Source organism: Elgaria multicarinata, chromosome 13, assembly GCF_023053635.1.
Source record: "Elgaria multicarinata webbii isolate HBS135686 ecotype San Diego chromosome 13, rElgMul1.1.pri, whole genome shotgun sequence".
In the NCBI taxonomy this organism is placed as follows: Eukaryota; Metazoa; Chordata; class Lepidosauria; order Squamata; family Anguidae; genus Elgaria; species Elgaria multicarinata.
Window position 1 is genome coordinate 20,576,601 of NC_086183.1, and position 134,874 is coordinate 20,711,474.

The 134,874-nt window shown below is 43.9% G+C and overlaps 6 protein-coding genes and 1 non-coding gene across 7 annotated transcripts; 6 read left to right on the forward strand and 1 right to left on the reverse strand.

The window, feature by feature from the left end:
- The first annotated feature begins 26,837 nt into the window (after positions 1 to 26,837).
- On the forward strand, positions 26,838 to 42,880 carry STX12 (syntaxin 12). Its single transcript, XM_063140748.1, has 9 exons — positions 26,838 to 27,046; positions 30,928 to 30,997; positions 32,166 to 32,265; positions 33,961 to 34,098; positions 34,451 to 34,494; positions 35,163 to 35,268; positions 36,202 to 36,274; positions 37,002 to 37,084; positions 40,874 to 42,880. The coding sequence occupies exons 1-9, from the start codon at positions 26,938 to 26,940 to the stop codon at positions 40,964 to 40,966; spliced, it is 816 nt and encodes a 271-aa protein (XP_062996818.1). The 5' UTR covers positions 26,838 to 26,937; the 3' UTR covers positions 40,967 to 42,880.
- Positions 42,881 to 46,702: 3,822 nt separating this feature from the next.
- PPP1R8 (protein phosphatase 1 regulatory subunit 8) lies at positions 46,703 to 61,327 on the forward strand. Its single transcript, XM_063140742.1, has 7 exons — positions 46,703 to 46,775; positions 50,685 to 50,745; positions 56,039 to 56,192; positions 57,896 to 58,116; positions 58,597 to 58,741; positions 58,940 to 59,004; positions 60,875 to 61,327. Exons 1-7 carry the CDS (start codon positions 46,711 to 46,713, stop codon positions 61,226 to 61,228), a joined length of 1,065 nt encoding a protein of 354 aa, XP_062996812.1. The 5' UTR covers positions 46,703 to 46,710; the 3' UTR covers positions 61,229 to 61,327.
- LOC134408546 (small Cajal body-specific RNA 1) lies at positions 51,769 to 51,922 on the forward strand. The gene has a single exon (XR_010026118.1). It is a non-coding gene; the product is annotated as a small Cajal body-specific RNA 1 (non-coding RNA).
- Positions 61,328 to 69,957: 8,630 nt separating the features above from the next.
- THEMIS2 (thymocyte selection associated family member 2) lies at positions 69,958 to 82,626 on the forward strand. Its single transcript, XM_063140043.1, has 6 exons — positions 69,958 to 70,055; positions 75,857 to 75,997; positions 77,624 to 77,833; positions 79,504 to 80,534; positions 81,983 to 82,139; positions 82,334 to 82,626. The coding sequence occupies exons 1-6, from the start codon at positions 69,962 to 69,964 to the stop codon at positions 82,432 to 82,434; spliced, it is 1,734 nt and encodes a 577-aa protein (XP_062996113.1). The 5' UTR covers positions 69,958 to 69,961; the 3' UTR covers positions 82,435 to 82,626.
- Positions 82,627 to 83,204: 578 nt separating this feature from the next.
- RPA2 (replication protein A2) lies at positions 83,205 to 97,596 on the reverse strand. The gene is made up of 9 exons (XM_063140787.1): positions 97,357 to 97,596; positions 94,986 to 95,074; positions 94,251 to 94,352; positions 93,833 to 93,946; positions 92,099 to 92,173; positions 88,891 to 89,004; positions 88,495 to 88,611; positions 84,562 to 84,656; positions 83,205 to 83,635 (listed from the first exon to the last, which is right to left on the reverse strand). The coding sequence occupies exons 1-9, from the start codon at positions 97,370 to 97,372 to the stop codon at positions 83,551 to 83,553; spliced, it is 807 nt and encodes a 268-aa protein (XP_062996857.1). The 5' UTR covers positions 97,373 to 97,596; the 3' UTR covers positions 83,205 to 83,550.
- Positions 97,597 to 99,484: 1,888 nt separating this feature from the next.
- Positions 99,485 to 119,297, forward strand: SMPDL3B (sphingomyelin phosphodiesterase acid like 3B). The gene is made up of 10 exons (XM_063140785.1): positions 99,485 to 99,545; positions 102,504 to 102,812; positions 102,844 to 102,969; positions 105,254 to 105,467; positions 109,553 to 109,650; positions 111,012 to 111,155; positions 112,753 to 112,925; positions 115,845 to 116,025; positions 117,087 to 117,220; positions 118,771 to 119,297. The coding sequence occupies exons 2-10, from the start codon at positions 102,785 to 102,787 to the stop codon at positions 119,206 to 119,208; spliced, it is 1,536 nt and encodes a 511-aa protein (XP_062996855.1). The 5' UTR covers positions 99,485 to 99,545; positions 102,504 to 102,784; the 3' UTR covers positions 119,209 to 119,297.
- Positions 119,298 to 121,497: 2,200 nt separating this feature from the next.
- On the forward strand, positions 121,498 to 129,767 carry XKR8 (XK related 8). Its single transcript, XM_063140786.1, has 4 exons — positions 121,498 to 121,561; positions 122,151 to 122,530; positions 124,736 to 124,932; positions 127,803 to 129,767. Exons 2-4 carry the CDS (start codon positions 122,208 to 122,210, stop codon positions 128,531 to 128,533), a joined length of 1,251 nt encoding a protein of 416 aa, XP_062996856.1. The 5' UTR covers positions 121,498 to 121,561; positions 122,151 to 122,207; the 3' UTR covers positions 128,534 to 129,767.
- The last annotated feature ends 5,107 nt before the right edge of the window (positions 129,768 to 134,874 follow it).

Below are 134,874 nucleotides of genomic sequence, written 5' to 3' on the forward strand. Positions count from 1 at the left end.
TGGCTCAAAACCTAAGAAGGTCTGGCGGATCCTACTTGAAATGAATTAGCCCAGCTGGACATACCTATGCAGTAACTAAATCTGAGTCGTCATTGTCACTACACAGAAGGATATTTGGAGTCCCAGGAAAGGGTTTTCCCCCATCTGGGCTGTTCTGTGCAAAATGGTTTTGGAATGTGAGTTTCTTTGCCACCTGAGAAACAGGTTATGGAGCCTAAACCAGCTCATCTTGGTGGGGCATAGGCTCATCTGTCAGCCCGGGAGAAAGATTGCCAGTGCTGCTATGCTGCAGTGTGTCCAGAGAAAATTTGTGGTGACTAGACCATGATATAATCCATAGGCTGCACTGTGATGGGTCCCACAACAGCTTACTCCGCATCTGAGAGGCCAAAAGTCTGCAAGCAAAGGTCCCATCTTCCTGCAGTTTGTTTTTGAAACTTTTTATTATTATTGTGAAATTTCAACAAAAGGGAAAGAAACAAAGGAGAATGCACACACACATGCGTAGATTTCTATATGTCCATATCGAAGAATACGTTTTATTTTACCATGACCTTTTCATAATGAGTATTGTTTTGCTGCTTCTTGTTCTTGATGATTTTATTGTTAGCTTTTATTGTTTTAACTGCTATTTTGCTCTGCATGTTTTTATTGCTTTTAATGTTTTAATGTATTTTGTTGTTGTAGGCCCCCTTGGGAGGGCTTCTGCCCTGAAAGGCGGCCAAGGATTTTTTAAAATAATAAATAATTAAATAAAAAGAATACATATGAAATACATATATATGAAAAGACAACATTCCAGCCACATTCTGTTGAAGTAAGCTTCAACAAAATCAGTATCCATTTGAAGGTGGCATCTATATGCTCCCCGATACAATATTGAAAGTGTTGTAAGGTCCTCAATCCATTGCATTGTAAGACGTGAATGTTTATCCTTCCACTGTTGTAATATCAGTCTTTTGGGCTGCCAAAAAGGCAAGAAGCAGGTTTACAATTTAAAAGAGCAATTCAGATTGATCACTGCAATCATGAGCACCTTGAAACAACTAAAAAAATCTCAACCAGCACCAGATGTGATGGTCTCTGGTTTTTGGGTGGATCAGCTTTCAGATTGTATACTTTCCACACAGCCAAAACCATGCAGCTGATGCTTTTTCTCAGAAACCCAAATATTTGTAGAAAACCGAGGACACACCTCCGGTGCCCCCTTGCTTCCACGGCCACCCTAATGGTAATTGATGCCTTTAACTTATTTTGCACAGGCTCATCTATGCTGGAGGGGGAACGCAATGCTACTTTCAGTGTATATTCCTACAAGATCTCCCAGACCAGCTAGTGTCTGATCATACACCCTGTCAAAAATTGGATTATCAATTCCTGGAACTTTTTCCTATAACCTATATCATCAACTCTGGCTTTCTCTCTCCACCTTCCCAGCTCCATCCATACAAATTCATCCAGTGTTCCATCATTTCTTCTCAGTTCCCTTCACAGCTGAGTCAGACCACATCAGTATCAAGCACAATATCTATAATAAAAACAGATGGAGAAGATGAGTTTGAGGTCCAGAATATTCTGGAGTCCCGGGTACAGAGGAGTGACACCAACATCCAGTTGACTGGAAATGTTACGGACTAGAAGTGTGCTCATGTGAGTCTCCGTGCATGTCAAGTCACATCAACTCATCCAGAAATTTCATGAATGGTACCCGTTAAAGCCTGCACCAAGTCATCCAAGATGGTGTGGGCCTAGAAAGGGGGCTGGTGTCATGTCCCCTAGCTTTGAGTCTCCACAGTACCGTGCAGATGACTCGGATTCAGGCAGATTACATGTAATCTCACATCAGGGGGAGTCCTCAGACCACCTACAATATGTGCATCTTACCCTGTTCCTCAGCCACCAAGAGTATGAGACTACAGAAACTGAAATTGATCCTTTAAGAACAGCAGTTAGTATGCAACACGGGTGGAGCCCCGTAAAGACCAGACTCAGCCAGGTTTCTTAAGACCTATATTTACAGCAGTCCTTCATCTGAAAATTAGCTCCTTACAGGAGAATGTTCCACTCAGGACTTCATGTACTTTGCTCTCAAGGTCTTTCCTTGCCTCCAGCCTTGCCTCCAGCCTTATCCAATGTGGATCCTGCCTTCCTTAGTGTGACCCAGAACAGATTTTAAACAATACATAGGCCAGTTCCGCTGAGCCTGATGCCAAGTCACGGAGGCAACCTCAGGAGTCTTCTTATGGCCTTAACTGACTGCAGTCCTTCACCAGAAAAACACCTCTCTATGGGAGAACCTCCCAGTCAGCACTTCATACACGTGGCTCTCTAAGCTCCAGCCTTGTCCAATATGGATCCTGCCTTGTTTATTGCGACCCAGAAAAGACACTGAACACTGTGTTCAGAATGCCTCCCCTAATCCTCATGCTGAGCCAGGACACTTCGATGCTGAAAGCTTCAGGGCAGGTATTCAAAGCAAAAGACCCTGTTTTCATACAGTTCATGAGAACATTAACTGTTGTAAACCACCCAGAGAGCTTTGGCTATGGGGCGGTATATAATTGTGATAAATAAAATCTCCATCATCTATCTTTGACTCCAGCCTGTGAGGTACAAGAAAGGTGCTTAGTCGTAGATGGCAAACCTGTAGTGGGTGACGGAGTGCCTGTCAGGTGATCTGGGCCAACCCTATAATGATGCAGCCTGATCTGCATGCATCAGGCAGCAGAATGGGGAGAGCAGTGAATTGTGCCAGTCTTCCTCTCCAAAGGGACTGTTGCTTCTTGGTGTTGCCGGCCACTTGCTCCTGCCCACCTGCACTCTGAGCCACCATTCCTGCCCAGCCCACACCCCATTCACCCTCCCATCCGACCTGTGGTTGCTAGGTGGGAACGGCAGCCAGGCACTTGCATGAGAGGGGGAGAGAGAGGGGGAGGGAGAGAGAGAGGGGGGGGAGAGAGAGAGAGAGAGAGAGAGAGAGAAGCCTCAGTTAGACCTATGGGTCTAGCATGATGGAGGGGTGAGGATCTCATGATTTCTTTGTCGCAAGATCTCCCCCTCTGTTTACACGTTGTGCGTGATGGCCTCGGAAGAACAGGACGTTGCGCCCGCCATTTTGTTTTTTCTTAAAGGAGATGAGCGAATGAGCGCAAAAGGTGAGGTTTTTTAATTTTTAACAATTCTTCCTGCTCACCCCACCCCTGATGGGCGCAGAGCAGGTCCCGGTTCCCCACGAGTAACCGCAAGGAGCCAGGACAAACAGCTACGCCCATACACATGTTCCGTGGTCTCGGGATCAGCCCGAGACCACGAAAAAAGCAGGCTGAAAGGGTAGGGCGATATTCCGGGGAAAGGGAGGGAGCCTGTGGATGCACAGGGACGATCCTGGGGATCGCCCCGGGATATCGCCCCGTCTAGCTACAGCCAGAGAGGCTATCTGCATTGGTTTGCTGGCCAGGCAGGGTGGGTGGACCGGTGAGCTTCAAGGTAACATTAGGGCCACCTTTCATGATAATGTTTTTATTTGGATTTAAATAAGGAACACAGTCATACTGAAAATTCTATCTGCATTGTGGTTTTGCTTTTGTTTATCACATCTACACATTCTGCTGCCATCCACAGCGTCCCAGTGTGTTTGCACAGCAAAATAGATACACATGCATGATCTTTATTTTCGCCCGCACACACCTGTGCAACGGAACGGCTGCATGTACAGTGGTCCAAAGTTATTGGGTTTAAACATTACGTGGCACACAGTGAGAAGTATGCGGTGGTTCAACTTCAATTAGGAAGAAACTGGAACAGTCTCTTTTGCTAATGAGCAGTTGGAACTCTTAATAGCTAGAAACTAACAGCACCTGAAAGAGGAATTCAACAACCGCAACGGATATTAACATTTAAAGGAAATCTACAGTTATTGCAGAGGAACGGGTTTGGGGTTTCAAGGCAAGCCAGAAGGGGAACTAACTATACCTGATGCAGCTTTCAGCATATCTGAATATGGGAACAAAGAAAGCTGTTTTATATCAGGCCAGACTATTTGTCCATCTAGCCTAGGATCCCAAGCAGAAAGAATGGTCTTTCCCATGACTTGCCATGTGACGCCTCTCTCTCTCTCTCTCTCTCTTGAAACTGGAGAGATGCCAGGAATTGAAACGTTAACCTTCAGCATGCAAAGTATGTGCTCTACCACCCAGATTGCTTGGAAGTTCTCCGTTGTCAGGGTGGCCTAGGTGTCCAACTTTACCAGGGACAGGCCCCTCTTTTGGAGATCTGCCAGAGGACAGCTCTGTATTTTAAGGTGTCCTTTATTTATTTATTTATTTATTTATTTATTTATTACATTTCTATATACCGCCCAATAGCCAAAGCTCTCTGGGCGGTTCACAAAAATTAAAACCATAATAAAACAGGAAGGAAAGGAACCTCTCATGCAAGCACTGAGTCATTACTGACTCTTGGAGGGATGCCAGCTTTTGCTGACGTTTTCTTGGCAGGCCTTATAGCGGGGTGATTTGCCGTTGCCTTCCCCGGCTGTTATTACCTTTCCCCCAGCTAACTGGGTACTCATTTTACCGACCTCAGGAGGATGGAAGGCTCAGTCGACCCGAACCGGCTGCCTGAAACCAGCTTCCGCTGGGATCGAACTCAGGCCGTGGGGAGAGTTTCAGCTGCAGAAACTGCCAAGCACAAATACAAAATACAGTATAAAAAGCGCAACCAGGATAAAACCACACAGCAAAATTGATATAAGATTAAAATACAGAGTTAAAACAGTAAAATTTAAATTTAAGTTAAAATTAAGTGTTAAAATACTGAGAGAATAAAAAGGTCTTCAGCTGGTGACGAAAGGAGTACAGTGTAGGTGCCAGGCGGACCTCTCTGGGGAGCTCATTCCACAACCGGGGTGCCACAGCGGAGAAGGCCCTCCTCCTGGTAGCCACCTGCCTCACTTCCTTTGGCAGGGGCTCACGGAGAAGGGCCCCTGTAGATGATCTTAAGGTCCGGGCAGGTACCTATGAGAGGAGGCGTTCCTTCAAATATTTGATGAGCTGTGCAGTTCAAGGCTGATTTAAAGGCGAAGAACCACAAGAAGAACAAGCAACCAGGGGCCTTGAAATTGCACGTCCGCAGTAACCAGCTGGACAATAGACTGAGCCCACACACAGGTCACCTACCTGGTCTTCCCCACTATGGCGAAAGGTACTGCATTTCTATTTGTAGTTACTATTTCTAAATGTGCATCTAGACATAGACATGCAAAAGGTTATGCAAACTGGCGTCCTCTTTTGTCCTCTTCTTTATTATTATATTATTCTTATGCTCATTTATTATATTTATTATACCGCCTCATAGCCGAAGCTCTCTGGGCGGTTTACAAACATTAGATTAAAAAGACTGAACATTAAAAATCAATATTTGTTGTTTATTCGTTCAGTCGTTTCCGACTCTTCGTGACTTCATGGACCAGCCCACGCCAGAGCTTTCTGTCGGCTGTCGCCACCCCCAGCTTCCCCAAGGTCAAGTCTGTCACCTCCAGAATATCATCCATCCATCTTGCCCTTGGTCGGCCCCTCTTCCTTTTGCCTTCCACTTTCCCTAGCATCAGCCTCTTCTCCAGGGTGTCCTGTCTTCTCATTATGTGGCCAAAGTACTTCAGTTTTGCCTTTAATACCATTCCCTCAAGTGAGCAGTCTGGCTTTATTTCCTGGAGTATGGACCGGTTTGATCTTCTTGCAGTCCACGGCACTCTCAGAATTTTCCTCCAACACCACAGTTCAAAAGCATCTATCTTCCTTCGCTCAGCCTTCCTTATGGTCCAGCTCTCGCAGCCATAGGTTACTACGGGGAATACCATTGCTTTAACTATGCGGACCTTTGTTGTCAGTGTGGTGTCTCTGCTCTTAACTATTTTTTAAAAAAAACAGCTAACATTTAAAACCATTTTTAAACAGCCAGGACAACGCTCGCTTTGGAATCAGTTAAAACTCAAGATATGCTGTTAAATGCCTGGCAATGCAGAAGCGACCACCTGATTCCTAAGCCTGTTCTAGGACTGAGCCACAGAATCGACGGACAGGTGACGTGGATGGATCCCGTCCTCTGAACAACATGCAGACAGTTTCTTGTTAAGGGATGACAACTGCCCAGTCAACTGGTGCTTTAAATCCCACGTATCGCTCTGCGCTCGGCACCTTCCCTTCACTGCTGGCTACCAGTCAACATACACAAACTCCAGCCTGCTGCATAACAACAGGAAATGCTTGTGACAAAAGGCCACTTCATGCGCCTCTTGGCCTGGAACAATTGTTCATTGATGGGATTATTCTCTGCTCCTCTCACATGAACAGACTTCTCTAAACAGTGTTTGACTTGCTCTAGTTATTGCCAGGTATGTGAACTGCAGCTTCCCTCCAGGCCTAACAGCTTGCTTCCAGATTGTTTCCAAGTTCCCTGCATCCTGCTTCCACAGTCATCCTTCCAAAGCTCTGGAGAGATGCACAAAGTTTCCCCCTCCTTTAATGCTCTGCAGCAAGAACTTCTCATATCATTGACCGGCTTAGCAGGCTGTTGACCAGAGCCAGTTACAGGGAGCAGGTGACTCCCATGTTACAACAGCTTCACTGGCTATTGGTTTTTTTTTCCAGGCACAATTCCAAGGGCTAGCTTGGACATATAAAGCCCTATATAGCTTGAGCCCAGGCTATCTAAAAGACCGCCTTCCCCCATATATGCCCGCAGCGTGGTTCTTAAAATCTTCAGGAGAGGACTTTCTCTCCATACCACCATCATCAGAGGCACTTTCGGTCCGGATGTGAGACAGGGCCTTTTTGGTGGCTGCTCCCAATCTCTGGAACTCCCAGCCAAGGGAAGCTAGGCTGGTCCCCTTTCTGTTGTCTTTCCACTGGCAGGCAAACTTGTTTTTATTCAGCAGGCCTTTGGCATAGCTGTTCTGTTGCAGAAGGGGGTTTAAATAAGCTGGTGATGTTTATTTCATTTTCTTCCTATGTTTATAATATATTTGTTATAATTAAGATCTCATTTTTAATCTGAATTTTATATTGTTACCCATCCTGAGCAACATTTTCTGGTGGAAAGGCGGGATATAAATAAATTCCAGAGAAATATGTATGTTAACTCCTCCTCTTGATTGTATCCATATTATGCTGCAAGAGATTGTGATCATATACATCCATATACGTCCGGGATGGGAAACCATTTTTCTGTTGTGGGCCATGTTCCCTCAGGGCATGGTAATCTTTCAAGGGCTACATAGTGGTAGTATTTGAGGCTGAATGGTGATCTGTCTCTTTCTGCCACCCCTTTTCTCTCTCTCTCTCTCTCTCTCTCTCTCTCTCTCTCTCTCTCTCTCTCTCTCTCTTTCTGTCTCTTTCTGCCACCCCTTCTCTCTCTCTCCATCTCTTTCTGCCACCCCTTCTCTCTCTCTCTCTCTTCTATTCCTTTTCTTTCTCTCTCTCTTTCTGCTGCCCCCTTTCTCCCTGTCTGTCTCTCTGTCTGTCTTTAGATCACCCCCTTTTCACCTCTCTGTGTGTGTCTCTTTATGCCATCCCCTTTCTCTCTCTCTCTTTATGCCACCCCCCTTTTCTTTCTCTCCCTCTTCCTCCTGCCCAGCCAGCTGCCAGGGGAGGGACACATTGCTCTTGTCAGAGCACTGAACTGATCCCTCCTGCCAGGGGTCCTTTGAAAAAGCCACATGTGGCTCTCAGGCTGCAAATTGCCCACCTCTGCTATAGACCAATAACAGACTGCCATAGAAGGGTTACACACCTATGTTCTTTGCCAACTGCAAGATATTAGAACAGAAACCAGTTAGGCACAAATTCAAAATCTGGCAGAATTTTGGGATGTGTGTCTTTAAATGTCTAATATTTGTCAAGTTGACTTTTGAAGGTCACTTTTCAAAAAAGAAAGAAACTTTCAAGTCTTTTAGATGACTTTGCCTCCACCCCTGGGATGGATGAACAAATAGTCTGACCTGGAATAAGGAGGCAGCTGTGCATTAATTTGGAGAGCAATGACAGGAGAGGTGCTTCCTCTCCAGGTGCCTCCTCCAAGGGAGGCTCAGAAGCTGGCAAAAAGGGAGAAGGCCTTCTCGTTGGTAGCCTCCCCCCCTTCTCAATTATGGAATGATCTCTCCAAAGAGGCCCTCCTAGCACCAACATTGTTATTTTGGGGAGAGCAAGTTAAGGCCTTCCTCTTCTCTCAGACATCTGGCAGCATATGCTGAGGTTTCAATCAGACCCTGGATTCTTCTAATTGTTTTAGATATGTGTCTGCCTCTGTGTGTGCTGTCTGTTTAAATGTCAGTGGTTTTTGCAATGTATTTTTCATATTTCTAAATTGCCTATTTAGAAAGATTAAAGCTATTGGGTGCGGTGGAGGCTGGTGGCTCTGATGTCCATGGGGCTGTGAATCCGCTCTGGGTTTCAATAAGAACCAGTCGGGTTCAGCACCTTGGATAGCTCCTTTAGAGTTCTGACAGGTTCTGACAAAACCAGAGTGGATTCATAGCCCCATGCACATCAGAGCCACCAGCCTCCACTGATTGGGTGGTATAGAAAAGATATGAACGGAAATGAAACGGAGTGAGGGAGGAAGCAGCAGCCAGGCACCTCTCCACCGTGCCTGGGTCCAGCTCCAGCTGAGAGCCTCCTCCCTCCTGCTGTCAACTGTCTCTGCAGAGGCCACCAGTGAGGGAGGAAGCAGCAGCCAGGCACCTCTCCACCGTGCCTGGGTCCAGCTCCAGCTGAGAGCCCCCTCCCTCCTGCTGTCAACTGTAACTGCTGAACTTTGCAACTAAGATTGTAGTGCCTGAATTTGCTTTCCTTTTCCCCCTCCTCCTCCTCCCTCCCAATCCCTTTTCCTTTTGTGTCATGTCTTTTAGATTGTAAGCCTGTGGGCAGGGACTGTCAAGAAATACTTTTGTAAGCCGCCGTGAGAGCCTTTTTGGGCTGAATGGCGGCATAAAAATCCTTAAATAAATAAATAAATAAATTGTCCTGCCTGTGGCCTTCATGGAGGCATCTGGCCTCCCCCTGTGGAAATACATGAGGTTGGAGTAAGTGGACCATTGGTCTGATCCAGCTGGGGTGACCTTACACTCATAAACCCTGTTAACCTGCTTTCTACTCTGGTCTCCAACTGCCACCAAAGTCGAACAACTCCAGAGAACTCTTAATCTCTTAATGCCATGCTTCAAGCAGACACTGCAAAAGGAGCTTCTACCTCGTTCCTACGGGTAAAAGTTCTGGTTGGCTGAGGTTGTGTGTCTGCTCTGCCAGATTTCCTAGTTTGATGTGGTGCAATTTTGTTTCGTGTTGCACACAGCATGTGTGCATTGCCAGCCCTGTCCTACTTGCTGTTTGTTCTCTGGATGTGTGTGTATCTCTCTCTCTCTCTCTCTCTGACATTTGCAACAAGATGAGTGTGTGGCACAATAAAGAGAGAGAGAGATGTGCCCGGATTAAGCCAAGTTATTCTGGGATAACTAGACTGTCAGGAATTAACTCGCCTGCCAGTGTACTAGATTGACTTTCTTTTCTTTTCTTTTTTAAGATCTTGTGAGAGGCATAATTAGCAATAGCTGTAGCTTGCCCAAAACACGGTTGCCAACTTGGGACATGTTTTGTTTTGTTTCTCTTGCTAGGGCTTCAATCACAGGAGACCCATCAAGTCCCAGGGGAAGATGAATATGAGTAGAACTGTCCAGGTGAAGGAATGTTTTGCAAAAATCAACATTGCACCTGTTAGTTCTGAGCAACTGCTTCACTCTGTTAGAGAGTGGCCCAGTGGCCTCTTTTACAGAGGACAGTCCTCTGTTTTAAGGGTTGCCAGAGGACTGTTCTCTATTTTGAAGGCATCCTTTATTTGAAGTGCTGCCCTGTCCAATTCCATTTAGGACTTGGAGCCAGGTTAGCTAAAGGAATACCTCCTCCCGTATGTACCTGCCCAGACCATAAGATCATCTTCAGGGGTCTTTCTCCGTGAACACCTGCCAAAAATACTAGGTGAAGACCACTTCATTTTCCCAGTATTTTAGCATTATTATTATTATTATTATTATTATTATTATTATTATTATTATTATTATATTTATTTGTATCCTGCCTTTTGCCCAATGCTGGGCCTCAAGGCGGCCTTACAAAGTTTAAAATATACATGGGGGGGGGGGAACAAAACCATAAACATTTGAAATACACAACAAAATTATAAGACATTAACATAGATGGAGGGCTGGATTATTCTCCAAAGGCCTGCTTGAACAAAAAAGTTTTAGCCTGCTTCCGAAAGCCCATCAAGGAGGGAGCCAGCCTAGCTTTCCCGGGAAGAGAGTTCCAGAGCACCGGAGCAGCCACCGAGAAGGCCCTCTCCCATGTTCCCACCAAGCGTGCCTGTGAAGAAGGTGGGACTGAAAGAAGGGCTTCTCCAGAAGATCTCAAAACACAGGCAGGCTCATAAGGGAGAATACGTTCCTTCAAATAACCTGGACCCGAACCATATAGAGCTTTATAGGTCATAACCAGCACTTTGAATTGAGCCCGGAAACAGACTGGAAGCCAGTGGAGCTGTTTTAACAGGGGAGTTGTCTGCTCCCTGTAACCAGCCCCGGTCAACAATCTGGCTGCAGCTCTTTGAACCAGCTGGAGTTTCCGAACACTCTTCAAAGGCAGCCCCACGTAGAGCGCCTTACAGTAATCCAATCAGGATGTAACTAAGGCATGTGTCACCGTGGCCAGGTCCAACATCTCTAGGAACGGGCGCAGCTGGCGCACTAGCTTTAACTGAGCAAATGAACTCCTGGCCACCGCCGAAACCTAAATAGCGTTTTAGCTATTTTAAATCTGTATTTTAAATCTCCCCATCGCTGCCCAGTTTTATTCTGGTTATAGTTTTATATTGTGGTTTTAAGCTTCCATGTCTTATATTTGATGCTGTATGTCATGGTTTTAATTTCTGTTAACTGCCCAGAGAGGTTCAGCTATCAGACAGTATAGAAATGAAAATAAATAAATACATCCCAAATTTGTATGCATGTGTGTGTGTGTGTGTGTCCGTACATGCAAATGTTATGCAAATCCATGCCCTATTTTTGGGTGATGCATGTGGCCACCCTAAAGAGCCTATTCGTGGAAAGATGTCTCCCTGCTTCAGACCTCCTACCTACCCTTCATGTGTGGCGGGGATGTAATGGAGTTGACGGGGGTAGCAGCAAGCACAGCCTGCTTTCCCCCCTCGTGCAAAGAGAAACATGCAGTGGAGGCTAGTGGCTCCAATTTTGGAAGGGCTATAAATTATTCTGAATTTTATTTATTTATTTTATTTATTTAGAATATTTATATACCGCTCCCCATTGAAAAATTTCAGAGTGGTGTACAAGATAAAATGAAAATAAAAACAGAATAAAACAGTTAAAACAAAATTTAAAAGAAGCAAATACAGAGATTCAAGGCTACATATTAAGGAAAGGCTTCCTGGAATAAAGGTGTTTTCAGGAGGCGCCGAAAGGAGTACAAGGTTGGAGCCTGCCTGACCTCCAGAGGCAGGGAATTCCACAGGAGGGGAGCTACCACACTGAAGGCTCTTCCCCTGATGGATTCCAATCGGAGGATGGATCTAGGTGGAACCACCAGGAGCAGGCCCTCGGATGACCTCAGTGACAGGGCAGGTTGGTAAGGGAGAAGGCGCTCTCTCAGGTATCCTGGTCCCAAATTGTTTAGGGCTTTGTACACAAGTACAAGAACCTTCAACCTGGCCCGGTAGCGAATAGGTAGCCAGTGCAGTTCCCTCAGCAGAGGAGTTACATGCTGGAAAGGGGCAGCCCCAGACAACAGCCGAGCTGCAGCGTTCTGCACTAGCTCCAGCTTCCGGAGCAGCTTCAAGGGCAGCCCCACATAGAGCGCATTGCGGTAATCCAATCTTGAGGTTACCAATGCCTGTACCACCGTGGCCAAGCTATCCCTGTCCAGGAGAGGCCGTAGTTGGCGAACCAACCAAAGATGGTAAAAGGCACTCTGAGCCGTGGCGGCTACTTGAGCCTCTAACAACAGAAATGGATCTAAGAGTACCCCCAAACTACGAACCTGTTCTTTCAGAGGCAGTTTTAGACCAGACCGCTAAATTCTGGTTTTCAGTCAGAACTGGCCAGACCTCTAAAGGAGCTATCCAAGGTGCTGAACCTATTTGGGGTAGATTTCAGCATCTTGGATAGCTCCTTTAACTGTCTGGCTAGTTCGGACTGAAACCCAGAATGGATTCACAGCCCCACCGAAATCAGACCCACCAGCCTCCACTGGAAACATGGGAGTTTCGACTCTTGGACAAATGGTATGGCCACCTGAACCAAACCCCATTTTAAAACATGCTGTGGTGCTGATGCTACCATTTCATTTTCTAATTATGCCCTGAAGCAATGAGACATGGGTAGGGAGGCATTGTGGGAAATTAACATGGCAGCTCTCAGGCCCTTAGCACTCATTTAAAAGCTGTTAGTGCTGCCCACTGGGGTCATCAGGGCCCATTGAGTTAGAAGGACCCCACCAGAGAGCACTTTCCCAAGGGGCCCATTTAATGTGGAGCTAATTCTGTGGACAAGGTAGAGGTGAGAGAGGGGATATGGACAGTAGTTTAGTCAGTGGGCTGTGAAGTCAGTGGGCTGCAAGAAAGCAAAGGATTGGAGGCAACAGTAAGTCAGGAAGAGTTTCACATGTGAGGTTCTCCATGCTAAAGTCTTTATAGATGAGGAAGGATAGGATATTTGTGTGTGGGTGCATAAGTGGACTCTTTGAGGCACCCAAGAAGACTTCTAAGCACCTCAAAAGACTGGGTGGTGTGTTGTTGTTTTAATGCATTCTTACAACATGGAGGAAGGTGTGGTTCAAAACACAGAAAAGTTGGTAATGTTTCTCCATCGGGTTGCTTCACCAGCAAGACAAAAACGGACGGTTCTTCTCTTCCTGTTTCTGTTGCAAATGCTGAGGGTAGTAGCAAGCTATTAAATCAAGTTCAACAGAATGTCAGTGTCCAAAGTTTGAGGCCCTGGATGGCAGGGGCTCTAAGGCCAGGTGCTGCCCGGCAGCCATGTAGCAAGCTGAAGTGGCCAAACCTGGCCGGGGAGAAGGAAAGTGAAATTCACACTGATCGCAAATCAATAGTGCAACTGCAGAGGGTACTGGGCCACTGTGTACTAAATAGCTGGGAGTGAGGGTGCTAGATATTTATTTATTTATTTATTAACATGTTTATGCTGCCCAATACCTGAGGTTCTCTGGGCAGTTCACAATTAAAACCATAAAATACAACATGATGAGACATAGGATAAAGCTTTAAAATTTTAAAACTATACTCCAAGGAGTCCTTACATGTTCATGGGAAGTATAAGTCAGCCTTCCTCAACTTGACGCCCTCCAGATGTTGGACTGCAGTTCCCATCATTCCCAGCCAGCATGGCGTGACAGTGATGGCAATTGCGGTCCAACACAGCTGAAGGGCACTAGGTCCCACCGTCCCTTTTGGAACCATGCAATGAATTCAATGGGATTTTCTCCAGAGTAAGTTTGCATAATTTGGCAGCCAAAACAATTGCTCATCCTGGGATGAAAGCAAGACAAGACAACCGTTGAGCAACAGCAGGCACACAGGTCACCTGTCACTGTCTTCCCCACTGTGGTGAGATGTATTGGATTTCTGATGAAATTATAGTAATTATTTCCAAATTTGCATCTATACTTATCAATTAACACATTCAACTTTAATGCAAATCTGTGTCCTCTTTTTTTTCTCTCATTTGGCAATGCACGTGGCTACCTTAGGCCAGGGCAAGGCGTAGAAGCACTTGTAAGAAGCATGGAATAACAACAACAACAACAACAACAACAACAACAACAACAACAACAATAATAATAATAATAATAATAATAATAATTTTATTTATTTATTTGTTACCCGCCTCTCCCTCTGGATCAAGGTGGGGTACAACACAAATGCAAATGCCATAAAATACATATAATCGATTAAAACATTTAAAACAAATTTGGCAGCTTTCCATCTGCATAACATAAGACAGGTCATGCCTTTTCCACACTTTTCCCTCAAATTTTTACATCTCATCTTATAGCTGTTTTATAAAGATACTGTTGTTTTTATGCTTTTTATGTTTTTAAACTTTGTATATTTGTTTTTAATGTTTACTGTTTTAAACTTTTGTAAACCGCCCAGAGAGCTTTGGCTATGGGGCGGTATATAAATGAAATAAATAAATAAATATGTAATAATTTAATAATACATTATTAAAAGCAGCACATTATTAAAAGGCATCCTAAAATTCAACTGGGTAGGCCTGCCGGAAGAGATCAGATTATAGCTTTCTTAAAATCTGGAAGACTGTTAAATTGACGAATCTCTCCCGGCAGGTCATTCCATAATCTGGGAGCGGCAGAGGAAGAGGTCCTCTGGGTAATAGTTTTCAGCCTTGTTTTTGTTGCCTGGAGTAAATTCTTCCCAGAGGACGTGAGTGTGCGGGGAGGATTGTACAGGAGAAGGCGATCCCGCAGGTAGCCTGGACCCAAACCAGGTAGGGCTTTAAAGGTGATAACCAACACTTTATACTTTGCCCGGAAACTAATTGGCAGCCAATGAAGAGATTTTAAAACTGGTGTAATGTGGTCACCCCTAGGTGTACTGATGACCAGTAACATCGTTTGCTACTGAAGCCCTGTATCCTGTTATGTAATCATGGGAGTTTGCCACCATAGCTGCTTCTCTCTTTTTGGAGACCGCCAATGCAGAATTAGGGCAACTGAAAAAAGGCCAGGGTGATCAAAAACGCCATCATCATTTAATTAATTGGAATTATTTATTATTGTAATATAATCAGGCATTTTGTGCACCAGATGGGAGAAACAGAAAGAATGGAAGTCATGCGATTCACCAGATTTTGTCCCCCTCGGTAATGCGGTGCGGCAAGGTGACCTCTTCAAGCAAGCTGGTCGTTTTCAGCCCAGCAATTCTTAACTGTGTTGCACACATGCCAGCTTCCATATCTGCACGAAACAGACGACAGAGATAAGATGCAAATCAGATGCGCATCACTGATGAGTCAAATCTGCACCGATGACGACCACAGACGTTCACTCCATCTGAACACGGACAACAGACCGGGGTGGGTGGGTGTGTTATGTGTGTGCATTGCAGGCGGGGGTGGGGATATTCTTTGAAAAGGAGTCCCGGAGTCTATTTTAATTAGAATGTTTTGCAACTGCAAGTGTTTCTGCAATCCATTCTGGAGTTGTGTGGGAATGAACGGAATTAAGGACTCAGGCGGCTGTGTGAACAGGCCCTCAGCCACTCAGACAAAAGAGCAAGTGAGAGACAGGGGCATTTCCAAGCTGCATGTTACGCACCCATCTGGCAGCACGCCGGCGGTACAGTTCCTGACTCCACTAGCAGCACTGCTATTTAATATTCCTAGAGTGCTGATGATCCGCTTCGCAGCGGGAAGAATATAGAAATGCCACAGCGACTTCCCAGAACATGGAGACGCCATCGCGCCTTCCCTGTCTACGTTGGACACAAAAGGCAGGGGACGTGGGAGAGAGATTATAGGTTTTCAAGGCCTCAAGGGGACAGGGAATGAGGCAGAAGTACAGGATCCTTGTCTTGCCATAGCTGATTGTTTCTCTCTCCACACACCACCCGCCACCCACCCCCACCACAGTATTGCACATTTTTGTTGCAACATCAAGTGCAGCTGAGTGGTAACCGTTAAACCGACTTTGGCTTCAAAGATTACAATGCAATAACGTGCGGTAACCAACAAGGAGCAGCACTTAAAATATGAGGCTAGGCCCAACAGGGTCTCATCCATTTTCAATGCCGGGGCATAGCTTGGATATGGATACTTCTGAATAAAGGGAGAGCTCCTCTGGCCATGTGCAGAGTACTTCCCCCGACGCACTGAGAATCTATGTCAACTTGAGCATTTCACAGGTAAAGACAGGGGCATGCTAGTAACAACAGCCCTCTTCTTATACCAAAATTTGCTGCATGAGCCCCTCCGCACCGGTTACACATTGCTCCACTTGCTTTACACTGTGTTAATTTACTCTGCAATAACTGTCCCTGTACTGTTTTACAAGCCAAGGACGTGTTTATTCTTAAAGTTAAAAGCAGGGCTGGACTGAGAGATTTTGCTGCCTGAGGCAGAGCAGCAAATGGCATCTTCCACACCCACCAAAATGAAGGTGCATAGTACCCAAAGCCAACCAAGTTATTTTGGCACCTGAGGCAGAAATTCCTACGCAGACCTCTTCCCCATACCTGGCAGGGGAAAAAATACCACAATAATAAATTACATAACCAGTTTCTCCCCTTTCACAAAACCCAAACGCTGGGCATTTTCTTGGGCACCCAAGAAAGCTGCTCATTCAGCCTAATGGTAGGGCCTGGCCCTTGTTAGAAGTAAGCTAGACCAGGGAGAAAAAAACAGCATGTGTTTAGTATCAGGGCAGCAGAAGCAAATGCCACTTTATTTCTGTAGTCATGATGGATGCTGTGATTTCAGTGACTCTAAAATGTGAAACTGCACATGTTCAAAATTGTTTTTAAACTGGGTTGGCAAACTAATTTGTTTGTTGCTCTGATTCAGGGATAGGCAACCTTTGGGGGCCATGGGCACATTTGGCAATTTGAGAAACTGTCCGGGTACCACCACAAAATGGCTGCCATGAGAGGCATGGACTCTAACCCCAAACATTCACAGCCAGTACGTTGGCTGTGGATAATGGTAGTTGTACTCCAAAACATCTGGAGGCAGTGGAGGCTGATGGCTCTGATTTTGGTGGGGCTGTGAATCCATTCTGGATTTCCGACAGAACCAGCCAGAACCTTAAAGGAGCTATCCAAAATGCTGAACACTGTCCCCAAAACAGGTTAACCCCTTGCATAGCTCCTTTAGAGTAGATCCCATACTAACCAAGCAATAAAAAACTAGGAGGAGGGCTTTCTCCGCTGTGGCACCCCGGTTGTGGAACGAGCTCCCCAGAGAGGTCCGCCTGGCGCCTACACTGTACTCCTTTCGTCGCCAGCTGAAGACCTTTTTATTCACTCAGTATTTTAACACTTAATTTTAACTTAAATTTAAATTTTACTGTTTTAACTCTGTATTTTAATCCTATATCAACTTTGCTGTGTGGTTTTATCCTGGTTGCGCTTTTTATACTGTATTTCGTAATTGTGTTTTAACCTGTTGGGTGTTTTACTGTGGTTTTAATTTTGTGAACCGCCCAGAGAGCTTCGGCTATTGGGCGGTATAAAAATGTAATAAATAAATAAATAAATAAATAAATAAATAATAATAAAATTAAGCAACAACAGTTTCATTTAATTTATTTCATTTTTTTATAGTGCTGTTCTTATAAAGCACTATCTTCGTAGATGGTGCTACAGATAGGTGTTTAGAGTGGATCGACCCAATTATAAATCCCCATTTAGCTGTGAAGCCCACTGGGTGACTTTGGACCAGTCACTATGGACTTGTCTACACACATCATATATACTCCAGCGTGGCTGCAAAGTTGCACAGCTTTGTTTACATGACACAGCTGCCAATTCACATCCACATCATTGTTTTTGCCCTGAAGCTGTGCACTTCCAAGGTCTCGTTTTAGTGAGTATTTTTACTTTGCTCCTCTGTCACCACAGTTGTTTGTGCATGTGCAGTGGTGACTTGAGAGCAGTTCAGCATAGTGGGCCTACTATGGGGGCAGATCCCACCTCCACCATGGCTGTGGGACCTTCCCCTTTTTTTCCCACCCACCCACACTTTTCTCCATGGATGCACCCACACTTTTCTCCATGGATGCACATTTATAAATCTCCAGTGACTCAAAGCACTAGCAGCTGCATAGTTTTAGCTTGACGAGCAGGCTTCTCTCTCTATAGTGGCACGATTGCAGCTGGGCATTTTCAATAGCGATGGCAGAGTCAGTTGCAAAGGGCCAATGCATGTCCTGGAAATAGGTGGAGATGCTTGTGTGCTCCCTCCAGTATTTGAGGCAGTAAGCCTGTGTGCACCAGTTGCTGGGGAACATGGGTGGGAGGGGGCTGTTGCACCATGTCCTGCTTTGTTGGTCTTTGGTAGACAACTGGTTGGCCACTGTGTGAAGACAGTTCTGGACTAGCTGGACCCTTGGTCCAATCCAGCAGGGCACTTCTTCTTATGTTCTTATGCTCTTCTGACTTCCTAGATATATGGGTGGGGGAGCAAAAAATCCAGGACCAATTTAGAACAAGCTAAAAGAACATTGACTCCTATGAGCTCATTGCCCAGAAAAGAGAAGAAAGCACAACTGGATCGCCATTGAATGCTGAACTACATCCAAAGCCCTCCATCTAGAACAGCCTTTCTCAACCTGAGGCACTCCAGATGTGTTGGACTACAACTCCCAGAATGCCCCAGCCAGATGCAGTCCAACACATCTGGAGCGCCCCAGGTTGAGAAAGGCTGATCTAGAATATAGGAGTGAATCATAAACCCCCAGACTAACCTACCTCACTGGGTGGTTGTGATGCTAAAACACGAGAGGGAAGGACCACGCTGAACTCTTTGGAGGAAAGGTAGATGATATGAATGTAGTGAATGAATAAATAAATCCACCACATAGCTGGGCTCAAAGAGCGTGGTGGCTACTGTAGATCCTTGCACCTTTTCTTTTAGAAATTTAGCACCAAGTAGTTCCAATCCCATTTCAAGCTTGTTCAGGATGGCCGGGGTGGGGTGGGGGTGGGGGTGGGTGGGAGGAATAGTTAATAGGCAGTTAGTAATCACACCAGCAGCAAACAAAACAAAAAACCCAAATGGCACACATTTGCGCTTTTCGAAATCACGCCGACAGTAAGGTGGAGATGTTTGAAACTTAATTAGATATTCATTGGACTTTATTAAACTCCCAACAAGGACATGAACGCCTTCGTTGAGTTGAATGCCTGCTGTACCAGATCATAATCAAGCTCCATTTTCTTCCACCCCATTCTGAAAGATCCTTGAGTGAATAGAAAGCAACCAGGGTTGGGGAGAAAGAAAGAGAGAGAAAATAACTTTGCAAGCAAGTACTCTGCCCCTAGCATGAGCGGCAGCCAGTTCTTGTATATAAATAACCAGGTTCAGGAAAAGGCACTTTCCGCTTGGCTGTCAGAACATTGTGAATCAACAGCTTTGCTTTTCTTTTTTTTTCTTTTTTGAGCTGAAAACAAAACAAAACAAGAAAAGGCCGCCTTATCCTTTCAGTTTGAAAGCCCTGCATCTGGTGCAGTTTTGCAGAGGTTGGGCCTGCATTCATGCCCACCTGGTTTCATCTGTTTCAGAGGCCAAACCGTCTGCCCAACCCCTGCTCAAGGGTAATGCTGTTTTTCCTTCTCCTCTAGACTTGCAGGGAAGTGGGGCTTGAATGATGGAGGCAAAGGTGGGGGGGGGGCGGGGGAGCACGTGTCCACTTTTGCACAGGACTGTCCTCTGTTTGAAGGGCTGTCTTGTCTGATTCTGGTTTAAAGATAAAGAGCCGTAAGAATTGTTATTGCCCGTTCCCAGTTAATACCTGGACAGCAGACTTGAACAGGCAGGCAAAAAAGTCACAGGGCCAGACCTACACCTTATGTCAAATCATTACAATCCCGTCATGGTAACGCTGTGTCGCTCTTGCACATTTATACCTCACATGACACACAAAGTCATTTGTTCTAGTATTTTGAATAATGTGGAATTGAAAGAAGGAAATAGCACTATGGTCCTGTTCAGATGACACACTAAGCCATGGTTAGTTTGCCAGCCCTTTTGCAGCACATGGTTAGTGAACGTGTTTAAACCATGGATATGCAGCCGCCATGGTTAGGAATGGTTTACGTGACACGCTAAGCCATAATGTTTAGCTCAAAATGCTTAACCACCGTGGCTTAGCGTGTCGTCTGAAGAGGGTCATTGAAAGCCATATATAAAATGTGTAATTCTATATGTCTACTCAGCGCAATTGGAATTTAGAGTTGCTCAGTCAAACTCATATGATGAATCAACTTAAGACGGTTTCATTTTATTTTTTAAAACAATTTATTTACTTTTAAAGATCAATATTCAGAAACCAAGAGACACTCCCTAAACACATCAACAAAACAAAAAACAATAAAAAAGAACCATTTCCCCACTTACAACCCATCTTTCAATTCCATCAGATTGTTAAAATGTCCATTGCTGCTAAATCACTTGGCTTATACCAATTCCAAAACCGGGAGAATAATAACCAGTTTCTCTGAAAAATCTATTGTTTCTTCCCTCCCAGAGATAACTTGTCTTTAAATCCAGAGATAACTTGTCTTTAAATCCAGTGACAGCATGCATTTATTTACATTTCTAACCCATCTCAGGGGAAGTACTAAACTAAAACATAATCTAATAAAGCCGTCCGATAAAAAGGAAGTGATTAAAATACTAAAGTAATCTAAAGAATTAATACAACTGCATTACTTACTTGACCTCATCCATCCAAAGCCAGAATTCTTAATAGCCCTCTCCTGAATTCTCAAGACTTTAGTGAGCATTTACAACAGCTTTCATCAACCTGGTGCCCTCCAGTAACTCCCATTATCCCCAGCAAGAATGCCCATGTATGTTCTGGGGATGATGGGAATTGAACTCCAACACATCTGGGAGATACCAGGTTAGGAAAGGCTGATCTAGGAGAAGCGAGTTCTAGAACCGCTGCCGCTATCAAGAAACCACCTCTCTTTCGCTCAGGTTGTCATGCTGTTTCATGGACAAAGCCCGCATGCTTTTAAAAGCTACAGGTTTGGCAGAAATCAACAGGTGAAGCTGTTTCCTGTCACTGCATTTTCCAGCTGAGAAAGCTTAGCTGTCGTACAGCTGTTAAAGGATCCAGAAGGGCCTTGGTGTATAAAAGGATGATATGCCATTCTTGTAGGGACTCAGCACATGGATGATGATGATGGTGATACAATCTAAGAGATATTTTAGGCTGAGTTTAAAAACTACAATGGAACGGAAGGGAGGAGGTGGGCTGGTATCTAAGGTATTATAAACTTTGTAGGATTAGAGCAAGCCCTGCTTATTTCAAGATTAATTTTGTTCATTTGTGGCATGTGGGCAGTGGCTTTCTAGAGCAAACACGTTACTGACACATACCCTCAGAACCAGCTCCTGCTGTTCTGCAACTGAGCCAGCAAAAGCAAATAAACAAAGAAAGGAAGCGGGCAATTTCAACATACTCTTAACACCTCTTGTGCATATCAAATCTTGTGTGTGCACCATTCAGAAACTTCCACAGGACACTGCTGCCCCCTGGTGCTTGATCACTTCCAGAATACAGTTCCCTGACAGCAATTCCAGAGGGTTGGAGCCAGATAGGCTGTCTCTCCACGAGGCATTTATCGTGTGCTCATGACTGTTCACTCATGGAAGTTTGCGGGTCCTTTTCGCAATGTCATCAGCCTCCAATGCCTCTCCCGTCGTTTTCAAGCAGGAATCTACCATTTTATATGTCACTGAAATTGCAGTAATAAATCTATATTGCGCGATATATTAGCACCATCTGCTGGCAGTATAAATTAAACAAAAGGGAAGGAACCTGCAAAAACAAGGGGAGAGAAGTGTGTATATTGTGCCAATCGTAAACCTGCGAAGACTCTGGAGGACAAAGCCCCAGTAAGGCTCCAGAATTTTTGCTTCAATGCAACAGTGGCTTATGCACACTTTGGAAAGAGTATTCTTTGCAGTTTTGTCACCCCATTAAAATCATTCCTATATATAGTGGCAGAGAAGATGCAGCAACAATTAAAAGAAGCACTTGAGAAAAATCATATAAAATCAGAAGAACTAGATTGGATGAAGTAATTGTGCATTTTCCTCCAAAATAAAAAAAAATGGAGCTTACTCCCTGGAAGCTGCAGTCTAAGACTGAAATCTTATGCCCACTTACCAGGGAATAAGGGTCATTGAACTCAGTGGGGTGTATTTTTGAGTAGATATGCATAGGGTAGCAGTGTAATTCTTAACACACTTAGTCAGAAGTAGCATGTGTTCAATTGAACATCAGAAGGATTTGATTCCTAGTAAATATGTTTAATGATTGGTAGGAAAGAAATAACTGCTTACACTTGCGTCACAATAAAACTAAAAGCAAACTGAGCTGAAGACTCTACTAAAGGATTCTGGGTTCAAATTTAATTGTATCAAGTCCAATGTTTAACACCTGTGTGGTCCATTGCTGCTGTTGTTCAGTTGGTTATCAAGGTTAAACATTATCTTTATTCTGGGATCTGACAACAGTATGTGTCAGAATTTAACAGAATGAATCCAACGTAACTGCTCTCTAACAGTGAACAAAGGTCTAAGGGCCGAGACAAACAGCACATGATGAAGTTTTTCAATTTTAGATTTTTTTAAAAAATCCTTTTTTATTATTAATATTAACAAGAAGCCCAATGCATTTCACCATGTCCCTCGTTCAGAGGACTTCTTCAGGGGGTAGAGAAAATGTCTGCAGAGCTTCTCCCTGCAAAAGGATTGTCTCCTGTAATATTCTACTGGCAGCAGGCCTCAAAATAAAGAACAGGCTGAAACGTTTTGGGCTTCTTGTTAATAAATTTATTTTCGCATCCTGAGGACCTATTTCTCTTCTTTATGACTTAGTTGTCACACATGACTAAATAGTTCAATGCCTGGACCAGGAATACAGCTGCCAAATTAAAATATAAAGGAAACAGGAAAACTGTGAGAACATTTTACTTTATCTACATTTTTAAACCAATCAACCACTAGGGGAAATCTTACATTTTTCTAGGAGTTTGATTGTTGTTGTTTTTAAACAGGATACCTTACAATTTACAATTTGGGATGCTGAATTTCAAACTCAGTGGGGAAATCCAGCAAGTCTACACATTTAAGCACAATTTTAAAATACTCCTATGCAGAAGTGCCTTTTACTATTCATTTTTTATCTGGCATACTTTTTAAAACTGTTTAACTGAGCCATTTTATGTTGTTGTTGTGATTTTGTTTTTATTATTATGTGATGTTTTAACTTTTTTGTCAGCCAGTTAATAAGGAGTTTCTCTAAAAGATGGGGGTATAAATATATTAAACAAATAAATGCATACATCTTAAATCTGATCTTATTCAGACCCTTCTTCTGAATCGAATCCGTTTCCTCAACAAAATGTTCAAGAAGGCTGTCAAGACTGATCTCTTCCGGCAGGCCTATCCAGTAGAATTTTAGGATATTTTCATATGGTTTTAGGATGCTTTTAGGATGTTTTTAATCAGTATTTTGTGCTTGTTGTTGTTCTCCATCTCGATCCAATTGGAGAGGCGGGTAAGAAATATTATTATTATTATTATTATTATTATTATTATTATTATTATTATTAAATGTTCTTCACATAGATGTTCACCACCCTCACAAGCTGAAATCTACACTTCAATCTGAAAACGAATGCTGCATTCGGAATTCCTATTTTATTAATATTATCCATGCAATCTCATCAATGTACATAGTGCATTACGAGGTTTTCTAAGCAAAACATAGTTTGATTTGTACATAAATATGTGAGTTTGTTGAATAGGCTTTTTTTTAATTAAACTTTTTAGTCAATTGCATGGGATATTTGCCACATAGGAGTCTATTGATGAAAAGTAACTACAATGGGAGGAAGCCAAACCTTTTCCCCTACACAATGACCCTGATTCAAACCACACCCATACATTAGAGCTATTAGCCATAGAGGTTTAATATACAGGTACCTGCATTTTGCCTGCGTTTCCCCCTGTGTGACTAATAGCAGGTGGAGGTGGGGTGTTTAATCAGGGTTATTGCACAGAGGGAAAGGGTTAAACCCCTTTTGCCCCGTGCCATGGCCCTGATCCAAATTGAGCTCAACTGCTGCTTTTAGAAGAAGAAAAATGTATCAGTTCCAATCACAAAGCTCCCACATAATATCCCTAACTGTGGACTCAGAGGGTTATAGAGAAACCAAAGACAACACTTCTTTGAAGCCAGACAATAAAAGCGAAAATTATCAGGGCTGAAAATTTGCACAAGAAAGCAGGCTTGGCTCACTGCCACTTTCTGATTGTCACCTCATCAAATCTCTCAGTATGCAAAATAGAAGACAACAAAAAGATCCCACCCCCTTGCTATGCTGGAGGTTTTGAGAAAAGGGAGAGGAAGATGAATTTCATTAATAATATACAATGCTGAAATGAAGCCCTTTCAGAAGGGTGGATGAGTCCTTCAATCAAGCAACTTCAATGTCATGTCCATATCTTTGGAATTTCTTGCTGTGATTTCTGTATGCGGCCCCCCTTTAGCTTGCTCCTGACAACCATTTGGGCTTTTAAACTGGGACCAGTTCAAAATAGGGATCACTCCCTGACCCCACTAGTCCTCCATACAATGTTCGTACCATCTCCCCCAAACAAAAAATTAAAAAGCTTCTTCATGAAGGTAGAGTGAACCACATCATTTAGAGCAGTCAGTTTTGGCCATGTTTACCCATGCCCTGATTACCCATGCCTAAACTCTATTGCAATACGGTTTATATGGGGCTGCTTCAGAACACACTCCAGAAGCTTCAGCTGATGCATAATGTGTCCATCCAGATGATGGTGGGAGCCAGAACATCCGAACACATAATTCCAATCTTGCACCAGCTGCATTAGCTACCAACTTGTTTATGGGGACAATTCAAAGAGCTGGCCTTAATCTTTAAAGCAGGGATGGGCAGCTTCTGGAGGTTCTGCCCCCTCAATTCCCTTGTGGGCTGCAGCCCTCACCAACAAATTCAGGGCAGAGAAAGAGTGTGTGTGTGCTAAAATGACATCCATAGTGGCTATGGCACCCAATGGGTCAAAATTAGTTCGTTTGCAAGCTAATTTTCAGCCTTTGGGTGCTCTGTAGCCACTATGACACCACTTATTTAAAAAATATTTTTAATGAATTTGGGTAGTGAAGGCCAAATTTTGCCTCTGGTTTAAAGCCTTAGTCTAAGAATAATTGACTTACCAAGGCCCCCTCTCTAGATGGCGATGTGTATTACTTCCCTTGCTTCAAAATGTGGTAAGCCAGCCCTGCTGTATTTGAAGGCCTTCATTTTCATTTTGCTGACTGATGCCCAAGATCTCTACCCCAAAGTCCTGCCTTATTATGCCACAATAAAAATGGGTTGATAGTCATGCTTAGTGTAGACCCACTGAAATTATTATTATTATTATTGTTATTATTATTATTATTATTATTATTTATTTATTTATTTATTTATATAGCACCATCAATGTACATGGTGCTGTACAGAGTAAAACAGTAAATAGCAAGACCCTGCCGCATAGGCTTACAATCTAATAAAATCATAGTAAAACAATAAGGAGGGGAAGAGAATGCAAACAGGCACAGGGTAGGGTAAGCAGGCACAGGGTAGGGTAAAACTAACAGTATAAAGTCCGCACAACATCAAGTTTTAAAAGCTTTAGGAAAAAGAAAAGTTAGGGCTTATGTTGGTCAAGACTAACTTGGCCCATTTATATCAATCAGTCATCCTTAAACATGCCTAAATCTAGATCCAACCCTTTGTCTTGAAGCACCAGGAACTTTGCTGCAAAGAACAATAGTGCAATCCTACACACACTTTCCTGAACACAGTGAGACTTACTTCCAGTTAAACATGTATGGAATTGCACTGCAGGGCTACTATCCTATCCACATATACCAGGGAGTAAGCACCACTGAATACATGGAATACGTCGCTTAGTAAACAGGCACAGAATTGCACCATCAGGACATGATCCTATATACACATACTCGGGAGTAAGCCCCACTGATCTTGGTGGAGATTGCTTCTGAGTAAACATGAGCAAGACTTTGTTGCATAGCTACAATCTTAGATTCACTTGCGATAATTACTTCTGAGTAGGGTGGGCACTTGCACATCATCAAAAAGAGGAAATGCATCACCCAAAAAGAGGACATCGATTTGCGTATGATTATTTTTACAGAACAGATAGATTAAAATTTGGAAATCATTACTATAATTTAAATAGAAATACAGCACATCTCACCACAGTGCAGAAGACTGCGTCCAGGTGACCTCTGAACCTGCGTGCTCAGTCTGCTATCCTGGTGCTACTTCAAGCCCCAGTTCTCCTTTTTTAGGGTTTTAATATTTACATTGATCTTGAACTGGAGAGCCCTTCAAATAGAGGTCACCTTCAAAATAGAGGACGGTCCTCTGTAAAGTAGGACACCTGGCCAACCTACTTCCGAGTAAATACACATAGGATTCTGGGGCACGGCCCCAATCCTCTGCACACTTTCCTGGGAGTGAGCCCCAATGAACACAACGGGAATTACTTCCGAGTAGGCATACATAGGAGCATCGTCTGAGACGGCTCGGAAGTGTAAGAACCGTCTCCATTGTGAGTCTATCCCTTCAAGTTGTTCTCTCGGAAGAATCACCATCACTGCGACAGCAGCGGCTGCGGCCTACACCAGCGACAACTACGAGCTGCATCCCGTTGTCATGACACCCAACCCCTTCAGGCAGTGCCTGTTGGACGGACCTGAGCATGCGCGTCTTAATGGAAGGTACAACGCATGCGCACGCTTTCTCGCCGTCTCAATCCATCCCGCTAGCTGCCGCTCCCTGAAGGAGGAAGGAGACGGCGTCGCAGGCTGTCACTTCGGAGAGGGAGCGTTCTTTTGTGCGCCTGCGCGGAGAAGGAACGACTAGGCCGGGCCTGTTGATTGCGCGTGCGCGGTGGTGGTGAAAGCGGACGTAGTAGTGGTAGCCCGGTCGACTCTCCTGCTATATTCTTATTTTTCTTCTTCTCGTTTCGTTTTCTTCTTCTGGGCTCGGGGTGTAGCCATGTCGTACGGTCCGTTAGAGACTTACCGCCCCGGGGGGCTTCCAGCCCGGGACTTCAGCGCCATTATCCAGACCTGCAGCACGAATGTACAGCGCCTGGCACAATGCAGTGAGTGAGAATCTTGATCACTTTGACCCCCACACATGCCCTATATCCCCTCACCCCTTCCGGATTCCCTCCCACCACTCCCCAAAATGTCTCCCTTACCCCCATTGAAATGTCATCTCTGTTCTTCCTCCTCCCCACCCATAGCAGCCAGTCCTACTTAGAGTAGACCCACTGAAATAAATAAGTTAGTCATGATTAAACAACACTCTACTCATTTCAGTGGGTCTTCTCTAAGTAGGACTAACCCTTAGTTCCCTCCCATCATTTATTTATTTATTACATTTTAATACCGCCCAATAGCCGAAGCTCTCTAGGCGGTTCACAAGAACTGCTTAATCTCTTCCTTATTTATTTCTTTAAAATCATTTTGATGCCACCTTTTCATCCACAAAATGTCAAAGCGGCTTGAACAATAGGAAGGCATTTTTATTTAAGCTTCCAAATACTAATTCCTTTGCACCTTGGCATCAGGAATATTATTAGCAGTGCTTATGTGCTCCTGCTCATTTAAAAAAATCAGAAGTGATTTATAAATATTGCTAATAAACAAATAGAGTGGCAAGTAGTTCCACAGTCTCGATGAACTGGTTTCTGAAGGACTTTACATATAAAATTTTAAACTCTACAAAAATAGAAAATAAATAAAATGTGTTCCTCCTTTATTATTTTTCCCTTCTCTTTCCTCCCATCCCCGCTGTTTATTTTTTTTTACCTACCTATCTTTTTCAATATTTTCTGTTTGTTTCCTCAGTGTTCGTGGTCATAATGCTCTTTTGTTTGTTTTGTTATGACTTTAAGTAAATAAAATAGTCTTTAATTTTGTTTTAAAATAGAATACAATAAAACAAAAATTGACAATAGAAACAACACCAGTGTAAAAAGTCAAAACTACAGAATTTTTCATAATATCCAAAAGCTTGGGGAAATTAGTGCAAAGGGGTGATTCCATGTCTGCTCACTGCCACCATTCACCTAATTGTCTGACCCACACCTAATTATTTCCTCATAATTATAATCATCCTAAAGTTCATTTCATTGACTATAAGAAAGCATTTATGTGTAGACCAAAGGTGTGAAATGCCTGTAGATCATAATGAACCCATGCATATATATTTAACTGTGTGTGAACTCTGCACAGACATGTTGGCTATTTTGTTTATCCAGTGTGCATGGATGTGGTGTACTTGCAGTGAAATATGCTCATGTGTGATAATCACATAATTGTCTCTAGACATCATTTCCGGTTTATACAAAAATGTTTTCTGCTGAGGAAAACAACTATCTCTTGAAATGGTCCTGATTTTACTGATTAAGAGACAAATTTACCATGTTGCTTCTCTCTCTTTTATTTACTTTCAGAGCACACCCAGTCTTTTATTTACTTTCAGAGCACACCCAGTCTTGGGACTGGAAGTAGATAGTGCCTAGAAAAGTGACATAATTTCTGGTCCAATCCGTTTCCTCTTCTGCCCTCACTACAGAGAGAAAAAGGGGGGAAAGGAAGGCCAGCCTTCAAGAAGCCCTACTAATGTTATACAATGACTGGGTTAAAATGACATGACTTTCTGTTAATTTTTCCTGTGTGTAAATTGACATCTGTAGTGGGGACTTACAGATGATCACAGCTCTGTCTGTTTATGCCTAGGAAATGCCTTATCTTGCAGCCCTTTCCTTCACCACAAAGTAGCCACTTCAATTTTTTTGCTACACCCACTTCAGATGTTGTACAGTTCCAAAAATAGGCAATTTGCACGAACAATTGGTTATGAGAGTTAGCCAGTTTCAGTAATGTTCGCATAGGCTTTTGTTCCCCCAGTATATTCCCTTGGTACGTATATAAGTAACCGCTTCATGTGACTCCATTTAGGGCCTGTAGTAAGCAGGTACTTTTTTCCCTATGACATATCCCCCATCTTCAACATGAGAAATCAGCCTCCCAGCTGTTCATGGGGCAGTCAACTTAGACTTTTTTTTGTACCTACCCTAGAGATTAGATGGCTAGACTATAATTTTATTTTTATTTTTACAAACATTTGCATTAAGCAAGGATTCACACCATAGTTTTCTTCATCAGAGGGTGACTTTGCACAATCCTTTTGTGGTAATCAGCCTCAAATATCAAATCCTCTGACATCATGTTGTTGGCTCATGATAGGAATGAATACCTTGTTAAGTTATTCACAAAGCTATGATGCCTGTGAATCTCTGCCACAAATTGATCACAAAAAGTCAGTTCACAGTGATGGGGAAACTACTCTTGTTATTTACCCTGAGACTTTAATAATGATGTTTTTAACTTAAGAGATTATGCTTATTAGGTAATGATCTCGTTGGCAGTTCTTATAGCTTTTATTTTATTCCCACATTTACATTTTTTTCCTAATACATGAAAATAAGAATCTCCATTTGTTTTCAAATAATCAGTTTCAGTTGCTGCTTTCAAAATTTCCGAAGAGTAGTGTGATGTAATAAGAACTTCTAGAATTCATTTTAATCCCACTTTAATTGATCAGGTTTCCAAAATAGGTGCAATGTTATTGTCATGTTGGTTGTAAGGATTTTTTTTTTATGTGAGTAGGCATGAGTTCTGAGTTCATTATTTTTACATATATAGCTGATTGGGAAACTCGTATGTCTTCTCTGCCAGACTAATATTCAGAACTGCTGCTCTGTGATTCTGCTCAAGTAATTCACAATTGCAGAATGTAGCATATTGATATTCTCAGGCTTTATTGAAGCTATGCTGCAGACGAAATCAATCTGGTCATGGTTGCAGCCTAGCACAGGAGCTATTTATACCGGACTCGCTTATCACTCTGGGAAGGTGTCTATTATGTCTGATTTAATGATCTATGCTTTAGCAACAAAAAGCCAAAATAAGCATCAGTCTGGAAGAGTTTTCAACGATGAATCACAGCAGTTCTGGTCTGTTCCTGTCTTTGGACTACGTCCCCCAGCCCCCATGATTTTTCCATATAATTGCTAATTTGTGCAAGACACAAGGAGGGGGTGGGAAGTGAAATATTGCGTTAAAACTGGATACTAAAATGAAGCCGTGCACCCCTCTCCTATAGATGTAACTCTTTACTGAGATATTAGTCCCATCAACTGTGTTCACAGTCACTTTTAAGCCATAAATTGTGGCTTAATAATCCAAAATGTGAAAGAGCAACACGCTGGTGCCCACAGCCTGTTTGCTCCTCCTTTTGTGTAAGTGAGTATACTAACCAGGTAATGAATATGTTCTCATAGTGTCCAAACTAGGGATCCTGGCTTGTTGCTCTGAAACAAACCAGGATTTGTAAGCTAGTAACAAAGGCTTATGAATCCTGGCTGGTTTGAGAACAACAAACCAGGTTCCCAGGATGGGTTTCCACAAGAAGCTGTCATGTTCCTGATTAGTTTACATACTCATGCGAAGTGAATGGATTATGTGCACTGTTCACATTCTGGATTATTGAGCCATAATTATGGCTTACAGTGAAGTGCGAATGTGAGTTCTGTAATACCTCCCATGTAAATGTATTTTGTGTCCTTTTTTATTATTTTTAAGATTATACTCCTAAGTTTTAGACTGTGTTACATTCCATCACTTATTGCTGACAAGTGTAATCACATCAGCAGTTTCTTGATTGAACTTGTTTTTACAATCATAACAAGAATATGTTACAATCTGTGGGTGGGTTTTATTAATTCACTTAAATATAACTTTGTGTTGCAGCAAAGAATCTGCTTGCAAGTTGTAGGCTGTACCATAATTGATGCAGCCTGTGTCCAATTGGGATCAGGCTATGAGTCGAGTAGTGTCTCCATAGCAACACCTGTTTAGAGGGGAACTTTTATGGCAAAATGATAACACGTCATCTATTTTGCTTCTATAGCTTCTCAGATAAAGAACTTAATGAGTCAGCTGGGAACCAAACAGGACTCCAGCAAATTGCAAGAAAACCTGTGAGTATGACCTGAACACTCCTTTAAGGTGTGCATTACAGCAACAAAGCCAGATGAATTTTGCATCTCTTCACTTTTGAGGTCTGGCCTACACATGTAGTAGAATGGGTTTGTTAGTTTAGACCACACCACTTCAGTCTTCATCTAGCAAGCACTATATTACAATCAATTAAGTTTTAAAATAAATTAGGTGTTGTTGTTGTTGTTTTTAAAAATGTAAAATTCTAGCATTTTATTTTTTATTTATTTATTTATTTATTACATTTCTATACCGCCCAATAGCCGGAGCTGTCTGGGCGGTTCACAAAGCATGAACCGCCCAGAGAGTTAAAATGCTTGGGCAAAAGTGAATGTTCTAATTTGATGCTGAACAGCAAACAGTCTACACCAATAGTATCACTTTTGGGAGGCCATTGCAAAGTTGGGGTGCCACCACAGAAAAGACCCTCTCATTTATAATTGAATAGTGTATGTCTTCTACCGATGGTATTTGAAGAAGGGCCTTCTCTGAAAATCTTAGTGCGTGGGCAGGACAGAATGGGAGAAGTTTTGTGTAGGGAAATGTTCATAGATGTGATCCTCCAGCTTCAGTCTATAATGGTATGGTCCATTCTGCCACCTCAGGACTCTTATATTTCATTCTGTTGAATGTGTAGCCTTGGATTCAGTCTTTTGTACACATTCAGTAGCAAATTAGTAGAGAACATAATTAATCTCAAGAAGTCTAGAAAGACTGGTAATGAGCCAGTTCAAATGACATGACAGCTTGTCATGAGTGGGCACCATTTTGAATATGCAACTCTGATGGGGGATTGTGGCATGTCATGGATTAATCGAGGGTTAAACTACTCATGCTTAACCCAACTACTAATTGAGGGTTAATTGTGGATTGTTTAACCCTCCAATTAACCCACAATGGCTGGGTTCACGCGGCACACTACAATCCCCAGCTGCCCCCATCAGAGGTTTGTGTATTCAAAATAGCAGCCGCACACACTGTGGCTGCTCATAGGTTATTTAACCCACAACACACTATTGTGTCATGCAAACCAGATCATAGAAGGAATGCCTCTTTAGGAATGCTTGTCTGCCCTCAGTAGCTCTGGAGGATATGAAATTTTGCTCTTTGCGGAACACACAAGCTGAAGAATGCATTTCTTGTTCACAGACAACAGTTGCAGCACACAGCAAACCAGCTTGCCAAAGAGACCAATGAATTCTTGAAGGAGCTGGGCTCCCTGCCACTCCCCTTATCTACATCGGAACAGGTTTGTAAGTCTAGCTGTTGCTTTGGTGGTTCAGAAGCAAACGTTCTTGTTAACATTTCTTTTAAATGTCTGGGAATACCAGCATTCATTTTGATGAGTGGTCCAGAATATCATGTAAAAGTAACAGGTGAGTGAGAGCCATGAGGAAGCTGACCTACTGTTGCCTCTGCATGGATAGAACTTGATTAATGTTCTGGGGAGGGAGGGGTTAATCCCTCAGTCCCCTCTGTTATAATGAGTGCCAAATCAAAATATTGTTGATGGCAAATGAATTCCTCAGTGCCTGCTACATGCAAACTCTCCATTCTACATCTCTAGTGGTCACTCTAAAGCTGAACCTTGCCTAGGCCAGTTGTCTTATACTTCTAACCCAGTTTGTGCTGCCACCTCTCATAGATGGTTTAATTGGTTTTCCTGCACATTACAGAGGGTTGGACTAGATGATCCTTATGGTCCCTTCCAACTCCACAATTCTATGATTCATGCACATATACAGAGCCAGGAATGCAGACTAGTATCCATTAGATGTGAGACACTCTGCTTGTCTAATCAAAATCAAGATCTGTTCTCCCAGTTCCTGGCTTAAATAGATCAGGTGACAAGTTTTGGGTAGGATGCAGCAGATAAAAGGGCTTGAAACAGAAACAGCAGATCCAGCACATAAGCAGTACATAAGGCATTTATAGCCCCAGTTAATACATTCAGCCTGTGGTATGGATGAACGGCAGCCTTGTCATATGAAGTCACTTGTCCAGGTAAAGTCTGAAGGCAGAATGAACTGCATGCCACAAAATGGCTAGAAATAAATAACTGACGTTAAAGTGACCAGCTTTTAAGACTCCGTGATGTGCCTCTGCTTATATGTAGCAAAGCTTTATCCACTTGTATATTATTTTGCTTTGCAAACCATAGAGGAAGGGAAGAGCTGGTTGTTTGCCTCTAGCAAACAAAATATGCTGTTAGTGGAGGTGTGGAAAAAAAAACCACACACACGCACAACTTTAAAAAATAATAATGAACATTTTAGTCTACTTAGGTCAGTGATATTTCTGTTGTCAGATACCTGCTAGCCAAAGCAGTAGAATAGAGACCCCAAAATCTGTTAGAGAAAATATGTCTTGTGCACCTGTGTTTCCTTTCACAGAAGAACTTGTAAAGCAGAGCTTTTTGATCTTGGGAACAGGATGTACTTTTGATCTTGGGGACATTATGTACTTCCAGGGCACAGGCAGTAGGACCTCCTTGTGCCAGGGGTCCTCATCCCTGCTACTAGCTACTGTCTGGATGTGTAGGTCGTGGGGGTTCCTCTGTGGTCATCTCACACCTTCCTCTGCTTTTGTCAGAAAAGGACCTATGTGTCTGGGGTACAATATTAGGGATGGTTGGTACAGCTGAAGCTCTGTCCTTCTGCCACTTCCTTTCTCTCCAGCCCATTTCTACCATCTTTTAAATGTTGGGGCCTGTATATGGAGAGAAGTCAAAAGAGCAAAAGGACAAGACAGCTGTTTTATGGAGTACTGATGTTCTTTAACTAATTTAATGCACTGTGAATGAATGGGTGGGTAAGGGCTTGGTCCTCTACAAAGTGGCCCTGTAAGGGATAGAAATAAGGTGTGGAATTCTTCTTGGAAGTTGGTGAGTTCTCTTTGTTACTCTTGACATGACAAGTCACTGGCATAATTCTGTGTTTTCTAGCGCCAGCAGAAACTTCAGAAGGAGCGTTTAATGAATGACTTTTCTGCGGCCTTAAATAACTTCCAAGCAGTACAGAGAAGAGTATCGGAGAAAGAGAAGGAGACTGTTGCCCGGGCAAGAGCTGGTTCCCGTCTCTCTGTAAGTTGTCAGCCAAACCCTACCAGCACGCCACTTTCCCCTCCTCTCTGAGGTTGCTGGTGCAGTTATTTCTATGTCAGCTGCGAGGAGGAGGAGGCAGGGATCTGCCTACGGGCTGCAGGATTGTTCCCTCCATCTTTTCAATAAATGAATGGATTTGTCTTGGTCATAAGCCATCCTAAAATCTTAGAATTTCTGATTCTTTGATGTCTTTTCAAAGAAATCACCAGGACTTGCAGACAATAGTGTTGGTGATTAAGCCATAAAGGGCTTAATTACTGCAACTTGTCCTCCCAGCCTACCATTGTACAAACCCTACTTTGTTTGATGTAGAACTTCTTTTTTCCCCCAGGGAGATGAGAGGCGCAGGGAAGAGCAGTTGGTCTCATTTGACAGGTAATGTCTATTGAGATATTGTTACAATCATTTATTTAAAACGTTCCTTCAGATTTATCTGGGGTAAAAAGACAGAGGATCTGATCACAGGGAATCATGATCAGATCCTCTGGGATGGGATGGCCCTCCGGGATGAGATGAAACACCAACAAATATTGTGTTTAAACTGGACTATATATAATTTGTTGTTTGGAGAGCACAGCTCTTCCCTTTATCAGATTAAACTCAAAGGCAAATACACAGGGCTGGTTTACTCCTATTAAGGAAATGTCTACGAATATCCTAAAGAATTCCCATTCAGTTTAAGAATCCCCTCTTTTCCTTTTTTTTTTTAGTGTAACATACACAGAAAACTACTAGAACTTACATTCAATTAAATTCAGGGTTATGAAATTGACTGATCTGGATACATCTATTTGATTTGGAGAAAGAGAAACAAAGTTGATTGAGTTGCATTTTGTGTTTGAATAATATATGAGTCTTCCCCAACATGGTGGTGTCCAGATGTTTCGGACTGCCACTTTCATCAGCGCTAGCCAGCCTGGACAGTGGATGTGCTAGCTGGGGAAGGTGGGGGCTGTAGTCCAAAACATCTGGACAGCACCATGTTGAGGGAGGCTGCAGTAATGGTTGAAAAAGTACACTGTTATGTCACATTCTTGCTGCAGCAATGAAGATTGGAATCAGATGCAGTCTCAAGAGGAAGACGTAGCAATAACAGAACAAGACCTTGAACTAATTAAGGAGAGAGAAACTGCCATTAGGCAATTAGAGGTAAGTAGATTAGGACTTTAACTAGATCCAAAGTTTTAAAGATTAGCTTATGTTTAAATAGATCCAAGAGAGAAGAGTTGTGTGGAGCCAAAATTCTTCTCAATTCATCCTGCTGCTCTGCATTTTTTTTATCCCAGCTACATTGAGGCAGCTCTCTAGCTGTGTAGGTGCTGTTTCCTTCAGAGCCATCAGAAATAATAAGAATTACGCTACCAATGTTGTTGATGCTCCAGAATGAGGATTGAACTTTCCAAATTCTTGACATTATTTGCCCACTGTATGCTTAGATGAGTCTCCAGCATATGTTCAAATCTTGTATTTCTGAAATTAGAGCGGTAGAACGCCACCAAGTATGGGGGGCATAAAAAATGTTATGCTTCCTCAAAGCTTGGGGTTTCCCCCAAATGGGCTGTGACTCTAGTACAATTGGCAGAGGGAAGAATGGCCTTATTATCCAGGGTTGAAGGAGAAGGTTTAGGACACAGGAAAGGAAATCTGCTAGAAGGAAGTAGAAGCAGTTAAGGTGGTCAAGAAGCAGTACAGGGAGTATAGGACCAGGCAGGTATATCCAATGATGATCTGGGGTTTGGGGAGGATGCAAGTTCTATAAAGTCTTCTGAGTTTTGAAGTGAAGGCAACTTCATAAAGTTTGAGAAACAAATGTACTTTTTCATTTTAAAGGGATTGCCTTGGGGGTTGGATCCAAAGAATCCTTTGTGTGAGCAACATATGGTACTTCTTCAGGAGTGGCTTTTCAGTTGCTCAAACAGCTGTGGCAGAAAAGTGGGCAGACATGTCCCATTACATCAGTGTAATTATCTGTGGGGCCAAGCCACAGTAAGGTAACGCCTGTGTTACTTTTCCAGGTGCGATCTCCAAACACACAGGCAGTTTTGGGGGAAATGCAGTAACTCTTCACAACTTTTCTTTCAGGCAGATATCCTGGATGTGAACCAGATATTTAAAGATTTGGCTATGATGATTCATGATCAGGGGGACATGATTGGTAAGTAGATAACTGCATTTGCTTTACCTAAACTGGCATTTCATCTGCAGTTTCCAATTATGGATGTATGGTAATGTATCTATATATTCAGCCTGTGGAAGTCTGAATTAGGGTGTCTTACTAGCTGAAGATTCATATCAGGGATGTTTTAAAGGGCTAGTAATTTGGATGTGCTTTGTGTCAGGGAGGATCCCCAAATATGCTCTAAATAGTTTATTTGACTCAAAATGTCATAGTCCAAACCGCTGGTGAAAATCAATGGTGGAAACATGTTAGCTATAGACTGACTCGATAAATGTGACTGTTTCTAGAAAACATTGATTGCACATGAAAACTGTATTGTTTAGCCCATTGTTCAGATTCTCTGTGTGTGTGTCTGTGCCTGCCCCGTTTCACATCTGCACGAGAGTGTGTAGACACTTTTGAAACTTATTTTACCACCCACGGAAATGGTGATTGGCTTCTTTAGACAATGGGATTTGAGGCACACGTTCACTATCCCTTCTGATAGTTGTTGTTGATCAGCTTTGGGGGTTTTGTTAGTTTGTTTTTTAGACAGGATATTTAACCTTATTGAATAGTTCACAGCATCTCTGATTTTATGCTAGAATGTTTTTATATAGCAGAGCTAAGATGGCTTAATTGTGGCAGTGATTTACAAGTCATTCTGAGGAATTCATACACCTATGAGGTTGTTCTTCTGAGTTTGTGCTCTTCTTCTCCACAGATAGCATAGAAGCAAATGTAGAAAATGCAGAGGTCCACGTGGAAAATGCCAACGAACAGTTACAGAGAGCTGCTTATCATCAGGTAACCCTTGATAGTTCCAAAATCAGAAAGGGGAGTGGGGAAGGGTCTTGTGACTTTATTTTCAGAACAGATACAGCAAAGCTTCTTGAAACATATGGTTCTTCTAGAACACAAACAAAAGAGTGTCATATACATGCTCCTTTGGGTTGCCTCAATCTCAGGTGACACCTTCATATTCAAACTAACAAAACACTATGTAGCTTTTTTGCCACTTTGTTTGGAGTATCTTAATTCAAAGAGTTCAATGCAATCCTTTGCCCTACTTAATCTGTCTGCCTCTAGAGAGCCTGCCTCCCCACTTCCCAATTTTTATTTGCAATTATAACAGAAACAAAAAGAGATGGGGGGAAATAGCAACCAACAAGAAAAAGAGGATAGCAAAAAAAGTGTATTTCCATTCACCATGAACAAAAAGGAAAGAAGTTCAACATTTCTTTCATACGTACATACATATATATGAAATCTTTCCAAGCTTGAAATGTGAGTCTCTTTGCAACTGTAAGGACTCACAAAGTCCACTTTTGCTGTCCATGTGTTAATCCCTACATTACAGGAATAGAATTTAAAACTACAGAATTCACTACCACAAGATATGGTGATGGCCACCAATTTGGATGGCTTTAAAAGGGGGTTAGATAAACTCCTGGAGGAGAAGGCTATCAATGGCTACTAATCCTGATGGCTAAGTGCAACCTCCAGAGGCAGTAGGGAACATGGGTGGGAGGGTGCTGTTGCACTATGTCCTGCTTTGTTGGTCCCTGATTGACAGCTGGTTGGCCACTGCACGAACAGAGTGCTGGACTAGATGGACCCTTGGTCTGATCCAGCATGGCTCTTCTTATGTTCACATGAACTTCGACAGTTGTCACAGATTTCAAGAACAAAATGAATATGAGCAATGACTTACAACCAGATAGAAGCCATCACAGGGCATGCCCACGTCACATGCCTCAGCAAGGCATTGTCCGCATTGCATTGCCGGCAACTAGAAGAGCTAGCTGGCTACTTAACAAGATGCTATGGTGTCTAACATACACGAAACATCATTTTTTTGTTGAATCAGAAATAGTACATATGGAAGTTATGATAACTTTCCATTGATTAGGCAGTATAGATCATTCTAATTCACTATGCCATTCCTCTCTTAACGTTCTGAACATCCACTTCATTACATCCCAGGAAACATTTTTAAACCGCTTTTGTAGGCTTAGCTTTCCATAAAGAACCAATTCCTTCAACAATATAGGAGACCCTGCCTCTAGTTCAGTACAGGTTTGGGGGCAGCATTTGTCCTCCGTGGAGAGTGTGGATACTAATGCTCTTGCAGGATACCGGACCATAAGAACATAAGAAGAGCCCTGCTGGATTAGACCTTGGTCCATCTTGTCCAGCACTCTGGTCACACAGTGGCCAACCAGCCATCGTCCAGGGATGAACAAGCAGGACATGGTGCAACAGCACACTCCCACCCATGATCCCCAGCAACTGGTGCACACAGGCTTATTGCGTCGAATACTGGAGATAGCACACAACCATCAGGGCTAGTAGCCGTTGATAGCCTTTGTCTATTGGATTTCTTGACTCTAGTTCTCTGAGTTTAGCTGGTTGAGCTTTTATATTGTATTTTAGATTATGGTTTTATACTCTTGTTTTATACTTTGAATGTTTTTAATTTTTGTGAACCGCCCAGAGAGCTCTGGCTATTGGGCGGTATCAGGTCAGGTCATTTCTTTATTGTCTGTAGCCAATGGCCATCACAACATCATAAAACATTAAAACATTAATCTGATTAAAACCGTTGAAACGGTAAAACAAGTTAACACGTTAAGCAAAATAGAGCAGCAATAAAACACGTTATCTTGAATCAATGCCATACTCTTTGTGTTATTGTCTACCTTACCCAAGGTCAGAATCCAGACCCGCCACAAAAGCTCTCCTTAACTTTAATGCTGCTAGGGCAAATAGGGCCACCCTGTAGCTTACAAAGTTGTCTGTGTCTGCCAGCAACCCCCTGATTTTGAACTCTTCCGTGTGGCCTTCAAGGAAGTTTAGAAAGGGGAGGATGAATTTGGTCCGTGGTGATTTATAAAAGTGGCAGTGAAGAACATAATGAGCCAAGTCCTCAACTTGGCCTGCTCCGCATATGCATAAACGCTCACTTACGGGACAGTTACCATATCTCCCCTTCAGGAGTTCCGTAGGCATCTGTTGAAATCTTAATTGGGTAAATGCTCGCCTGACAGGGGAAAAGGTTAATTCCTTGAGATATGAAGCCATTTTGTGGTCCTGCTTGAACTTAGGATACCAGATGGCCAACTTACATTTCCTAACCTGTTCAAGGTCGATCCCAATATCATTACTGAATATTATATCACGGATTTGGCGAACAGGTAGGTCGTGTAAGGTTGTGACTGGGAGAGGTGAATAGGATGACATCAAACTTCTACCAGTACGCACCCATCCCTCCCTATCCTGTAGGTCCAAAAAGCACATTTTTGCCAGATGATGCTCTGGCATCAGGCAAAGCTTTTTCATATAAAGAATGACAGATTCATGTACACGAGCTCTCAGGGAGGGGATGCCTATTTCTGTTCTTAATAGTGCTCCAGGGATATTATGTGCCACTGCCAAAAGAGTGCGCAGAAAGTTATTCTGTATAGGTTCTAATTCATTTTTGTAGTAGGCACCCCATATGGGTGCACCGTACAAAAGATGTGCTATTATTTTGGCAACATAAACCTTTATTGGGCGGTATAGAAATGTAATTAATAAATTAAATAAATAAATACATTTGAGAGAGGAAGGAGAGAAATTATGAAGCTGCCATATTCTGAGTCGGATTACTGGTCCGTCTAGCTCAGTATCAATTACTCCAGTGGGCAGTCGCTTTCCAAGGCTCTTTCCAGGACAGATACTTGAGATCCTACTTTACCTGGAGATTTGGGAGTTGACGCTGGAGCCTTCTGCATGGCAATACTCATTGCACTTCGTTATGCCCCCTCCCTATACTGAATTCCTAACCTTAATCTTCTCCCTTGGTCTTGGAGTGGGTAGCGCCCTTTAAAAAAATAATATGAAGGATACCCTAAACATGCAGGTGATAAATGAGCCGCTAGGATATTCATAATAGGTATTTATGTGGCACCTTTTTATAAAAATCTCGGGCGGATTACAATAAAATTCAGTAGAAAAGTACAATTTAGCTACAGTAACTATAAAACAACTAAACAACAAAAGGAATACAACTCAAGCAAACAGTAACAAAGGCCAGAAGAACTGAGAGATTCAAAGGCATAAGAAAATAAAAGATCTGCACATACCTGGCACCAAAATGATGACAGAGTGGTTCACAAGTTAGACTCTCTGGGGAGAGCATTCCACAACCGCTTTTTCTTTGTTTATCTGAACTGTACTTTTCTATCAGCTTGTGTTGAAAACTACTTTTAAAAAACCCAAAAGCACAGGAGCTGCTCTTTAGAGGGCAGGAAGAAGAAAGAGGCCCACTTTGTGAATATCTCTACCCACTTATTTTTCTTGATTGGCACCAATAGCAAGGAATGGACACCTCTGCTTCGTTTCTAGTAAACTAAATATTTAGCGTTGCTAATTTAAGCGTTACTTTGAAGCTACTATTGTTGCCTTGAGATCTCCTATTCCTGTTCCCTTTTGATTTAATGCCGTATCCAGTTCACCCCACTTTCCTGTTGTACAAATATGTAGGAGTTGAATTGTTGGATCTCTTGACAACATCTTCGTGAAAATAGTTCTCTTGTTGTTTTCTCTTAATAGAAGAAATCACGCAAGAAGATCTGCATCCTGATCCTTGGCCTGGCTGTGGCTTCTCTAATCTTGGGACTTATTATGTGGCAGGCATTAAAATGAAATATTTACGTGGAATTGCATTAATCGCAGAGTTGTTGTTCCCCACCCCACCCCCTCCCCCAGGGGAAAATGGGTAGACAAGCTTGTGGAATGAATTCATTGAGATGAGATGGAACACAAACTGGTTTTCCTCTAGTAATTATAATATATAGAAACTAACATGAAGATGACTAGTTCTTGGACCTAGTGAACCATGAAAACAGTATTTATCAGTTTATGTAAAATTATTTTATGTAATTAAACTTTGTGGGGTTTTTTTGTTTTCTCTATTATACTATTATACGAATGTAAAGTGTTGAAGAGTGTGATTGGTAATCTAGATTATCTTGTTAATTGACACATGCACTACAGATTTAACTCTTTTTTGAATATGTACTGCTTTTATAAGTGACTTGCATAGGGATAACTTCTCAAGAAGGGCAGCACCTCACTAACCGAGTAATTCTCGGTGTCTAACAAGGCTCTTGGTATGCTCCAGACAGCTGCTTCTGGTATGTGCTCTTGTGCATGGGGCTGCTGCTCTTCTTTCAAGCAGCAGCTCCTGTGAAACATGACATACTGCTTCTGAAACATCCAGAAACACTTTTAGTCCACATAGTGAGCAGAGATTCTAACCTCCCATGGCACATTGCAGCCTTTTGCTTTGAACTCGTCAAAAGAGAACTGAAATACTTCCGTGTTTTTTTTTCAATAGTGAAAAATGTTGAGGCCATCTGGGTTTGGAACCAAGAATGTGCTTAGTAATAACTAATCTAGTTTAGAAATATTTATAACTAGTGTCTGGTAACATGGCTTCTCCCTGTTCCATTTTTGTGGTTGACAGTGAATCATTCAGCAAATGTTTTGTTGCCTAATGACACTGTTGTGTTCGCCAGTGGGCCACTCTGCTCTCTCTTAACTTTGTACTTCTAGCACATGCATTAAATAGTACTGCACATAAAAGACATAGCACAGAGCTTGAAATGGGTAAAAACAGAAGTTACAAAGAACAGGGTCATTCATTTTGTGAATAATTACGGAAAATATCTGTGTCTGTCCAACAGAAAACTTCTAACCTTTGTAGTATACTTGGCTGAGAATGTTACTTGTCTCTTTAGGCTGTAAGAGGATGGCCCATTTCAAATGTAATGGGAAACCATGGTTTCCCATAACATGAATATCTATGACACAACTTGGACTGACAACTCTCCTGTCCTTTCCTCTTCTTTTTCATGTGATAATAATTTTAAAAAATTAAACTAATTGCAGTTTCCCATTGCATTAAAATTTGGGGAATTGGTTTGATCTTGGCCTGTTTGTACCTAACTGGGACTTAAACAAATGAAGGTTTCCCGTATTCTAACATAATGGAAACTGCTTCTGTTCTAAAAAGCAAAAGGAAACTTAAAATGTCCTGTGTGCATGAAGGAGGGGGGAAGCGTGTAAGCCCAAGGTTCATTACAGCGCTTTCTCAAATGAGAAATCATGTCTGATCTGGACCTTTTGTGTGCTCTGAATTGATGTATTATTACAGCAGTCTTCTTCAGCCTGGTGCTGTTCAGATGCTTTCAGCCCCAGCCAGGATAGCTAATGATCAAGAATCCTGGGAGTCCAAAATACCTGGAGAGCACCAAGTTGGGGAAAGCTGTATTAGAGAAACGTTCGTAGAACTTTTGGGTCAAGCCCACTCCTAAAAACGACACAAAAGCACTGAAAAGTTGACGGAGTAGAACTGCAAGATTCTGTATACAAGAAATTGCTACATCTTTCTACTGACACTTAATTATTTGTGTTTTTCACATTTTACTTATTTAAATTACTAAACTGTGAAACCTAAGAGTGGGAGAAGAATGATGCCCTCAGTTGCACATATTTCTTTGCACTATTATTCCATCATTCCATCCATTTAACTATCAATAAACCTTTTTAAATGTATTTGACGTGATGTCTTTCTTTCAGCACAGACCTAAACCATGGTTTATACCGCTCTAAATGCCTGTGGAAATGGTGGCCTCCAGCTGAGATCTGTGATGGCATTCAGATAAATTGATTGTGGCATGTTGTAAGCCCACCACTCAGATGCATACCAGCTGGCTGAAGATGTATATTTCATGCCTGTGAAATGGACTAAATTCCACAGAAGTTTATATCATAATAAATTCATTAAGACTTTTGCTGCAACAGACAAACGTGTCCAGACGAATAGATGAGGTATTGCAGCAGAAAGAAACCTGTCTCTACATGTCAACCACCTCAAATGTAACTAGTGTCCTACAATGAGACAAACTTGGACGCTTTTCTAAATTCAGTGTTTGAGGATTATCTTCTATCGCATTCAGATCTGAAATCTCAGCAGTTCTACTATGCATTCAGAGTGACAAATTATAAGATAACATTGATACATGGAAACAAGAATTTTTTAGAGCTTTCATTAGCTTCTGCTCCTATTGATAAGTCTTTTGAACTCAACTCCATGGGCAATTGTGCAAATATTCATTGGGATATTTACTTTTGCTTTGTATGGAAATTCATGAGTACTTTTGGAGAGCCGCCATAAGGCAAGCACAATACATTCATATGTTCCCCACAAAATCAGTTCGCTGGTCATGCCTCCATTAAAACAAAGTTTTGTAAAGGTCCCTCAGTTATTTCCAGGAAAGCAGAAAAAGAGTGTTTCTATACTGCTCTTCCAATATGTTAGTCAACACAGTCTAGGGAAGATACACACTCATGGTGCTGACTGGCAGGGACCAAGCATCATCCAGCAAGGCTACACATGTAGAAACTAGGATTAAATTTGTGGAGCAATTAACATCTACATGAAACCGCTGGGAGAGATCATCCGGAGGCATGGGGCAGGGTGCTATCAGTATGCTGATGACACCCAAATATATTTATGCCTTCAACAAGAGCATCAGCTGAAGATAGTGTGTCTCCTCTGAATGAATGCTTGGAGGCAGTAATGAGCTGGATGAGGGAAAACTAACTGAAGCTGAATCCAAACAAGACGAAGGTGCTTACTGTCAAAGGCCCTAACCTGGGTTTGGAGGTGTGTCAACCAGTTCTGGATGCATTCACAGCTTGGGGGTGCTTCTGGATCTGTCGCTCCAAATGACAGCCCAGATAATGCAATGGCCAGGAGTACCTACCATCAGCTTTGGCTGATATGCCAGCTGCGCCCCTTCCTAGAGTTAGAAGACCTAAAGATGGTAGTGCACATGCTGGTAACTTCAAGGCTCGACTTCTGCAATGCGCTGCACATAGGGCTACCTTTGTGCCTAGTCCGGAAACTTCAATTAGTTCAAAATATGGCAGCCAGGTTGGTCGCCGGTACACCTAGGGGTGATCATATTACACCAACTCTAAAATCACTTCATTGGCTGCCAATTAGTTTCCGGGCTAAGTATAAAGTGTTGGTTATCATCTTTAAAGCCCTACAAGGTTTGAGTCCAGGTTACCTGCAGGATCGCCTTCTCCCATTCAGTCTGCCCTGCACACTCAGGTTCTCTGGGAAGAATTTACTTCAATCAGCCAAAACTAGGCTGACAATTGTTACCCAGAGGACCTTCTCTTCTGCTGCTCCAAGACTGGAATGGTCTGCCAGGAGAGATTCACCAACTTAACAGTCTTTCCGAATTTAAAAAAGCTATAAAGACTGATCACTTCCGGCAGGCCTACCCAGTCGAATTTTAAGATGTCTGGCTGTTATTTTAATAATGTATTCGTTTTATGTTTTTAATCACTTTTATGTGTTTTATGGTATTTGTATCTAATGTTGTTCCCCACCTTGATCCAGAGGTAGAGGCTGGTAAGAAATAAATAGATGATGATGTGAATATCTTAACAACTATTGAAGGTATCAGTGGGCTGTGGTTTGGGTATATTCATTTTGAAGGCCAGAAGAGATGTGGATGGGACCGCAGACAAGGTTCAGACATGTACCTGCCTCTTTTTGCCCCATTTCTTTTCACTTTTATCTCTGGCTATACTGCTGCTGTTCTGTGTGTTCCTGTATACACATGTTTTTTTCTAGAGATGTGAGCACTGGATTGCTTTTGTCTTAAATTTTGCAAAATAAGGAATAATTACACACACATACCATGTGCAATTACATTAGTGACTTTTTGACTTGAAAAAGAAGACCTCTCCAGGGGTCTTCTTGTAAGATAGCTGGGATTGTAAAAGGTTGACAAGAGCCTCTCGATCTTGTTCCAGGTGGGAGAAATAAGTGAGCTGCTTATAATGAACAGGATTAGGTACAAAATCAGCTTTCTTTACAAGTGTGCACACTGTTTGGTGACTTTTGAGTTGACCTAACAGATATTACCCTAACATGGACTTTGGAATAAATTAATGTAGAAGAAAGCAGTAAGGGAATCAAGGACAGAAAATGAGATGAGCTGTAAAAGACAGGGCCTTCTTGGTGGCTCTTTGTAGTACCCTGGTCCTTTGACAAGAGAGGCAAGGCTAGCCAGCCAGCCCCATCTAGTGTCCTTCCACCAGCAGGCAAAAACATTTATATTTAGGCAGGCTTTTATTAAGCTACTTTGTTTGCTGAACTAGGTTTTAATTGATGATGGATGCTTAATTCTTAACTGAAGTGCAATTTGCTCTCATTCCCCAAAAGCAAATGCTACATTGCTCACTGTAGCTCACACACACACCCATGGGCCCTTATGGGGGGCACTGGTGAGACCCCCACAATCACATCTGCTCCAGGCCACATAAACCCTCTAGCAGCCCTGCACAAAGTAAATAAATACGGCACATAACACAAGGCTTAAGCAGTTATCTAACTGTAGGGTGACCCTATGAAAAGGAGGACAGGGCTCCTGTATCTTTAACAGTAATGTAGAAAAGGGAATTTCAGCAGGTGTCAATTGAAGAGGGTGAAATTCTCTCTTCATCACAACAGTTAAAGCTGCAGGAGCCCTGCCCTCTTTTGTATCTGGCCACTCTACTATAGCTAGTGTAGCTTTAACTGTGGTGATGAAGAGGGAATCTTATAATCAACTTTGCTGTGTGGTTTTATCCTGGTTGAGCTTTTTATACTGTATTTTGTAATTCTGTTTTTAATAACCTGTTGGATGTTTTTTGTGGTTTTAATTTTTGTGAACCACCCAGAGAGCTTCAGCTATTGGGTGGTATAAAAATGTAATAAATAAATAAATAAGGGAATTTCACCCTCTTCAATTGACACCTGCTGAAATCCCCTTTTAAAGATACAGGAGCCCTGTCCTCCTTTTCATCTAATTGTAAATGTTTTAGCTGTTTAAATTGTTTTGAATGTTGTATCTTAAGATATTTTATATTACGTTTTTTATTATCTTGTATTGTGATGTGTATTTTTTGTGAAAACCGCCCAGAGAGTTTCAGCTCTGGGGCGACACAGAAATGAAAGTAATGGTAACAACAGGCGAAAAATAAATAAAAGTCGGCAAGTCGCTGTTAAGGGCAGGTGGGCGCTCGGCATTGAGATCTGTTTACTTCTGCCGCCAAGATGGCCGCCGCAGCGACCCTTCCGACGAACAGATTTCAGACGTTGGACCTAATGACAGAGAAACCAAGTTCCCGCTCTTTTGGCAGCGTCGCCATGACGTCGCTACGGACGCCACGCTCGCGCTCTAGCGGAGACCAGACCAGACCGGATCCACGCTAGCCTCTTTCCCGGCCTCGCCGCGACGCATGCTGGGATCGCCTCCCTCCCGCCGGGTCTTCCAGCTTCCCGGCGTGCCCCACGTCCAGCTGAATGGGGCAGTCACAAGATGGCGGCGAACGCGAACTCTGCCGGTGGTGGCGGGAGCCTCCCGCTCTTTGACTGTCCGAGCTGGTGAGGGTGGGGGCCTGTGGCGTTGGAGAGCGGGAAAGGGCTTGCGGTGCAGAGGGGCCTGGATTTCCCTGGGGAGGGAGGAGCAACATCATAAAGAGGGAGCGGGCCCAGATGCAGCAGCTCCTACAAGGGGGGAGGAACCCTGGAGAATCTCCAAGGCTTAACCCCAGAACCTTGAGGTGTCATGCTCCCTCTAGAATATGTGGGAAATTAAAAAAAAAAAAGTTTCAGGCTTCTGAGCATGGCCAGAGAGCATATTCTTTACACCAACTTATGTGAAGTTAAAGGGCGTCTCTGAACATGAACAGAGTGCGTGCTGTTTACTGAGTGATGTACGAAGTAATGCGAAAAGGTGCCTTTGAGTTTGGGGCAGACAGCACATTCACTACACCAAGCTATATGAAGTAGAAGTGGCTCTGAACATGGGCAGAGTGCATGCTTTATTTATTTTACTACTAAGTGCCCTTCGTTAAGTAATAGGCAAATGATGCCTCTGTGCTTGCAGGGTGTGCATGCTTTTAGTGAAAAGGGTGGAAGAAAGCAGCAAGTTAACTGCTTATTATTTAATGTGCCTTGCTAGTGAATAATTACGTCCAGCTCTGCTAAATATGGAATTAGAAGGAAAGTGTTTCTCCAGGCATGCTTGAGCCACACTTCAGCATCTGGGGCTATATCCCCCTCCCCTTACAGCCCTATTGTGGCCCCATGACTGATATTTTGGAAGAGAAAAATATACTGTGTACAGGCATGAGTTTACATAGCTGTTTGTAAGAGTTTGAGCAATGTGTCAAACTACAGCCAGTTCCATTAAGCAAAATATGAAAAATGTAGCTCTGTCGAGTTGTGATGCCAGCTATTTGGGTTAGATCTATGGTCTGCACCAAGGGATGCTTGCTCAACAACTACATATTTGTGTTTTTCACTGTTGGGTACTGGTCAGCAGATGTACTTTTGTGCTAATTAGCAAATATTCTGTTTTACTTGAGAACAAGATTGTACCAAGTATGTAGAGAATCTTGAAACTAGAAGTGATGGTAGTGCCGGGTGGAGATGTAACAAGGAAATGAGTGGGTGTGTCTCTCCCCCACACCTTATGGAAATAGATCGATCATTTTGCTTGTTCATTATGCTTCCATTGATCTAGGCCTTGCAATTCCTTGTTCTTCTAGTAGCATTTTTTTCTTGCTTTCTGTGTCAAATTATAGATGTTATGGAAATACTTGTACTGTGTGTTTTCTGAGAGTTTCATATTTTGGGATAGGGAATGTTGACGTAAAGCAATGGTCACTATGGTCATAGTGAGCTCCCTTAACCAAATTGATGGCCCTTCAACCAGAAAAGAAAACACTGGGAAAACTTTTAAAAATAATTTTCCTCCCGTGGACAAAGAAAGTCCCTGGAGAAGAAAAAGCAGGATTTGGGGTGAGGGTTGGAAGTTCTTGGCCTCCACATCTCTGTTAGTGGCTACAGATTACTCCCAAATCCATGCAAGGATAATCCTTGTGCTTTCTCAAACTATCTGAACCAGTGTTGAAGAGAGACAGAAGGGATGTGGGGTCCTTGTAGAAGGGACTGGAGAGACAGAAGGGATGTGGGGTCCTTGTAGAGTAACTGATTGGAGAGCAGTGGTTCAACTTTTAGCAGATGTACCTTGCCTTCTAATATATCTAAAAGTGACTTGGAGGAGGATTTTCTTCATCTCCACCCTATCCCTGGAACATGTCAAAGCATTGTGGCCAGGCTGCATTTCACTTCATCAGAACTGGTCTTAGGAAGACAGATTTGATGACAGGACAGAAAATAAGTCACACTTCACTCTGTGCTGTTCACAGTAAAAGGATCTTGGTGACTCTATGCAAAGGTTCATCTTTTCATATAGACTTCATGCTTCAGATTTGCCAAACCATGTATGATTTGTATGTTTAATATCATGTGAGATTCTAATAAATATATCCTTCTTTGTGATGATGGTGCTGCTATGTAAACAGAAGAGTTCTCTGGTTTGTGCCCTGGCAAGCAAGGTCTTGCCTTGTGGGCTAATGGTAGCTGGGGCTATCAACTGTGTTACTGGTTTTGGGTGATGGAAAGAAGAATGATCATGAAAGAGATACAAGAAAACACACTTTTTAAATAGAAGTTCCCAATTCTCAAATCATTTGGTCTGGGGAAGAATATTGTAGGATTTTCCCATGATGGTTTAGTTATTTCTTTATGTTAGACATTTTATCTTGTTTTGATTCCCCACCGCAAGGCTGCTCTCCAAAGGGGAAAGCCAAAGAATAAAACACATCAAACTTTAAAAACGCATTAGAATAAAAATCTAAAAATTCATCAGTATTAAAATGTAATCTAAGAGTGAGCTCGATGCATTTCCTCAGGGAGAGAGTCCTACAATTGTGGCACTGTCACCAAAAAGGCCCTATCTTTCATACCCACCATTCTGAATGTAACTAATGACAGGCTAGAACAAGGGCTCAGATGATCACCCTCAGTTCAGAGGGGTTCATATGCTTGTTTCTCTCTGCCTTGTAGAGGAAGAAGCTCTTTGGCATTCAGTTCTAGTATCGATTTAGCACCGTTTGGGGCAGGGAATAATATGCAGTTTGTTAAATAAGTTCAGTGAGCTTGATCCTTCTAATGGAGCAAATACAGGAATGTACGCTGAACATAAGTGTGAATAGAAATAAGAGCAGTAATAACCATTTCTAATGTTTTGAGGTGTTCATAGTACTTCACATAGATTATTTTATAATCCTTATAACTACCCTGTAGGGTGAGTATTATCCCCATGTTGCAGGTGCTGGAATGGGGTGGAGTCATTGAGGCTGAAACACCTAGTAACTTTATAGCAGAGATAAGGTTTGGAAAAGGGACTTCATGAGTTATAGCTCAGTCTCTTATTCACTGTGCAAAGCCAGCTTCTCTAAATAAAATATATTACTCCTGAATAAAATACCTATGTTTGTAAACACAGTTTGTTTTTCCTGTATACTGAATGTGATGATGAAATATTCATTCCCGTAGTGATGTCCTTTTCAAACGGGGCATGTTAGTCAGTCTTCTGGTTTCACTGAATGATAACCAAGTTTGTACAGATCTCTAATACAGCATCAGAAGAATGTAAGCGCACTGCTGGATCAGCCCAAAGGCGCTAGTATTCCAGCATCCTGTTAATCAGTTGCTTCTTGCAAATTCACAAGCAGGACATAAAGGCAGTGGCCTTCCCCCAGTGTTTGCCCCTGAGCACTTGGTATTCATTACCACTTTGGCCTGAACCTGAAGTTTCTATTATCCATAGGCACAACCCATGCGTTTGTCGAATGCCATTTTAAAGCCATCTAAGAGATCATCACTTTTTATGGTAGCCAATTCCATGAATTAAATGATGTGTCTTAAAAAACACATTCATGGCATGGTCTAAAGATCTAAACTATTAATTACACAAGTGGTCTGTTCAGACAACATGCTAAGCCATAGTTAGGTCGGTAACACTTTTGCAGCAAGTGGCTAGTGAGCATGTTTAAACGGTGGTTATGTAGTCCCCATGGTTCGAAATGATTCACACAACACACTAAATCATGATTCACACATCACGCTAAGCCATAAATGTTTAGCTCAAAACTCTTAGCCATCATGGTTTAGCATATTGTTGGAACAGGGCCAAGCGCTTAATGCTGTGTACTCTGAAACTATGTGCGAGAATCCCAAATTTCTGTGTTAATCCTCATCTACCTAATTTCAGCTTTTTGCAGCAGCTAAACAAATACAATCACTATTGTATCTCTTAAAATATAAGCGAGAGGTGAATTTTGTTTTTGTGGTAACTTTGGATCTGTTGATAACTGTAGGGATTCCAAAGGCTACTTGAATTATTCCTAAACAAAACATGTTTCTGTTTTTGTTTCCTAGGGCAGGAAAGCCTCCACCAGGGTTGCACCTGGATGTAGTCAAAGGAGACAAACTTATTGAGGTATGAAAATAGATGCAGAACATTTGAACATGGACCAGGAATATACATCTGTACTGGGTAGCTGTAGAGACAATCACAGGCAGAAATCACAGTAAATATCTGAAGTATATTCTTTTCCCTTTCTGTCCCAGAATGTCTGAGCTCTTCTGGCAATCCCTTTTGAGATGCTTCCTGTTTTGCTTGAATACAGACTTCATACCAAAGTATCCCGAGCATCTTACAAGCAGATGGTAGCACTGTACCCTGGGGTGCAAGACATGCACCTCCCCACTCACCCTTCCCTTCTGGCATTGCCTTGTAACTGGTGTCAGTTTGGATCCAGAAGAGCAATCCTTGTGTGGAAACCTGTTCCTTACTGGATTGAAGTTTTTGTTGTTTCTATCTTGACAATAACTGTGATATCACAAATACTTCCATTTTACAGATGAGCAATAATGTCCTGAAAGGCTCCCAGGCCCAAGTTCAACCCTCTATTCCGTGGATTACAATTGGGTCACTCTTTATTTAGAAGGGTGTGGAGGATGTATGTGGTGTTTCACATCCTCATGGCACCTGATATTCTGTAGCTGCACTGGTCCAGTTTGGACATATCTGTGCTTAAAAAGCTGAGATATGTACAAGCCTTGCTCCCTTTCACTCCATCCTCATGCCACACCTTCTCTCCACCTCTCAATGTCCTGCAGTAATCCAGAAAGTCTCCATAATTCCCTGTTCCATACAAAGTAAGAAACCACAGTTATTAGGATCTTAAACCAACTTCAAACAGTGGTTTAGGATTTTGACTTGTTCCAATCCTGGTGAACTATGAGCACAGGAAAGTATGGTTAATTGAAGACTTGCACTGAGAAGGGGTGGTACAAGGACTGAATGCAGAGGCATATGGCTTATGCATATCTCAGTTTATTAATCAGGTCTGGCTGGACTCTTAAGCAGTTTTGGGGTTGGAACAGCTCTTGGGTACTGCAAAACACACTGTACACTGGCAGTTGCAAAGTATGCTCGTTTAATTCCTATCGGTTTGTTAAGCACTTGATACTAACCAAGCCATCTCTACCTTAGTTCAGAGGTATAGCTAGTGATTGGCTGGGTCTAAGAAGTGCAACATCAAAACATGCCATGAAGTGATCAAGCTCAGTGTGTGAAGGATCACACTGGGTTATAACTCAGAGGCACAGATGAGTTTTCAACCTGCTTATGACTTACTGCTTTTCCATTCCCTTTTCTCTTTTATAAACGTTGTTTGTAACTTTGTCAATGGCATTGAATCAGAAAGGACAGATATGGGGATGGCAGTTTACCTAAAACTGCTTACAAGCTTGCTCAGTTACTTTGGTTAATTTCCTTCAACAGGTACTGTTGCCACTTAGGTGTACATAAGTGTGTCCGTACTAGAAAGCTGCACCACGTGCTCTTAATATCTTTGTAGCATTAGTTGCATTAAAATTTAATTAACATTTAATTAACTTATTTGTGGAGCATTTGGAGTTGGCTCAAATAGAATCATAGAATAGTAGAGTTGGAAGGGGCCTATAGGACCATGTAGTCCAACCCCCTGCTCAATTTAGGAATCTACCTTAAAGCATCCCTGACAGATGTCTGTCCAGCTGCATCTTGAATGCCTCTAGTGTGGGAAAGCCCACCACCTCCCTAGGTAATTGGTTCCATTGTCGTAGTATGATAGCAGTGTGGAGAAAGTTATCAACATTTATTTTTTATTCTGCGAAGGAGCTCAGGATGATGCATCATCCCACATCAAGTCTGTGATGTAGGTTAGGCTGAGAAAGAGCAAGGTCACCCAGTGGGCTGAGTTGTGACTTGAACTCTGGTCTTCCTAGTCCTAGTCAAACAGTCAGTGCTATACTACACTGGCAGTTTATTTCACTTATATCCTGCTCTCCCTCATGAGCTTAAAATGTTTTTTCCTAAGTGATAATCTTTTCACAGGTATTTGCTACTGGCTTTCTGCTTTTGAGTAGCTTAGCCAACATAGTTCTTTTTAACATCCTATTCTGTTCTCATCCTTGGATAGTGCTCTGTTACCTCTTCAGCACATTAAAAAGGGAAGATACTCAGCCCACTATGTTAAAATTATTTTGAGGTGAAGGTGCAGGAGAGGAAAACGCCCTGCAGCCTCTACCCAATCAAGAATTGTAATATAAAAAACTAAGAGGTGGAGTGTTGGAGTGGAGCCTGTATCTTCACAGGATGGCCTGAATCTCACTGAGGCATAGTTCTGACATATAGATGATAAGATCTTTGTGTACAAAGATTTTATCCCTTAAGGGGCTACAGTGAAATAGCGAACTTGCATGCTCTTCCAGTACAGTATCCCAAATTCTTTGTTTAACTGCTGACTTGGCATTTGAATATCCTAAGGCTATTAAAGCATTGGGAGAAAATCCTAATAAAGATAATTCCTTACCCAAATGCTTTTTCCGTTTCAATGGAAAGGGATCCAGCAGGTGAAACTGGATCCACAAACACCTGAATAATGTGCATGTTGAGACGTGGCTGGCTGGAGAATGCTGGGCATTGTATGACTTTTTTCTTTCTCAGCACGCAAAGGAGTACACACTAAGCCTTTGATTTAACGTTCTCTCTAACTTGCGTAATCCAGAGTCTGCGCCTTAAGAATCTTGACTACAGAATAACTATTCAGCTTTTGAGCTGCAGAGTTTGAATTAGAGTTAAACAGACAACCATTTTTTCCTGCTCTTACGCAGTGGTGCTGCTGTTCTAGTTGGGCAAGTGGAGTAGGAGGAAGAATGATTGAGATGCTGAATTCTATAGCATGCTGGTAGAGGAAATGGTCCCCTTCTGTTGATGCTAAAGGAAATTGACACATTGCTACATTTTATTAGAGTAAATACAATTTTGCTACACTGTGACGAAACATTAAAGTTGCATCTTTGGTATTTAAAAATGAAAGCTTTGTTCCAGTTGGCCTAGAGACAGCCATGGTTGTATAAGCTAAATTCAGTCCTACCATGTTCAGAGCTAGAAAAAAAAGGGTTATAAATGTCACAGTGTGAATTTGCAATTCATTAGAGAAGGCTAATTTGCAAGAGGCTGTAAAAAGATTTGGGAGAAGGGAGACTGCATGCATAAATAATGAAATCAAAGGTAAGATACAAAATAATATTATCCCAGAAAATGTAGGTCATGCATGATAGGATAATCTGAAAGGGAGGGAATGGGAGGATGAAGCAATAAGGAGGAGCCGTAAATGGTAGATGGTTAAAGGCATTCAGATTCCCAGTGTGGTACAACAGAAGCTCCAGAGGCCAAGTGAGAAGTCAAGGTTTTATGAGGCGCTGTACTTGTACCAAGGTAGGTTTAGGATGTTCAAATTCAGTTTAGAGCACCAGAATCCTAGAAAACTAGTGAAATGAGAAACAGAAGTGGAGTAGGTATGATGTAAATATTTTAATTAAAAATCACAGTTATAAGTTGGGGTGTGTCTTTTTGTATCCTACTAGGCAGTCTAATTTTTCAAGCTTTGTAATAATCGTTTCATACTTTCTTCTGTTCTGGCCATTAAAATGTAAAGGTTTCCATCCTATCACTGTATACCTAGAAGTAAGTCCCATTTATATAAATTGGGCTTTATGCCAAATAATTATGGCTAAGGTTGTGGCTTTAAATGGAGCTCTTCATTTTTCAGATGAAGCTGTTGTTTTATCTGTGGCGTAGCCATTGAATCTCCTACAGGATGTCATTGCCTTGTTATACTGGACCTCCTGGAGTAGGGGATATTTGCCTTATTCAGAGGAATTTGGCACGTGATTGTGCAGTTAACTGAAGAAGCAAGGAAATGGTGATGTGTGGGCTACCTTCAAGGACCACATATGCTGCAGTCAGGCTTATTCAAACTTTATGAGCAGGACTGGGTTCGGTCCTTTGGCATTTGGTCTAAGGTGGGCAGAGGTTGCGGTGGTCACTTCTGTCCTGGTGAAATGCGTAAGATCTAACACGATTTACGATTTAACCTCCTGCTAGGCTGTATCTATGAAAACCTGCTAATGTACCAGTGAAATGTGCTAAAATAGTTTTATCTGAACCAGAATAGATTCTGTCTGACTAGCCAGCTGGTAACACACCTTATCCAGATTAGCTTAGACTTTGTTCACATGGTGTTCTCCCCTCCCAAGTTTCTACCTAGGAAGAGATTGGAAGTGGGCCTCTATCTTAGATAGGTTTTTCCTCCCAGAAAAATCTCCCTGTTTGATTGTTTATCCATCTCAGCTGAGTGAGGTGGGAGAAGGGAGCATTGGGGGGTCCATTGCCTATTCCTAACTTCGCCCCAGATAGTAGTAAGAGTGGGGGAGAATTTCCTCTGAACATGATCCTAATTGTCTGTCTTGGATATTAGCCAACTTCTTGTTGAGCTATTATTGGTTTTAAATGCATATTCCTTAATCTTTTTTCTCCAACCTGCATTTTAGTATTACGTGGTTTTGAAATACTGCATCGTACAAAGGTTAGAGTTTAGTTATTTTCTCGTTTGCTTCAGTTTCACTTTTAGCTTAGGCCTAGTTCTCTCTGATGTGGTACACTTGTGTTGGACTGTACCACTTCAGACTGCAGGTGAGAACTCATGATAACACACTCCCTCACAAATGAGAGATACCCACACAGAGAGCTTCAGCTATGGGGCGGTATAGAAATAAATAAATAAAAACTAGTATATCAGTGGGACAACTAGGCAAGAAACTTGTAGTTTCTTTGTGGCGTTGTTGTTGTTGTTGTTTGAGGTCCAGTCTTTCCATTGGCATAGTTAACGCAGTTAACAATGCACCAAACCTTTGCAACAATTCAGGTACAAAATAACAGGAAACTGAGTTGCCATCTGGAAGATCAGTTTTGGTTGAAAACTGGATGTGGTTGTTCCCTTGGCAGCTGGCACTGAAACATCTGTTAGCAGCTATGATGGAAAATTTGGAGGACTGGCATGTGTAGCCCTTCTCTCTAATGATGACAGTTGGTGGTCTTGCTTAATAGCAGTAGTCTTGGGGACGTTTTGTATTCAATCATGTCAGCGTCCCCCTCCCCTGTTCCAGCCTGAAGTGGTACAGCCCAGACAAAAGTCAGAACTAGTCCCTGCCCAGTCAGCTTGGGGGTTCCTTTAACAGCCTGTCTTTCTGGGTAGCCGGCAATCTTTTCTTCCCTGCTGATATGAAATGGTTTGGTATAACGAGGTTCTGCCTGCTTTTTGAACTTGGATCCATGATTTTAAGAAGATTGGCAAAAGGTGTGAGACTTACATTGCTGTCTGTCTGATGTCTTATCACAGAAGCTGATCATTGATGAAAAGAAATACTATCTCTTTGGGAGAAATCCAGATTTATGTGATTTTACCATTGATCACCAGTCATGTTCTCGGGTCCATGCTGCCTTGGTCTACCATAAACATCTGAAGAGGGTTTTTCTTATAGATCTCAACAGCAGTAAGTTGAAGTTTTGTTTTATTTCTGAAGATTTTGTGTAATTAAAAAAAAATTAACTGGAAGGCTGGCATGCTGCGAATTGAAGGGCTGCCCTCCAGCGTCATCATTACTTGGGTTCAGAAAAGTGGTCATGTGGTTTGGAGCTCAGTCCTCCAACTCTTGTTCTTAGGTTCTTGGACAAGTTACTTTCTTTGAGACTCACCAGTTTGTCTTCTGGGAATTGAGCGTTTTGTGACCTCCTATGATAGTGGGTAATGAAGGAGGAGAAGGAGGTGATGCCATTGATTCTTCTGTGCACATCCTCAAGTGACCTTTCTTCCTCTCCATGGTGATACTTAGTTATAGCATCTCAAAGTCCTTAGGTGTTTGGGATGGGAGAGAGCAGGAAATTCTTAAAACCTCTTGGCCTGTTTCATAGAATCATAGAATCATAGAATAGCAGAGTTGGAAGGGGCCTACAAGGCCATCGAGTCCAACCCCCTGCTCAATGCAGGAATCCACCCTAAAGCATCCCTGACAGATGGTTGTCCAGCTGCCTCTTGAAGGCCTCTAGTGTGGGAGAGCCCACAACCTCCCTAGGTAGCTGATTCCATTGTCGCACTGCTCTAACAGTCAGGAAGTTTTTCCTGATGTCCAGCCGGAATCTGGCTTCCTTTAACTTGAGCCCGTTATTCCGTGTCCTGCACTCTGGGAGGATCAAGAAGAGATCCTGGCCCTCCTCTGTGTCACAACCTTTTAAGTATTTGAAGACTGCTATTTGCAAAATAGGACCTTTACTGAAATTGCTAGTGCTTTGGAATTACCTCCCTGATAAAGTTCATTGCTGATCTGTTCTTCTGGCTTTTCAGAAACGTTGCAGAACTCCGCTCTCTCAGAAGGAGGCACTATGGGCTCATGTTGCTCTGTGAATTGTATTATGCTGAATTGACTTGCTTCTTGCTGTTTGCACAGGATTCCACACATTTTGGCTGGTCATGCTCACCGAGCCAAAGCTCTTGAATGCCAGGACCCTGCCCCTCTTCTTGTCTATGACCTTGCATGCCTCCAGTTTGGGGGCAGAGTGAGAGACGGGGATCAACCCCACCATTGTGGAAGCCCAATGCAACTGTGGGAACAATCCCCATCCCCTTCCCCCAGCTCCAAACTTGCAATGGGATGAGAGGAAGGAATTGTTTGGGTGCTGCGATGCCAAGGTGTTCTGGAGGGTCTTCAGTGCCAAAACAGCCAGCTTTAACCTTTTGTCTTCAGAGCCAAAGGGTTGCAAGCTGAGGATTGTTTTGGCACGAGGCAGTCAAGTACTCAAGAGCACCATCACTGTCCAGTGCCAAAGGGGCCTGTCCAAGAAGCAGAGATTTTCCCCGTAGAGTCGTGTTTTTGAGTGCAGTGCAGCTGTGGAAATTCTCCTTCCCAAGCTAAAGAGGAAGGTCAGGAGTTTTTGTTGCCCTTTCCAGAGACTGAAAAAGAGAGAAATTGACCATGTGCTGTTGCATTTCTAATTGGAAGTTGCTTCAAGCCTTGGAGAGCTGGGGTACAAATGTATTTTAAGAAACTAAATAATGAAAAGCGGACCATAAGGCATGTTAAGGTGGGGGAGACACTGCAGTTATGAATGTTGATCATTTCGGGAGCCCCATGAGGCTTTTTACATAGCGTGTTGATGACTAATGGTTGATGATTGGGGTTTTTTGTATTCCAAAACTCAGCACATGGCACATTTTTGGGTCACATTCGTTTGGAGCCACACAAGCCGCAGCAGATTCCCATTGACTCTACGGTTTCATTTGGCGCCTCCACGCGGGCCTACACTCTGCGAGAAAAACCTCAGACATTGCCCTCTGCGATAAAAGGAGATGAGAAAATGACCGGCGAGGACGATGAACTCAAGGGATTGCTTGGCCTGCCAGAAGAGGAGACAGAGTTAGATGTGAGTATATCCTGGTTCGCCCGTAGAATGAAATCCATTTGACATGTCTGCCTCATGTAGGAAACAGGTGGCTTCCTGGCCAGAACTACAGCATCAGCAACAGCATCTGAAGGCAGCTCTTCCAGCCTTGAAAGTGTTGTGTGTGTTTCTTTGTGGCAAATCTACTCTTGCAGCCCAAGTAGAAGCAAAAATGACCAGGCTCTTCCAGACCACTCAGAGGGAAACTTCCATTACCTGATTCAGTCAAGGAAACTCTTGCCCCTGTTGGCTAAACCAAGTAGTTGGTCTTGCTGGTTAACAGTTGCCACTGGCCTCCTTCCGTAGACTTGTAGGCACCTCTGATTAGGGCTTGTCCAATCCCAAATGCTTGTGGGGTGGGCAGGGAGAATAGGATGAAATCCTTTAATCGGAGAACATGTGCGATGGTTTAATCGGAGACCGTGTGCGACGTTGACAGTCTCCTCTTTGGCGGCTTCTTAGAACCTGACAGAATTCAACACAGCCCACAACAAGAGGATCTCCACATTAACCATAGAAGAAGGAAACTTAGATATCCAGAGACCAAAAAGAAAACGAAAGAACTCGAGAGTAACATTCAGTGATGATGACGAGATCATCAATCCAGGTGAGTGCTTCTATATAGGTCTGACTGCATCCTGTTTTTATGTGTACCACTGTACAGAGGTTTTCCTGAAGGGCTTAGTTGTAGGTAATAACCCTTCACTTTGAGAAGGCTTGTGTTTTGCCCCCTTCAATGTTGTACACACCCTTCAAAATCCGTTTTCAAGTAACCATTGAACTTCAATCTGATTTACCCATACAGAGGATGTGGACCCTTCTGTTGGACGTTTCAGAAACATGGTACAGACCGCAGTAGTCCCAGTGAAGGTATGCTGCTGAATCGCAAAACACTTATAGTCTATTTAGTTCTTTTTACTGCTAGTTCAGTAGCAATGTGTATTTTCTAAATATTAAGGCTTACAGCCGGATCACTACATTTTACACAGAAGTAAGTACCATTGCTTTGGAACTGACTTTCAAGCAAATGTATTGCGCATTGCAGTTTAAATTGAATTTGGGAACATGGAACTGAATTATGATTCATCCTTCCTCCCTAGCCAAAGGAGAGGGGGAAGCGCTCAATCCTGAGGCATTTATTTATTTATTTATTTATTTAGAATATTTATATACCGCTCCTCACTGAAAAAAATTCGGAGCGGTGTACAAGGTAACAAGGCATCACCCAGGCTCACCCGAATGTCATCCATGTAACACTAAATCATAGTCTTAGTTTTACGCGTGAATGCATCAATTTCTCAGCAATGAACTTCTAATAATTTGGTCACTATTCAGACGCAGTTCCACCTGGTAATGTTATAACAAAAAATGAAAAGCAATTTAAAAATTGCCATTTTTTTTTAAAAAAAAAAATACTACACTAGTGGAGGAAGAGGTGATCAGCGGGTTTGCAGTTTGAAAGGAAAGGGATTGAGATTTTATTTATTTATTTATTTATTTATTACATTTTTATACCGCCCAATAGCCGAAGCTCTCTGGGCGGTTCACAAAAATTAAAACCATCATAAAACAACCAACAAGTTAAAAATACAAATACAAAATACAATATAAAAAGCACAACCAGGATAAAACCACGCAGCACAATTGATATAAGGTTAAAATACAGAGTTAAAACAGTATAATTTAAATTTGAGTTAAAATTAAGTGTTAAAATACTGAGTGAATAAAAAGGTCTTCAGCTGGCGACGAAAGGAGTACAGTGTAGGAGCCAGGGGGACCTCTGCACATGCAGCAGATTGAGATGGGAGAAGAGACTGAAACACTTCAAGTTCAAGGTTGGGGTGATTACATGAATGGTTTCCTGTGCTTAAAAAAACCATCCTACAGATAGAAAACCAGCACAGACGGCTAAGGCCTGGGCATTTCTCCCAGGTACACTCTCTTGCTATATGATTTAAATCAACTATGAAATAGGCTGATTTAAATCAAGTTTACCTTGATACATCTTCATCTATTTCCTAAACAATGGTGCAACTCTGGCCATTAAATCAAGTTAATTTACACCTAAGTAATGTTATATGTCCTATATAGGAGAAAATTGTTTCTATCACTTTTTAGATAACTTGATTTTTATAATTTTGGAACATGTTACAGAATGGACTGCTTAATAGGAAAATTTAATGGGAATGTCTATAAAGGGTAGGTAGTGTATAAATATTAAAATCTGGAAAATGTTCAAATTGGTTATTCATTTCACATAGACAGCTCAGTATATCTAGTAGAAGGCATTGATTCAGTTTAAAGATTAATTGTAGGGCTAACATGCTTGTATTTGGAATATTTAACATTAACCACATTATTCTTTAAGAGAAACGTAGTAGTAAGGGTTTTTTTTAAAGAAAAAATGTTGAAATAAGATTGACATTTTAGAAACCCATTTTTTTTTTTTTATTTCTTTGAAATCCTTCATTTTTGTCCACTTTGTTATTGCACCTGGGTACCGGGCAAAGATTAAAAAACACAGCCCTGCTGACAAATTTACAGTCTGACACGATACAGAAAGGATCGACATGGGTGGGGGAGGTAGGAAAACAAACAAATTCAAGTACAGATCCCTCATGAGGTTACTTAAATTAATATACATTCCAGTTAATATTTGGGGAGAGGAGAATAAGATTCCTCTGAGGTTATTTGTATTGGGAGAGTCTTAAAAAGTAAATCCATGTTTGTTTTTCTGCAGAAAAAACGAATGGACAACTCCGGGTCCCTGAGTGCGGATGAGGCCGCGACGCGGCGCATGCAGAACTTTCCCTATAGCGGAGGATTGTACGGTGGCCTGCCCCCCACTCACAACGAGGCAGGCGCCCAGTCCCATAACGTTCATGGCACAGCGCTCATTGGGGGCCTGCCCATGCCCTATCCAAACCTTGCCCCGGATGTGGACTTGACTCCGGTTGCACCCTCAACGGTGGCCATGAACCCGGCTCCAAACCCTGCTGTCTTTAATCCCGAAGTTGTGAACGAGCCCAAGAAAAAGAAGTATGCGAAAGAAGCTTGGCCAGGCAAGAAGCCCACCCCGTCTCTCTTGATCTGAGTGGCAGAGCGTGGTCTGTCCTGAGGGATGGAGCCAACCAGCCAGAGGGGGAAAAACTGTGTAAGCGCAACAGCAGCAGCTTTTCAGACTTGGGCCTAACTGCGTGTCATAGCCAGGTTACAGGGCTGAACTCCTTTACAAAAGCAACCTTCAGAAGAGTTCTACAGGTGTCTAAAAATGAAATGCAAAAATATCTCCCACTGCCTGTGGAACCGCACTGCCTAGTGTCCTTTTTTTCTTCTTTTACCCAGCCATTATAGTTCCATGGTTGTTATTTTTTTTCCTGATCTTATTCTTATCTTTAAGGGGCACTGTCAGGTAACTCCCAGTCAGCATTTACAGCTCCACCTTACAGCTGCAGAATTGGCAGAATGTTTAGTACTGAGAGTAACCCTGTTCAGTTTTAACCAGCCGGTCTCAGATGAACACATGTCCTAAAGTAGCACTTTGTCAGGCTTATGTTGAATTGTTTCTATGTAAGTCAAATACAGAAGTTTGCTTTTATAGCTCAGGATCATGAAGTGCTTTTAGTGTAGGCATAACCCTTTGCAGTGTAAACAAGCATTGTTTTGACAGCTGCAAGTGTAATGAAATGGTCAAGAAATAGAAATGGAACAGATTCATTGCTACTTAGCGCCCTAGATTGAACGCACCAAAAAGGTATAAGGAAAGGAAGATCACTCTGAACATTTGTTTCAGATCTATGTAACGTGAGTTTAAGGTAATCTGACAGTGTCCCTTCCGAACAACAACAAAAGAATGATCAAATAGCAGCATTTGACTTCTCTGAGGGGCCAGTCCTTGGGATGTGTATAGGGATGTCCAATAGTGGTCATCTGTAACATGCTGTGGATTTTGGTTTTCTATACACAAGCAGAATTTTTTGTGCCGTTTTCTGCATTTCACCTTTTTTGGCTAACCCTAAAAGTGCAGCCCCCAAAAATGGTCAATCAGTTTCTGAAATTTTGTGACGTGTGCAGTTTTGTCAAATAGGGATGTTGCTCAAGTTAAAAGTAGTTTCCTGATCTCAGCTCTACCACGCTACAATGTGACCCGTTGACTTCCTTTTTTGGCTGAGCAAAAGTTGACTTAAGGCGGGTGCTTACTCCAGTTCCAGATGTTTGGAACCAAAAGACTTTGCAGCTGGTCTAGCTGTGTATATTGTACACACTGAAGTAAATATCAGATTGGAGCTGTATTGTCCTGGAGTCCTGCGTTGTCGTCTTTGTTCAGTATCCAGACTCTTAGCACTGGGCAGAGACTAAATCACAGTCCTTGATCAATTTCTTCTTAGTTCTGTGTATTTAGATCCAGTTAGCATCTCCAGCAATTCACTGCCCCATACAGCATAACAGGGCAACAACAGTGGGCACAACTCAATTGAAGTCAAACTGGATTTCATTGGGAGAGTTAACCAATGTAGTTGTTCTCCTTGGAATCAAAGGGACTGCTAAAAGTGTGTAACGCAGCTAAATTATGCCTGCTAGTTAAGAAGCATTGCAGTTATCCAAAGTTATATTTGCCCCTTAAAGAACTGGGGCTAACAGATTTGGGTCAAATAATTCAGTGTAAACTGCTGTTCTGTCCCCCCGTCCCCCGTCTCCCCCGCAAATAGTGAAACAATATACTCCATCATGTTGGGAGTCTGGAGTTGGATGAGTGTCTTGAAGTCACTTCTATACAATCTGCTTTTGTCTGTATCATCCTAAGGTGTACATAGGGCTCTTTTGTGAAGATGGAGCTGTATCTTTATTTAGTGTGGTCTTATAACATCATATTCTCGGTTGTGATGGCTAATGGCTCGTGAGCTGTAGTATTCCATACTCCAAAACCTCTGTTACTTCATTTGCTACCTTTTCTCTTCAGGATATTTTCAGTTAACTCTTCCCAGGCTATAGAGCAGTCTCCTGCTCTGAGAGCAGCTCTTCAGGATATGACCAGTTTAAAGCAGTTGAGTTTTCTCCTTGCTGGATTTTAAAAGATTTTTATTTTTAAAAAGTGACTGTTTTGCAAGGTATCTCCCTTGGGATTTTACTGCTTGCTGGTCTCGGCCCCTCACCTCCCTGTGATAGTACAAATTTTTAATTTCAGATCTTTGAAGCCAGTTCTGTTATTGGGCACGGGAGAGGAGGGATGAGAGGTGTCGGGCTCTGTACAGACGTTTGTACATTTGTGTAATAGGCCTTTTCACACTCTGTTGAGCTTTTTACCTGTAACCTTTACTACACTGTAAATTAAATGACTGTTTTGCCAAATGGTGAGTTTAATGTGTGTTCCCAGATTTTACTGTGCTTTCCAGCGAATGATCCTGTGCAATTTTCACTCCACTATTTAATCTAATTTTTTTCTATCCTTTTTTCCCATGAATAATAACGCTTTAAAAAAAAAAGAGCTTAAAAAATTTGAGATTCAGGACAGAGAACAAGAAGTCTTGGAATACTCTTTGCAATTCACTGCCACAAGATATAGTGATGCCTTTAGAAAGAGATTAGATAAATTCATGGAGGATAAGGCTGGCAATGGCTACTAGTTGTGATGACTATATATTACCGCCAGTATGCCTCTCAGTACAAGTTGCTGGAGAACAGAAATGGAGTGGGGTGCTGTTGCATTAATGACCTGCTGGTGGGCTTCCTACTAGGGGCATCTGGTTGACCACTGTGGAAACAATGCTGCATTAGATGGGCCTTTGGTCTGATCTTGCAGGGCTCTTCATCATCGAGCAATAAATTAGAATTTAACAGCAACTATTAAAAGCAATAGGCAGAGTCTAGCAAAGACCAAGGCACCTAAATAGCAGCAGCACAGGCACCATGAGCCTCTCCAGGGAGTGTATTCCAAAGTCACTCCCACTTCAGGAAAAGTTCTTTCTTGCAGGTGCCATCCACCTAACAGGAGGTGGGGCACCCTGATCAGAGCCTCCAGTAAGAATCTAAGGAAATGGGCAGTTTTGTATAGAAGACAGCCATAGAGTTGGAAGGGGCCTCAAAAGTCATCTAGTCCAACCCCCTACAGATGCAGGAAATCTACTGTTATGTCACTCTGCTAGGTGGCCAACTAGCCTGTGCTTAAAAACCTGTAGCCCAGCGCCTTCAGAGAAGCTGGTCTGGTTTGCACAATTGCCCCAGCCCACCATAGCTTATTTATTTATAAATCAACCCAGCTGAAAAACAACCCATGGGTTGTGAGTGGTTTGTTAACCACAACAACAGCCCACCCTCGCCAGGTTTGGATGTCAAGATAAGCTGTGGTGACCATCTTGAATATTTGCAGTGGCCACTGGGCACACACTGCATCCCACCATGAACCAGGCCGTTCCATTGTCAAAAAGCTCTTCCAAATAGTTTAGATCCCTTTTCTTGTAATTTGAGTTTGTTGGTCCTATCCTCCAGAGCCACAGAAAACAAATTTGCTCTAGCTATGTGACATTCCTCCAGACATTTAAAGTTGGCTGTCATATTGCCTCTTAATCATCTCTTTTCCAGGCGAAACATACCTATCTTTCTTCATAGGACTTAGTTTCTAGGCCCCTCACCATCTTCTTCATTCTCTGGGCATGTTACATTCTTTGAGATAACTGGAGCCCATCCGGTTAAGGCCTTAATGCCTCAAAACCAGCGAATTGCACCCATAAACAGACTGGAAGCCCACCTAGATCTTCCTGCGTAGATAGAATATGTTCATTACAGTACATTACTGTCAGTAATCTGGCTACCCTAATGCCGTTCTTGCACAATGGCTGTTTCAGATTAATTTATTTGTGAAATTTGTTGCCCGCTTTTTAATAACTAATCTTAAAGCAAGATACAACCTATAAAAGACAGTTAAATCATATAGCATCAATCCCAAACTACCAATTCTCTTAGATTGCCGCATATTCAACTCTAGGCAGATTAAGCACCATTAAGAGGGCATCCTCACATGATCTTAATATATGGGCAGGTACATGAAGCAGAAGGCGCTTCATCAGGTACCTGGGTTCCTAAGCCGTGTAGAGCTTTACATGTCAGCACAAGCACCTTGAATGTGGCTCGGTAGCTTATCGGCAGCCAGTGCAACTCCTTCAAAACTGTTGTAACATGTTTCCCGGTAGGCTGGTCCCACTCCATAGCCTAGCCATAACTTTTTGCACAAGCTGCAGCTTCCACACCAGCCTCATGTAAGGTGCATTGATCAACCCAAATGCAGTTGAACCGAGTGCATGTTTGAAGTCTTTGCCTTCTGTACATATGCGGGAGGACTTAAAAGTGAGGACACAGTATGGATTCTTTTTTCTTTGGTGAGGATGATGGTCTCTCTGTTCCCAAATTTTGTTAGTGTGAATGTTGCATGGAGAGCAATTGATTCCCCTCCCCTTCCTGTAGTGTTTGCCTACGGTAGAGAGTATGACATCTTGTGTTACAGAAAAGCAAAGCTGAGAAAAACCCTGTCTCCATGCAACATTACAGAACGTGTTTTTTGGAGTAACAACAAGGTGACATTTTCTCCTACCAGGGAGCGGTGTTGTTGATACTTAATTGGCTTGCTGCAAATAGTAAACTAGGATTACTTTACCATGATTCTAGAGAACTGAAATTGGAATGAATGCCAAGTTGGAGGGGGGTGGGTACAGAGAAGTCATTTCTTCACTATTTTCACCCGAAAAGCAGTGTGGTGTAGTGGTTAGAGGTAGAGCAGAGGTTGAGCAACTTGTAGCCCTCCAGATGTTTAATCCATTATCCTTCACCACTGGTTATGCTGGTAGGTCTGGTGGTAGTTGTGGCCCTCCTGATGTTTGGGCCTACAAGTTGTTCATCCTTGGCGCAGAGCCAAAAATAAATACCATCCTGTTTAAATGTTAACTTAATAAATCAACTAGATTAAAAAAAATGGAGGTTCAATCCTACAGTCCCTGGGAGGCCAAACCAAAGGCTGCAGGATATACATCTGCAGGATTTTTATATCTCCGAGGGCGGAGAGAGAGTGGTGTTGGTGTTGGGCGTAATACAGAAAAGATGAGAAGTGTAGCAGCAGAGAAACCCAGGTGATATGTGGGCTGGCCCAAGATAATTTGTGGAGCGGCAAATGGCTCTGCTCTCCTCAAGTTAACAAGCATAGTATCCACGTACACACACATAGAATTCACTTTAAAGAACCTTTTATTTCACAATGATAGTTAAAGCAAATATCCACACGACTACAGCCTCCACTTTCCGTTGGACTTCATGACACGGACCCCGAAAATCCAATGATCTAGGGTGAAGCCTGAGAGGAATACTTGCTATAAGTTACAGTATATCCTATGGGATGATTGAGAAGAGATCCTGGCCTTCCTCTGTGTGACAACCTTTCAAGTATTTGAAGAGTGCTATCATGTCTCTCCTCAATCTCTTCTCAAGGCTAAACATGCCCAGTTCTTTCAGTCTCTCATAGGGCTTTGTTTCCAGACCCCTGATCATCCTGGTTGCCGTCCTCTGAACACGCTCCAGCTTGTCTGCATCCTTCTTGAAGTGTGGTTCCCAGAACTGAACGCAATACTCAAGACAAGGCCTAACCAGTGCCGAATAGAGAGGAACCAGTACCTCGCACAATTTGGAAGCTATACTTCTATTAATGCAGCCCAAAATAGCATTTGCTTTTTTTGCAGCCACATCACACTGTTGGCTCATATTCAGCTTGTGATCTACAATTCCAAGATACTTCTTGCATGTAGTATTGCTGAGCCAAGTATCCCCCATCTTGTAACAGTGCATTTGGTTTCTTTTTTCCTTGGTGTAGAACTTGATGTTTATCCCTATTAAATTTTATGCTGTTCATTCTATTGATCAAATTATGTGATAAGAATACACCTTGAAGGGGTGCGGGATGGGGTTCAAATAGAGGCCTCAAGGGCTGTGTTCTCTTTCTTTGTACAGCTCAGAGAGACTGAAGCGTGCTTCTGTCAGGAAAGGGGGCATTGTGTATGTCGGTGAGTTTGTCGGGGCAGGTTGTTAATTCAGCATCAAGTTACACTTTGGGTTAATTTTTATTTGCTTTGTATTTAATAACCTACAAAAATAGATATGGAAGATGAGATCTCTTCTGAAGCTTGGGGTGGTAAGCACGTGCCATTTCTCTTATTTTCGCATGGTTTTCATCATGCAGGTGCGCTTTGCTAGAAATGGAAATAAAACAGCAGCTGTTAAAAAAACCCAACAGCTTTGCAAGGCCACACGTGATACCGTTTAAGTTCCACTGCAGCTGTAAACACAGCTAAGAGCTAGGTCAAGGGGGATGTAAAATCATTCAGTTAGGAAAAATATAGAGTGACCATAGACGTGGTGGGAAAGTGCAGAGTGTCACATTCTTACAGCTTTGTAAAAATCCTCTGCAGCTTCAGTCACAATGGTAAGCTAATCAAACGATATGTCAGTGCTGCATGGCTGAGGTAATTCCTCGCTGCTAAACTTCCTGAACCTGCCTGATGAAAAGTAGGATTACGGGGAAACTTCGTGTTAGCGATTTGAGTGTGCTGAGTACCTTTTTCCTGGCTTTTTAAAAACATCTCGAGTCTCTGGAGGTATTGATCACCTCTTGATTGGGGTAGCTGACGAAACGAACAAATTATTTGATGCTGAGAAAATGCGTCAGAGAGATAATTTGTGAAAAGATCAAAGAATTGCATTAAGGCAATTAAAAGCACTCTGAGGCGAGGGCCTCTGACGAATATCTGTGAGATTTTGTCAGAAGGAGCCAAGAGCAATCGCTTTGTGGTTGCATCTATCTGACCACACTGCATATATACTCGTGTGTTGGCGACTGAGTTTCAAGTGAGTGGGGAAAATATATGGATGGTTTGGAAAAGCACTTGTGAAAAGCGGAAGGTTAATAACACCTTACAGAAATGGCTGGACAATAACAGTTCTTGTTGTCTGCTTATTTACTTCCTGTTAAAAACACCTAAGATTGAGGAATGCATGATAAACAGCACAGATGCGAAGACATTTAAAATAAGATCTACTATTTCTAGCTGTGATGGGCCCAGTAGACCGAGTTACTTGGTTGATTACAACGATGTTAACCCCTCTGTTAAATTGTTTCCCAGCTCGTTTGGAAAACACCAAGCCACTATTACATAAATAGTAAAAAAAGGAAGAGAGAGACTCTCACAATAAAACTAATAGCAAAAGAAGGACCTAATAGGTGGCTGAAAAGCACGAATGTAATCACTTTCAGGGGATGCAGTTGTGGGTATAAATTTTTAACAAGCAGTTGGTTTGATAGAAAGCATTACGGGTTTTGACAAGCAGTTGCTAATTTTGCATTTGTAATGAAGTTATAATAAAATAAAATAAAGTTTAGCATGCAGTTGTTATATTTAATAAACAATAGTAGATCATTAATAGGCAGTTGCTTACTCTACAGGTCTTAATAGAATCTTAAGACATAATAATGGCTAAATTATATATATATATATTTCCAGTTGATAGCAAGCCCTGCACCTAGCGGGGCTAAAATGCTGCTGCAAGAGAATACATGTGCTTTAAAAACAGGTCAATCACAGCAGTATCCTAACTTATTTTTTTTAAAAAAAAAAATCTCCATTTTTTTGCAAACTTCTGCTAGGAAGAGGCACTTTGAGGAGGGCCTTAGATGATGAGTGTAGTATAGTTGGGTAGGGTCATGCCGGGAGAGGCGCTCCATCAGTCCGAGTTGTCCGGAGCTGTGCTGCCAATAAGACCCTCCTCAATCCACACATGTATTCATACCGTTTAAGAAGAGTCCTTTTAACAGCGAATTGAAATGTTTCAAAAGCACCAAAATGCTAATAAAGAGACATACCTTGCTTGGTGTGCCCCGCCACGCCGGCTGCAAACATAGGCGTTCGCTCTCTTTTTGCTCCCTCCCTCAGCAAGCCTGGGGCGGGTGCTTCCCATTTAAAGGGTCCGCGCTAATCTGGATCCTGCTGGTCTGGGAGGCCGGGCGGAGGAGCTGAGCTGAGGAGCTGAGAATGAAAAAGGGGCCGAGCAGCGCAGCCCCTTTAAATGGGAAGCACCCACCGCAGGCTTGCCGAGGGAGGGAGGGAAAAGATAGTGAGTACCTCTATTTTGCAGCCGGTGTGGCGGGGCACACCAAGCAGGGTATGTCTCTTCATTAGCGTTTTGGTGCTTTTGAAACATTTCAATTCACCGTTAAAAGGACTCTTCTTAAACGGTATTAATACATGTGTGGATTCTTCCCCTATATGGCTTGGAACCAAACTACCCTCTCCCATAAAACTGTCCCTAGGTTTTAAGACTTTCTGGAGAGACGCTTCTCAGAAAAGACCATCTCAAGCGCCCCCCTGCCGCCTCCTTACCTCTTAACGCCCCCCTATGCAATCTCACCACCCCCAAGGGGGTGGTACCGCCCACAAGGGGGATGGTACCGCCCACTTTGGCAACCACTGTTCTAATGTGTCATTGATTTGGAGAGATTCTCCATGGAGAATCTCTCCAAATTCGCCTCTCTACAGAACAAATTGGCCACTTGCATGATCAGCCCTGGTGACGCATCCCGTGAGACAGTGGCTGCAAAGCAAAATTGCTTTAATGAGCTGGCACTTCTTGCGTGTGGCACGATCTCCTATACTTTATGTAAACCAGCCTGTGAGGGGGAAACGGTGATCACTTAAAAGAGGACGTGAAAGTGGAACTTCCACATCAGCAGCACAGCTGGCTAGCATTGCAGCCAAAGCTTCCACATCCTGCAGCAGCTCCATCTGTGACAAGAGTGATGGATTCTGTTTCTTTCCACCGTTATATCTGCGACCTGGATCTCAGTTCCTTGCCTAGAGTGGTAAAGATCTGCTCTGGTGTCTACTTCCAAGGTGAGCCCTTACTGCCTGTTTCTCTTTTGCTGAGATCAGACTCCTGCTTCTAATGGGGGCGGGAATGGGGGACGAAGACAAGTAACAGAACTGTTGATGGATGTCAGGGCTGAGTCTTGTGACCCAATGCAATGGTGGCTTAATGCAATCACTGCAAAGCTGATGAGCTGGAATCTTAAGACACAGCAGTGACATTAGGGCCTCTTCACACAGCTGTTAAGGGTGAGATGGCTGCCGAATTCGGAGACTGAACTGCATGGTGAAAGAGTTGCATGTGATGACTCCTTCCACCAGGGCTGGCCCTACCATTAGACAATGTGAGCTGCCTCAGGCTGCAGATGCAGGGTTAGGGGAAGGTGGCAGCTATTCGGCCATACCTAGGAGTACCATATGAAAAGGAGGACTGGGCTCCCGTATCTTTAACAGTTGTATTGAAAAGGGAATTTCAGCAGGTGTCATTTGTATATATGGAGAACCTCGTGAAATTCTCTCTTCATCACAACAGTTAAAGCTGCAGGAGCTATACTAGAGTGACCAGATTTAAAAGAGGGCAGGGCACCTGCAGCTTTAACTGTTGTGATGAAGAGGTGATTTCACCAGGTTCTCCATATATACAAATGACACCTGCTGAAATTCCCTTTTCAATACAACTCTTAAAGATACGGGAGCCCAGTCCTCCTTTTCATATGGTCACCCTAGCCATACCGCCCAACTCCCCACAGCATGGATAGGATCAGGCTTCACAACTAATTCCTCGTGGGTAAATGCAAGAAAAGTGTTGGTTAGGGAAAGAAACCCATGCAGCATGTACCGCACCTTATAACAAAAAATATATATCTCTGGCCCCACCTCAGCTCTTTGGGTTTAGGGAAACTTCAGACCTATGGGAATAGGAGGCAGGTGACATGCCAGTATAGATTAAGCTTGTGCTATCTACTGCTCTAAAATAAAATGTTCCCTTAAGGCAGGGCTGGGGAACTGGAATGGGGTGGAATCAGTTAACCCTATGAGGAGACCCTAAAAGAACTGGGCATGTTTAGCCTGGAGAAGAGAGGACTGAGGGGAGACATGATTGCCCTCTTCAAGTACTTGAAAGGTTGTCACACAGAGGAGGGCCAAGATCTCTTCTCGATCATCCCACAGTGCAGGACACGGAATAATCGGCTCAAGTTACAGGAAGCAAGGTTCCGGCTGGACATCAGGAAAAACCTTCTGACTGTAAGAGCAGTATGACAATGGAACCAATGACTTAGGGAGGTCATGGGCTCTCCCACACTAGAGGCCTTCACAAGGCAGCTGGTCAGCCATCTGTCAGGAATGCTTTAAGGTGGATTCCTGCACTGAGTAGAGGACTGGACTCGATGGCAGTATAGGCCCCTTCCAACTCTACTATTCTCTGATTCTAACCCTCACCTTGCCCACCACAAACTGGAAGACATCTATGGGCAGCAGTGATGGGTCCAATTTTTGGAAGGCTCTTGGCCAAGGCCCCCTCTGCCACTGGGTCAACCTTCTCACTACCATTGTCACCAGCTGCTATTATTCCTCATCCTCTTCTCATTGCTACCATTTGCTTGCTTGACAGGCTAGCATTCAGTGCAGTAGTATTTAATAATATTTGCAAAAGCTGACATGGATTCAGCCAGCCTGGGGAATTTTGTTTTTATAATATTTGTTTAGAATCGTAGAAGAGCTGGAAGGGACCCCAAAGGTCACCTTGTCTAGACCACAACCAGTACAGGAAAACCATTGCTACTACACAGTGGAGGCTGGTGGCTCTGATGTCAGTTGAGTGGTGAATCTGCTCCAAGTTTCAATCAGAACCAGTCAAAACTCCAAAGGAGCTATCCAAGGTGATTAGCACCTTTCTCTCCTCTGCCAACAGCCTCCACCTCCACCTCTTCCTGCATTGAGCAGGGGGTTGGACTAGATGGCCTTGTAGGCCCCTTCCAACTCTGCTATTCTATGATTCTACTGCGTCCCTGATAGGTGGGCACCCACCTCTGCTTACAAACCTATCGTACAGCTTGCAACACCTTCCTAATGTTTAATCGAAAAACCCCTTTCTTGTAATTTGAACCCGTCAGTTTGGGTCCTGCCCTCCGGAACAACGGACAATGCATTTACTGCAACGTCTACGTGACAACCCTTCAAATATTTCGAGATAATTAGTGTATTGCTCCTTCTTTTTCTTTTCTGCAGGCTAAATACACTCGCCGTTTGATTTTTCTCACTGTTCTGCTTCATCAGATCCTGCAGGCCGTTATTTTAGCCTGTGTGCAGGAGAAATGGAGGGAAGTCATAAAGCAGAAGGGAGGGGAATGTAGATCTGAGAAGTTTGAAAATTGGGAAATGGTGACACTATTGGGAAAACAAATTGGGTTGGAAGGATGTGAAAACAGGAAGTTGCTCTGCTGGGTTGCAGAGCTTTGGGTAAAAGGAGGACAAATTCTTAAGAACAGAGCATGGGGGTTCAGGCTGGCTATCTTACAGGAAGTATACTCAAAAATACACTGAAGAATACTCAAAATAGAGGACAACACTAAGATAGGGTCAGTGTACACAAATAATGAAAATGCAAATTGGGAAAGCTTAAGCTGCATCCTGTTTGTGTGTTTGTGTGTGGGGGTGAGAGAGAGAGACAGACATCCAACAGGTCCTTCACCTCCATTACATCTGTGTATGAATCACATTTCATTGGTCTACGGCTCAGATGTCAAAAATGATGGCCTCAAGAGGGGTAGGTCTGAGATAGAAGGGTGTTTGGTAAGATGCGGGAGGGAAAGAAAGACTAGAAAAGTGGTTCTGAGAAAGAACGGGAGGGCAGCCTATCAATTATAGCACAGATCTGGAAACTTGAGACTTGTCCTCAATCCGTTGTAAGAGGCATGTGCAATGTCGATCTCTCTCTCTCTCTCTCATATGCCCCGATGCCTGTGATATGGTGGGCCAGTTCAGATGACACTTCAGGCTCTGTGGTTAACGAAACTGTGGTTCTCTAGGGTTAGCACTAACCACAAGCCGTGCTGTCACACACAACACTTTAAGCCATGGTTAGAGCCACTAACCCTATTTATTTTTTTTATTTATTTATTTATTTATTTATTACATTTTTATACCGCTGCTGCAGACAGTCCGACTGTGGTTAGTGAGTGAGCAGGGTTAAGCAAAATGCATCGCACAAGATGCATCGCACAAAATGCATCGCACAAGACACCTTAAACCCAGCTGCTTAACCAAAAGCCTTAGCCAGTAGGGTTTAGGGTGTCTTCTGAACAGGCCCAATGAATGTTTCTCCTCCCTCGTTTGGTTCTCTGCACAATGCTGTACGTTTTTCTAGGCACCCGCTTACCACAAACCTAACAGGATTGCGCTGTTTCTCCCTGTTCAAATTACTTTTCCGCTTGCCAAAAATCCCCAGGACAAACCAATCTATGAAAGAAGTTTTATCATTGCATAAAATGTCATGTCCTCTGCAGATTAATCACCAGAATGAATTGATGAGGATCAAGGCAATTAAAATTGAGATTTATATTGTAAACGGGTGTGGGGGAGAGACCAAACTGGATTAAATCAAGTCTCCCATTGGTCTTTTGTATGTTTCCTAAACAAGGCTAATTAATCTAACTACCAATGGCTGTTTAATTTGCTAAATAAGCATTTGGACTAGCTAGGAGCATATACTTTGTTTCACACAATACTTTTGTATATTGCATAATTCTCTGCTTTTTCCCAATCATACTTCAGAAGTATGATGTAATCAAGCAAAATATCTAAAATGCTCCTAGCAACCAGATTGTCTTTGCTCATGGGTTTTTCCTCTGTTTTAGAGACTTGGACCCCATTGAACTCAGTGGGACTTACTTCCGAGTAGACATGCATAGGATTGTGCAGTTAAATAAAGCCCCCCCCCCCCCAAGTCATTTCCCAGAAACAAGGACTGGTAGTTAGTTACTGGCCACGTGGCTATTTTCACACTGCCAGAAAAGAGGAAATGCATCACTGAAAAGGAGAACACCAATTTGACTAAAATTTGCATAAGCTAATGTATATATAAATTCAAATGTGGAAATAATGGCTGTCATTTCAATAAAAAATACAATATATCTCACCACAATGAAGTAGTCTATGACCAGCTAACCTGTGTGCCTGCTCAAGCAGCTGTCAAGGTCGTATTTATTATTACTGGTTAATTTTAATTTTTGCTAGTCTGTGCCTTCATCCAAAAATGGGTTTCAGCTAGGGCAATATACAGAAAAATAAGACATTCAATACTATAAAAGCAGCATGAAACCAGGCCCCCGTCTTTACGAAGGTGCTTTGGCACCGCAAGGCCCCTTGCACCCGCACTTGCCTTCCTTCCCGGCATCTGCACGGGAACGAAGGCAAGTGCCATTTTTCCAGCCCTGCACCTCTGGAAAAGTGGGGGGGGAACCCACGGGAGGGGGAGGAGAGGAACGGGGCTGTTCCTCCCCCGTCTTTTTTTAAATTTTATAATTTTTATCTGCAGAGCTCCGCAGATACAGATAAGAAAAATAAAAACAAGGGAGAAGGAACAAGGCAGCAGAGGAGGACGTGAGAGGGTCTGGAGAACCATGTCTCCTCCCTCTGGCTGCCCGTTCCTCCCCCCTTTTTAAAAAAATATAATCTCCATCTGCGGAGCTCTGCAGATACATATTATTAAAAATAAAAACGGGGTGGGAAAAGGAACGAGGCAGCAGAGGAGGACACAAGGGGAACTGGAGAACTACGTCTCCTCTCTGTGGCTGCCCGTTCCTTCTCCCCTCTTTCCATAATCTCTATCTGTGGAGCTCCACAGATACATGTAAGAAAAATAAAAACAGGGCGGAAAGGAACGAGGCAGCAGAGGAGGATGTGAGAGGTACTGGAGAACCACACCTCCTCCCTCTGGCTGCCCATTCCTCTCCCTTTTTTAAAATTTTATAATCTCTATCCGCGGAGGTCCGCAGATACATATAATTAAAAATAAAAATGTGGGGGAAGGAATGAGGCAGCCAGAGGAGGACGTAAGAGGTACCGGAGACCTACATGAGCAGCGAACCACCCATGCCTCCTTCCTCTGGCTGCCTGTTCCTCACCACCCAACCCCATTTATTTTTATTATATGTATCTGCGGAGCTCCGCAGATAGAGATTATAAAATTTAAAGGGGGGACACGAACGGCCCCATTCCTCTCCTCCCCCCATTTTTTTACTTTTCCAGAGGCGCAGGTCACCATGGCGACCAATTGGGGTGCCATGGGCTCCGCTGCCCCCTCAAAAAAGTTGAGGTAAGTGCCCAACTTTTTGGAGCAGAGTTTCCAGGGTTTGCCCCCAGATGGCTTTGCAGTGGCAGCTGCATCATGTAGTTGACATACCGCTAATGCGAAGCAACTCCGGGGCAAACCCTTCTTGTAGATGTGCCCCTAAACATTAATATGGTAAACCTGGGAGGCATAAAGGTTTTTTTCAACCAGCTAAAAACACAACTGTAAATCTAAAATGCTTGAGCAAATAAAAAGACTTTTTATCTCGTGCCAAAAGGAGTACACTGGTATTTCAAAGTTTCAGTGCCACTACAGAGAAGGCCCTCTCTGTACTGAAAAATGCACTTATCTATAGATGAAATATTTTTAAAATTGTATTTGGGTGCCATCCCATATTTTTCCTGCCCATGACTGGAATGCTTCCCCAAGAACTCCAAAATTGAATTCAACCCTTGGCTGCAAGAGGTTCAACACCCCGTGCCTTACAGTATGTCACTTTCATTCACACACTGATCAAAATCTCAACTTTCTGCAGGATCCGTTTACGAAGTCTGGGGCAGCGAGTGCTGCTTATCGACAGGAGACCTGATGAAAATCGTGGATGTTCAACTCCAGAACGTCACCTGCAAGAATGTGCAGAACGAACACAGTTTTGAGCTTCCACTGGATTTTAAAGGTATGCACGCATTCTGTGCTCTGCTGTACTGGACCGTAGCTCCGTGATACACCATGTGTTTTGTATTCATAAGGTCCCAGCTTCCATCCTTGGCATCGCCAGTTCAAAGGATCAGGTCTCCGGTGATGGGAAAGACCCTTCTCCGCTTGAGACCCTGGAGAGCCAATGCGCCAGACTAGACAATACGGGCCTAGATGGATGAAGGGACTGATACAGCATAAGGCAGCTTCCTATGCATGTGAGCTGATGCTGAGGATGCTACAGATGTGAGGTTCCAAGTCCCTGATTTAAACCTCATCCCAGCCATGAACTCTCTAGGTGGCCTTTGGCAAATCTCGTATCTTCCAGTATCAGGCCCTCCATCGCCAAATTGGGAGTGATGCGCCCTAACTAACAGGGTTGTTATCAGTGGTGTAGAGAAGGCAGGACTCCCAGGGATGGCACTCCTTTGATTGTAGGGAAGTTGGTTGCATTCACCACCCCAAATTCCCTGTTCCCTCTGAGCTGAGCTGCAGTTCTTAAGGTAGCTGGGGGGAAATGAATTGTAGTGCAAATTGCTGTGTGATGGTTTGACCTGCCCTTGTGGAGATGAAAACTGCTAGAACGGGTTTGATCAACACAGCTGCCTGGATTTTTGGACTCTCCTTATGGATATGTCTATAGGGACCTTCATAATGAGCACTTGTATTTCAAAATTTACCACTGCACCACTAGTTGCAAGTAAGCAATACAGACACAAATGGGAAGACCCCAGTCTCTGTCATGGGCAGGTAACTGATTCTGACATTCCCCTACAGTGGGTGTGATTGTATCGTTCAATTTCTTCCAATGCAGAGATGGAACAAAATCAAACACCAGCAGAGGGGCGGGCTAGTTGGTGCCTTGCAGATGTGTTGGACCACAACTCCCATCATAGGCCATGCTAGCTGGGAGTGATGGGAACTGTAGTCCAACACAGCTGGAGGGTCACAAGTTGCCCACCTCTGTTTTAAAGTATTTGGAATCAGAGACCCTTTGAGAACTACTGTGAATCAACTAGAGATTTGATCCCAGTAGATCCTTATTTACCTTCCGCCCACCCCTCTCCTAGCAATTCAGAAGACTTGAAGAAAATCCAGCTATTGAGAGCCATCAGCCATCTTTCTAACAAAAGATGGTCTTAGCAAGTTTGCCGGGACTATTAAGGGAGGCTCCAACAGCCCTTCTGGCTCCGTTAACACTCTCCTGTAAAAACTTCCAATCTCACAACAACATGAATCAGGAGCAGCCTCAATCAGTACAGTACAATGGCGACCCTAAGTACAAAGAGGCGGCAATGGGGGAAATGAGCCTTCTGGGTGGCACAACCCTGCATGTGGAATGCTCTCCTGGCATGTACCATGATGTCTTTTTGATAGCAGGCGAAGATGCTTTTATGATATTTCCTAGGCTTTTTAAACTCTCCGTTTTCTCTGTGCTGTTTATTTTACAGTGCCTTCTTTTGCTTTTGCTTTTTTTAAAAAAAACAAATCTCACTGCTTTCCAATGTGTTCTGTTTGTGCTTTATTTGTAAGTCTCTCTGGAAAAAAAAATGTGTTCTCTGAAACGAAACCGAAATAAAACCCTGTGGCCTTGCAAATCCCTCAGGTCTTTTTCAGCCCAGCTCAGCAACACCATGTGGAAACCAGAGGAAACCTATTCCTTTCCGCAAGGACAACTGTCAACAACAAAAACTCTACACGCTCCGGGAGGTCTTGCAGTCAGCGGCCATGCGGCAGAAGAGGCTGAAATGTGCCGAAATTGGCTGGAGTGAGTTCCAGCTCTATCCTGTATATAAAGTGGAAGCAATAATGCATTGTAAGTATATTGCTTAAGTATATATTATTTATTTATTGCATAAAGTGTTGGTTATTACCTTTAAAGCCCTACATAGTTTGGGTCCAGGCTACCTGCGGGATCACCTTCTCCCGTACAATCCACCCCACACACTCAGGTCCTCTGGGAAGAATCTACTCGAGTCAACAAAGACTAGGCTGACAACCATTACCCAGAGGACCTTCTCTTCTGCTGCTCCCAGCCTGCCGGAAGAGACTCGTCAGCTTGACAGTCTTTTAGCATTCCAGAAAGCTATCAAGAGTGATCTCTTCCAGCAGACCTATCCAGTAGAATTTTAGGATACTTTTAGTATGTTTTTAGTATTTTATTTATTTATTACATTTTTATACCACCCAATAGCCAAAGCTCTCTGGGCGGTTCACAAAAATTAAAGCCATTACGAACATAATAAAACATCCAACAATCTAAAACCCCAAATATTATGTTTTTAACAGTATATACTATGTTTTAAATCAGTATTTTATGTATTTTATGCTTGCTGTTGTTCGCCGCCTCGATCCAATCAGAGAGGCGGCTAAGAAATAAATTATTATTATTATTATTAGTAGTAGTAGTAGTAGTAGTAGTAGTATACTGCTCAATAGCCTCTCCCAGGCATTAAAAATACAGTTACAATGAATTCAACGAAATAACCAGCAACTTACTGCCCTTTCATGACACATAAAATCTGCTGCTTGAATCAGCCAGGTCTCACTCTGCCCGATAGTAGGGCGGGCCATGCCAGGAGCTTAAGGCACCAGGATGACATACTTACAATGGAAAAGAGGTCCATACTTTGAGCACCCCCATTTAAAACAACAGCAACATCCTCCCAACACTTAAAATAAAATTTTAAAACCTCCCAGCTTTACTAAGGGTAGGACCTTGTAAAGAGCTCCTGCAGGTTCACATTAATAGATATTTAAGGGTAATCACATGTCCTTGTTTACAGAGGACAGTCCCCTATTTGAAAGGCTGGGCAAAGGATGATGCTGTATTTGAAGGTCTGTCTTGTCCAATTGAAAGATAAAGGACCATGAAAACTGTTGCCCATCCACAATGAGCACCTGAACAGCAGATGGTATAGGCAGGCACAGAAGTCACCTGGTTATAGTCTTCTACACATAGAATCATAGAATAGTAGAGTTGGAAGGGGCCTATAAGGCCATCGAGTCCAACCCCCCGCTCAATGCAGGAATCCACCCTAAAGCATACCTGACAGATGGTTGTCCAGCTGCCTCTTGAAGGCCTCTAGTGTGGGAGAGCCCACAACCTCCCTAGGTAACTGGTTCCATTGTCGTACTGCTCTAACAGTTAGGAAGTTTTTCCTGATGTCCAGCCGGAATCTGGCTTCCTGTAACTTGAGCCTATTATTCCATGTACTATACTCTGGGATGATTGAGAAGAGATCCTGGCCCTCCTCTGTGTGACATCCTTTTAAGTATTTGAAGAGTGGACTTTATTTCTGATTAAATCTAAGTAATTGTTTTAAAAAGTGCATTTATACATATAAATGAGCACATGCAAATTTTATGCAAATCATCACCAACTTTTTTTAGTGATGTGTTTCTTTTGGGGGCGGGGGAATATCATGATTGGCCGACTGTATCTTCTGCAGGACTTTGTTGACCAGGTGACGCTTTCTCCTCTAGTTCGAAACGACGTTGTGAAAATTAACTCGACGCTGGATGTCGAGGTGGTCGACGTCACTGCTGAGGCTCAGCACATCCATTTCATCAAGCCGCTGATGCTGAGCGAGGTCCTGGCGATGGAGATGTTGCTGCCAGCGGAGGCCGAGCTCCTTGAGGGCCCCGAGAGCCTGTCTGTCTTCCAAAGCGACTGGGCCTCCCACCTCCACAAGGGCCAGCGGATTCACATCCACAGCAAGACGTCATCCTGCAAGATCCTGGCCTCCGCCCGCAAAGGAAAGGCCCGGACCTGCCACTTCCTCATCTCCAGTGGCTACAAGGGCCGCTTTCGTCGAAGCCCACGCAAATTCTCCTCCACTTCAGAGCTGGCCCTCAGCTTAGTCCCAGGCAAGAAGCTGCAGGTAGTGGTCACCAAGGACTACGACAGTAGCGATGGGGAATTTCCCTTGTTCAGTGAAGGAGACCGGCTAGAGGTGCTGAGATTTGTGAGGGCTGGCAATCTCTCAAGCACAGACATGCTTGTGTGCTGCAGGGACAACGGAGATGAAGACAGGGAGCAGATCCAGGTGCCCCTGTTCTTGGATGCTGGCTTTATGGAGGATGTCCGTGACAGCAGGAGATATACCCTGGCTGAGGCAGTAGAGCACCTCCGGCTGCCTTGCGAGGTCAAGGTGATTGCCAGCGACTGTGGCTCTGATCCTCTACGTGGTTGCTCTGTGCTTACCCTTGAGACCCAAATCAATGAGCCTTTTCTCACTGTCAGCTTGGCTAAAGAGCCTCACCTCGCCTTTGAGATCCCTCCCCAGTGGCTAGACATGTCTCTCTTCTTCACCCGAGATCCAGTGAAGTCCACACCTCCTACCTGCACTTGCAGTGTAGAAGAGCTGACGGAGGCCTTTTATTATCTTTTGCTAAAGCAGCTGCCCAGCAGTGGCCCAGCACCTCCAAGACCACCAAAGCGAAAGGACTCCAAGCCCAAAAAGGATGCTCAGAAGGCCATAGAAGGGGAGAAGGATGCAGCAAAAACCTCTAAGGTATTAGGCAACGGGAATGGGTGAGAAGTGGAGAAACGCACAGCAATGTCATTGCAAAGCAGAAAGATTCGGGTTTTAATGGCTTAGTGGTCTGGTGGTTCCCAATCTTAGGTCCTTAGCTACTGTTGGACTTCAGCCTCAGCCAGCATGGCCAGTGGTCAGGGATGGAAGATGCTGGAATCCTGGATTGGGAATCATTGAATGAATGGATTTAAAATCTTTTGACTGATTTTTAAAATAAGGCGCCTCTGATTGATCAAGCAGCACATTTTATAACAAAAATCTTAATTATAAGTATTTTACATTTACTTCAAAACTGATGGTTGACAAACCTCTTAGAAGAGTCATTTGCCCTTCCAGGGCTCTCGGTGTCCCTTCTCTCCTGGACTTTTCAGCAGTGGCAGGCAGGTGCAACAGGAGCAAAAACTAACGCTACTCTAGACAGCAAGCACTACTATTGGTGCCGGCTATTTTCATTCCCTCACAGTGCCTCTGAAACCACAACGTAGCCCTGCTCTGAGGTGACACTGTGCCAGGGCTTCAGAAGTGTTGTGAAGGTATTAAAATGGCAGGCGCCACCCACAGCTACATTTATTTATTTATTTATTACGTTTCTATCCCGCCATTTTTCCTCCAAGGAACCCAAGGCGGCGTACATAATCCTCCTCCTCTCCATGTTATCCTCATAACAACAACCCTGTGAGGTAGGTTGGGCTGAGAGTATGTGACTGGCCCAAATTTCCATGGCCGAGTGCGGACTAGAACCCAGATCTCCCGACTCCCAGTCCAACACCTTAGCCACTGCGCCACACTGGCTCTTGACCTCCAACACTGAGAGGGGCCCTGAGGGGCTGCAGATGGCATTTGGGATCAGCGACAAGGTAGGCAGAGGGCCCTTTCTGGGGACTTTGGCTGTTAGCAACTGCCTGAAGGTGCTGATCCCTGATGCTAGGCCCGCCGCTCCACTCTTTCTTTCAGGAGGGAATGCTACTACGAAAATGGTGCTTGCTGTGACACATGCAGGCCTCACCAAAAAGCAAAGACTTCTTTAACAGAGTGATACAGCTTACAGCCAGAAACCCTCATTCCACATCGTTGCTAGGAGCAGAGTAAATGATACCAATTTAAGATTGGGGCTGGCCCTAGACTAAACAGCATCCCAGATGAAGAGCATTTTCGACGTCCCCTGTTCCATGTGTTGCATCTCTCGAATCCCTTTTACAAAATGAATTTGATGCCCATGTCATAACTTTGATGGAGAATTTGAACAAAGTGAGACTAATTCTGGTCACATAAGATGATGAATTTGCATGTACGGAAGCGCTCACAATTGATCTTTCTCTCTCACACACGATTTGTTGAACCACCATCTATGAGTATTCACACCTCTGGGGACTCAGGCTTCTCAAAATTTGAATAAACTTTCCTGTTCTGTTTTCCTGTACCAGGTCCCTTCCAGCAAGTCCAACATTGTGTCTCAAGAGCCTGCTGGGCTCGAGAAAATAACCACAGAGTACGGTACCTTGAACAAACCAAACCAGTACAACATAGAATATGGTCCTCCACGATTCCAGAGGCCGACCAAACCCTGGAAACAACCTGAAAGTATGTTTAGTTCTTCCCTTACACCAATTACATTAAAGACACCAAACGTATCAAAGCTAATCGCCCTACTATGGCTTTGTTGCATTTTCTTTCACTGCTGGCCTTTTAGAAGTTGTTGCTCAATTATGTTTTGAAATACATTGCCTTTATTTTATATCTTTATATTTTAAATAAAACTTTTCCCCCCCCACCAGGCACAACCTTTTCCGATGATTCGGACCATGACTATGAAGAAATTGACGAAAAGGTGAAAGAAGTTGTTCACAAAATACAAAGAGCCGCTATTAAACACTGAGACTTTTGCCTATGCAGTTACAGCTGTTTTTCAATTCTCTCTCCCCGCTTGTCATAAAAGTGGCTGCTTGTTCTCATCTTTTCCCCATTATTTTTTTGGGGGCAGCAATGGCCTCGCTTTAGAGATGACGGCTGGGAGAGACAGCAGATTGGCTAAACCAGCACAAGTGGTCCACTATCTCCTTTCCCCAGAAAGTACAACATATGAAGTAGAAATGCTTTCTTTGTAGCCTCAAAGGTCACCATCAGTTGTCATGTTTGATAGTGAAGCATGTCCTAAAGAAACTTGGGTTCCAGTACGATACCCAGCAATGCAAAGAAACAACAGATGAGGAAAATGCCATATTCTTTGCTTCTGTAGGCTTAATATTGGCAACAAGGATTTTTTTTAGAAGCACTACTACCTGTTTCTTCCAATAGTGTGAGGGCCTGAAGTTAAGCTAGAGGCAGCTATTCAGAACGTCATACACTGGCCTCAACCGGGCAAAACAGTAAGGAGCCCTTTATTAATGTGCTACCAGAAGCCCCCTGGAGGTATATTCCTAGCCTAAGTGTTACATTCCGTAAAAATAAGAGCATAGACCTGTAAAGACTCTGCAATCTTAACCAAGTTGTTAGAACCAGGATTATCTGAGTTATGCATCAGTTAGGATTCTACATTAGGCACTGTAACCTAAAAGTCATGGCACAGTCGTAGCCATGCTGTGTCCTAGGTGTGTAAAACAACTGGACGATACAATATCTCCAGCCAAAGGAAACGAAAATCAATGCAAAAATCAAAATAGTTTTATTGAGGTATTAGACGTTTCTTGAAATAAGGCAATCTTGCACTCAAAGTGCAATGGTGAACAGACATTTTCACTATTAATAAAAAAATAATCCTAAGCATTTTCTATTATGATTTCAACTATAGAGGAAGGAAGGCAACATTGAGATGCCATTTCTAAGACATGGCAACTAACAGGGGCACAGCTAAGCAGATGCACTCCTAATGTTCTGGGCAGAAACCAATTAGTCCATAAGAGTCACCATCAGAAATATTCTTCAGCCTGGTTCCGAAATAATGGTTTCAGTCTAATAAAGCATTAGACTGAGATAATTGTGACTGAAACAGACCTTAGTCGGCATCTGTAGATTTAAAGTGTTCATCATCTATAGTAGAATAGATATGTCCCTCGCTGCTAAGAAACTCAACTGCTTTCCTGGATGGAAGAAGAGAAAAAATTTGATTACCATATAATATATTTCTTCTGTCAACCTGTCTTACACGGTCAAATGCTGTTGTTTTTTCCTAGAATACCTGTGCTCCACCAATACATTCTAATTTCACGAAGCATGGGCTCATCTACACCAAGCAGGATATTCCACTGTGAAAGTGGTATGAAAGCGGTATATAAAAGGCAGCAGCCACACTACTGCTTTATAGTGATACTGAAGTCCACTGACAACTGTTAGGGCCCAGGACACATCTACACCAAGCAGGATATAACACTATGAAAGTGGTATGAAAGCAGTATATAGTATGTGTCATGGGTCCCAACAGTTGTCAGTGCACTTCAATGCTGCTACAAAGTAGTGTGGCTCCTGCCTTTTATATACTGCTTTCATACCACTTTCATAGTGGAATATCTGCTTGGTGTAGCTGAGCCCCAAGACTGCATATTCAGGATCTCTTTAGCAGTGAAGTCAGAACTAAACTGTGGTAAACGAGTTTGATTATGCAGTCTTAGTTAAAAACATAAAATAGCGCCTTACTGGATCAGACTAAGGTCCATCTAATACAGCAATCTTTGGCAAGAATTGCAGCAGCCAGAAGGAATTAAGTAGTCCTCTGGAAATTGCTGTGTGTGCTGGCATACTACAATTTACCTTCCTGCTGCTGTAGACCAGTGTGATGCTGAAAGACAACGTCTACAGCTGGAAAAGTAAACCTTCCTTGAACATTGTGCCACATATCTTGCTTTCAGATTTAAAATAAATCAATATCACCTCCTTTCAATATAGGAGTACCAATATAGCATAACAAAGCCCAAGAGAAGAAGCCATTTCTTTTCTTCCGCTTTGTTAAATGAACTAATCATTGGGGCAGTTCTCCTTTCAAAACCTCAAGTTGCCTATATGTACGTACTTGAGCGTCGGTAGATTAATATTATGCAACTGGGACTTCAGATCTTCAAGACATATTCCTTCAGTTGTCGGGCAGCTTTTAATCAAATTCAGAATCTTGAAAAGCAAAAATTCAGACAGGGTTATTCAAACACACATAGCAGAGAGGATAGATTCTTCACACTAATTTGCCAACTGCTCTGAGAAACAAGCCTAACAAAATCCTCTTTAACATGAATTGTTGTTACAGTTATGGGATACAATGGTACTCCTCCTGTTGTCAGGATGTACGTAATCCAATATAAACTTCTCCTGTTAACCTTCAAAGCTTTTCACAGTCTAGCTCCTGCCTATCTCTCCTCTCTCATCTCACACTATTGCCCCGCTCGTGTTCTCCGCTCCTCTGATGCCATGCTTCTCGCCTGCCCAAGGACCTCCACTTCCCTTACTCGGCTTTGTCCTTTTTCTTCTGCTGCCCTTACGACTGGAACGCTCTTCCAGAACACTTGAGAACTACAAACTCAATCACAGCTTTTAAAACTCAGCTAAAAACTTTTCTTTTCCCTATAGCTTTTAAATATTGAGTTTGTTCTGACTCTATACTGTTAGCTTCACCCTACCCGGTGCCTGTTTGCATTCTCTTTCCCTCCTTATTGTTTACTACAACTTTATTAGATTGTAAGCCTATGCGGCAGGGTCTTGCTATTTACTGTGTAATCTGTACAGCACCATGTACATTGATGGTCCTATATAAATAAATAAATAAATAAATAAATAAATAAATAAATAAATAATAATAATAATAATAATAACTACTGAACTTCTAAACAGGTGTGGCAAAAACTTTTCAACTTTCAGAAGTGGAAGTTTGCACTATGATTAAAAATAATAATAACGCAAACAGATGTGGCAATATTTTTAATCACCAGCTTCCACTGTAAGTTTCACAGGTTGCTAAGAGAGAAACCACATGCAGGCCTAGTCCACACAGTTTTAGAAGCCTTTCAAGGCCTTCCTGTTCAGGAACCTTTTGTGGATTTTTTTTCTAATGTTGTTATTTTTATAGTGAGATAGATGTTTGCTATTTTATTTTATATTATTTCTGTGCTATTGTCACTGTCATGTTGTCATTAAGCTTTATATTGTTATGTTTTAATTTATGTTAGCTGCTATGATTATTTTTAATACAAAGGCAATATGTAAGCGCCTGAAATAAAAAACCATGTATTTTAAAAAATGATTTTGCCAAACACTTTGGGCATTTTGATAAAGCTAGACTATGAATCAATAAATAAAATGCAATTTATTTTGTATTTAATCTTGGGGATAAACACAGTAGGAGTGTGTCTACACTAAGCCACAGTTCACACAAAATAAAGACGGAGCAAGGCCTTTAGCTCATACTGTCTCCACTGTCAGAGTTCAATGGATTCTATGCTAACTTTCCTTTCCTGAAAAAGAATGGTGACCAGTGACCCAGTTGCATGAACTGTTTCACTGACAAAGAAAGAGACACGGTCATCACAACTTATCTCTACACTGCTCAATAGAAGCCATCAATGTTGTCCCCATGATTTCACCTTTCCCTTCTGTAACACAGCTGTGCCATCTAAGGCCTCATAAAGAGCCAGTTATACTTCTTTGTACTGGATGCTAAGGTCAGTCAAGAGCTATCTGTATGGCATTTATTAGCTGCGTTCGGACAATACAATAGTCAAAGGTGGAGTAATAAACAACTCAACAGTTGTTTATCTAGGGGGTACTCCCTGAACATGATAATAATCAACCATGGTGTGGGTTAGGATCAGCACTGAGTTGGCTATTAGAATCCTAGAATAGTAGAGTTGGAAGGGCCCTATAAGGCCATCGAGTCCAACACTGAGTTGACTCACTTATTCCCCTGCCTTCCCCGCCCATCAGTCCTCCCGCTAGTATCCCATCAGCCATTGCTGCCAAAAATCTATCCTGCTGGCTGGACTAGAGTGGCAGCCACCACTTTCACTGCTCTTGCCTTGTGACACTGTGGCTGAGGAAATAACCAATGGTGCCCTCCACACGACATGATAACCAATGATGGTTAAAACAGACAATTCTGCACAGCGTTGGTTATTTCAGCCAAATAATCAAGCGCTGGTTAAAAAACTCCCTTCACACACTATTATTATTACTATTATTATTATTATTATTACTATTATTATTTATATCCCGCCTTTTTCCCAGTACCGGGACTCAAAGCGATAACCCATGGTGGGTTCAATAACCAACCATCAACTATAAACCACTACTGGTTATCATGTTGTCTGAACCCAGTCTTTGGCTCAACCATACGCCTTAGGGCAGGAGTACAGAACCTCAAACTCGAGGCCCAAAGCTGGTTGTCAGGGTTTCCGACACACCCTTCCCCTAGCTCCACCCCCTTTCCCCTGACTGTTTGGTGGTTTCTTGGCTTTTATGGAGGGTTGGGGTTTTTTGCCCCAACCCCTTTGCCTTCACTCTCGGCCTCCACTGAAATGCAGCCCCAAAGAGCTTCTCTGAAATGGAATTTGTCTCTCAGCCTGAAAGAGGTTCAATGCCCCTTCCTGCCTTAGGGTTTTGCTTTTGCCCATCAAAGACGTTTCCAGCTTTCTAAACAGCACGTTGCTATGCCTACAACTTCGTTTTAGAATTGTATGTCAGTGCCATTAGGACTGGGCTGCGTGACAAATCCCATGATTACAATAGATTGTACCTAAGAGAGAAACTGGTAAGAGGCAGGTAGAATGGTGCCTTGCTACAGGTGAGGAGAGCAATCGGTTCAAAGCCAGGATCTTACATTCGCCGTATAAAAGGCATTAAGGGTGACCCATCTCTTCATTGGCTTCCAATTCACTTCAGAATCCAATATAAACTTCTCCTATTAACCTTCAAAGCTTTTCACGGTCTAGCTCCTTCCTATCTCTCCTCTCTCATCTCACACTATTGCCCCGCTCGTGCTCTTCGCTCCTCTGATGCCATGTTTCTCGCCTGCCCAAGGGCCTCTACTTCCCTTGCTCGGCTCCGTCCATTTTCTTCTGCTGCCCCTTACGCCTGGAACGCTCTTCCAGAACATTTGAGAACTACAAGTTCAATCGCAGCTTTTAAAGCTCAGCTAAAAACTTTTCTTTTTCCTAAAGCTTTTAAAACTTGATGTTGTGCAGACTTTATACTGTTAGTTTTACCCTACCCTGTGCCTGCTTACCCTACCCTGTGCCTGTTTGCATTCTCTTCCCCTCCTTATTGTTTTATTATGATTTTATTAGATTGTAAGCCTATGCAGCAGAGTCTTGCTATTTACTGTTTTACTCTGTACAGCACCATGTACATTGATGGTGCTATATAAATAAATAAATAATAATAATAATAATCTCCCAAGCCTTCAGACAGAGCGTTCACAGGGGTAGCATTATTATTATTATTATTTATTTATATAGCACCATCAATGTACATGGTGCTGTACAGAGTAAAACAGTAAATAGCAAGACCCTGCCGCATAGGCTTACAATCTAATAAAATCATAGTAAAACAATAAGGAGGGGAAGAGAATGCAAACAGGTACAGGGTAGGGTAAGCAGGCACAGGGTAGGGAAAAACTAACAGTAGAAAGTAACAGCAGAAGTCTGCACAACATCAAGTTTTAAAAGCTTTAGGAAAAGCTTTAGGAAAAAGAAAAGTTTTTAGTTGAGCTTTAAAAGCTGCGGTTGAACTTGTAGTTCTCAAATGTTCTGGAAGAGCGTTCCAGGCGTAAGGGGCAGCAGACGAAAATGGACGAAGCCGAGCAAGGGAAGTAGAGGCCCTTGGGCAGGCGAGAAACATGGCATCAGAGGAGTGAAGAGCACGAGCGGGGCAATAGTGTGAGATGAGAGAGGAGAGATAGGAATAGCATAGCATGGGAAACCTGACATCTTGCCTAGAACTGTCCTGACATCTGCACACATACCTGAGTCTGGAGCGCTGTAAGCCCACTCACTGGCAGGGCACCACTTCCTCCACCACCTGACATGCTGCTGCTCATCCCCAACAAACCAAATGACTGTGGTGTCTTCATGGATGTGGCCTAAAATACAGGAAGAGAAACAATCACCAACTATGAGCGCTGTATAATCTTGCACATGTGAGATTTAAAAAAAGGGAATGGGGAGGAGAGATGACAAGCAACTACAAGGTTCTAGGAGAGATAATTTGAGCTTGATTGTGCCACTGAATTAGATCCAAACCGGCTGGACCAGTGCAAACCTACTTGTTAAAGCTTTCCACACCATTCATTTTCTCCGCTAATCAAAAGTGTGTCAATTGCCCTCCAGGAAAGGTTAGTGTCCCTTATTGCTGCACATACCATGTTGCTCTTTCTGAGGATTATGTGTGCATTGATGACTTCAAGCAGGTGTGTGGTGAACTCATTCATATCCTCCAGTGGCATGATCTTGAATGCAACCAGGCTCTTTTTGTTCTGCCGGAAAGGAAACAGGATATTCTTGAGCAATTATTGCCCAGAGGCATACTTTTCAAAATGAGTTCCAAACACTAATTATATGGGGGGAAAGGAATGTTTTAATGTAAACGTGTGCTCCCTGCTAATTTCATTGGCGTCTTAAAAACAATGGCTGAGAACCCTTTCCACTCCTTTAACAGCCTCCTTTGTATTATGTATTTATTTATTGAATTTGTATACCACCCCATAGCCGAAGCTCTCTGGGCGGTTCACATAAGATAAAACATCTAAAAATGATTTATTTATTTATTTACTACATTTTTATACTGCCCAATAGCCGAAGCTCTCTGGGCGGTTCACAAAAATTAAAACCATAATAAAACAACCAACAGGTTAAAAACACAAATACAAAATACAGTATAAAAAGTGCAACCATGATAAAACCACACAGTAAAAATTGATATAAAATTAAAATACAGGGTTAGAACAGAATTTAAATTTAAGTTAAAATTAAGTGTTAAAATACTGAGAGAATACAAAGGTCTTCAGCTGGCAACGAAAGGAGTATAGTGTAGGCACCAGGTAGACCTCTCTGGGGAGCTCATTCCACAGCTGGGGTGCCATGGCGGAGAAAGCCCTCCTCCTAGTAGCCACCTGCCTCACTTCCTTTGGCAGGGGCTCACAGAGAAGGGCTCCTGTAGATGATCTTAAGGTCCGGGCAGATACAAAAATTAAAAACCACAAAAACATGCAAAATGCACATACATTTAAAACCACTATAACAACTTTAGAAACGATGAGCCAAAAACAAAAACAGACTCAGGCTCATTACATATTGCTAAATGCCTGGGAGAAAAGTCTTGACCTGGCATCAAAAAGATGACAATGTCAGAGCCAGGCAGGCCTCGTCAGGGAGATTGTTCCACAGTTGGGGGGCCACCACAGAGAAGGCCCTCTCTCTTGTTGCCACCCTCTGAGCTTCCCTCAGGGTAGGCACCCGGAGGACGACCTTAGATGTTGAACGTAGTGATTGGGTAGGTTCACGTCGGGAAAGGCGTTCCGTCAGGTATTGTGGTCCCAAGCCATGTAAGGCTTTATAGGTTAAAACCAGGAGCTTGAATTGGGCTCGGAAACATGAAGAGCTTGACTTTTTAGCATTTGCTCAGATGTACTGCAGTCTCACACTCTAAGGAATTCCCAAGATCCTTCTGTATCCAAGAATACCTTATTATATGAACCAACAATGAGCTGCAGCGTGTGCGGGTTCTCGCAACACCGCGCAATCCCCTAACGCCCCCACCAGGGTCTGCGTATTCAAAATGGCGGCTGCACATGCCCAGCATGAGCCAGTTGTGTTTGCGTGAACCAGCCCTCTGCCACATTCTGAAAGAATTTGATGCACCTGCCCTTTACAAAAGCTGTGTTCCATCTTTCTAATCAGAGGTAGTATAGTTTTCCATTTGTCAATTCCACTACTTTTGATCATGTTGACTAGCTTGTTAGTGCCAATGTTTGGTTTTTTGACCAGTAATCTCTTAGGAACACATCTTGGAAATTTGCTATTGTCACTACTACATTATCTTCCAGTTCTCAGGATTCAGAACCCGATTACTAAATTTAGTCATCATTACTAAACACAGTAATTTGCAGTTTCAGGGCGCAATCCTATGCATGTTTAGACAGAAAAAGTCCTACAACGCCCAGCATTCCCCAGCCAGAATGCTCTAAATTGAAGAACTTTTTTCTGTCTAAATATGCATAAGATTATGCTCTCAATTTACTAAAATAATTTCCTACACTCTAAGAAAGGTAAGATTGTACTTTAGTGTCACATCTTGGTTTGGTTTTGTTTTTAGGAGTTTGGGGAGAATTTTACCTTGTCCTTAAGATGTTACTCAGAATGCCCTTAAAATTGCTTCCACTGATACCCATTTGAACCTCTCCCTCTTCTAGATTTACCATCTTAACATGTTCTGGAAGGGCTGTCTTTTTATAACTGTTTTTAACAAGAGGTGCATTTAACTTTTCTACATTTTATGTTTGAAGTACTCCTGTTATACTTCTGGGGATAAAGAGCACACAACAATTTCTTGGCAGGCAATATTTAACTATGATCAAAATGCCCAGAACAAAAACACATTGGCCCTGTTCAGACAACACGCTAAACCATGCTGCTTAACCACAAAATGGTTAATGGAATGCCGTTAACCATTTTGTGGTTAAGCAGCATGGGTTAGCACATGGGTTCTCAATAAGGGGGGAATTCTCTCCCCCCCCCGGGGGGGGGGGATTTTAGGGTTCCAGGGAGGGAATTGGGACCACTATTCAGCAAAGTATGATGTCCTGTAGATTATGTCTTCCTACACATGTTATTAAAAACGTCCCAGAAAAGTGTCATGTCGTCTGCAAAAGCCAGGCCTTTGCTCTCTTTTCCCTCCCTCCCTCCCAATCCTAGAAGTTTCAAGCTTCTCATTTAAAGGGGCAACGCAAAGCATGGGAAGCTGAGAATGTAAAAGGGGCCATGCTTTGCGTTGCCCCTTTAAATGGGACTAATATAGAAAAAAATAAAAGGTTTTCAATATTATATGCATATTATTTGGAATGCACCTTTTGAGTTAGACTATCTTGGGAAGGGGGGAATTATATTCTGAACAATGGTGAAAGGGGGGAATGGAGAAAAAACGGTTGAGAACCACTGGTTTAGCGTGTTGTCTGAAGGGGGCCATTACTGGAGTAATATTCATGGATGGAGTTCACTTCCTAAAGTATTTATCAGAGTGGTGAATAAAATAGAAAAGATTATGCCTTGGAAGCATGTTTTCCACCTCACTAAAGCCAGACAATAACTATTGATAAACCGAATACAATCAGATTCTATATAGAGATTGAACACACTTTCAAATTAAGCAACAAGGACTTACTTCACAAGAGCACAAATCCACGTACTATCCTTCCTACTGGCACATCTGATAGAGCCATACAGAAAATGAGCAGGATTCTAGATTGCAAAAGTTAGCCTTTTTTTGGTGGGAGAGGGCAAAATGAGTGATGGATGAACTTCAGCAAAGGTGTGGATCTCCTCCGTTCAGACTCCCCATTCCATTACTCTTACCTGGAAAGATCGCAGGTGACCAGCCACTTTCACGTACGTCCCAGGTGGCACCACAACATTCTCACTGCCTTCCTCCTTTAAAAAAAAATGGGGTGGGTGGGTTTTTATTAGTAAATCTAAACTACTTGGTAATCAAACCTGTTTGGAAGTGTTTTAACTTCCATTATATGTAGTTTTTAAAACAATGTAGGTGAAAACAGTTAAATGATTTTGTATTTCTCCAGTTATGCTATCATTGGAGAGCTCACATTACTTTGCATAGCCCAATCCTAGCATCCATAGCTGCCCATTTCAGGTTTTCTGCTGTAAGGAAAAGTTTGTGCTTTGCTTAACCTCAAACTTACAGAACAGTCATAGGCAGGGCCTGCATATACTTTAGGCCAGGAGTAGGGAAGCTACGGCCCTCCCGATAATGTTGAACTACAACTCCTATTATCCCTGACCATTGGCCATACCGGTGGGAACCGACGCCCAACAACTGGTGCAGTCCAACAACATCTGGAGGGCCAGAGGTTCCCTACCCTTGTTCAACTGCCCAGAGAGCTTCGGCTATGGGGCAGTGTATAAATGTAATAAATGATAATAATAGGCTAAAATAAAATAAAAATTTGGCACAAATAGAAATTAATAGTAATTCAAATCAAGTAAATTTGCATAATTTACTTATTTTAAATAATTCATTCTCATGCCATTAGCTGTGTGTGTGTGTGGTGGGGGATACAATGCAAGGCAGCAGTGCCTTGGACTACTGAAAATGCCGTTCTGTTTTGAGATCTCAAGAGATGAGGGTGGGCAATCTTTTGGGCCCTGGGGGCTGCATTCAGTTGCTGCTGAGGAGGCGGGGGGGGGGGAAAGAATTTCTGTAAACCGCCCAGAGAGCCCTGGCTATGGGAGCGGTATATAAGTGCAATAAATAAATAAAATAAATAAGCATGCATACACCCGCAGAGCCACTAGTGGGATGTGCAGTTTCTCTGCTACCACAAGTGGGGTAGGGAACCTTTTCCTACTCAGAAGAAAGCAGGATTGAATCGCTCAGCAGCTTTCTCCCAAGGCCTCGCCCTCTCTTGCCAGCAGGGAAAAGTTCCCATCTCTGATTAGCAGTTGATCGCTGATCAATGCGCTGCCCTGCTAAGAAAAAGAACCTTATTCAGCAGGACAACGCTCTTATCTTGACATCAGCTACTAATCGGAGATAGGAGCTCTTCCCTGCCAAGGAGAGGAGGCAAAGCTTTGAAAGCCACATGGTAGTGGCTGAGGGCTGTAGCAGTCATAAGGTATTCCACACCAACCCAACAAGGTAGATCAATGTTAGGCCTACTTTAAAATGGGAAACCAAGGGTAAGAGAAAGCAGTTTGGAAGATACCATTAATTCCCACAATCTGTTATATTATTACATTTAAATCCCACCTTAGCACTAATGCGCTCAACAGAGTATATATGGTTGTTGTCCCACCTCGCCATTTTGACCGCACAGCAATGTAGGTTAGGCTGAGACAGTGATTCGTCTAAGGCAGCCTTCCTCAACCTGGGGCGCTCCAGATGTGTTGGACTGCATCTCCCAGAATGCCCCAGTTGTAGTCCAACACATCTGGAGCGCCCCAGGTTGAGGAAGGCTGGTCTAAGGTCACCCATGAGATTTATGGCTGAGTGGGTATCCCCACTCCTACCCCCACACTAACCACTACATCACACTGACTCTTTGGTTATATCAAAGTTCAGCTAATATTTACATCTGTGTCGACCCACTGCCTCACATCCATTGGGGCTGCGGTCATGTCATCCACTTTGTAGAGAATGTTTGTTGGTGCTTTTTCTGCTTGCCTGATTATGCCCACGATAATGACCTGCACGGAGAAATGGGTACAACACATTTTTACTGATACAGCCTCTAATTTCACACCGAATCACAAGACTAGAAACAACCTAAGGTCATTTAACTCAATATCCTATCTGTCTACATGCTAATTACAACCCACAAATCCACCTCAAATGGATACTAGTTTGCCTCAACCAGTGGAGAACGTTTCACATTAGAAATTGAATCCCTGGTTTAAGTGCTAATTTGGTAGAGCAATCCAGACGGCTCTAGCACTCCATGCAGAGATCTCAGACCAAACCAATACAGAGCAGGATGGCCTGCCAATTTACCTGTGAAAGTTCAACTTCTCGAACTCTGAAGGCATCATCCATTTGTTCTGCAGAAAGTAACTGGGACACCGTACAAGGAACAATATTTTGTGATCTTGACCTCTGCAAAGAGGAAATTTTAAAATTCTAAATCTTCAAGAACTTGCTCATTCAAAGGAGAAAATATCATTGGCTAGTTCAAAGAAAAACCTTTGCTTCACTTTGAAAAACATAAACAGAACAGTAAGAAGCCTTAGAGGAGAAAATGTTTTGCCCCTAGGCGGTAGAAGAACAATAGAAATATTCTAATTCATTATCTTTGTTAAACTGTTATGTACACATTAATTACTGCAAACAATTAAAATTATCCATTCAACAGAAATGTAACTAAGCCTGAAAAGAATGTCTGAAACATGAATCACAGACTACCTCCATTCAAAAGAATGCCTCACCTCAATGAGGCTGCCCATATATGGGCTAAAATAAATAAAAAATACACATTTCAAAGTCCTAAAACCTTGGATTTTTTCTGGTCCTAGATATAACAATCATTACGCAGACTATTACAATTTACCTAGAAAGCAAACATGCTAATCAATCATGGTGGATGAAATAGAAAGAACGTTCAAGCATGCCCGATATATTTTTTTCTAGACCATTAGTATCTAAGCTCTTTCAGAAGGTAAGTTTCCCCGATATCAAGATCTCCCCAAGAAGTACAGGAGAATCCTAGTTTGTTTCAGGCAAGCTACATACCGATTTCTTTTCACCTTGAGTTGCAGAAGGCGATGCAAATCCTCCAGGTGAATACCCAGTGCCACCATAGCTACTAGAATCATAGCCACCTAGAAATAAAGTTGAAATAGAAATGACAAGCAAGTAAACAAAGCTATTTTCACATTTCTCAATCTTTGGCCTTTTAAAATGAGGACCAAAAGTCTTCCAACACCAAGACAAGGGTCCGCTAGCAGTCCTTGGATCCTCTTGTACATGTATGATGCCAGATTTTCCAAGGCCCTCAGCAAGATGCCAGCACCAACCTGGCAGCTACACAAACCCCAAACCAACCAGACAATGGTTGGGGTCTCTGGTAGTGGTCTTATAAAAACCTTTAGGGCTCAGCACTGAAAAGAACTGGGGTGGTGAGCAGCTACAGTAGCATCTTCATTCCCCGATTGGGGAGCAGCAGCTGCCTGACCAGACCCTTCCCTTTTTAGTTCAAAGCCCTACAATTAAATACACAAGCCAGCCTCAGTGGGTCCTATTGGGGTGCCAATGCTGGGTACAGCAGCCAGGCCTGCCCCTAACACTGCTGCTGTTCTTCCCCTGCCACCTTGCTACTGCCACCTGTCCACCTCCTTGCCCCTCAACTACACTCTCTGTGAGAAAGGGAGCAAGTTGTTGCAGAAGGGAGAAGGTGCAGCAGCATCCCTGGCCTTGTCCTCACCTTCTGGGTGGCTTGGGCCACCCAGCGAACATAAGAAGAGCCCTGCTGGATCAGACCAAGGGTCCATCTAGTCCAGCATTCTGTTCAGACAGTGGCCAACCAGCTGTCGGCCAGGGCCCAAGAAAGCAGGACACAGTGCAACAGCACCCTCCTACCCATGTTCCCCAGCTCCCCAGAGAGCTGTGAACTGCCCAGAGAGCTTCAGCTATTGGGCGGTATAAAAATGTAATAAATAAAATAAATAAATAAATAAATAAACTTGTGCACACAGGCTTACTGCCTCCGATATTGGTCTTTCCCCTCCCTGTTTGTTTGTTACTGTGATTTTAGAATATAAGCCATATGGCAGGGTATTTTGTATTCTGTTTTATTTTGTTCTGTACAGCACCATGAAAACTTGATGGCGCTATATAAATAATAATAATAATAATAATAATAATAATAATAATAATAATAATAAAAAATATTGAGGCAGTAGCTAAATCCTGTTGTTTCTTCCTGTATAATATTGCCAGGATTCGACCATCTCTGTCTGTCTCTTCTGCCAAGACGCTTGTTCATGCACTGGTTATTTCTCGGCTGGACTACTGCAACCTTCTTCTCTCTGGCCTTCCTTCTTCTCACATCAGTCCATTGGTTTCTGTCCACCACTCTGCCGCTAAGATCATCTTCCTGGCTCGCCGCTCTGACCATGTTACTCCACTTCTGAAATCTCTTCATTGGCTTCCAATTTACTTCAGAATCCAATATAAACTTCTCCTGTCGACCTTCAAAGCTTTTCATGGTCTAGGTCCTTCCTATCTCTCCTCTCTCATCTCACGCTATTGCCCGGCTCGTGCTCTTCGCTCCTCTGATGCCATGTTTCTCACCTGCCCAAGGGTCTCTACTTCCCTTGCTCGGCTTCGTCCATTTTCCTCTGCTGCCCCTTACGCCTGGAACGCTCTTCCAGAACATCTGAGATCCACAAGTTCAATCGCAGCTTTTAAAGCTCAGCTAAAAACTTTTCTTTTTCCTAAAGCCTTTAAAACTTGATGTTGCTTGGACTTTATACTGTTAGTTCTACCCTACCCTGTGCCTGTTTACCCTACCCAGTGCTTGTTTGCATTCTCTTCCCCTCCTTATTGCTTTACTATGATTTTATTAGATTGTAAGCCTATGCGGCAGGGTCTTGCGATTTACTGTTTTACTCTGTACAGCACCATGTACATTGATGGTGCTATATAAATAAATAATAATAATAATAATAACCAACTGCTGATGGGAAACACACAAGCAGGACACGGGTACAACAGCACCCTCCTGCCCATGTTCCCCAACAACTGGTGCACACAGGCTTACTGCCTCAAACACTGGAGGTAGCACAGAGCCATCAGGACTAGTAGCCATTGATAGCCTTCTTCTCTAGGAGAGAGGGAGGGCAAGTAAATGAGCAACAGCATGGAGGGAGAAATGGGCCCATTCGGGGGGGGGGTTTCTCCCTGAGAACATTCCCCCCCCCGCCCCCCACATCTCCCCAAATCCTAGAGCTGCTCCTGACGAATATATTTCGGCTTGCCGGTTTGTTTCTGAAGTAAGAGTTGGTAACTGTCCATAAACAAACCGCCTAGCCAAAATAGCCTCTTCGTGGCCAGCTTCCCTTCCCTCTGCCGGAAGGCCGCCACACAAAGCGCTCGCTCTCACCGTGAGCGGACCACATGTTTAGGAACGGGAGCGGCGATCCACGAAAAGGGTCCGGCAGCGACTCGAGTCTCGACTCCGCGCGCGCGCGCTCATTCACACGACCCCGCGCTCGTTTCTCTCTTCAGGCCCGCTTGCTCTGCCGGGTCGTCGGTGCGCGCGCGAGAAGAACGGGCTCTCTCCGGATAGGCCAGCCGCGCGCCGCCATCATCACCTCCCCCTCCTCTCCCTCCGCCTTGCCTGCTTCTTGCCTGCCCGCCTGCCCTTCCTTCCAGAGCGCCAAGGGACCACTCGGGCGAAGGCGTTATTTCAGGTCGCCAAACCCCGTGCGCAAGAGCTTGCAGGACCGATGCCCATTGACCGGGGAGTAAGCCCCACTGAACAGAATGGGCCTTACTTCTGAGTAATCATGCCTAGGATTATGCTGTAATTGCGTATTCTTTATGCATGTTTGAACGCGGGGGAGGGGGGAGTCCTATAACTCCCAACATTTTTTATGCTGGCTGGGGAATCCTGGGAGTTGTAGGACTCCTCCTCCCTGTCTAAACGCAGGTAGGATTGTGCCCTATGCTTAAGTGGCAGCCTCATTCATAAAAAGAGAGAGGCTGGAGTTACGCAACCGCTGCAGTGCGTAAACTATGGAATTCCTTCCCACAAGGTGGTAATAGTAGTAGGCTTTAAAAAGGGATCAAGCCAACTCATGTAGGATAATAAGCCTATCAGTAGTTAACTAGTTATGATGGCTACTTATTATTTATTTCAACTTCAGTTCTATACACACCAGGGAGCCAGCTTCATTGAATTCAATGAATGGGGCTAGAACCTGAAAATACATGCATAGGAGAGAGAGAGAGAGAGTTATTGTGTGTGCGCGTGTTAACCCGTCTTTCAGGGGACACTGCCCTCCTAAGGTGGTTTAGGGGAGAGTAAAAAGCCTACAACTCTCATGCTGGGAGTTGGGCCCTTTTTGTTGTTGTTGCCCAAGCATGCATAAGATTAGGCGTTCGTAATATTATCTCCAGGCTTAGGCTGAATACCAGTTGCTGGGGGGGCACGACCAGGAGGCTGCTTTTGGGTTTCCCATATGCATCTGGTTGGCCACTGTGGGAACAGTTCTCGGCTAGATGATATGGTTTGATCCAACAGGGCTCTTATACAGGCCTGGGCAGAGGTGCGAGGGCAGTGGGGCCAGTTGGCATGGGCCTATGATTTTGAGGGGGCCTACTGGACATCAGGAAAAACTTCCTGACTGTTAGAGCAGTGCGACAATGGAATCAGTTACCTAGGGAGGTTGTGGGCTCTCCCACACTAGAGGCCTTCAAGAGGCAGCTGGACAAGCATCTGTCGGGGATGCTTTAGGGTGGATTCCTGCTTTGAGCAGGGGGTTGGACTCGATGGCCTTGTAGGCCCCTTCCAACTCTGCTATTCTATGATTCTATGATACTCAGAGTACCCCCTGGGCAAAGTTGCTTGATTTTTCTGTTGTTGATGAATCTGCCCAAAGAAAAGCATGTAAAGCATTTCTGAATGTGAAGAAGTGATGTCTTATATAAATCTTGAATAAAAGTGCTTGCTATTACCTTTTTTTATAAATTGTTCTAGTTTGTATGTATTTAGAACTGATTAAAACTACTTAACGAGCAGTTTGAAATGGGGCCTACATTTCCCATCTGGCCCGGGCCTACTACCAGCTTTGCCCGGTCCTGCTCTTATATACTGGCACTTCTGGACTAACAGTCCAATCCTATGCGTGTCTATGCAGGAATAAGCCCAGTACAGACGAAGAAAATTTGGGTTGACTGTTTTAGGGCATGGAGCTGGTAAATAGTGCAATCTTATGCGAAGCTACTCAGACATAAGCCTCACTGAGTTCACTGGGGCTTACTCCTAGGTAAAGCCTAACAGTGCACTGCTATGCAAGTCCACTCAGAAGTAAGTCTCATTGAGTTCAATGGAAAGCTCACTGGGTGACCTTGGGCTAGTCGCTCACTCGCTCTCAGCATAACCTACCTCACAGGGTTGTTGTTATTTAAAATGGGTTTGTGGTGGGGAGAAGGGAAGAGAAACAGGTAAGAGCCTTGAAAGAAGAATGGTGTGTGTGTCAATGTAAATAAATATCGTTTCTTTTTATGGGCAGGCTCTCACTTTCGCCCTGGTTCGCTTCCAAAGTGAAACTGCAACTTTTAGTCCAGGTAAGGAGTAGGGTGGGTGCGTTACTCTTTGCTTTCTTATCTCTGCGGTGACGCGTAAACATTCACGAGAACTGGAAACCGCGGCTGCAAATACCGCGCGGCTTTGATTGGCTGTTCTGCGGAGAGGGAGGGTCTTAGTTGGTCTCAAACGGTCATTTCCTGTTTCCTTTGCGGGAAAGAGCAAGAGCATGGGCAGCCTATGGGCGGAGTTATGGAAGGACGCAACGTAGGAGGTGGGGTTTCTGGGCGCGGGTGCTCTTCAAAAGAACATAAAGCGTCATGCTGGATTAGACCACGGGTCTGTCTAGTCCAGTTCTGTTCACACAATAGCCAACCAACTGTCGACCAGGGACCCACAAGCAGGACATGGTGCAATAGTACCCTCCCACCCATGTTCCCCAGCAGCTGGTGCACACAGGCTTAGTGCCTCGGATACTGGAGGTAGCACATAACCATCAGGGCCAGTAGCCATTTATAGCCGCCGCCTCCTCCAGGAACTTATCTGACCACTTTTTAAAGCCATCCAAATTGGTGCCCATCACCACATCTTGTGGTAGTGAGTTCCATTGTTTAACTATGCACTGTGTGATGAAGTCCTTCCTTTTATCCATCCTGAATCTCCACCAATCAGCTTCATGGGATGACCCTGGGTTCTAGTATTATGGGAGAGAGAGAGAAATGTCTCCCTACCCACATTCTCAGCATCAGGCATAATTTTGTACACTTGTACTATATCCTATTAGCCTCCTTTTTTCCAAGCTAAGCAATCCCAGCTGTTGTAACCTTCCCTCATAGGGGAGATGCTCCAGCCCCTTGATCATTTTAATTGCCCGTTTCTGCAACTATGCAATGCAGAGCCATTTTAAGAACATAAGTAAAGCTGTGCTGAATCAGACCAAAGACCAATCTAGTCCATGATTCTGTTTCCCACAGTGCCCAGCCAGATGCCCCCAACAGAAAGCCCATAAGCAAGACGTGAGTTCAGTAGCACCCATCCTCCTGCCCACATTCCCCATCAACTGGTAGGCCTCCGGTGTTAATATCAGCCATTGTGACTACGAGCCATTGAGTTTAACCACTGTTTAAAGAGAATTGGACAGTGACATGAAGTCACAACAGAATAGTTCAGGTTTTTGCACAGGAGAGATTCAAATCAGCTTTTCCCAAAACACATATGCCTGAGAGCCAGTGTAGTACAGTAGTTAGAGTATTGGACTGGAATTTGTGAGTTCGGGGTTCTAGTCCTCACTCAGCCACGAACCACTAAGTGGCTTTGGGCCAGTCACTGACTCTCAACCTAACCTACCTTGCAGGGTTGTTGTGAGGATAAAATGGAGAGGAGGAGGAGGGCCATGTAAGCCAGCTTGGGTTTCTTGCAATAGGATAAAGGGCAGGATATAAATGAAATAACATAATGAAATGAAATGAAATGAAGCATAAAAAACTGAAGATATCTTGTAGCTGTTGACACTGACAGGCATCACAAACGGCAGATGGAAGGTTCCGACTGGCCTTTGATCCAGGGACATTCTTGCAAAGCATGAATTCTACCATTAAGCTGCGGTCTCTCTCCTTCACCACAGGCATATGCCAGCCAGCCTCCTCCATAGAGAATCATGGGCAAATGATCCGCCTTTCAGTTAAACCCATACGTTCAGATTTTTTAGGCACTGGGGAACATTTTGTGACAAGCCAGGCCTGTACAAGAGGGACGGGCTGCACTTAAACTAAAATGGAACCAGAAAAAAGACACCCATATCGCTGTGTCTTGGCAATATCTCTTGTTTATCAGTATTGGGGCAAAAGTACACCGTCTTATGCACTTTGGACTTAGTTATTTTGCCTTGTTTTCTGGATTCTGCCTCTGGATTCCATACAGCAATAATAGTTAGAAGGCAGTTGTGTAGTGGGGAGGGAGGCAGGATTGGACGTTATTAGTATTAGTATTATTTACAATATTTATATACTGCTCCATATCTAAAATAGATTCCAGAGTGGTGAACCTAGGAATGAAACAGTAAAAAGATTAAAATTGTTTAATTTAAAACAAAATGCCAATACAAATGGTGGATGGTCATTTGAGGAATGCTTCCTGGACAAGAGCTGTTTTCAGGAGGCTCTGGAACCAGTACAGTGTTGGCAACTGCCTGACCTCCAGGGGCAGGGAGTTCCAAAGAGAAGGGGCCACTACACTGAAGGCTCTTTTCCTGGTGGACTCCAGTCAGGCGATAAGTCCATGTGAAATGACCAGGAGCACTTGGGTATCCTGGTCCCAAGTTGTTTAGGGCTTTGTACGCTAGTACCAAATCTTAAACCTGGCCGGTTAGCCAATAGACAGCCAGTGCAGTTCCCTCAGCAAAGGAGATACATGCTGAAAAGAGGCAGTTCCTGACAACAGCTGAGTGGCTGCATTTTGCACTAGCTCTAGCTTCTAGAGCAGCCTTAAAGGCAGCTCCACTTAGGAGCGCATTTCAGTAATCCTTACTAATGCTTGTACCACTGTAGCCAAACTATCCTTGGCCAGAAGAGGCCGTAGCTGACAAGCCAGCCGAAGCTGGTAAAAGGCACTCTGAGCTGTCATGGCCACTTGGGCCTCCAGTGACAATGATGAATCTAAAAGTGCCCCCAGACGATGAATCTGCTGTTTTCCTCATTTCTTAAAATAAAAAAGCCTTATTAATGTTTGAAAATAATCTTTTTTAAAGCACAAACTTGTTCTTCTTTGGGGACGGTTTTCATAACATAATGTGGAGTTAGTCAACCAGCACTGTGCTCAGCCAGCTTCTGCCTCTATCCTGCAGAATTTCCCCTGCCTCTCCCCCCTCCCCACTCAATAGTTTGATCCTGGAGAGGAAAGATATGTTTGGATTACATGGATTGAGGCCCCAGTCCTCTTAAAAAAAACCTTTGGTCTGTCTTTAATGCAGCACTCTCCTGTTTCGCTTTGATTTTTGGCAGAGAACCTGAACTTCCACTCTCTCCCACACATGCCCGGCCTTGTTAATATTTGTGTCAGAAATGAGAAGCAAGCCAACCCTGTCCTGCTAAGCCAGCAGAGGATTTATTTTGACAAGTGAAGCCCCTGGAATCCTAGCTTAAAATATAAAAGAAAGCCTGGCCTTCTGAAGTGTCAGGTGGCAGCTTCTGCGTCTTCCACGCCCTTTAAAAATAGTGCAAGGGCTTCTCCGCTCAGCCGGCAGTGACAGTTTTGATGCCAGGAGGAGTTGTTTCCTCAGCCAATGAGTCAGAGCTCTGAGGGAGGCAAACGTGAAGTGGGACTGACTAACTTTACCCACAGCTGGGATTAAAGACGTCCAAGTGGAACTTCAGCTGGCGACCTCTGGCAGGGAAGCTCTGACGAGGATGGGTCTTTGGAGAGTCCTGTTCCTCTTGATGCACTGCAGAGCCGTAAGTTCTGCCTCAGGTGAGTTACAGGAAGGAGCGCCGTTCAATGGTGGAGTTTAAGGCTAGAAGGTAGATTACTTCACAAATTGAGCTTGATAGGCACGGTCCAAGCTTGTGGTTACTATTATCGCTATTGCAATCTGTTTGTTCACCTGCCTCTCGCTCTGACCCAGACACTGGAGGTGATGAGGCGGAGAAGCAGGAGATGCCCTGGCCCGCTTGCTCCCTGGCTCTCTGTCAAGCAAGCCAGGTGGGAACAGTGATGACCGAGGATGAGGAGCAAGACCAGGCCGTGACAACAACTATTGAACTCTGAGATCTCCATTGCTGAGCAAGAATGTGTTGTCTGCGATTGAAGCGTCACAAGATGCTGACCAAGAGGAATGCGCAGTGACATTAAAAACATTCCTTCTCACCTGCTGTGCGACTGATCTTTTAAACTCGCTGACTTTGGATGCGGTAGAGGCCCGTGCAAATGATGTGTAGATATATTTGTGGAAGATAGTATCAGACACTATTAATTCAGGGGATGTTCCCCAGCTGATTAATTTTAGCATGGTAACCTGGGGTAGGCTGTGAATTGTAGGACATTTTTCTATCTAAACATGCATAGGATTGCACCCCAAAGCTCGACTTCTGCAATGCGCTCTACATAGGGCTACCTTTGTGCCTAGTCCGGAAACTTCAACTAGTTCAAAATATGGCAGCCAGGTTGGTCACCAGTACACCTAGGGGTGACCATATTACACCAACTCTAATATCACCTTATTGGCTGCCAATTAGTTTCCGGGCGAAGTATAAAGTGTGGGTTATCACCTTTAAAGCCCTACATGGTTTGGGTCCAGGCTACCTGTGGGATCGCCTTCTCCTGTACAATCCTCCCCGCACACTCACGTCCTCTGGGAAGAATTTACTCCAGGCAACAAAAACGAGGCTGAAAACTATTACCCAGAGGACCTCTTCCTCTGCCGCTCCCAGATTATAGAATGACCTGCCGGGAGAGATCCGTCAATTTAACAGTCCTCCGGATTTTTAAAAAAGCTATAAAGACTGATCTCTTCCGGCAGGCCTACCCAGTTGAATTTTAAGATGCCCTTTAATAATGTGCTGCTTTTACTAATGTATTAGTTTTAAATGTTTTGATTATATGTATTTTATGGCGTTTGCATTTGTGTTGTACTCCGCCTCGATCCAGAGGGAGAGGCGGATAAGAAATAAATATATTATTATTGTTAACCTTTTCCTGTAGAGCTCAGGGCAGTGTACATGGTTCTCTTCCTGCCACACCCCCCGGCTTCTCTACATTCAGGTCTTATCTTCACAACAACATGTAATTAGATTGGTCCAAGGTCATCCAGTGAACTACACGGATGGGTGGGGATTGAATCCTAGTCTCCCTGGGTCCTCATGCAACACTAGTCACCGCACCATATTGGCTCATGCTGCATCCATTTGCTGTCTCCTTTGAAAAAAAATATTTAGAACATGTATAACACAAAAAAGAAAGCAAAACAAATTATGCACACACACACCATTCTTCCCCAACCTGATGCCCCCTAAATGTGTTGGACTACAACTCTGCTCGATTGCTGTTGTTGTTTTCATTGCTGGAAACTGTCATAGGCTGGTTTAGGAGACCAGGGTATATATCTTAATTAAAAGTAAATGTCAATGATCGTTGCTAGTTGATACATCTGGCCCCTTTGCCAGTCTTCCCCAACCAGATGTTTTTGGATTTCAACTTGCATCATCCCTCACCATTTGCCATGCTGGCTGGGGCTGATGGGAGTGGTGGGCCAAACATCTGGAGGGCACCAGGTTAGGGAAAGCTGATATACACATGTAATACATGCATAAAAATAACTCCACTTCCTGCCTCCTGTTTTGGTGTCATCTATAGCTGTTGTGGTTAGCCTCTTCCCCTCTTTTCATGCCAGAGGTGCTGTGCCTTCAACAAGTCAGAAAAATGAGAAACGGGTTCTCAGCGAAAACAAATTATTTGCATCCTGAGAACCTGTTTCTCCTTTTTCTGACTTTTTTTGGATGCTCTCCTCCTCCTGTTTTTGGCTAGGTCTTCAACAGCAATATGGCAGCCAGTCAGAAATTCAGTAGGTGAATTGTTTCCAAAAATGGCATCTCCCCATTGAGGAAAGCCTCACTTTCAGTGCTGGGGAGGAAAAGCTCTAAGCTTTCTACAGAACCAAAAAGCAAGTTCAGCCTCTGTTGCTGAACTCCGCCTTTGGGCTTAACAGTTGCCGACGCAAAAGCTGAACAATTTCATCGTACATTTTTGTCTTCAGCAGGTTCCTTTTGGCACATTACAGACCTTCATCTGGACCCACAATACAAAGAGTCACCAGACCCCTTGAAGGTGTGCCCATCGGCTGGCACCCAGCCAGTGGTCAACGCTGGGGCTTGGGGCAATTACTTGTGTGATGCTCCCTGGATTCTTGTCAACTCTTCCATTTATGCCATGAAGGACATCCTCCCAGACCCAGACTTCATTCTTTGGACAGGGTAAGGAGTCTGTATGTTGCGTGTTAACAAACAAGCAGCCTTGTACTGAGAAATGTTCCTGGTAGTTGTAGGTGAGCACGGATCCAGGCAAGTGCATGGAATTCTAGGCGAATGAATGAATGGGATGGCAGAGGAGGGAAGGATCCATGCTGGTGTCATGTCTAACCCTATTGCCCCTGTTTTGGGAGAAGATGTTTCAGGTAATCAATCAGAATCAGATTCAGAAGTAGAAGACTCCACGCCAGACACCAGCCAGCCTGTACCAGTGGGGGAGGAAGCTCTCATGGGCGATTCCCCAGCTGGGAGTCAGTCCTCTCCAGAGCTTATCTCCTCAAGGCCAAATCCTACACACTCGGTGGGAAGTGAGTTTTCTTCCGGGGGCGAGCATCCTGTAAAACTATCTGATGCTAGGGTCCACCGGAAGCTGAAATGCACAGGACGAAAAGAAGGCGTGAGAAAGTCAGTTCGATTACGCCAGAACCTACCACCGCACCGGGCGCTCTGAAGTTACGGGCATTTTGAGAAGTAGCTGCTGCTGCTTCTGCTTCTGGCTTAGTTTGCATAGTTTTGCCTAGGGGGACGTTTCCAAGGGATTAGACTCTATTCAGGTAGAAGAGATGTTTATTGCTTAATAAAAGCTTTGTGGATTATTTAGCAAGCGTCCTCATTTACCTCCCATTGAAGGAGCGCTCTGGGAAACACACCAGCTAGCTGTGGAGAAATGCAATGGGCTGGCAGAGAAGTGATCAGAGTATCAGAGGCAGTAAGAATGTATACACCAGTTGCTGGGGAATGTGGGTGGGAGGGTGCTGTTGCACTGTGTCCTGCTTGTGGGTTCCTGGTTGACAGCTGGTTTGCCACTGTGTGAACAGAGTGCTGGACTAGATGGACCCTTGCTTCTTCTTATGTTCTTAGTGATGGTGGCTTAATACGGTGGTCTTCAACTTGTGGCTCACGACCCACTTTTGGGATCGGCCCAGATGGGTCATGGCAAAGCAGTTGCCGCTATGTTGGGCAATTGTGAGATTGTGAAAATGGGTCTCGTTGCAGGTTTGGAGTCTGAGGTGGGTCTTAGTTCTGGATCAGTGGAAGACCACTGGCTTAATGTATACCTACATACTAACCTGCTAAGAGGCTAGTAGCCTGCATTTCCATGTTGACAGCAGAGGAGAGGTTTCCCCTCTATTTTGCCCCGGGCCTATGTGAAAACATAAATTATTATCCCCTTAGCAGTCAAGTACATTTTTGTGCAAGGTCCTGCCTTTTGTGGGCTTATTGCAAGTGTGTGTGTGTGTGTGTTTCTTTTCTTTTACCATTTATTTGAATGATCAGTCTTCGTCTAAATCCAAAGTGATGACAAAGTGAGGGGCAGCTCCTCATGTTTGAGGTATACATAACAAATCACTGCGTATTAAAATGCATAGGTTTACGGCCTCTGGTACTGGAGGTAGCATGTAGCTGTTAGGAGTAGTAGCCATCGATAACCTTTTCTTCTAGGAATTTGTCTAATCCCCTTTTAAAGCCATCCAAATTGGTGGCCATCACTACATCTTGTAGCGTATTCCAAAGTTTAACTGTGTGCTGTGTGAAGAGATACTTCCTTTTATCTGTCCTGAATCGCCCACCCATTAGCTTCATGGGATAACCCCGGATTCTCCTCTTTTGAGAGAGGGAGAAAAATGGTCTCCCTCTCTACGTTCTCCACACCATGCACAATTTTCTACACTTCTATCATGTCTCCCTTTAGTCTCCTTTTTTCCAGCCAAATCTTCCTCCCATTGTAATCCAGCCTCAACTTGTTTATGAGAGCCCAGAAGACGAATCTAGGGAGCTAATCATTACCTACAATTGCTCATCAATTGGGTGCCCCCTCTCCTTTTGTTAACCAAGCCTAGGACTAGAGTCAGCAAACCTAGATCCACCCTGGTATAGCAAAATCTTTCTCTCTCTTTTCCTGGAGCCTGCAAACATCTGTTCATCCCCGGGGAGTTCCTTAACTTTTCTTCTTCTTGCAAGAGTCCTTCAGTGCCTTGCCTCCCCTTCTCCCTATGACTTTCTCTCACTTCCCTTTACCCCTTCTGCAGGGTTGACAGAGCATAAGCAAAGATAACTATTCTTCTTCCTTGTTCTTTCCCTTTCTCTTCCTCTTTCTATTGTTATTCTTTTTCTCACTTTTTAAGACCACAAATTCCTCCCTGCCCCGCCCCCCCTCTCGTCCTGTCTCTGAAATGGAAGTTTCACTCTGCAGTTGCACCATTTCCTCTCCTAAACAGTCTTTGCTTTTTTCTCTTTTTTCCTTTGGAAACCACCAGCTAGGTAAATACTTCCTGCTTGCTCTTTTTCCTGCCTGGTCTGCCAAGATGTCTGCTTGCTTTATGATTTTAACCCAATTGCTGCTGGTCTATCTGAAATGCCACACATTCCCCCCTCCCCTTTCTCTATTTCTACAATAAACTGACCCTGTTCAGACGACACACTAAGCCACGGTGGTTAAGCATTTTGAGCTAAACATTGGGCCTGTTCAGAAGACACCTTAAACCCCGCTGGTTAAGGCTTTTGGTTAAGCAGCAGGGTTTAAGGCGTTTTGTGCGATGCGTTTTGCTAGACCCTGCTCATTCACTAACCGCAGTGGGACAGTCTGCACAGGGTTAGCGGCTCTAACCGTGGCTTAAAGTGTTGTGTGCAACAACACGGCTTGTGGTTAGTGCTAACCCCAGAGAACCATAGTTTTGCTTTTTGCCTTAGTCACCATGGTTAAAGCTGTGGTTTAAAGTGTCTTCTGAACATGGCCTGGTTTTCTGGCTTAACCACCGGGGTTAAAGCCATGGTTTAAGGTGTCTTCTGAACGGAGACAGAGCCTGAAGTGTCGTCTGAACAGGGCAATTTTAGCTTAGCATGTCATGTGACCCATTCCTAACCACGGTTCAAGCACACTCACTAACCATTTGCCGCAAAAGGGTTAGCAGCCTAACCATGGTTTAGCATGTCATCTGAGCCGGGTCACTGTGTATTTTAGTACTCTAGTCCATGGCTTATAATCTCTTACTCCTTTCCCTTACTAGGCATGTTAGTTCTTTCATGACATGCTGCGACTCCAGATTAAAGATCCTTTTGGCTGAACGTGTCAGCAAAGGACATCTGGTCACACCTGTGATGGGGGAGAACATGAAAGGAAGAATGATCCCATCCCACAGGCAACATTAGAGACATTTACTGCATCCTGGTTTAGGAAACCTCTTTCAGCCCAAGGGTTGAATTCAATTTCGGAGAAGCTCTGGGAGCAAAACTGAAGGCAAAAAGGGCCCAAAACACACACACACACACACACACAAAATGCCACCATATTTTAGCTTAAAGCTCTTACTGCCGGTAATGAAGTCTTAGGAGAGACATTTCAACCTTTTAGAATGGGGGGAAAACTGCATCAATGGTTGGGGGAGGGAAAGGGGCGGGGCCATCTGGGGAACCCCAGAAGGTTGGCTTGGGACTCCAGGAGAGCCGGATTTGACTCCTAGGCCTCAGGTTCCCCACCTGTGCTTTATACAACGGAGGTGACCACAGTCCCCATGAAAAAAAAAGTCTGATTAAATGAGCCATGTAACAGCTTTTAAATCATGTGGGGCCTCAATGGAATCATTTTATCAAAAGGTATATGCATTCTTTAATGTTTTAATGTTATTAATCTTTGATAAAGTTTTAAGCTTCATGTATTTATTGTTTTTAATATTGTGTTTTGAAATGGCCTGAAGACTTATTCAATAAAAATTTGATTAATTGGTGAAATGGTCAGACCTTGAGACAGAAAGAGACCTGTGTGTGCTTTTGACATGGTAACTAGAAATGACATTCTTGAGTGCGAAAGGAACCTTGAATTCTCTGTGACCCGCTGTTCCCTTCTACTCCCTTCATCTACCTGTTAGCTTAATTTTACCCAAGGTTACCATTTTAAAACATGATCGCTGCACCTATCTCATATTTTTGTGCAATTTTATAAGTGGTTAATTTAGCTAGGGACTCGGCCTTTGCTCGGAGTTTGCGTCCTCACGCTGTAGGCTCATTTGAACGGTATTTGTGGTGTTTTTCAGGGACGACACTCCTCATGTGTCTGATGAGAAACTGGGTGAAGAAACTGTGTTGGGGATAATTGAAAAGCTAACCAACCTGATCAAACATGTCTTTCCAGGTAAGAATGTGCTAAGAACGATTAGGCGGTGGCAAGGGAGGGCTAGAACCAGATGACATCAGTTTTAAATTTCAAGAAGATGGGCAGGGCTGCAGATATTCTGTAGCAGTAAAATAAATTGGATTATGTGGTCTGTACATATAAAGGAATTTGCATAAATCTTTTTATTTTACAGAATACAATTCACATCCTACGTTGCTCCTCAAGTACCTATTCCCACACCTGAGTGGCAAGTGGGATTTACATAAGCCATTATCAGTTTTCTTTTGGGGATAGTTCCACCCTCTGTAGTGTAACTTTGCCTCAGTTCAGACATCATGCCAAACCATGGTTTGTGGTAGCCATAGTGAAGATCCCATGTCATGGTTTGAGCTTCCAGGTGTACAGCAGGTTCAGAAGCACTTACCTACTTTTGTTTTCCATGTGCTCAGCACTTAGCTTCAGAAGTCCACAATTCATTCCTGTCTCCATTGGCCATGGCATAGCAACCGCTTAATGGTTTGTCCAAGGTTTGTGAATTCAGATATTGGGCCTCCCTCCTGCTACCAACTGCTGCAGCTGCTGCTAAGGCCATCAGAGGGAAAGGAAGCAGCTGCTGAACTTTGCAACTAAGAATCAAGTGCCTGAATTTGCTTCTTCTTTTTTTCCTCCTTCCTCCCAATCCCCTTTCCTTTTGTGTTGTTTTTTTTAGATTGTAAGCCTGTGAGCAGGGACTGTCTTAAGAAATATTTTTGTAAGCCGCCTTGAGAGCCTTTTTGGCTAAAGGGTGGGATAAAAGAACTACAATAAATAAATACAATAAGCCACGGTTAGACAGCTAACCCTTTTGCAGCAAGTGGTTAGTTAGCGTGTTTGAACTTTGGTTATGTAGCCTCCATGGTTAGGAATGTTTCCCAGCAGAATTTGATGGAGACAAACGCTGTTTCAGAATGTGTGTTAGCGACACGTGGACATGCTTTGCCCAAGTTCCTCTACTCTTCCTTCCCACCTCTTACTATGTGGACCACTTAACAGTTGCAGCGATGCAGTAACTTTCTAGCCCTTCCGAATTTGGGCGGGGGTGTTATTTTGCAAAGCGGCCCACCACAGTCCAGATAATTATGCTAGCGCAGCCTTCATCAAGTTGGTACCATCCAGATGTTTTGGACTCCAACTCCTATCAGCCCCAGCCAGCTTGGCCAGGGGTTAGGAATGCTGGGAGTTGTAGTCCAAGACATCTGAAGGGCACCAGGTTGGTCAAGGCTGTGCTAGTGCCTGTCCCAAGACATTTGTTCCGCCAGCATCTTTACCCTGTTCAGGCGTAAAGCCTCTTCCCGTGCTGCTTTCCCCACTGCAGTGTTTTGACTTTTACTTCCTTCCAGATACGCAGGTTTATCCAGCAATGGGCAACCATGACTTCCACCCCAAAAGCCAGCTTCCAGCTAAGGAAAATAGGATCTACAACGCAACAGCAGAACTATGGCGCTCTTGGCTCAGCGACCGCTCTGTGCAAATGTTCCGAGCAGGTATGTGTGTGCTAGATCCAGCTGGGGGTCTCAGGGAAGGAGCCATAGCTTGGTGGTAGAGCACCTGCTTTGCATGTAGAAGGTCCCAGATTTGATTCCTGACATCTCCCAGTAGGGCTAGAAAAATTCCTGCCTGAAACCCTGGAGAGCCGCTGCGAGTCATTGTTGACAATACTGGGCTAGATGGACCTTGAGAATAGAAGATTGAGGGGAGACATGATAGCACTCTTCAAATACTTGAAAGGTTGTCACACAGAGGAGGGCCAGGATCTCTTCTCGATTCTCCCAGAGTGCAGGACACGGAATAAGGGGCTCAAGTTACAGGAAGCCAGGTTCCAGCTGGACATCAGGAAAAACTTCCTGACTGTTAGAGCAGTGCGACGGTGGAATCAGTTACCTAGGGAGGTTGTGGGCTTTCCCACACTAGAGGCATTCAAGAGGCAGCTGGACAACCATCTGTCAGGGATGCTTTAGGGTGGATTCCTGCATTGAGCAGGGGGTTGGACTCGATGGCCTTGTAGCCCCCTTCCAACTTTGCTATTCTATGATTCTATGATTTCAACTATGTCAAGATTTCAAGATGTGCAAAATGTTTGAAATAGAGCTGCAATGTTTAATCGAATGATCAGCTAGGTCACTCCCGTTCTCATCAATCCCAGCCTGGATGGACGATGGTCAGGATTCTATGATTCTATGACCAATTGTCTGTCTCAGTATAAGTCAGCTTCTTACGTTCATGTGACCTTGGCCTTGAGAGATTGAATAGGGATCCAGTGAGCCCAAAGGCAAAGTATCCACCTGGTTCTGTGGGTGCTACAAGAAAATAAATAGTGATCACAGTCAGAGGGACATAGAAGGGGAAAAATCATTCTGTCAGCAGAGCTGGCAAAATGGCCTTGCTTCTCTTCCTCACCTTCCTTGTGGAACGGCTGCTGTTGGTGACTAGGAATGTATGAGTTTTAAAATGTGCAATCCTATGCATATTTAGACAGGAAAATGTCCTTCAGCACATCAAGTTTGGGAATGCTGGGAGCCATAGGACTTTTTTTTTCTGTGTAAACCTGCATATGTTTGCACCCTAAATGTCTTTGTTTTAAATTATTTTTTGAGGATTTTGTGATGGCCAAGGGCTAAACCATAAAACAGAACTGCACTGCAGAATTCGAAACTGCCACCTCCTGCTGATTCCACAAGTGGCCTTGTACTAACTTAGATCGGGGTTTGACAGTATGTGACCCTCAGCCTGATTTCAAAAGCTCTCCACAAGTGATCGATTCAGACCTCTGGAAAGAGCGATCTGTTCTTTCCCTGGCAGCTTGCAGGGAGAGAAGGGAGAGGAAGAGAGAGAAAAGGGGGTGGCAGAAAAAGGAAAGGGGTGGCCCACCCCACTTCGGCTCTGGCCCAGCTCTTCAGCCCTGACCACCCCTGACACGCAGCCCCTGACAAATCATCTGCAAGGGAATGTGTCCTTCCGCAGGAAAGAGGTTGACCAGCCCTGACTTCAGTCCACAGCTGCTAAAAGCTGTTGGTGGACTCTGGTCAGTTTCCCAGGGGAAAATGAGTGTTGATTGAACTGCCTTACCTGGGTGTTTTGCAGGTGCTTTTTACAGTCAGTTGCTGTCCGGTCCTGGCCCAGCAAGACGTATGGTTGTCCTCAATACAAACCTGTATTATGACAATAATAATCAAACCATGGGCCTGGAGGATCCGGGAGGCCAATTCCAATGGCTGCAAGATACCCTGGCCAGGGCATCAGAAGCAGGAGAAAAGGTTTCCTTCATCATCTGCCTTACTTCTTATAATCTTATTACTAATCTTACCCATTTGAGAACTGGATGAGTGGCGTATAAACTTCAACAGGGGCTGGACTCATTTTTCAGGAATTGTTTCCAGTCTGTGTTTTTTCATCACATTGGGTGTAGAAGTGTAAAGGTGGTGGTGGGAAAATGGCACCCTGTATTAGGGTGACCATATGAAAAGGAGGACAGGGCTCCTGTATCTTTAACAGTTGTATTGAAAAGGGAATTTCTGCAGGTGCCATTTGTATATATGGAGAACCTGGTGAAATTCCCTCTTCATCACCACAGTTAAAGCTGCAGGTGCCCTGCCTTCTTTTAAATCTGGTCACTCTAATATAGCCCCTGCAGCTTTAACTGTTGTGATGAAGAGAGAATTTCACCAGGTTCTCCATATATATAAATGACACCTGCTGAATTTCCCTTTTCTATGCAACTGTTAAAGACACAGGAGTCCTGTGTTCCTTTTCATACGGTCACCCTACCCTGTATTAGACTGTGAAACCGATTTAATGTGAAAGATGAATTGCCACCACAGATACTGGCTCAGTTTAGACAACACATTAGTCAATGCAGTGTGAAAACTCCACTCAATGGTTGAGTTCTTAGGGGGTACTCCGCACACAACATGTTCTAACTCCACCGCTGTGTGACTGTGGGCTACCATGGAATTGAGTGCAATCCATCAACACAGCGGCTCTCCCTCCTTTTGCTGCTCTTGCCAGGGAACTCTGTAGCCAATGGGAAAAGTCAGCACAATGGAAAACTCTACAGAGCCTGCCACACCACATGCAACACAACACAACACAGCAGTTGTGCAGGAACCCTCCTCTGCACAGCATGGATATTCTGCGTGGAGTGTTCCCCCAAAAAACACCACCGTGGGGTGGAGCCTTCACGCCAGACAACACATTTCTCAGCGGTGGTGTAAAAACTCCACTGTGGAGTTCTAAAACCACCATTGAGAAATGTGTTGTCTGAACTGAGCCACTGAGCCATCCCTTGGGAGATCAAAGCATTAATAGCATTTTGGGCTGCATTAATAGAAGTATAGCTTCCAAATCACGTGAGGTACTGGTTCCTCTCTATTCGGCCCTGGTTAGGCCTCATCTAGAGTATTGTGTTCAGTTCTGGGCTCCACAATTCAAGAAGGACGCAGACAAGCTGGAGCGTGTTCAGAGGAGGGCAACCAGGATGATCAGGGGTCTGGAAACAAAGCCCTATGAAGAGAGACTGAAAGAACTGAGCATGTTTAGCCTGGAGAAGAGAAGATTGAGGGGAGACATGAGAGCACTCTTCAATTACTTAAAAGGTTGTCACACAGAGGAGGGCCAGGATCTCTTCTCGATTCTCCCAGAGTGCAGGACACGGAATAATGGGCTCAAGTTAAAGGAAGCCAGATTCCGGCTGGACATCAGGAAAAACTTCCTGACTGTTAGAGCAGTGCGACGGTGGAATCAGTTACCTAGGGAGGTTGTGGGCTCTCCCACACTAGAGGCATTCAAGAGGCAGCTGGACAACCATCTGTCAGGGATGCTTTACGGTGGATTCCTGCATTGAGCAGGGGGTTGGACTCGATGGCCTTGTAGCCCCCTTCCAACTTTGCTATTCTATGATTCTATGATTTCAACTATGTCAAGATTTCAAGAGCGTCTGTGATGTGCAAAATGTTTGAAATAGAGCTGCAATGTTTAATCGAATGATCAGCTAGTTCACTCCCATTCTCATCAATCCCAGCCTGGATGGACGATGGTCAGGAATTATGGAGGCTGTAGTCCAACAATATCCGGAAGGCTACAAGTTCCCTACTCGACCTAAATTAACTAATTTTAAAGGCTTTCGATTTACTAGAAAAGGTGTCTCATATTAAATAAGGCAGCAAACTAGATTAGACAGACATATTCTTATTATAATATATATTTCTTTCCTCATACAAGCACTTATAAAAACTGCAGTTTGCAAATGTCATCTTAAAAGAGGCGTTTTCATTTGTCTCTGACACATACACATACAGAGGGAATATGTCTTCTAAGGTGACGCCCTGGTGTGACATACGCGTGCATCATTTAAAGACAAAGAAGACATCCTTCCTGCTTCAAAAATATTGTTTTTTATCCTTAGGCAAATAAATATTGATAGACTCATATGATGAATTGATTAAATTTTCTTTAACTGGGTTTTTTAGCTCTAGTTATTATTATTATTATTATTATTATTATTATTATTATTTATTTATATAGCACCATCAATGTACATGGTGCTGTACAGATAACACAGTAAATAGCAAGACCCTGCCGCATAGGCTTACAATCTAATAAGTTGTAGTAAACAATAAAGAGGAAAGGAGAATGCAAACAGGCACAGGGAAGTGTAAACAGGCACCGGGTAGGGTGAAGCTGACAGTACAGGGTCAGAACAAACTCAATATTTGAAGGCTATAGGGAAAAGAAAAGTTTTTAGCTGAGTTTTAAAAGCAGTGATTGAGTTTGTAGTTCTCAAGTGTTCTGGAAGAGCGTTCCAGGCGTAAGGGGCAGCAGAAGAAAAAGGACGAAGCCGAGTAAGGGAAGTGGAGGTCCTTGGGCAGGCGAGAAGCATGGCATCAGAGGAGCGGAGAGCACGAGCGGGGCGATAGTGTGAGATGAGAGAGGAGAGATAGGCAGGAGCTAGACCGTGAAGAGCTTTGAAGGTCAGCAGGAGAAGTTTATATTGGATTCTGGAGTGAATAGGCAGGTCATTATTTTTCTCACAGTAGAGCTGAGAAACTGAAGCTGAGAGGTAGTTGCATAACATGTGGCCACCCACAGAGGACTGGACTGAGCAGGAATTTATAGCCAAGTCTGTGTTCCCAGTAACTTCAGACCCTAATATATTTTCCTTCTTGTCTTCTTTACAGGTCTATATTATTGGGCATGTCCCTCCTGGCTTCTTTGAAAAGAAACGAGGCAAGCCCTGGTTCCGAGAACCCTTTAACCAAAGATACACAGAAATCATTCAGAAGCATCACGGAGCGATTGTGGCCCAGTTTTTTGGGCATCATCACACGGATAGTTTTAGGATGTTTTACAGCAACACAGGTACACTTCAGTTGATGTCACTTGGCTCAAAGGCAATACGACAACAGGGGCCTCAGACCTACCTGGTGTAGCGCGACGGAGGGGTGAGGATCTCGCGAATTTTTTATCGCAAGATCTCCCCCTCTGTTTACACGCAGCGGGCGATGACCTCGGAGGGAGAGGACGTCGCGCCCGCCATTTTGTTTTGTTTTTTCCTTAAAGGAGCAGAGTGCACTAATGCTCGTGCGCAAAAGGTAAGTTACTTTTATTTTTAACAATTTTCCCTGCTCCCCCCACTCCACCCCCAATGGGCGTAGAGCTCCTGAGGAGCTCTGCGCCCCATGCGCGGGTCCCGACTCCTCACGAGTAACTGCAAGGAGCCTGGACATACTGCGACACACGCACACACGTTCCGTGGTCTCGGGATCATCCCAAGACCACGGAAAAAGCAGGCTCAAAGGGTAGGGCGAGATCCTGGGGAAAGGGAGGGATCATCTCTCCCTGCTCCTGGGATCTCCTGTGCATCATGTCCATTTTTCAGCGAATTGTTTGCCATTCCAGGGCTCTGTCACTCACAGCCCAGCAACCAATAATCAGGGAAGAGGGGCGAGGCACTGCAAACCTAATTGCGCAGCAGTATCCTCCATGTATAAAGCTTTTTCGCTGTTCAGTTCCGGGTTTTCCCGAGTGAGTCCACCCACCTGTGTAAAAGTATACAGCGGAAGATAGCAGACGCCTGTGTGCAGGGGTGGTGTTGGTCACACAGAAGATCAGGAAGCAGAAGCCCTGGTGTGTAGCGCGATAGAAAGCTAGGTGTGAAGAACCCCCAGGTACGATGGGCCCACAGTTACCTAATGACCTTCATGACTAAGCAGGTGATCCGAATGACCCTATTGCCAGTCCAAAACTTTGTCCTTTGCACCACACTGGCTTAGAAGGGCTGTCAGATGGTAAGCGCACAGCTTTGATTGCAGACCCTGTGCTGGACAAAACTCAGTAGCTATTGTACCAGCAGACCTCAGGATAGGAGTGTGTGTGTGTGTGTGTTCCTTATTCACATTTCATTTGGCCTTTTCTTTCAGGTTCTCCAATCAGTGTCATGTTTTTAGCTCCAGCGGTAACGCCCTGGAAGACAACCTTACCGGGCGTGCACAACGGAGCCAACAACCCCGGGATCCGAGTGTTTACATATGACCGTGACTCCCTGCTAGTGAAGGTAGGGGGAGGATTTCGTCTCCAGGAAATAGCTACTGTATTTCCTGGCGTATAAGACTACTTTTTAACCCAGGAAAATCTTCTCAAAAGTTGGGGGTCGTCTTATATGCCCAGTCGTCTTATATGCCGGAAAATACAGTATCAAGTTTGACCTAACAATGTGGCCATTCCAGGAGAGTATTGTGGCAGGGAAATTAATCCTGCCCAATAAAGGGGAGATCAGGGAAGGGACCGTCTGGAGTCCAGCTTCTGTTGAGATTGACTCTTCTGACTTGGTTTTGCCCAGTTTGTGTTTACGTGACGCCAGCAAGGGGCAGGTGCTTTTACGTTCTGTCGAAACATCTTTAATTGACTTGCCGATTGATCGACTAAACATTGCAGCCCTAATTATTATCTTCATTAGACAGGTTCGCACTGCACATGACGCTCAGTTGTGCATAGTTCACCGACTGTTTTGTTTTGCTTTGCAAAATCCGCAGCTAAAGCAGATGAGCCTTGCAGGGACTCCTAACCCCTGTCCCTTGTGCTGCTTTTCTGTTAAAAATTGCACCCCACTGCTACTGCTTTTTTTATGTAGCAAAAGATAGGTGGCAGTGGGGTGGGGGAATGCATGGAAGGAATGGCCTGAAACCTGGAGTCTTCCATCAACTCCCAGAGGCACGGGAGACTACCATAAATGCCTCCATGTATCTTTACTATGTTGTATCTCTGGATTGTAATGCTTGCAAGCCTCCTTGGGAAGCAATTTTGCCTGGAAAGCAGGGTATGTATCACTATTCCCTCTATTCGCCAAGTTCATGGGTGTGTGTAGATTCTTTTGTAGCCAAAACAGCACAACCCATGCCTAAGAGGGGAGGTATCAGCAGGCTCTGGGGAACACCAAGGTTTGCAGAAGTACAAAAAACTTGAGAAGCCCCCCTCCACAAAGAGCCCAATGAAGACTGAATATGCTCAGGGAGCACAGAATGCTCAATTATTGGGGTGGACATGGGGGGTGGCAAGGGGAATAAAGTACCCTGAAAAAGGGCATGGCACCTTGAACAGGAGCACTCCGCATTGCAAGATTTCGTTGCAAGGTCCCTCCTGTCAAGCAATAAAATCAAACGCTTCCTTCTTTGCACAGAGAGCACCTCTACACCAGTGATATATGGCATGTTTGCGATTGGCCACTCATGGAAGTTTGCGGGTCCTTTAGATGCCGCCATCAACCTCCAGGACATCTCCCGCTCTTTCCTCCAGAAATCTTGCTCTAACCCCCACCCCGAGATCTTTTGGTTCTTTTGAAAAAGTGTGGGTTTTCACAGTGTCGAAGTTGTGCTATAAAGCAGTCCCTAGATGGTGCTGTCCCATTCAAAACTATGAGCACTGAAAGGAGGGGAAGTTTTCAATTACAAGCCACATGGTTGGCATGTCACCCCTGTCTGCCCGTGTAATGGAACCCATCACAATTGTGTAAAGGAGCAGCCCTGGTAAGGCAGCGTGAATTCCCCCTCATGTAGAGATGCTTAGAGTTGCCACGGGTGCCTCCAAACGCCTTCTGTTCTGTTTCAGGATATGGTTACTTATTATCTAAATCTCACCCATGCTAACATGGGGGCTCCTGAATGGGAGAAGGAGTACTGCTTGACGGAGGCTTTCCAAATCCCCGACGGTTCTGTTGGATCCATGCAGCAGCTCCTGCAGCAGCTTGAGAAGGACCGCAGCCGCCTTCAGCAATACTACCGGTACAACTCCGTTCAATACGACCTTACGGACTGCGATGACAGCTGCCAGACTGACCACATATGTGCCATCAGGGAAGTCGATTTTGCAAAATACAGCCAGTGTGTTAAAGACAGAAGCGCTGCCTCTGCCCCAGGGCTGGACCTTCTCTTATTTTGTTCTCTGATGGGACTCTTTACTCTAGGTGTGTGGGGAGCTTTGAGCGGGCTGTGGCACGATAAGGGCCACGTGGATGCCACCCAAACACTGAAAAAGCACAGAGTATGATCAAGGTCACAGACGCCATCATCCCGAAAACTTTAGCTTTCTTGGCCTTTAAAAATACATATTTTTAAATAAAGCTAGATTTGGAAGTGTGCTTGCAAATGGGGGGGGCAGTTGTTTGTCACCTCCTTTTATGATGATTTCCTGGGATGACGTCGCTCTCCAGTGTCACACTCAGGATCATTAGATCAGAACAAGATGCAACTCTGCTGATGACTTCGCCGGCGTGTTACTTCTCTTTACGTGTTGCAAAGACATTTGGGACATCTGGGAAACAACAGCAACACACAGGCCTCATTCAGAAGACACTTTAAACCACAGTGAATAAAGCTTTTTGCCTCATTCACCATGGTTAAAGCTGTGGTTTAAGGTGCCTTCTGAACAGGGCCATTGGCTCAAAATTGCTTTTGAATTACTTTTTAAAGAGGAGGGGGAAAGAGGGAAAAGGTAGCTGAGGGATATTATTATTATTTATATAGCACCATCAATGTACATGGTGCTGTACAGAGTAAAACAGTAAATAGCAAGACTCTGCCGCATAGGCTTACATTCTAATAAAACCATAATAAAACAATAAGGAGGGGAAGAGAAAGCAGACAGGCACAGGGTAAGGTAAACAGGCACTGGGTAGGGTAAAACTAACAGTATAAAGTCAGAACAAAATCAAGTTTTAAAAGCTTTAGGAAAAAGAAAAGTTTTTAGCTGAGCTTTAAAAGCTGCGGTTGAACTTCTAGTTCTCAAATGTTCTGGAAGAGCGTTCCAGGCATAAGTGGCAGCAGAAGAAAATGGACGAAGCCGAGCAAGGGAAGAAGAGACCCTTGGGCAGGCGAGAAACATGGCATCAGAGGAGCGAAGAGCACGAGCGGGGCAATAGTGTGAGATGATAGATAACAATATGGCAGAAGGGAGTGAGCAGAGAGATGATTCTGGGAACAGAAGGGGATGGCTTGAAACCAACAGTAGCCCTGTTCAGAAGAAACCTTAAAAGACACACACACCCCTGAAAGTAATATATTCTGAGGTCACTGTTTTGTGATGTCAATGCAAACAGGGAAATGTAAATTATAAATGTAAATTATATCAAAGGACGAGCGCATTTATTGTGCATGCGTCACCAACATCTAGCACCAGCGGACTGGCTGAATAACACAATATGGGGAACCATGCCATGGACATTAGAATAAGGGTTGCAGAATGAGTTTCTCTGCACAACGTGGAGGAGGAGGCGGCTATCAATGGCTACTAGTCCTGTTGGCTATGTGCTACCTCCAGTATCTGAGGCAGTATGCCTGTGTGCACCAGTTGCTGGGGAACATGGGTGGGAGGGTGCTGTTGCACCATGTCCTGCTTTGTTGGCCCCTGGCCGATGGCTGGTTGGCGACTGTGTGAACAGAGTGCTGGACTAGATGGACCCTTGGTCTGATCCAGCATGGCTCTTCTTATGTTCTTAACGTTGGCCTCACCTCAAGTGACCTCTTTGTCTCCACAGGTCCAATTGCCCACTAGCTGCCACTAGTCATAACAGTTTACCAAAATCTCTTGCTTTTGGCTGTTTCTGCACTCAGACAACCTTGGGAAAGACTCCTAGGAGCAGAGCAGTGTGACAATCAACTGCGGGTCTAGAACCCTGGAGAATTCTATGTGGTTCAACAAATCGCCACTCAGCCAGGAACACTCCCTCTCAGTTGAGCCTACCTCACAGGGTTGTTGCGTGGATGAAGTGGGCGGAGGAGTGCATGTGACTCCTTGAAGGATGGGATCAAACTGTAACGTTGCAACGCAATAAACATGCAGTCTTTATACGGGAAGGGAAGGCAGTTCCAGGGTGCAATTTCCACTTCAGAGGTGGCTCTAAATTCGGGGTAAATGGGGGCGGGAGCGGCGACCTTTTTGCCTCTTGCTCGCCTGCCTGTGGCAAAGGACTCCCACTCCCATCAGGCACATTTGCTCCAGTGCATGATCTTCCACTGCCCTCTCCGACGATCACAGTAGAAAACTGAGGGTAAAACCAACGTAAGTCGTACTGAGAGTTTTGGCTGGGATGTAAATTAGAGCAACTGCCCTGCTGCCCCCACCAGCTATGATGGGCACCAGCCGCCACTGCCCTAGTCCTTGCATAAACGGATGGGGGAGAGGTAGCCCGGAGGGTTGGGCTTCTTTGCAGGCACCGACGCCGGGTGGGGCCTGAGACGGAGGACCTGCCCCTCTGGCTGGGCGGGCCATGGGCGGGGTCGCTTTGGCTTGGGTCCCCGCCTCTCCCCCGCCCAAAGCAGGCCCTGCCGGAGAGGAGCCGGCAGGAGAGGCGCGGGGGGGAAAGTTTGGGACTCGTCGGATCTGGAGCTCATAACAAGAGGAGGTAGTAGTAGTAGTAGTAGTAGTGGTGGTGGTGCAGGGCGCGTAGCGGTGCCATGGAGATCGACGTGCGATCTCTTCCGAGCGGATCCTTTCCCGCTGTCGAGGAAGGCAGGATCCCTGTTCAGACGTGCAGTCGAGGGTGACTAGCCGTCACGTGGAAGACCGGAGTAGAGTGACCCGGGAGAGGGGCAGAGAAAGACCCCAAGAAGGAAGGAAGGATAGTGGTGGGTTTGGAGCTGGGCGGGAGGTCGGGGAGGAGGCCCCTTGAAAGATCCCCAAAGAGCAGGGTAAGACAGAGGCCAGCACCCTCTGTCAATGAATCCTGCCCGAGAATATAGCCCTAAGTAGCAAGGGCAAGGCATATTCCCTCTCCCCCCTCCCCCGCTCAGGGATCTGGGGTGGGGATTTAGTAGTCGTAGTAGTTAAATAAATAGTTAAAGGAAGAAATAAAACAATAGTTCTGGCTTTCTCACCTCGTTCCAAAAGACTTGGATGCAGTCCGGGGAAGAAGCTCCTTTGCAGCTTCTCTAGCAAAGAGACCCTGAGAATCAAGGTGAGACCCCAACTTACCTCCTGATCCTATCTCCAAGGTCCACCACCAACCTCTTCCCCAAGCCTGCTTGCCTCCTCCGGCTTTCTCCAGAGCCATGGTATGGGGTAGTTGTGGCCCCGGCTGTCGCCCATCTTGGCCTCCTCCGTACCGGTACCTGGACCTAGCCTTCGCCTTGATGGGCACCGTGGCCTTCCTAGTCGACCTGGGCGCCGACCTGTGGGTGGCTGCCAGCTACCTGAAGGCTGGGCACTACCACTGGGGCGGACTGGTGCTGGGTCTCTTGATCCTGTCATCGCTAATCACCCAGGTCTTCAGCTTGGCCTGGTACCACAGCGACCCCAAAGACCTCCAGAAAAAACGGCTCACGGGCCAGACGCTGCTGATCTTACACGTCTTACAGCTCGGCTACCTGTACAGGTAAAGGGGATGGTAGAATTGGTGTGCTCTGTTCTTTTTCTCTGAGTAAGCTGTTTTGGTGAGATTCTGAGATGTTTATTTATTTTTAACTTTATGAGTCACCTTTCGGCCTAAATCATGCCCTAAAGCAGCTTAAAAATGAATGTAAACGGTAATCCTACGTAGGCACGCTTACCTTAGAGTAAGCCCAGTTTAAGTGAAGATGACATACTTCTGAGCTGACAAGCAGAGGATTGCACAGTTAAAAGCTTTTTTAAAAAGCAACTTTAAACCAATTTTAAAATTAAATAAAACGAAAGCTTAAAACATCACCAACAGTTCAGTTACAAGCAGAGAAAGGGTTAAAAACAGCAGCGAGTGGATATATTTAAAGTGCAATCCTATGCATGTCTGCTCAAATGTAAGTCCCATTGAGTTCTGTGGGACTTACTCCTGTATAAATGTTTATAGGGTTGCACTGTTAAAATATTAAAAAGACATATGGTTAAAAAAAGAGATAAAATATAGGAGCCTCCATCCTTTCTACCAAAGGATACTTCCTTTGTTTGAGTGTTTTTCATTTGGAGAATGTACATTTCTTTTCTTTTTTATGGGAAGTGTACTCTTGCCCCATCTATCTGGGCTTATGGATTGCCTGGTTTGGGGGTTGTGTGTGTTTGCCTGCGTTATTATAATCTGTTGTAAGCCTTCATGAGAATCATTCAAGGGAATATTTATTTATTCAGTAGATTTATACTTCAACTTTCCTTCAAGGAGCCTAAGTACATAATGCTGCCCTCTCCATTTTATTCTCACAACAACCCTGCGAAGTAGGGCTAGGCTGAGAGTCAGTGACAGACCCAGAGTCACAGAGTGAGCTTTATAGCTGAGTGGGAAATAGAACCTGGGTTTTGTTAGTCCCGGTCCAGCACTCTAACCATTAACACCACACTGGCTAGCAAACCCAGGAAAACAATTAGTGATTGCAGCCTCAAAGGGTCATTACAAATTCAGGACCGAGGTCAAGAGACTGCACTATGCAAGGAGAGTTTTTCTTATGTGCCCCTTGGCCCAGAACAGGATAGGGTATCTGCACCTGACAGGTGTGCAGATATAATATTGATGCTGCTTCCGTCAAGTGCTCTGCTTTTCAAGTGCATTGACTAATAGTAACCCTTACAACAGGCCTGTAAGATAAGTCAGTATTTATTTATTCTGACTCCCATCCCAATATTGCAGATGGGTGGACAGAGAAAGAAAGAAGTTTGTTGAAGGCCTTTGAACAAGTTCATGGCTGAGGCGGACTCAAACCGGCAACATCCTGGAACGCAGCTCGGTTTCTTAACCACTACGCTTTACCAGTTCTCTGATATGTAGTCTTATATACCACAGGCCCACTAAGAAACATCAGACAGTGCTGAGTTTCCTACTTGTATTACATTTTACAGTTGTATTTACTGCGTTTTTGTAATCCCACCCTTCCTCAGAGGGGCTGAGTGTGGGCCACAGGGTTCTTCCTTTCCCCCCTTTTTTATTGCTGGGGGAGGGGAACTTGGGCAGGAAGGTGGTGTTGCACTCACATCCTGCTTGTGGGTTGTCCATGGTTCTGCCAAGGGCATCGGTGCTTTGGGATGTGAACGAGGTAGTAAACATACCAGGCTGATTCCTTTACCAGAAGGAGAAATAAGATTTTAGAACATGGAAAGGAATAGGCAGGTAACAGAGGACTTGTTCTTGCATTTATGTCTCTGCGTTGCTGCTCAGTTTTGTTTTGGGTTTGTATTTTTATACTGTAGTTTTAAGAACATAAGAAGCACCATGCTGGATCAGACCAAGGGTCCATCTAGTCCAGTACTCTGTTCACATAGTGGCCAACCAGCCATTAGCCAGGGACCAACAAGGCAGAACATGGTGCAACAGCACCCTCCCACCCATGTTCCCCAGCAACTGGTGCACACAGGCTTACTGCCTCGAATACTGGAGATAGCACCCAACCATCAGGGCTAGTAGCCATGGATAGCCTTCGCCTCCAGGCATTTATCCAACCCCCTTTTAAAGCCATCCAAATTGGTGGCCATCACTACATTTTAAACATTTACATTTCATATTATATTTCATGATGCATTTTGCAGTTTTAATGGTTGTGAACCGCCCAGAGAGCTTCGGCTGTTGGGTGGTATGGAAATGTAACTTGTTAATAAGGTGACGTTGTGTTGCCTTGCGCAGATGCCTCCACGTTCTGAAGGTGGGCTTCCACGTGTGCCGGATGGGAGCTGCAGAAGAAGCCCAGCGGGGCTATGCCATTTTCCTGTCACATGACATCAGCATGTTACGCCTCTTCGAGACTTTCCTGGAAAGCGCCCCTCAGCTCACGTTGGCGCTGTACATTATCCTACACACGAGTAAAGCAGAGATATTTCAGGGTGAGTGCATGACGGGGCTGGCTTGTTTGGTTCCAGAAGTTTCTTTACATGGATGTGAACCTCTGTTTGTATAGCTTGTTGTTGCTATACAATGTTCTGATGTCCAGGCTGTGAGTGCCATTGTTTATGTAGCCAAAATGGCGTCACCCACACAGAAGAGAAAGGTATCAGCAGAGTTTGGGGGAATGTAAAGTTTTGCAGAACTACACAAAATCATTAGCGGGGGGAAACATGTAATTGATGGGGGTACCGCCAAACTGTCCAATAAGGACTCACTGTTGGGGAACTGTATGGAGTGTCTGGAATCTTAACAGAAGCACTCCATGCTGCAACATTTTGTTCCAGTGCCCAGCTTTAGTCAGAACTCAGCAAGAACACAGCTTTAGTCAGAACTCAGACTTCAGGTAAGAAAAGCAGAACTGCACAACTGACGTGCACCACACCCACATTAAGAAAATCCACATATGTTGATTCACCACAAATTTACTCTGTTTCTTTATTAGTTATATATCCTGCCGTTCTGTTAAGGAGCTCAAGGCAGTGTACCTAGGGATGGACCCAGTTTTAGCCAAACTTAAAGCAGACCTATCAAAATCAGTAAAATTCAAGTTAGTTCCCACAAATTTCAATGGGTCTACTCTAAGCATGATTGAATCTGGATCCAGCTTTTAGTTCACACACACACACCCCTTATCCTCACAACAGCCCCATGAAATAGGTTAGGCTGAAAGGTAGTCACTGGCCCCAGGTTACCCAGTGAGCTTCATGGGTAATATCCAATGTTAGTCCTACCTAGAGTAGACCCATTGAAATGAAAGGTATTTAAGTTAGTTGCTAGTAACTTAAATGCTATTCATTTCAGTGGGTTTATTCTAAAAAGATTAACAATACTACCCCATGACTGAGTAACAATGCTAACAATTACACTACTATAGCTCTTCCAGAACAATTCTATACATGCCTACTCAGTGGTAAGTCCCACTGATTTCCATGGGACTTACTCCCAGGAGAGCATATACCTAGGAGTAATCCCCATTGAATTCAATAGGACTTACCTCTGAGAAGATATGTAGAGGATTGCACTGTATGTCACATGAAAGCTGCTTCCATACTATTGGAAGTGCCTCCCTATGCCAACTCCTAAATTCTCAGCTTTAAGGATTGGAATATATAGTATCTAGTCCTTCTTATGTGTCTGTGTCTTGTCAAGAAGCTGGATTTTGCACCTATTTATTTATATTGCTTTTCTATACCCCCCCCCCCCCCAATAGCTGAAGCTCTCTGGGCGGTTCACAAAAACTAAAGCCCTCGAGTACAATTCAAGGTGTAAAACAAACCACAATATAAAATAGTGTGACCATATGAAAAGGAGGACAGGGCTCCTGTATCTTTAACAGTTTATAGAAAAGGGAATTTCAGCAGGCGTCATTTGTATGCATGCAGCATACAAATGTATCTGAATCAGATACAAAAGAGGGCAGGGCTCCTGCAGCTTTAACTATTGTGCCCGATTCAAAGTGCTGGTATTGACATTTAAAGCCCTAAACGGTTTGGGGCCAGGTTATTTGAAGGAACGCCTCCTCCCATATGTACCTACCCGGACCTTAAGATCATCTACAGGGGCCCTTCTCTGTGAGCCCCTGCCAAAGGAAGTGAGGCAGGTGGCTACTAGGAGGAGGGCTTTCTCCGCTGTGGCACCCCGGTTGTGGAATGAGCTCCCCAGAGAGGTCCGCCTGGCGCCTACACTGTACTCCTTTCATCGCCAGCTGAAGACCTTTTTATTCACTCAGTATTTTAACACTTAATTTTAAATTAAATTTAAATTATACTGTTTTAACTCTGTATTTTAACCTTATATCAATTTTGCTGCGTGGTTTTATCCTGGTTGTGCTTTTTATACTGTATTTTGTATTTGTGTTTTTAACCTGTTGGTTGTTTTATGATGGTTTTAATTTTTGTGAACCGCCCAGAGAGCTTCGGCTATTGGGCGGTATAAAAATGTAATAAATAAATAAATAAAAATAAATGAAGGGGGGATTTCACCAAGTGCTGCAAGCATACAAAAGACACCTGCTAAAATTCTCCTTTCTCTACAACTGTTAAAGATACAGAAGCCCTGTCCTCCTTTTCATATGGTCACCCTATATAAAAACACAACCAGAATAAAACCGAGCAGCAATGCAGAGATTTAGACAGATTTAAAATACAGATCTAAAACAGCAAAGATAAAAGACTTAAGATGGTAAACTGTTAAAATACTGGGGAAATAAAAAGGTCTTCACCTGGCGTCGAAAAGAGTATAATGTAGGTGCCAGGTGAACCTCTTTAGGGAGCTCATTCCACAGCCAGGGTGCCACAGCAGAGAAGGTAGGGTGACCATATGAAAAGGAGGACAGGGCTCCTGTATCTTTAACAGTTGCATAGAAAAGGGAATTTCAGCAGGTGTCATTTGTATATATGGGAAATCTGGTGAAATTCCCTCTTCATCACAACAGTTAAACCTGCAGGAGCTATACTAGAGTGACCAGATTTAAAAGAGGGCAGGGCACCTGCAGCTTTAACTGTTGTGATGAAGAGGAAATTTCCCCAGGTTCCCCATATATACAAATGACACCTTCTGAAATTTCCTTTTCAATACAATTGTTAAAGATACAGGAGCCCTGTCCTCCTTTTCATATGGTCACCCTAGAGAAGGCCTTCCTCCTGGTAGCCACCTGCCTCACTTCCTTTGGCAGGAGCTCATGGAGAAGGACCCCTGAAGATGATCTTAGGGTCTGGGCAGGTACATATGCAGTGTGTGCGGTTCATTGGTTTCTTTCTCAGGTTGTTCCATATGCCCACTGCCCTCTTACTCTCTGATCTCATTGCAGTGCTTGGCATTTGCACCTCTTTCCTCTGTATCGCCTGGGCCCTCTTGGATTATCACCAGTCTCTGCGCAGCTTCCTGCAGGACAAGCACAAGCTGGGCTTCCTGTCCTCCGTCCTCTATTTCCTGTGGAACTTCCTGTTGGTGTACCCCCGTGTCCTGTCCCTGGCTCTCTTCACCGTACTTTTCCCGAGCTACATTTTCCTCCACTTCCTGGGCATCTGGTCAGCCATGTTCCTCTGGGTCTGGTTGCAAGGCACAGACTTCATGGAACACGCAGCCTTTGAGTGGCTTTACCGGGCCGTGGTGGCCGTCATCCTCTATTTCTGCTGGTTCAACGTGGCCGAGGGGAAAACGCGCCACCGCTCGGCCATTTACCACACGTTCCTTTTGTTGGACAGTGTTCTCCTGGCTGTTTCGTGGCTCTGCAACAATGTGCCTTTGAGCTGGGACTCTCACGTGGTGCACGCCCTCCTCGCTGCCCTGCTCTGCTACTTTCTGGGCATTCTTTTGAGAGGTGTCTACTACAAATATTTTCACCCCACCATGCAGGCCTCATCCCCAAGCAGTTATGATGTAGTGGACACTGGAGAACCAGGGAGCGTCAGGCCTGCCGTTTTCCGCCAGCTGGTTGTGGGAGACGTCAACCGACGGACATACGGTCTCGCTCAATGCTTTGCCAGCCCTTTATGGGACGTGCAGCACCCAGCAAACGGGACTCTGGAGGACATGTAGCTGTGATTCCATGTCTATCATTCCCTGTGTAAGCAGGACATCTTACACTAGCTGGACCACATCAGAGAACCTCTTTCCCCATCCTCCAGTCCTGAGATATCTGCTAAAGCTGCTTTCAAAGCAGCATAAGTCAATCCTTGACGATAAGGTTCGTTTCAACCCCTTGGGTACTCACAGCAAAATGCATCCTCCTCCTTCACTGTTTCTGCCTCATGTTTGGTACCCAATTGACTTGGAAGAATTATAGTTTTGCCCAGATCAAGCATCCCTCACCTGTTTACCTGATGCATTCTTAATCCTAAGAAAGAGGAGACTTCAAAAGGTGTAGATGCTGCAGTCAGACTAGTAATAATAAATCGTAATAGTAATTCAGGGCCAACTGACTCAATTTCATTGAGTGAGAGCTAAAACCATCTTGCAGACTGTCCCTTGACTATTTCAGCTATCCCTTAATTTCAACAGCATCTGTGCAAGACGTTTTTATTTGTGCCTCCATGGGATTCTTTGAAAGGCAACTGACTCATGATCCCATGACCTGACCCATGTTGGGTTGTCACAAGTTTCATTTCTACTACGCCTATGTCTTCCTCTCATTCCTGTGTTGGTACCTCCCCCACAACAATCTTGATTGTATCCATTGGCTATCTCCAGACGAAACGCTAAACCACAGTTGAGCGTGATGAGTACAAGACACAATGAACGTCCTGTTTTTTCTTAACCACATCTTGTCATGTCATCCAAACCGGTAAACTGTGGTTAATCTTTGAAACGTGCCAACTTCAAACTGGGAGTTATGAAGCCGGCCTATTTCAACAAGCCAATGAAAAACAGCTTATTCTCCTTGTGATCAATTTTGGTTCAACACAGCTTTCCCCTACTTGGTGCCCTCCAGATCTTTTGGACGTTTAACCCCATCAGTCCCAGACAGCATGGCGGATGATGTGAATTCATTCAAAACATCTGGAGCGCCCCAGGTTGGGGAAGGCTGGTTTAGCAATGACATCCAAACTGGGCCATTGAGTTTCTTCATTGCTTCATCCATCTCTCATGGCCAAATGCCTTCTCCAAGTACGTCAAGGGCTGTTTGCTCCATGAATCCAAGGTTCTTTTGAATACTCGCTAAGGGGATTCCTGTCCGACAGCCCTAGCTGTATGTGTGTTTTCCCCTCCTGTAGCATAACTTAAAGTACTTTCAGTGTTATTATAACAGTGTTTTTTACTTGTTCCAGTGTCAAGCTGAGCTGCTTTTTTCCTCTTATAGGGGGAAAGATATGCCACTAAAACTCCCTCAACTACATTTCATTTAAAAAGCTGCATACAGACAGTTCAAGCTCAGTGCAGAGTGTTAATTTATTGCCATTTGTGAAATTGTTTAGATAGAATAAACAGCATTTCAGTTTGTCTTCAGGTGTGTTATTTTATCAGAATGCACGCAGAAGGGGTTGGATTCTGGCTTAATCATTCTTAGAGCAGACCCAATGCAACGGACCAAGAGTTAATTCCAACAAATTTAAGTCCCATTAATTTTACTGGAAGTGTGACAACCTAGATTATGGATGGCCCTCTGGATGTTTGTTGGACTGCAACTCGCATGATCCCTCACCGTTGGCTATGCTGGCTGGGGTTAATGGAAGTTGCAGTCCAACAACATCTAGAGGGCTACACATTCCCCACCCATGCCATAATGGAACACAAGGGATTAGCTCTTCTGGAAGTGGGTAATCATTACCCTTATACAATATATATACTAAAAATCAGCCTTTGGGTCCATGCCTTTTTCTTTTTTTAAAAAAAGTGTGCTTCAGCTATCAGAAGTTTGGTCCCTGTGTAACCATTAGGGATGATGCCAAGGGGTAGTGAGCATTCCCCTGCCCCCAAAGTATTTCTCGCTAGCCCATTTCATTCAAAAGGAGATCAACCTCTCGGAACCCCCCAGAGGTGGACCCTGCTTGGATCACTCAGAGTTTACATGGAGAGATCATTCCATCAGCTGGGTCTGCTGCGCTTTGAAGCTACCACAGACGGAAAGCACCCAAGGGGGAAGATGGAAGCTTGACTAGGATCCCAAGTTTGGACCTCAAACTGCCCACGAATAGCCGGCATGGGGAACCTGCGGTCCTCCAGATGTTGTTGCATTGCAGCTCCCATCATCCCTGGCTATGCTGGCTGGTGAGGCAGATGGGGGTTGGAGTCCAATATGTGGAGGGCGACAGGTGCCCCCTTTGCTGCTATACAGGTTTGTTGACACCACGCTCCAAGGAGGGCTTCTTTCCGCATATTCCTTCAACAGGAAATGGGTCCCACCCACCCCAAAAGGGGAAGAAACATGTGTCATGCATTTCCAGAGGTTTTCCACCTTTCCCCTGCTGTTTTGCCCCAACGTCACTGTGATGCAATAGGCAATTTTGCACATGCATCAGCTTCACTCTTTAAGAATATAAGTGCTATGCTAGATCAGGCCAGTCCAGCACTCTGTTCACACAGTGGCCAACCAGCCATTGGCCAGGGACCAACAAGGCAGGACATGGTGCAACAGCACCCTCCCATCCATGTTCCCCAGCAACTGGTGCACACAGGCTTACTGCCTTGGATATTAGAGATAGCACACAACCATCATGGCTAGTAGCCATTGATAGCCTTCACCTCCAGGCATTTATCCAACCCCCTTTTAAAGCCATCCAAATTGATGGCCATCACTACATCTTGTGGTAGTGAGTTCCATAATTTAACTATACGCTGTGTGAAGAAGTACTTCCTCCTATTTGTCCTGGATCTCCCACCAATCAGCTTCATGGGATGACCCCGGGTTCTAGTATTTTGAGAGAGGGAGAAAAATGTCTCCCTATCCACATTCTCCACACCATGCATAATTTTGTACACCTCTATCATGTCTCCCCTTAGCCTCCTTTTTTCCAAGCTAAACAATCCCAGTTGTTGTAACCTTCCCTCATAGGGGAGATGCTCCAGCCCCTTAATCATTTTAGTTGCCCTTTTCTGCACTTTTTCCAGCTCTCTAATATCTTTTTTTAGGTGTGGTGATCAGAACTGTACACCGTATTCTAAGTGTGGTCGCACCAAACATTTGTATAAAGGCAGTATGATACTGATAGTTTTATTCTCAATTCCTTTTCTTATAATGCCTAACATGGAGTTTGCCTTCTTTACAGTGGCTGCATGCACACTGGGTGGACATTTTCATCAAGCTGTCCACCACAATCCCAAGATCTTTCTTGTTTGGTCACCGCCAGCTCAGATCCCATTAGGTTATACTTGAAGTTGGTTTTTTTTTCCCCAACGTGCATCACCTTATACTTGCTTACACTGAACGGCATCTGCCATTTGGATTCCCACTCTCCCAGCTTGGAGAGAACCCTTTGAAGCTCTTCACAATCCCTTTATGTTTTAACCTTAAATAATTCGGTGTTGTTGGCAAACTTGGCCACTTCACTGCTCACTCCTAATTCCAGATAATTTATGAATAAGTTGAAAAGATTAGTCCCGATACTTAACCCTGTGGGACCCCACTATTTACTTCCCTCCATTGGGACAATTGACCATTTATTCCTACTCTCTTTTCTCATTTTTCCAGCCCTCGGTTAGTGTCGTCCCCTTTCCACATCAGTTTGCTTTTTAAACAGAACAATGTCTAGATGGAAAGTTCCTGTACACTTTTAGCACAACACACACACTTCCTGCAAGCCTTTTTCCCTTCGATGCCTTTTTGGCAAACTTCTTTCCCTAGCACATATGCATTTTTGTATACAGTTTCCTCTAAGATACACATTTTTTGTTCGGAGAACTGCATTGTAAAATCCAGAGAAGTGCAAATCCCAAAGAAAAACTGTGTTCCGGTTCGCCTATTGATTCGGGAAGTGCAAATTTGCAACATTTGTATCAAATTGCAAGCTGAAGGAAATTCTCCCCGGTCCTGAGTTAATGTGCAAACCAACTGCCGGTGCTTTTTCACTGCAGAGAACCTTGATGAAGCCAAAGAAAGACCCGGTCCTTTTCCCCTAAGGGCTAGTGCTTGCTTGAGGCTTACATTTCCGGATCGGGGGTTCCTGCAGAGTATCTTGTGACCCGTCCACTGGACTGCTGAACACAAGGAGTAGGGAATTAGATCAAGTTAGTTCAAGCTGGTTATGAAGTGCCATCAGAAAAGGGGATGTGTAGGAATCTGGGGAAATGGAGCAGAAGGGTTTAGCTCAGGCCAAGCACGATAGGAGAAACAAAGCCAACGGATCCAGAGTGTCGAACTGAAGAGTGATGAGACCCCGGTTCAATGCCCAGCTCAGGGAACAGTTACCACCTCTCAGCCTATCCTATCTTGCAGGGTCACGGCGCGTATGAAATGGTGAAGGCACCAAGGATGCTACCCTGAGTTCCTTGTCAGGCTAACAAGGCGAGGACACCATGGGCCTTCCCCAACCTGGCACCCTCCAGATGTGTCAGATTAAAATGGCCACAATGGGAACAGTAGTCCAACACACATGAAGGGCACCAGGTGTACATTGCCATGAGCTCTCCATAGGCAGGTCAGGTCAAAAATGTAATAAAAGAGCAGAAGCCATGCGGTGGCTATTATCTATGAGGCTTCCAGCTTGCATGGAACATCCAACACATTTGAGAAACTTAGGAACTTGCGCTCCCCAACACCCTTGTACCGAGAGCGATTCTGGGCTGAATTATCAGGAAGGAGCAGAGAACAATTCTTACTGTGTTTTTTTTTATAGAAAATAAAAGACTTTATTTTTCCAGTTCACAGGACAGTTTCCCATTATACAGAACATGATGTTCAAGGAATCTAGAGCCGTTTAATGCCCCCCAATCACAGTCATAAGCACAGCTGGTGCCAGTTCTGGACATCAGCAGGACCCTGAGGGAGAACTAGAATAGGCAATCTACAACAGCACACATATTTGCGCCCCGTGTTCGGTGGGCCGTCGATGGTTCAGACTGCAACAGAAGCCACAGATCGAGTCAGAGATGAGAACAAGAGGCCGTCCCGCTTCCCACGCGTTCAAAGACGCGGAGAGCCTCAGCTCTCCACCACTGCACTTGAATGGAACAAGTTGATGCTTGAAAGCTAACCAATGGGAAAGAACTGAAAGAGTAATAGGCATTTTTTAAAAAACAAAACCCAACCAACCATTGGTTTCCAAATTCTTTATGAAGATTCAAGAGAAAGGCAGCCAGCAAGTTCAGTGATACAACAGCCCGGGCGACCTTTATTGTTAACACAGAAAATGTACCATCACCTGAGGGGATTATGGGCCAGCGGGGGGAATAAGTTCACAGACATCAGAGAGGACACTATAAATATTGGTATCTGATGCAAAAAGCTTCACACACGGTCAAAGAGGTTTATGAAATCTTGAAGGCTCCCGAAACAGTTTCACCCAAGTCAAACTAAACCCAGAGCAATGCGTGCCTGTTTCCTGACGGATCAGCATTTCCACTGGCTATGCTTACCGAGAGCACTTGAAAATAATAATGAAAAAAATAAAATAAAAGGTTAACGTTGACCCTAGGGTGGAGCACACTGTCAACTACTCTACACAGAGGCTGACATTTCCAGAACTTGGGTGGAAGTTAAGGCACAGAGTTGATTCCAAAGTCAAGCGCAGCCCTCACCAAATCGGCTTCAACATGTTCTCAGTACAAGGCGGCTCTCAAGGGTGACCCCTCTGCAAAGGAGATAATTTGCGGAAAAGTTGGAATCAAATCACCGAGACGCCTTTTCTGTATCAGGAGTGCAGAGCTTCCCTGCTTTTTCAGGGCAATCGCAGTTTTGTTCAATGAAAGGCTGCCGGATTGCTTTCCCTTAGAAGGGATGCTGATGGGCCTCAATGCCAAGATGCAACGTAGCTTTGGGGCTCCTTGTACTATATAAGAAGGCAGGAAGGGTTTCTTCTGTGGCAGACACGTTCTTGCCCAGAATCTGCTCCTTTAGTATATACTGTGCTCCTGTGAGGAAAGAGATCCACCATGCTGCCTGCCTGGCAAAAAGCAATTCACTTCTCCACCCCACCCTGGTTGGTATGAATTGAGCTAAGCATCCCTACTATACTATTTAATGAGTTTAATGGCAGATGACCCTCTGGGAGGGGGATCAGCGGTAGGCATTGCATGGAACTAAACCCAATGGAGGCCTTTCTTGGGAGACAGCAGGCTTCAGCTGGGATGACTGCACTGTCCAAAGCCAGGAAGTAAGGGACTTGGCAAGGTGGCTAGCTCTGGTGAATCGTTGGCAGCATTCCTTGAAAACTAGGATGCTCCTGCTGTCACCCACAATGCCTATATACTGTTCCGCGAGTGAGTGCAGGCATCCTTCCTTTCCT

Coding starts and splice junctions, on each gene's coding strand:
- PPP1R8 (XM_063140742.1), top strand. CDS start 46,711: ATGGCGGCGAACGCGAACTCTGCCGGTGGTGGCGGGAGCCTCCCGCTC. Junction 58,117..58,596: donor AAGAGGAGACAGAGTTAGAT/GTGAGTATATCC, acceptor GCGGCTTCTTAG/AACCTGACAGAATTCAACAC. Junction 59,005..60,874: donor CCGCAGTAGTCCCAGTGAAG/GTATGCTGCTGA, acceptor GTTTTTCTGCAG/AAAAAACGAATGGACAACTC.
- SMPDL3B (XM_063140785.1), top strand. CDS start 102,785: ATGAGTCAGAGCTCTGAGGGAGGCAAAC. Junction 112,926..115,844: donor CATCAGAAGCAGGAGAAAAG/GTTTCCTTCATC, acceptor TCTTCTTTACAG/GTCTATATTATTGGGCATGT. Junction 117,221..118,770: donor GTGACTCCCTGCTAGTGAAG/GTAGGGGGAGGA, acceptor GTTCTGTTTCAG/GATATGGTTACTTATTATCT.
- RPA2 (XM_063140787.1), bottom strand. Junction 92,174..93,832: donor GGCAGTGGGTCGACACAGAT/GTAAATATTAGC, acceptor TTTTTTTTAAAG/GAGGAAGGCAGTGAGAATGT. Junction 83,636..84,561: donor ATTAATCTACCGACGCTCAA/GTACGTACATAT, acceptor TCTTCCATCCAG/GAAAGCAGTTGAGTTTCTTA.
- STX12 (XM_063140748.1), top strand. CDS start 26,938: ATGTCGTACGGTCCGTTAGAGACTTACCGCCCCGGGGGGCTTCCAGCC. Junction 27,047..30,927: donor ACAGCGCCTGGCACAATGCA/GTGAGTGAGAAT, acceptor TTGCTTCTATAG/CTTCTCAGATAAAGAACTTA. Junction 35,269..36,201: donor CTGCCATTAGGCAATTAGAG/GTAAGTAGATTA, acceptor CTTTTCTTTCAG/GCAGATATCCTGGATGTGAA.
- THEMIS2 (XM_063140043.1), top strand. CDS start 69,962: ATGGATTCTGTTTCTTTCCACCGTTATATCTGCGACCTGGATCTCAGT. Junction 75,998..77,623: donor GCTTCCACTGGATTTTAAAG/GTATGCACGCAT, acceptor CAAATCCCTCAG/GTCTTTTTCAGCCCAGCTCA. Junction 80,535..81,982: donor ATGCAGCAAAAACCTCTAAG/GTATTAGGCAAC, acceptor TTCCTGTACCAG/GTCCCTTCCAGCAAGTCCAA.
- XKR8 (XM_063140786.1), top strand. CDS start 122,208: ATGGTATGGGGTAGTTGTGGCCCCGGCTGTCGCCCATCTTGGCCTCCT. Junction 122,531..124,735: donor CAGCTCGGCTACCTGTACAG/GTAAAGGGGATG, acceptor TGCCTTGCGCAG/ATGCCTCCACGTTCTGAAGG. Junction 124,933..127,802: donor TAAAGCAGAGATATTTCAGG/GTGAGTGCATGA, acceptor ATCTCATTGCAG/TGCTTGGCATTTGCACCTCT.